Genomic DNA, 144179 nt, shown 5'->3' with positions numbered 1-144179 from the left:
AAACTTAAATGTTGAAGTGGACTCTGAGTGGAAAAGAAAGACCATAGCAAGAGTAAAGAAAGCAGGAAGCAAAACAGCAGTAAAGAAGAAAAATGAAAATCAGTAAAATGACTCAAGAAATTAAACTATAACACCATGTAACTAGAACATGGGGAGGAAAAGAGTAACGAATGGGTTCAAACTTAAGTGACTATCAACACAGATTATTATATACAGATTATACTATATACAAACCAAATGGTAACCACAAATCAAAAATCAGCAATAGATAAGAAATAAAGAGAAAGGAATAAAAGTATATCACTGAGGAAAGCCAACTAATTTGAGAAAAGAAAGCGAGAGAAGGAAAGAATGGGGAAAAACTACAAAAACAAGCATAAAAGAAGTAACGAAATGGTAATAAGTATATACCAAGCAATAATTACTTTAAACATTAATGGATGAAATGCTCCAATCAAAAGACATAGGATAACTGAATGGATAAAAAACTGAAACCCATCTATATGCTGCTCACAAGAGACTCATTTCAGACCTAAAGTCATATACAGATTGAAAATGAGGGGATGGAGAAACATTTATCATGCAAATGAATCTGAAAGTCAGTTTAGCAATACTTATATCAGACAGTTTAGACTTTAAAACAAAGACTGTAACAGGATACAGTTAATGATTATACTTAATGTATAATCATTAAGGGGAAAATTCAACAAGATAGAACAATTATAAATATTTATAAACCCAACAGGGTAGCACCAAAATACTTAGGCAGTTAATAAATAGATAGTAATACAACATTACTCAGGAACTTTCACACCTGGCTTCCAAAAATGGACAAATTATCCAAACTGAAAATCAACAAGGAAACAGTGGCTTTGAATGACACATAGGACCAGATGGATTTAACAGATATATTCAGAACATTCTATCCTAAAACAGTAAAATATACATTCTTTTCAAGTGCATGTGAAACATTCTCCAGAATATATCATATATTAGGCCACAAAACAAGTCTGAACAAATTCAAAAAGATTGAGGTCATTGCACAAATGATTCTGACCACAACGCTATGAAACTGGAAGTCAACCATAAGATTAAAAAAAAAAATCTAAAATGAGCACAAGTGCATGAAAGCTAAGCAACATGCAACTAAACAATGAATGGGTCAACCAAGAAACCAAAGAAGAAATCAAAAACATATTAAGACAAATGAAAATGAAATCAAGATGGTCCAAAATCTTTAAGATGCAGCAAAAGCTGTTCTAACAGGGAAGTTTACAGCAATACAGATCTAACTCAAGAAGCAAGAAAAGTCTCAGATAAACTATCTTTCCATCTATTGAGGCTAAAAAAGGAACAAAGTCCAAAGCCAGCAGAAGGAAGGAAATAATAAAGATTGGAGCAGAAATAAACAAAATAGAAGCCCAAAATACAATAGAACATATTTAAGAAACAAGGAGCTGATTCTCAGAAAATATCAACAAAAATGATAAACTGTTAGCAAGAATCATTAAAAGACAGAGAGAGAAGTTTTGAATTAACAAAATCAGAAATGAAGAAGGGGAAATAACTAACATTATAGAAATATGAAGGATTATAGGGATATTGTAAAAAACTGAACACCAACAAATTGGACAACCTAGAAGAAATGAATAAATTCCTGGAAACATATAACATCTCAAAATGAATCAGGAAGATAGAGAAAATTTGAACACACAAATTATCAGCAATGAAACTGAATCTGTAATAAAAACAAACATCGAAATTAATAATAATAATAATAATAATAATAAATAATTAATAATAACCTACCAGCAAACAAAACTCCAGGGCAGGACAGCTTCAAAAGCGAATTCTACCAAGTATTTAAAGAAGAGTTAATATCTTCCATTCTCAAATTATTCCAAAATATAGAAGAAGAAGGAAAATTTCTAAATTCATCCTATGAGGCTTACATTATCTTGATACCAAAACCATATAAAGATACTACAAAAAGAGAACTACAAGCCAATATCCCTGATGAACATAGATGCAAGAATGTTTAAAAATAGTATTAAATTGAATAAACAACACAGTAAAAATTATTCACCACAATCAGGTGGGATTTATTCACAGAATGCATCATATTTGTAAATCAATCAATGTGATACATCACATCAATGAGAAAGGATAAAAACCATATGATCATTTCAAGAGATGCATAGAAACTATTTGATAAAGAACAACATCCATTCATGATAAAAGCCCTCTGCAAAATATGTTTAGAGAGAACACACTATAACATAATAAAGATCTTATATGAAAATCCCACAGGCAATATCATATGCAATGGTGAAAAACTAAGAGCTTTCCCCCTAAGATCAGGAACAAGACAAGAAAGTCCATTCTCACCACTTTTATTCAATATAGTATTAGAAGTCCTAGCCACAGCAATCAGATAGAAAAAAGGGATAAAATGCATCCAAATCTACTAAGAAGTAAAACTTTTACTAGTGCAGATGACATAATACTATATATAGAAAACTCCAAAGACTCCATCAAAGAACTACTAGAATTGAAAAAAAAAATGTATTCAGGAAAGTTGCAGGATACAAAATCAATGCACAGAAGTTCATTGCATTTTATACACTAATAATGAAGCAACAGAAAGAGAAATTAAGAAAGCAATTCCATTTACAATTATACTAAAAATAATAAAATATCTAAGAATAATCATAACCAAGGAAGTGAAAGACTTGTGCTCTGAAAACTATAAAATACTGATGAAAGAATTTGAAGAAGACACAAATAAATGGAAAGATATTCCATGACCATGGATTGGAAAAATAAATATTGTTAAAATATCCATACTGGGACACCTGGGTGGCTTAGTGGTTGAACGTCTGCCTTCAGCTCTGGGTGTGATCCCAGGGTCGGGGTCAAGTCTCATAATGGGCTCCTTGCAGGGAGCCTGCTTCTCCCTCTGCCTATGAATCTTTTTTTAAAGATTTATTTATTTATTCATGAGAGAGAGAGAGAGAGAGAGACAGAGAGACTAAATAAATAGAATCTTATGGGCAGCCCCGGTGGGTCAGCGGTTTAGCGCTGCTTTCAGCCCAGGGCGTGATCCTAGAGACCCAGGATCGAGTCCCACATCGGGCTCCCTACATGGAGCCTGCTTCTCCCTCTGCCTGTGTCTCTTCCCTTCTCTCTGTGTGTCTCTCATGAATAAATAAATAAATTAAATCTTAAAAAAAAAAAGAATCTTGAAAAAAAATGTCCATACTACCCAAAGCAATCTACAGATTTAATGCAATCTCTATCAAAATACTAACAGCATTTGCCACGAAACTACAACAAATACTCCTACAATTTGTATGGAATCATAGAAGACCACAAATAGTCAAAACAATCTTGAAAAAGAAATCAACAGGAACGAGTCGGTGGCACAGCCAATTAAGCCTCCACCTCTTGGTTTTTGCTGAGGTCATCATCTCAGGGTTGTGAGATTGAGCCGCATGTCAGGCTCTGCACTCAACACAGAATCAACTTGGGATTCTCTCTCCCTCTCCCTCTGATACCCCAGCCCTACTTCTCTAAAATAAATAAATAAATCTTTAAAAAAGGACATTAACAAGGCTAGAGGTATCACAATACCAGATTTCAAGTCATACTACAAAACTGCAGTACTCAAGGGGGCACAGGGACACTTGGTTGGCTCAGTCAGTTAAGTGGCTGTCTTCAGCTCAGGTCATGAGTTCAGTGAGGTCGTAGGATCGAGGCTTAGCAAGGAGTCTGCTTCTCTCTCTCCCTTTGCCACTTCCCCTGCTCTTTCTCTCCCCCACCCCCTGTCTATCTGTCTCTCTCAAAGGAATACATGAAAAAGTCTTAAGAGTAGTGGCAAAAAAATAGACACACAGATCAATATAACAGAATAGAAAGCCAAGAAAAAAGCTCACAATTACAAAAGAGGCAAGTATATGTAATGGGAAGAAGACAGTCTCTTCAATAAATGGACTGGACACAAAAATAAATGCAAAACAGATTAAAGACCTAAATGTGAGACCAAAAAAATCCTTGAAGAGGTATATCTCCTGAGGCAAGGGAAATCAAAGCAAAAATAAACTATTGGGACCACATCCAAATAAAAAGCTTCTACACAGTAAAGAAAATAATCAACGAAACTAACAGATAACCAACTTAATGAGAGAAGATATTTGCAAGTGACATATCTCATAAGGGTTAGTGTCTAAAACATATAAAGAACTTCTAAAACTCAACACCCAAAACCAACTAAACAAATTTAAAAATGGGCTGAAGATGTGAACAGACATTTCTCCAAAGAAGATTTATGGGTGACCAACATATGAAAAGATGCTCAACATCACCTTCATCAGGGAAATACAAATCAAAACTACAGTGAGGTATGACATCACATCAGTCAGAATGGCTAAAATTAACAACACAAGAACTAGCAGGTGTTGGCAAGGATGTGGAGAAAGGAGAACCCTCTTGCACTGTTGACAGGAATGCAAACTGGTGTATGCACTGTGGACCATAGTACGGAGGTCCTCAAAAAGCTAAAAAAAAAAAAAAAAAAGCTAAAAATAGAACTATCTTACAATCCAGTATATAACACCACTGGATATATACCCAAAGAATATGAAAATACTAATTCAAAAAGACTTATACACCCCATGGATATTGCAGCCCTATTTGCAATATCCTATTACAGAAACAGTCCATGTATCTATGATAGAGGAATGGATAAAAAGTAGGTTATATATACAATATATTACTCAGCCATAAAAAGAATGAAATGTTGTGATTTGCAACAACACAAATGTAGCTACAGAGTATAATTCTAAGCTAAACATGTCAGAAAAGGCAAGTACCATATGATTCATATGTGAAATTTAAGAAAGAAAACAAATGAGAAAAGGGATGAAAACAAATGAGAAAGGGGATGAAAAAGAAAGACAAACCAGGAAATAGTCTCTTAACTCTAGAGAACAAACTGACAGGTATCAAAGCGGAGGTGGCTGGAAGGATGGGTGAAATAAGTGATGGGAATTAAGGAGTACACTTGATGAACATCGAGCAATGTATAGAATTGCTGAATCACTATATTGTATGCCTGAAACTAATATAACATTGTATGTTAAGTGTACTGGTATTAAAATTCAAAGCCAAAACTTAATAAAGTCTGATAAATAAATAATAAAATATTTTATTTTTAAGATTATTAATAACAAAATATCACTGTTGGTTTAAACTAGTGTAGTAGCTTTTTCCTAAACATATAAATATACTGTATTATGCAAACATATTTTACACATTTGTAAGTATATGTAAATATAATTAATTACATGTAATTTACATATTTTTATTTTAGATGCTATTATATATATAATATATAACAGAAAGAAAAGGGAATAAGAACATAATTAATAAAGTGTACCAAGGTACACTTGAATGATTATAGTATATGGATGATTATGTCTTTCCTAGGACAGAGTTTATGGTCATTTCCTCTCAAAACTGCCAAGTCTGTGCATATACTCTTCACCTTTTCACTGTACCACTTGTATGTCAGGTGCCAATTATTATTTTGAAGATTTGGCTAGTAATTCCTTTAAAAATAATTATTTCACATGCATTATCTGAGAATCATTAGCATACCTAGCTCAAATATCTCTTTTTTAGCATTCTCCTAAATTCCTTGGTCCTATTGGTAAATATCATAGAATTTAACTTTTAATACGAAATAACTATCCAAGAAGTCCTTGTCATACAATTGAAAGTCCACATTATTTTGGTCAGATTCTCATATCACATCATTTGGAATCATCCTTTAGTGTCCGTATACTGGTTTCTAAAGGCCCTGGGCACTACTCAACTCTGTAATGCCTATGAAAGATTGATTTGATTTGTCCCCCTGCTCATATCATTTGAGTGGTAACGATGCAGTGATCAATAGTGAAATCTACATCTTTAATTTTCAATAATCCACATGCTTCCACTTCCTAAATGTTCATTGCCAGTAAATGAAATGAGTGTAGCCCTAACAATTTTTTTTTTTTTTTTTTTTTTTTACAATTTAGATCAGACTCAAAAATACCTCAGCCTGGAACTCCTGCACTTCAGCTCATTTTACATTGAAGGCCATTATTCTATATGAACCTGCGATGCTGCAGAAGATACAAGACTCCCAGATCAAAGACAATGGGATTTATTTTTCACAGTAGCTCACAGCATGAGCTTCATGTTCACACTGACTCCCCTTGTGCCCTAATTCTCACAGAGGCAACAATGAGAAGCCAACTTTTCTATAGTAGGATGCAGCACCTATTATAAGGTAATAGGCCATTTGATCAAATCCATATTGTTAAACATATCTTCATACAGTAGCTTTCATGAAAAATCACCATCGTTCATATTATAACTAGATTATCTATTGTGCTAAGCCAGCAGTTTCTCATCTTTCCCACCCAGTCTCTCACTACCTTAAGTGAAATATATGGAAACCTCACAGGAAAGTTCTTATCACTCTATATGAAGTTTTATCCTAAAAATCCTCCATTAAATCAGCACTTCGATAATTCAACCAACTGTTCTTTATTTTTATGAGAGTTTTCTCAATATATCCTTACCACTCTATCTATGTGTAAGAGGCCATTGAAAAGTCAGGAGTTTAACTGGTCAATAAAAGCAATTTGCTCAATTCATCCTAAGATGTGGAGTCTCCCAGTGAAGGTCATAAGCTGGATTTGTGTATGTATGGCCCACTCATTTAAAAGAGATCAAAGGGGAAAAACTAGAAAATCATACAACAGAGGAAAAAAAGTGATGAGATTAAAAGTGTCTCCACAGATCCAACTCGTGTCTGCTTCTGCATATTACATTTAAGTTAATCTGTATTAATTGCCTATTTCTGTGTATCTCCTGTGACTTTCTGAATTATCATATATTCAAAGTTTCAACTCAGTAATAGTATGTTGTCATGCTAACTGATGCTGTGATTTCAGATACAGACTTCTGTGGATTTTGATTGTTGCCTACTTCTTACATGATAGGCAAGTTACCTTACAACATCTTTTAGGGAATTACAATACCAGCAATGATTCAGATGGGATAGTGTGAACTAGAATGAAGACAAGTAGAACTGCAATAAAGAGATTCCAGGCTTGAGTTTGATGCTGCTTAAATGTCTAAGAAAAATTAGACTGCTCAGGATAGATTCTTTTTCCAGAATAGAATCTATTTGAGTGATATATGTTCTTGGCATTTATGATATCTCATTGTGGATTAATCAACTAGGATAAATTTAGAATAGCATGTTAGAAATGCAAACAAATGTTAGAATCCAAAAATTGAGAAAAATGATGTTAATTTTATACCTCAAGATTCTGGAAAAGGACAAATACGAGGATTGGAGCAACCCAAGGTAATATGTGAAAATGTTCAATGTAAGGTTAAAAAGCATGAGGTCAATAAAAGATTTGAGGCCTTTGGAAAGCTAAGACAAGAAGTTAAGAGTGGATAAAGACTGGAAAATACATCAAAAGTAAATTTCAGAAGATTTTTAAGGCAGTAAAAATAGTCTGCATAATACTACAATGGTGGTACTTGTCATTATACATTCCTCCAAACCCATCAGATGCATAACACCAAGAATAAACCTTAATATGAGCTAGGGGCTTTGGGTCATTATGATGTATCAATGTTGGTTCATCAATTATAATAATTATACTACTCTGGTGGGGGATGTTGGTAAAGGGGGAGGTGGTGCATGTGAGGGAAAGGGGTATATGGAAAATCTCTGTACTTTTCTCTTAATTTTTCTATGAACCAAAAACTACTCTTAAAATAAAATATTTTTGGGATCTCTGGGTGGCGCAGTGGTTTGGCGCCTGCCTTTGGCCCAGGGCGCAATCCTGGAGACCCGGGATCGAATCCCACGTCGGGCTCCCGGTGCATGGAGCCTGCTTCTCCCTCTGCCTGTGTCTCTGCCTCTCTCTCTCTCACTGTGTGCCTATCATAAATAAATAAAAAATAAATAAATAAATAATAATAAATAATAAATAAAATATTTTTTAAAATGACTAGGATTTTAGAAATTATAAACACATAAATTTTTCCAGAAGGATAGAAAACCTGCTCTAAATGCCTATTACTTTGGCCCTCTTAGACCTAGAAACTGCTGTTCCAGTGGTCCAGTAGTCACAGATTCCAACATTAGGGGGACAGACATGGATCACACCTCTCAATGGCAAGAGTCAACATGACAGGAATGACAAAGAATTTGTGGCAATATTAAAACTGCAGCAGAAATTATATTTTGGTCTTCTGTTGAAACATATTCAACAATTTATTTAGAAATAAGATAAAGAGGACATAGAAATAGATTCAGTTAGGGAGCAGGAAACTAGCTATGAATTTATTGTTATAGTCCATGCAGAGTAGTGATAATGAAAATAAGGATGGCAAATGAGGATGGTTAAGTGGCAATCACGTGGATATTGAGGAGGTACATTCACAGAATTTGGTAATTTATTGTACAATAGAGGGGGTGTAATTGAGAGATCAAAATCTGAGTAAAGTGGAATGAATGTAGTGTCTTTCATTAATCTTGATGCTCTATGCAAAATGAGACACCATTTGAAGGAAGGAAGCTACATAATGAGTCAGTAATGTGTATGCTTAGTGTGAAATGGCTTTGATAAATCTAGATGAAAAATGTTTAGTGGAAAACTGAAAAAAGTAGACTTAGAACTCAATAGTTACATATTTACATTTAGGAGTCATCGGTGTTTAGGATGTAAGTAAATTTGTGTAAGATTTCTCTTGATGAGGATATGTTATGGGAACAAAATAAGATTGAGACTAAAAAACCAAAAAGTTTTACTTTAAAAAAATTTTTTTAAACCAAAAAGTTTTTACTTTTTTAAAAGTATGACAAGAAAAAAAAATATCCACTGATAGAAACTGAGAAGAAATTAAGCAAAAGAGGAGAGAGGTGTCCTCAGGACACCAGGACAGCCAGGACAGGAGAGATTGAGAAGAGGCAAATGACTATTCATGCTGAACTTTTTAATTTGTAAGGTGTAAAGTACTTTGGCTGGCTCCCTTAAGATTTTAAAACTAGGCTCCTTAAAGTTGTAAATAAAAGGAGCAAATATCAACAAGCAGTACATGAAATTAACTTTATTGTTCTTCCTTTTTCTCTAAGATTCATCTTTTCTGCCATTATTTAAATTGGACTTAAAGACAGCATTTTCTTCCCCTTAGCAATCTGTTCCACGCCTGTAAATTAGAGACTTTTCTTACTGCATTGCACACAGTTGAAATTTTACTAAGCTTAACTAAAATTTGTGGATTAGGAAAGGGTAAATAGGTACAGTTTATGATAAGCAATTAGTTAATCTTTTAGTTTACAGCTCACAACATGACAACTTTTCTGCTTAAGACTCTATGTGCTTTTGTGTAGCAGAAAATAATTTAATTCCCAATAATAGAAACAATTTCAAATACATCCTTATCCTCAAAACCTCAGAGGTCTTCTACTTCTGCCTAAGACCCATCTTCCAAGACCAGATTTCCCATACGTGGCTCAACTTAATGATCAACAGTGATGATTGCTACGTCAAAGTAACTTCAATAAGCCAAGTTGTAGAAGGAGGCACGATGTCCTTTGACAGATGAATGGATAAAGTAAATGTGGTACACACACACACACACACACACACACACACAATGGAGTATTATTCAGCCATAAGAAAGGATGGGTACTTACCATTTACTTCAATGTGGATGGAACTAGAGGGTATTATACTGAGTGAAATGAGTCAGTCGGAGAAAGACAATTATCATATGGTTTCACTCATATGTGAAATATAAGAAATAGTGGAAGGGATTATAAGGGAAAGGAGGGAAAAACTGAGTGGGAAAAAATTAGAGAGGGAGACAAACCATGGGAGACTCCTAACTCTGAGAAGCAAACAAAGGGTTGTGGAAGGGGAGGTCGGTGGGGGGATGGGGTAACTGGGTGATGAGCACTGAGGAGGGTACTTGAAGGGATGAGCATTGGGTGTTATACTATATGTTGGCAAATTGAATTTAAATATATATATTTTTAAAGGAATAAGCCTACTCAAAACAGCACTCTGTTAACCAGTATTCCGAGCACTCTGCTTCCTCAGAATCTCTTATCATAAAAAGTATTGTATAAATCTGTGTTTATAACATCAAATTAAAGATGGCATGACTGGGCAGCCTGGGTGGCTCAGCAGTTTAGCGCTGCCTTCAGCCCAGGGTGTGATCCTGAAGACCCGGGATCGAGTCCCACATCAGGCTCCCTGCATGGAGCTTGCTTTTCCCTCTGCTGTGTCTCTGCCTCTCTCTCTCTCTCTCTCTCTCTCTCTCTATCTCTCTATCCCCCTCTCCCCGCTCCATGTCTCTCATGAATAAATAAATAAAATCTAAAAAAAAAAAAAAGATGGCATGACTGATATACCATTAAAATTCACATAATTATACAATAATATTAAGTAAAACATATTTTATAATAAAATACATATTTTACTAAATAAATGTCCAGCATAAGCCTAATTAGAAAGTGTAATGAAATAGCTAGTTGCATGCCTTCAGCATCGAATCACCATGAAAGTAATAACTGCAAATGCAGACTGGTTCAAATATGTGTTTGGTATAACTTATATACAGTACCGTGAGTGGTGTTATGGTTGGTGACACATTTTTATGAAATGTAACAGCTCTTGGATGTCCTGAACAAAGTCAAATATCTCCCTCAATGTGCATCATTATTAATCATCTTTGGAATTCAATGTACCTTAAAGACATGGAAAATTACTTATGTTTATATATAGAAAGAGTTAGGTTCTGAGTTCATAATTTGAGGAGGAGTTTTTCACATACATGAATGTCCAGTGAGGAATTTACCTTAGTTTGTAACAACCGGATCATGTACAGAATTTCCTGTGCTCTACAATAACCCAAATAACCCTCCACTTACTGCCAACAGTACTCCCCAATCACTGTAATGACAATATTACTTTCTAAATTCCCAAAATACTTTTTAGAGAGTTTTACATTATCATGGAAAACCTATGCCTTTGAGTTTCAAATCTGTCAGAAAACACACTATCTATTATCACTAGAAACTTGGCCTTAATTCATAGCTTCTATATAACAGCTGTGTCACAATACAGATAAATGAGCCTAAAAATTCATTCAAAAATACAGTAAATGATGAAAAGGCTTCTTTATTGAGAGCATGGATGATATTAGCAACAGTGCATTTGAGAGAATAAAGGGAGAAAAAAAATAAGATTTCAGCCAGAGAAATAATATTTTAAAAGCGTAGGTAATATAAGTCAGAAAAAGTGTATAAAACTCAAGCATATGGGCAGCCTGGGTGGCTCAGCAGTTTAGCGCCTCCTTCAGCCCAGGGTGTGGTCCTGGAGACCCAGGATTGAATCCCACATCAGGCTCCCTGCATGGAATGGAGGCTGCTTCTCCCTTTGCCTATGTCTGTGCCTCTCTCTTTCCATGTGTGTTTGTTCTATCATGAATAAATGAATAAAATCTTAAAAAAAAAACCCTCAAGCATATTGTTTAGGTGCTGAAGAAAAAGAAAGAAAAAGAAACTATTCAACATTTTCAAACTGGGTGAGGCAATGCTAATGAAATTTAGGCAAATTTAAAATAATGATGTAAACATTTCCTAGAAAAATGTGTACTCAACAGAAACATAAACTTAATTTTTAAAATGCTGTATTTTCCCATAAAAGAATAAACTGCTAACTTACAATTTTCCTGCTTCATTGTCTTTAATTTCTTTTTTTCTGTGCCTGGCTAAACTCCCAATAGTATATGTTTGGTCTCTTTCTGGTCAAAAAAAAAAAAAAAAAGCCTTCTTGAATGCATTATTTTTAAATAAGTGCTTCAGGAAAAAAAAATACTTACAATTTGCCAAATTCATTTAAAATTGCACTTCTCACTTTTTAGTTATTAACAAGCTTGTCTAATTTAACATTTGAAAAACTGATGAGCAGGTTTTCAATTGCTCTGTTTCGGTTATTATTAAGTATAGAACTCTAAGAATAGGTTAATCTTCAGCATTTATTCTTCTGTAACTTGACTGTCTAAGGATAAATCATTAGTAATTCTCCTGAGTTCACTCTCAGTTCAGTTGTTCACCATTGTAAACCGAAAATGAGAAAAGGTTTCTCAGATAAATCATTTCAGTGTAATTACTACTAAATGGTAGGCTGTCTACTTCTGCTGTTGGGTCTACTCTGGTAGAGAGCTGTCTTAAAAGTCTGTCTATTTCTTTAAAATAGAAACAAAAACAAAACTCACCATGTATTCATTGCTTATCTGTTATTAGGGATAGTGATCAATTTTTGACTTGGATTATCTCATTTATTTTCTGTAACAACTTTATGATCTAAGTATCTCTATTAACCCCCTAAGTAATATTTAAAACCAGGAGTCAAACACAGAATATCTGAATTCTGAACCCAAATTACTTCGAAGTACGCTCCAGATACTATGAAAAAATTTTAGGCTCTTCAAACCTTTTATTTTCTTATATTTCAATGTCTTGTTAGTTTTGAAAATAAAATAAAGCAAAAATAAGGTAAATCAGTAAGTACCTAATGTGTTCCAAGTTTCTAAAATAGCTGTTCATACCATAGGGAACATAGTCAATGATATTATATGGTGACTGGTGGCACCTACAACTGTGATGGGCAAAGCATAACATAGAGAAGTTTGAATCACTATGCTGTACACCTGAAATTAATGTAACATTGTGTGTCAACTATACATCAAGAGTAAAATAGTATTCATTTTTTTAATCTATGTTCTTTTCTGGGAAACATGTATTCAATGACTATTTTATGTCCAATTTGTCCTTATGTCCAGTTCTTTAGTATTTAACAATAGCTTTTTCATGATGTTAACTGCCTAATAAAATGTTGATAAGTGAGTTCTTGTAATTTAGAACTGTTAGAAATGTTACAACAAGATAAATAATATGGAAGAACAGAATGCAGGATCTAAACAGACCGAAAGGTCAGAAGAAATGTCCAGGAGGAAAGCATGCTTAAACACCCACCTAATGGATAGGCTGGAGTCAATAAAGATGTAAAGTGCTGTGTTACTTTGCTAACTAAGCAAACTTTCTTTGTTATCCAAAGGGCATCTCCATGAACATGTAAGCTATTTCCCAGGCCCACTTGGAGTTAGGTATGCCCATGAGATTCTGTTCTGGCCAAAAAGCTATTAGATGAAGGTAGACTTGATGTGCTGGGGTAGGGCTGGGGAGTGGGGGGAAAGGTCTTGCTTCAAAAAAAATCTTTCCTTTTTAGTTAAAAGACAAGCTTCATAATGAAAAAAAAAATTATACATCTTTTTACAGTGAATAATACATTTCTTTCTTTTTCTCTTTTTTGGAAGAGCCTTCTGAAAATGTTTTAATCCACTTTTTCCCTCCTGAACATAGAAATGAGTCTCTAAATGGATATAGCATAATACAATTTGCCCACAAAGGAAATTAGAAATTAAGAAAATGAGGATGATTTTGCTAATCATATTCTCCTTTCAATTAATTGTATATTAAACAATTGGTGAGTGTTGATGGAGTTATGTATAGTCTAGGGAGAGGCTGCGAATCCAAGCATCTGTGCCTCTCTCTGTAAAATAAAGAGCAATGAGAGTGTGGTGTCTATGTGTTGTAAATTTCTATGAAAACAGTAATTCTTAGGGATAGAAGATTATAAATTCAAATGAACTCCATTTTAGTACAAAATAAAGTAACTCCCAAGCAACATGCCACACTAATAAGAGAAAAGCAGTGAAATTAAACTCATTAGATAAATGGAAAAAGTAGGGAGTATCTTATACTTCCGTGGAGAGGAGATAAAGAGTAAAAAGCCATCTGTTATTTGCAAGTTGTGTAAAATGTGACTATTTATTTAAATCCCAATATTATTTTCCCATTCTTATTTCTGAAGATGTGAACTATTCAAAGAATATTACTTTCAATAACAGAGATGTTCATACAAGAATGTATTCACAGTATAGACTTTTTGCAACAATTCCTTTAATCTGATTTAAGATTAGATAAATTATGATACATCATAGCCCTTTACTATCTATTCTATGAGTTCTGAAACCTTGCTTACTATACAAAAAATCTGAATTGAATATAATACACCTCCATTTTAAAGCTTCTACGACTTCCTAAACCCAATATTGGAGAATCACCATACATAGTTATACATTAACATGGTTCCAAGAACCTATTCAGTCAGGTGAATGGATTTTGAACATGAAACACTATAAGGGGTCTAGCCAGAAAGGGGAACAGCATATATGATCAGTTTATTTTTGTTTTTCAAAATTGTTTTGTATCTACACACATACATGTGTTTCAGTCACAATGAACACATTTGGGTAACTACCACGTGGAATCAGTATTAATTTTTATTTGATTTAGTATTAAGTGAGCTATTGCTCTCCATGGCTCAGTGATTTGTTTAACCATAAGAGTTCAACATTGAATTAAACAGAATATATTGAACCACACATCGCAATTAACATTTTAAGAGTATTCTCATCTGATGAGTGCCTGGGTGGCTCAGTCAGTTAGTTAAGCACCCAACTTGATTTTGGCTCAGGTCATGATCTCAGGGTCTTTGGATAGATATCCACACTCAGTGCTTGTCCCGCTCTCTTGGCCCCTCACCCTGCTTGCCTTTGCTTGTGCGTCTGTATGCTCTCTCTCTCTCTCAAGAAATAAATAAATCTCTTTAAAAACATGTTCTCATCTGAGATGCTGTTAACTAACACTTTTGTGATAATAATTTTGCAATTTTACATATTTTAAATCATCACATCATATACCTTAAGCTTTCCTGTTATGTGTCAATATTTCAATAAAGCCAGGAAAAAAGCTAAAAAAATATTTTGATATGGACAGTGTTTATGCACAATACAACTTTTGCAACTTATATCAATATTATTGAACTTCAAATGCCCTTTTAAGAAAATAATTACAATGTATCTTACTACTAAATATAATTTTCACATCCATATCAATCCCTAACATTTCTAGCATTCCTAACAAATCCTAACATTGCAAATGATAAGGGCTCATTTTTTGATGGCTAATATCCCATTGTATATATGCCACAAATTTATCCATTAATCTGTTGATGGACATCTGGCCTCTGTCCATAGTTTGCTATTGTGGACATCACTGCTATAAACATTGAGGTGCAGGTGCCACTTTGAGCCACTATGTTTGTATCATTTAGATAAATACCTAGAAAAAAATGAACTACTGGGACTTCAAGATAAAAAGCTTTTGCACAGCAAAGGAACAGTCAACAAAAATAAAAGACACCCTACAGAATGGGAGAAGATATTTGCAAATGTCTTATCAGATAAAGAGCTAGTATCCAAAATCTATAAAGAATTTATCAAATTTAAAACCCTGAAACCAAGTAATCTAATCAAGAAATGGACAGAAGACATGGACAGATGTTTCTCCAATGAGGACATTTGTAAATGGCCAATAGACACATGAAAAAATGCTGAACATTACTTGGCATCAGGAAAATACAAATCAATGCTGCAATGAGAAAGATACCACCTCACACCTGTCAGACAAACTAAAGTTAACAAGTCAGGAAACAACAGATATTGGCAAGGATATGGAGAAAGAGGAACCCTTCTTGCACTTTTGGTAGAAATGTAAAATGGTGCAGCCACTCTGGAAAACAATATGGAGGTTCCTCAAAAAGTTAAAAACCCAAGATCCAGCAATTGCACTATTAGGTATTTATCCAAGAACAACTGAAACTTCTAAAGTAATTTTTAATCAACGTTTTACTTAGTAATCAACGATCTAATTTTAGCTTCAAAGACTAAATTCTTAGTGTCCTCTAAAAAAAAAATACTAGTAGCAAAACAAGAAAAGGAATTTCAACACTGGAAATAATTTTCCTAAATTATATTCATGATTTTAAAATAGTTTCTTGAAGGGCAATTCCGCAACTAATAACAATTAAAGCTGCATTTTATTATCAAGATTCCAAAAGCTTATAGGTCTATGATATTTTTATAGGAAGAAAGACAGCCATATCAAGGTATTATTAACCTACAAGTTAAAAGAGAGGAAGTGGAGAGAATTTGGAATTCTGTCTTATTGTTGCCTCTGGAATTTGGTATTTATCCCACAAGAAAACAAAGAAATTTCTGATTCATTTCTGATTGTATGGTACCTGTGTTAAACAAAGGTAAATATCAGTAATATTTGTAATATAATGCTTGTCCATAACATCACTTTAAATGAGAGTAACATTCAAAAAAACTATAATAAGATCAACTGAACATTTCTTTCTTTCTCATAAAATTTTTCTACATATCAGAGTACAACTTAAACACAGTGAAAGAGCAGCTCGGATGGTTTAGTGGTTAAGTGCCACCTGTAGCTCAGGGGTGATCCTGGAGATCCAGGATCGAGTCCCACATCGGGCTCCCTGCATGGAGCCTGCTTCTCCCTCTGCCTCTCTCTTTCTCTCCCATGAATAAATAAATAAAATCTAACAAATAAACACAGTGAAAGAGTTATACTTTTAAAACTCCTGTTTTCCAGTAGAATAGTGATGAAACTGTCCAGTCTTCTAATACAGGAATAGAAGAATATGAGAATGTTTGTTAGATAGAAGAACTCTAATCTGTAATGTTATGCTTAAAATAATGAGCTCCAAAAAGATGATCTCAAACTTGGAGAGTACATAATAGTAAACAAAGAGGCAAGTCTAAGAGTCGACAGCTTGGAGAAAAACTTTAATAGTTCTGGAAGCTTTAAAAAACTATATTAAGCATTTTTCAACTTTTAATTAGAAAATCTCTGCTAAATATTGAAGATAAAAATGTTCACAGAGGTTTGTTAAAATATTCCATTATGTGGTATTTATTTGTATGCATCTATAAAATATTAAAATGTATGATTGTTTTATCAGTCAGTATGCATATTCTATAACATGTCTAGAGAATGTGAGGGATTAATGCTGCAATTTTCTTCAACCAAAGCTATCTGGTACACAGAGGACAGGCAAGGTTTTTCTATTCCTTATCTCTTCAATTATACATTTCTTAGCATTTTTTTAAAGATACTCATTCTATTCATTCATCAAAAATTTCCTAAATAGGCATGTAGAATATCTGTCTTAAAATAGATTTGGGAACTGCTCTTTAGACTGTGAACCGACCAATTTCACATTCTGTATATGCTGTCATATTTAACATGATATAGCATTATGTACATTCATGTTGGGAACCCAGTTTCTCAGTTTACTTGCTATTTATTCATATCCAGCAAACTTGCATTTTTTATTAAAATTCATTTTGTTGACAATGCTGACTCACATACTAAGTATGCACACTAACACAGAAATTGAATCTTCAGGTAATAAAATTTTGAACATCTACCTTACCTAAGAGTAACTTCAGATTCTAATAGCATAATTAACTGATGTCAGGTTCATTCCCATTGGCTGTTCCATATGTGATGATGACATATTTTTATAAAGGGTATAACTTTCGTTATATAGAGGCTTTTGATTAAAATAGGATTTTACTTTTACAAAAATCTAATTTCTATCATTTATATCTCTGCCTTCTTAAGGCCATAGTTAATTATTGTAGTGCAAGTGGGATAAAACTAGCTTACAGGTTATATGGCAGTGTTCTTATAGAAAACTTTGGCTTTACCCTGCAAATCTATTTAGGGAAAAACAGTGAGCTTGTGTAAGAAAGAAGCAACTCATAAAGAATGAGGACCATGTAACTAACTGATTTTCTGCAAAGAAAAATACTTGCATGAAAGAGATTCACGACAAGATTTAAGATGACAAATGTTATGAATAACATTCTAAATGGCTGAAGTCAACTGTGCTATAAACCATCTGGCAAATCTAAGTCCTAACTGAAATGCATATGAATTATTGCCATTTAATGGACTATTTAATGGACCCATGAAAAAATTATTTGGCAAAACAACAGGTTTTCAGTAAAAAGAATCAATCTTTCCGAGAACCAAACCTAGAGAATATTTCCTCATTCAAATATAAATACTATACAGGATCAAATGACATATTCTTTGATTTCAGAAAATAAAACCATATTTATTATGTGTAAATAAAAGATATACATGTCAGTGTCAAAGATAACATTTAGCAGTATGACAGAGTAGCATCCAAATCCATAGTCATCAATCACTAAAATGCATAAAATCTCTTTGAAGAAAAATAAAATTATACCTGTATAAGGTTTTGGAAATAACAGTATAATTTCAAAGCATGGATTTTTAGTGGACATAGGTTAATGTGTTAAATTTTATTAAATCAATAATCTCACTCAATGATAAAATAATATTTAGTTAATATTTCAATAAGATATTACTATTGGAAAATATTATAATTCATGGCTGATCAGAAACAAATCCAAAACCATTGTGTTATGGGATTTTCAATTACTGAATTTACTGCATTATTTTCACATAGTCAAGCAGAAGTTGGCAATTATGCTACTGCAGCTTTATGTTCCTTGAATCATTGATGTGGCATTGCTCTTTAATGAGGTAAAATTATTTTCTCAGTTATGTCATAGCTTTCTGCATTATTATTAGGCTTGATTTTTTTTTACCATCAAGGTAGGTAGAGGGAGGCACAATAATTATTTATATGAAAGAAAAATTGTGTAGGCTGAGGGTATGACATACTCTTGATGTTCCATGAATACTCCTACTGAAGCTGTGATTTTAAAGCCATATATATACATTACTTAAAAAAATTATCCTAAACTGCAATATCTGGAACAAAATATATGAAAAAAAAACCTGTCTTGATAGGTAGAGTAGAATCACATACAATAAAAAGAGAAAGATAAAGGTAGGTTGTTTACATTCGGAGCTAATTAATTCACTTATTAAGAGTGCTGTATTTTTAAAAAATGTCATATTCCTTCATGAGACACAAAATCTAGTTCTTTGAATCAATCATTTAATCTTAATATTATATATATAATATGTAGTACATATTAATCTTAATATTATATATATATAGTATGTAGTACATAGTGTGTATGTGTGTGTATATATAGTTACTTGGAATAGGGCAAAGAGAATGATGACAAAAAAAATCCATCAGGTACAAATTTGGCATAGCTGCTGGCATATCTAAATGGAATGTTTATGACACAGAAGTATCAGGGCATTTTTTTCACACTTTACAATAAAGTTTGGCAAACTATGACTCACTGTGTCTTTCTTTTAAGTAAAGTTTCTTTAAGTAAAGTTGTATTGGAACCCAGTCATGCTACAATGGTAGAGTTGAGTAGTTGTAACAGAAACAGTAGTCTCAAAGACCAAAGTATTTACTATCTGGTTCTTCATAGGGAAAGCTTCCTAAACTCTTTACAACATACCAGCTCTTTTTCATTGCACAAGACATCTAACTCTACTATGGCCCCATTTGTTTAATTTAGCAGCTAAACTGGAAATTCATCCATTAATGCAACATTTATTTGTTAATGCCATTAGGCCAACTGCTTGCTCTTCTAAGCACCAGGGATACAGCAAGGCTTTGATCCCATGGACCCTACTTTCTTTTTTTTTTGTCTTTTTTTTTTGTCTTATATTTTCTTTATTGAAGTTTGATTTGCCAACATATAGTATCCAGGGAAACAAACAATAATACGCAAGTCAACATAATTTAAACAAGATTAATTTCAGGTCGTGATTTGCAGAATGAAGACATTCTCAGAAAGACCAAATCATAGAATGTTTGCAGGTAAGAAATGGTGGGGGAGGGGCATTAGATTGAACCAAGAAAAACTTTGCAGTAGAGGTGATCACTGAACCTAACCTGAATGGAGAGTGTCTATTCATGCAAACACTGGGGAAAGGGCTTTCAGGTAGAGAGAACAGCAATAATAAAGGCCCTAATTAATGTAAAAACAAACTCAGGTTCTTTTGGTTTGATTGATTGATTGATTGATTGATTGATTGATTTTCCCAGGGAAAAGTAATGCAGCTGAACTGTAATGAAGAAGAAAACAGTGATAGTATTTGAAGAGATGTAAGCAAGACAGAACAACCTAGTGAGAAAATATCTAAGTATTAAATTAATATAAATTATATAATACGAAGTAACATTATGATGTTAGCAAGGCAAAAATATTAAATGCCCTGGTATCTTGCTTTCCAAGCTTCTGGAAATGGTGATTATGTATCTCTTCTTTGGCTCTCTTTTAAACCAAGACAAGATGTTACTTGGAGGCAGAGATGAAGAGGGGGTAAACACAAGCATGGACACTCTCCCAAGATGACATCTAATGTCCTTTCTTGTTCTATGCCCTTCCACAATCTCTACACTTCTCACACAGTACCCAGAGGGCATTATTGACTCCCATTGCACAACCCATTATTAAGTACGAGGCCCTCTATACTTGGAAATGTCTCTGCCAGGATAGTGAAGACCTTTTGTGTTCTGCATGTTCTCCTTTGAAGTGTTTCCAGACGACTCAGAATTATATTTATGAAGGCACACCCTCAATCTCTGAGTCAATTATCAGATACCTTAAGCAATAATTTCTTTATCCAAGGATGCTCTGTCCTTTCTTTAGTTTATGTATACTTTGTGTACCAGCTTTAATAAGATGTCTTCTTTGGTAAAATAAATAATAAAATAAATAAAATAAATAAAATAAAATAAAATAAAATAAAATAAAATAAAATAAAATAAAAATTTAAAAAAGAGAGAGACCCAGCCCTAATAGACAATTGATGAACTAAGACAAAAAAAAAATCACTCTTCATATTTATTCAATAATTTGCACCTAATAAGGTGTCATTTTCTTAACACTATCAATACTGTGGCAGCCTTTTATGTATTCTTATTTTGATTTTTATTTATTTATTAATCAGAGACAGAGACACAGGCAGAGAGAAAAGCAGAGAGAGAAGCAGGCTCCATGCAGGGACTCCAGGATCACTCCCTGGGCTGAAGAGGGCACTAAACCGCTGAGCCATCCAGGGATCCCCAGCTATTAGCCTTTTAAATTAGGAAGACTTGGGCAGCCTGGGTGGCTCAGCGGTGTAGCACCTGCCTTCCGCCCAGGTGGTGATCCTGGAGACCTGGAATTGAGTCCCATGTCAGGCTCCCTGCATGGGGCCTGTTTCTCCCTCTGCTTGTATCTCTGCCTCTTTCTCTGCATCTCTCTGTGTCTCTCATGGATAAATAAATCAAATCTTTAAAAATTAAAAAAAAAAATTAGGAGGACTTGAGTTTGTGGATTCTTTTTTTTACTGGCTCACCTTATGAATTTGGGTGAAAAATTAATGTCTCTGAGACTCCATTTGCTTATATATACAATAGGAATAATAATATTTACATTGTAGGATTATAAATATACAAATATTTACTTTGTAATCCCTTTACTGGGGATTACAATTAGTGATTGTAAAAGTCTAAGGAGGTAGGTAGTATTTTTTAAATCAAGTAGAGAGAAATAACCACTATCATTAACTATCTACTATTTGTAAGCGCTCAAGTTAATAGTTTATATATATTGTGGATTTTTTTTATTAAAGCAGTAGTCTTAAATAGGTATCACTGGTCCCAGATTAGTGATGAGGAAAATTTAACTTTTATAGGCATTTAGGAGAAGGTGACAAGTTCCTAGTGAATTCAGTATCCATGATTTATATGGATTATAGTAACAGTGATACATAATCTGTTTTTATGATATCACTCCTTTGCCTCGGGCCCTTGATCTGGCACAGATATTTGTCTTCCTGTCATGACACTGGCTCCACCTCACTATGACCTGGACTTTCTTCTTCAAGAACACAGCACCTACATAACTGGCTCCCAACCAGATAGCCTCTGTCTTGTATAATGAATTTGGCAATCCTGTATCAGCTAAAGCTAATACCATATATCCCACAATATCTTCAGTTATCAGATATCTGATGTGTCTTTCTTTTACATGACATAGAAGCTGGGTATTGCCAAGATTTTCAAAACTAGACTGCACCTTCCTTTTCAGTTCCAGCTTATTCATATCATCTGTCTTCTAGTCAGGCAGAGCTTCTCTCAGTTCCTCAAATACATCATAAACAATCATGTCACCATGTTTTTTGCCTTCCTTTCCTGGATTATCCTAATTTTATTCCTTCTATACTCACAAAGACCCTACTTTTTCTTCAAGACATGGGAAAAAATTAAATTAAATTATTTCCTTCATTCCGATCCCAAGACTGATTTTGTGGCTCCATGTTCAGATTTCTCCAAACATTTCATATGCAATTCTATTGCAGCACTTCACTGAAAGTACCTGTTTCATATGTGGCCTTGCAAAATAGTGGATCACATGAACTTAATCTTTTTATTTTTGCTTCTGTATACCCATGTAAATCAATGTTTTTGGCCTGTATAAAAAGCTGCAGAATAAGGAAATAATGTCACTTAGATTCATGCTTTTGATAGACTCTTACATCAATGGCCCACAGTGAATGATGCTCTCTCGTAGAGTTCTTCCTGCATTGATTCTGTGCTTGGTCATAAAACCTTTGATCAAAGGCATTGTAAGAAATGATGTTAACAGAGGCTTGACAGACACACTTGTACATTGGGGCTCACCTTCTTGGAATGTACCTATTTGGAAACCAGTCTACATTATGTAATAAAACTCATGCTAGAGTACTGCAGGATGAAACTATGTGGTAAGAGACTATAGAGGATGAGAGGCCATTGTGAACATTCCAGCTCCAGATGAGCTCACAGTTGATAAAACCACATGAGTAACCTCAGCTGCACTACATGGTGCAGAACTGCTCAGCTGACCAGTCAACTCACAGAATCATGACAAATAATAAATTATTGTTGTTTTGAGCCACTACATTTTGGACTAATTTTCTACACAGCAAGAAACACTGAAGCAATCCTCTAAAATCTTTTAATAAAAAATGTATAATGTCATATTAGATATATGGCTCTGTTTCTTTTGGAATTTAGAGACTGCATATTTTACAACTTGGGGATTTTCCCACCATACTGACTATAAAACATGTTGAGATGGCCTCAACTATACCAATCCAAAGATATTCTGAAAAGTGTTTCCATTTACAAAGACTCAAATCAAACAAACGATGTCATCAGTAACAGTAAAACCAAAGAAGCAAGATATTCTGGGTCCTGCTAGATTTTCTTTTTGCATTTTCCAGCAAAGCATAATGATTTCTGACATGTCATCTTCTGCTCTCTTGCTTAAATACATTTTCTCTTTCTATTCCTTGTCACTATTTCTAACTGTGCTGGATATTTTTCACTTGCCCCTTAGGCTAGATCCATATTTCCACTTTCTGTAGCCTACTCTATGATCTGGAAAGCTATTCAATTCAGATTGTGTCAATAAACCTCCCTGCTCTCTTTCAGGAAGGAAAGTATAGCAGGAAATTACAGGAATGAAGCTGGTGATTGATATCTACTTACTCATTTTCCTCCTTAAAGATTCCTATAAGCATCACTTGAACAAAAGTCACAGCTCTTCACAGGTAGCCCCCCTCCATGTTTTGGTAACCATTCCAACCCCTTGCTCCCATAAACAAGTAATATGAATGGTGTCTTAGTAGACCTAATATAATGCATAACCTTGGGTTTCACTAGAGTTGGCCCACATTTTGTAAATACTTCAATTAGTAAATGACCCTCAACTCTCAGATTTAAATATGCTGTCTATGTCCTTTCAGGACTCTGATTTATTACTTCAGTGTATCTTCCTGAAGGTCATTCATACAAATGTCCCAGCTCACTTACAATCCAGCCATCTCTAAATGGACATGACAGCTGAGATTCCAGGTAATATTTAGCCAGTGGAGCCACAGTTGCTCTTTTCCTTGAGTCAACATTACAAGTGAAATGTGCAATGTTCATGCTTTTACATGGTATATGAATTTATAAAGTTCGTGTTCACTCATGAAAATAAAAAGAAATAATAGAAATGCTTCATAGTTGATGAAAAGGATAACAAAAACTATTAAAAGTTAGTGTCTTTGTCTTCTTTCTTTTTTTCTCATATTTTCCTTTCTCTTTCTTATTCAGAAGTATGAGAGTTGACTCTCATGTCTCAGGAATCATTTTTATGTCTTTGAGAGGTTTTTTAAGAATGCTTTTGAATCTGCCAGAATGGCTTAAATGAACAATGCTTTATGCAGTCATAGTTACTGCTTATTTGACAAGTTCCTTCCCTTTGACTGTTTGTCTTTGAAAGGATTTCTTATCAGATGACGTTTATTTTTTTCTTTTTTTCTTTTTCCAAATTGTGTTGTGTAGAGTGAGGATTCTACAATGAATATATAACCTATGTATGTTTTATCAAGGGCATTAGATGAGCTGCTCAAAGTCACAGCTTCAGAGAACCTGAAAGTTTTTAAGGAATAATGGAGGCTTCTGGAATGTCCATTAGGAAATGCCTCTGATATCTTGGTCTGTTCATCATTCCAAAACTGTATTAGTGGATAAGAAGCATTTAGGGATAGATTATTAAGTCAAAAATGTTAACTTGCCATTTATCCTCTTCTCTACAGATCCAGTAATTCAGGTCTTACCTATGGATAAGGACTTTGGGGAAAAAAGTATTAGTATGTATTTATTTATTTTTAAAGATTTTATTTATTTATTCATGAGAGAGACAGAGAGAGAGAGAGAGAGAGAGAGAGTCAGAGACACACAGGCAGAGGGAGAAGCAAGCTCCATGCAGGGAGCCTAACATGGAACTCAATCCTGGGTCTCCAGGATCAAGCCCTGGGCTGAAGACAGTGCTAAACCACTGAGCCACTTGGCTGCCCAAGTATTAGTATTTAGTCATATTTAGTAAATTTTTGTGATATTAGGAAATCACTGTCAACTAGATTCCCATAAGAATGAAAATAAAACTAAATGTAGAATTTCCCTTAGAATCTTAATTTCTGAATTTATATACATACCATTTTAAAGAGCCAGAGTGTAAGCTCAAGAGATTAATAAATTGAAAAGTTCAGTATACTGAAGATATTTCATGTGACTTTAACTCAAAAGTGGCAAATCAAAAAGAAAAACCTTACAGGGGATCCCTGGGTGGCTCAGCGGTTTGGCGCCTGCCTTTGGCCCAGGGCCTGATCCTGGAGACCCCGGGATCGAATCCCACGTCGGGCTCCCTGCATGGAGCCTGCTTTTCCCTCTGCCTGTGTCTCTGCCTCTCTCTCTCTCTCTCTCTCTCTCTCTCTCTCTCTCTGTCTATCATGAATAAATAAATCTTAAAAAAAAAAAGAAAAGCCTTACAAATTTTAACCTTACATTTTTTATAGATACACACATACATGCTTATGTGTATAAAGTTTACATATACATATATATTGTTTTTATTCCTCTAGAACTTTATTTACTAAAATTACTAAGTAATGATCTTGCCTATTCTTCCATTCTAAAAGCCAAGGTTAATCAAAATGAAAGAAAATGGTCTCCCTGTTTAAATAATCCATTCATACTGAATGGAATTTGAAAAATTATACTAATTGCATTTTGTTCTACGGTAAATACTCCTGATGTTGAAATTTATTTAGCTATTAAGTAATTTCTATAAGAAAAGAAATTCTAACTGATGACTGAGACTGAGCTGGCTTTGTATGCAAACAGACTAAATATATTGGAAAGGCTGTAGAGTTCAAATTCCCCACAGCTTTTTACAAATCAGGATTAAGGAGAAGCATTTTTGACAAAAGCCCCCCAGGAGGCATTAAGAAAATGCAGTGGGACTGTTTTTAACCTTTGTATAGTTTGTTGAACTTTCTTCAAGTACCTAGGCTAATTATATTTGGTCCTCTGTGGTAACAAGATTTTCCCTCAACATGATACCTAAGATGTTTTCTGCCTCTGTGCTGACAAACAAAAGAAATCAAACAGTGCATATCTGGGATGGACATTTAATACTGAATCATTCCAGAACGTGTGTGTGTGTGTGTGTGTGTGTGTGTGTGTGTGTATTTCTTGACAATTTTCCCAAACTGCATAGATTCAGCATCTAAGTTACAGAAACTCAGCAGAGTACTCCCTGGAATAAGTCATGTGTAAGCTACCAGAAATCATTCAGAAAGAAAAACAAAAAAGAGCCTTATAGGAATGAGTTCATGGTAGAGAAAGTGCAAAAATATTAGTGAGGGGAAATTATTTACAATCAGGGAAATAATACATGATGTGAATCCTCGGATTGTTCTGTAACCTTCCTCTAATTCTTCCTAGGGAGGAGAGGGGGAAAAATAGTGAAAATTAAAGCAGTTTTACTAAAATCTTTTTAAGATACTGAGATCCCATGGCAGTATTAATGTATGTTCTAAAATGCAGAGGAACGCAAGATTACTGTATTAATCTGAACGCAATCAGGACAAGAGAAATCACATAGTAATTTGAACAAAGAAAGCTTAATGTCAAAAACACAACACAAATGAGATACAAATATTCTATGAAAAATGACAAGCTAAAACAGGTTGTTCTTGGTCTTATACACTAACACAGTACTACAGTAATCGCTAGTTAGAACATTTCATTCAAGTTTGGTTCTAGGTATTCATGGAGATCAACACAGGATTGTAACTGATCCTTAGAGAATCCTTTACTTTCATATATACACAGAATCTAGATTATCTTTCAAAACAAAAGTCAACTGTGATATCTCTTTATTCAAAATCCAGTTTCTCAGCATATTGAGCATGAAAACCACAGTAACTACAAGAGCCCAGATGGTCCTAAATCAAATGATCCTAAGGCACAACCACTATTTAACCCTGTATCACCCTTCCACCATACGATGACTGCTCCAGTTACACTGGCTTCACCTATATCCCATCCCAAAATACTTCAAGAATTCTCACAAGTCAGTGGATTTTATATGTTTGGTACTTGCTGATTTCTATTTATAGCACGATTTCCCAAGATACAGAAGTACTGCTCAATGTTATAACAAAGGAGACCTTCATGGCAACCTTACATGAAGTGACAATCACCTATGCTCAGCATTATTATTGTTTTCCCCATCCCTCAATGGGTAGAAATTTGGTTTGTTTCCTACTATGTACTCATATGCCTTAGAACAATGAAGATTATTCAATAAGCCATTCTTACCACAAGTTGGAATGCTCTAGACCTTGATCTAGAAGATATTTCTTTTTATATATAGCATCCAGCTCACTAAATGTCTCAAATATTTAAAATGAATTAATAAATGAAGGTGTTAAAATGACATTCCTCTCTTGCTATGAATCAGGATTTTTGTTGTCACTAATGCAAAAAACTATATAGCCATTGCCTCTGCCTTCACAGACTTCGGGTTTATTGTTTAGGCCAATCATCATAAAAAAAAAAGGGTAGTCAAAACAAAACAGTTGAGGTAGAAGAAAATATAATTTAGAAAAATGTAGCATAGTTTAGAGCAGTTCATGAAGACTTTCTGGAAAAAGGAACTGGGTTCAGTTCTGAACAGAGTTGGTGAGGGAAAGTGGGGTGTTAATGCAGCCAGAGAGAAGAGCACAAGCATACTATTGAAATATGAAATATCATGCTTTGGGAGAGTAGGTGAAACTAGTATATATTTTATGCTCCATGGACCATAGGGAGAAGAATGTCAGCCTTTCTTTCTACTTTATAACTCTCTCATCCCAAATAGATTTCTAAAAAATATATTCATAGATTTAGGACAGTTCAAACTTTTAAGTTATTTTAAAAGCACTAGTCAAAAAGGTACCTGACCCCATTATCAAGCTTATTTTAATTTCCCATATTTTTGCTTCTTACATTTCTTACCTTGATGCTGGAACCGAAATACAAAAATCCTTTGTTGACATATATATCATACATGACACTCATGAGTAAGCTGATACTTGGTGTTTTTTTATACTTAACTCATGACCCAGTCTAAAATTCTTCAAACAAATCATGATTTTGTCAATAACATCATTGAATAAAGCAAACTCATTTTTTTAAATATTTTTTAAAGATCTTATTTATTCATGAGAGACAGAGAGAGAAGCAAAGGCAAAGACATAGGCAGAGGGAGAAGCAGACTCCCTGTGGGGAGCCTGATGCAGGATTCAAGCCCAGGACTCTGGGATCGTGACCTGAGCCAAAGGAAGATGCTCAAACACTGAGCCACCCAGGTGTCCCATTAATCTTCAAATTTTTAATTAATTTTAATTTTTTTTTAAATTTATGTATCTTAACTTTCAGTAAAAACTGAGCAAACACAAAAATACTATCATGTGTCTATTATCAGAATATTTATAGTATATCATAAATGTTACTACAACTCTATACCACATGCTCTTGATAGACGACATAATTTCTTTTTTCAATTTTCCAATTGATTTATTTTTAAGTCTCTTAGAACTGTGAAATGCAGTTATATTCTTGGATCCGTTTATTATAGCTCTGAAATGCATTCTCACTGGCAACTAAATATGGCATAATTACCTAGAACTACAAAAGAAGCTTCAGATGTAAACTGAATAAATGATTTGTCTTTATTTGCTGATCCTAGTCCCCTTATACTTTATATAAGATTTTTTAAAGTCATCATAATATAGGAGAGTTTCTTCCCATTTTTTCAATATATATTTAAAGGCTTAATGGGTCCTATTGATACTGAACTTGAGCAAATAATTTGTAAGATGTAGAAAGTTGTTTAAGTATTCTGAATATACTCTCTACATTGTTCATGATATTGACAGCACTAATTTTCTCCCAAATCAAGAATATATCTATTTAGAAATGAAGGTCTGATTTAGACTGGACTCCCAGGATCTCATTATTTTACATTGAATGTTTTTGGATTTGTTAGTTAAATCTGTAAAATTATGGTATTATTCACAGTGAGTAAGAAAATTATAGAAGACTAATGAAAATATAATGCTCACAAATACACAACATACACACACAGTAATTTCTCAATAAGAAGTGATGCTTTGGGGATCCCTGGGTGGCGCAGCGGTTTGGCGCCTGCCTTTGGCCCAGGGCGCGATCCTGGAGACCCGGGATCGAATCCCACGTCGGGCTCCCGGTGCATGGAGCCTGCTTCTCCCTCTGCCTGTGTCTCTGCCCCTCTCTCTCTCTCTGTGACTATCATGAATAAATAAATAAAATATTAAAAAAAAAAAAGAAGTGATGCTTTAGTTAATGTCTCTCTAGTCTTTCAGATATTTTGCAACTCAATCCATACTCATTTTTAAAGAGGCTATTTGTATTAAAATGTGTTTGCTAAGGCTCTTGGGTGGCTCAGTGGTTGAGAGTCTGCCTTTGGCTAGGGTTGTGATCCTGGGGTCCTGGAATCAAGTCCTGCATTGAGCTCCCAATGGATCCTACTTCTCCTTCTGCCTATGTCTCTTGCTCCTCTGTATCTCTCACAAGTAAATAAACAAGATCTTTAAAATTTGTTTAAAAATGAGTTTGCTTTATTCAGTGATGACATTACTGACAAAATAATGATTTGTTTGAAGAATTTTAGACTGGGTCATGAGTTAAGTATAAAAAAGCAGCAAGTATCAGCTTGCTCATGAGTGTCACTTATGACAACAGAATGCTCTACACTGGCTACTTGTATAAGGAAAAGAGACATAAAACATGCCCTTACCAGTCTATAGTGGTATGTGTATGACAGACACAATGACTGCATTTAGTCACAGATAGTAACAATTCACCTAGCCATTAAACTAAAGCCAAACATCTATTATTCATCAAACCTCCCCATCAAAGCAAGGTTGGGACAAGGTAAAGTGAATGAGACAAGTGAAGCACTTGGCTGGGATATGAAATTTAAGGGGCACGAAAATACTCAAGTAATCAACAATGTTTTAATGAAATATTTTTTAAAATTAACAAACCAAAAACATGCTAAAGAATGATATAGGGAACTCAGTGACTCCATCAAGCATAGTAACATTCATTTATAGGATTCCCAACAGAAGAAAGAGAAAAATAGGTAGAAAATTTATTTGAGGAAATCACACCTCAAAACTTCCATATCCTGGGAAAGGAAACAGAATTCCAGATCCAGGAGGTACAGAGAACTCCCATCAAAGTCAACAAAAGCAAGTCAACACCAAGACATATTGTAATTGAATTTGCAAAATATAGCCATAAAGAAAAAAATCTTAAAAGCAGCATGACTAAAGAAGTGAAATTTAGGACAAGATACATCAGGCTGGCTGCAGTTATTACCACAGAAACTTAGGAAGCCAGAAGCGAGTAGCATGATATAGTCAACAGGCTGAATGGGGAAAATCTTCAGCTATCATTCAGAATAGAAGAGATAGAGAGTTTCCCAGACAAACAAAAACTAAAGGAGTTCATGACCATTAAACCAGTTCTGCAAGAAATATTAAAGGGGACTCTATGAGTGAAAAGGAAAAACCAAAAGTGACAAAGAGTAGAAAGGATCAGAGAAAATCTCCAGAAAGAATGACAAAAGAAGTAATGAAATGGCACCGAATGCATGTCTTTCAATAAATAGTCTGAATGTAAATGGACTAAATGTTCAATTAAAAGACATTTTGTCAGAATGGATTAAAAAAGCAAGACCAATGTGGGGTGCCTGGGTGGCATATTTGCTTAAGCATCTTCTACCTTAAGCTCAGGTCATGATCTCAGGGTCCTGGGATCAAGCCCCACACAAAGCTCCCTACGCAGAGGGGAATCTGCTTCACCTTCTCCCTCTGCCCTTGCCTCAGCTTGTGCATGCTCTCTCTCCCTCTCTCTAACTCAAATAAATAAAATCTTTAAAAAAATAACTAACAAGATCTATCTATATGCTGCCTATAAGACACTTCTTTTAGATCTAAAGACTCTTACAGATCAAAAGTGAGGGATAAAGGGAGAAACTGTATCACACAAATGGATATAAAAAAGTTGGAATTGCAAAACTTCTATCAGACAAATTAGACTTTTTTGTTCTTGAATTTTTTACCCAGTTTTGGGATCAGGATAGTACTGGTCTCACGGAATGATTTTTATTTTTTTTTTTATTATTTTTTTTTTAAAGATTTTATTTATTTATTCATGATAGTCACAGAGAGAGAGAGAGAGAAGCAGAGACACAGGCAGAGGGAGAAGCAGGCTCCATGCACCGGGAGCCCGACGTGGGATTCGATCCCGGGTCTCCAGGATCGCGCCCTGGGCCAAAGGCAGGCGCCAAACCGCTGCGCCACCCAGGGATCCCACGGAATGATTTTTAATATGTTCCCTCTCTCCCATTACTTATAAGATTTTGATAAAAAAATTGTCATTAATTACATTTTTTAAATATTTAGTAGAATTCACCATTGAAACCATGTGGTCAGGGATCCCTGGGTGGCGCAGCGGTTTGGCGCCTGCCTTTGGCCCAGGGCGCGATCCTGGAGACCCGGGATCGAGTCCCACATGGGGCTCCCGGTGCTTGGAGCCTGCTTCTCCCTCTGCCTGTGTCTCTGCCTCTCTCTCTCTCTCTGTGTGACTATCATGAATGAATAAATTAAAAAAAAAAAAAAGAAAAAAAAAAGAAAAAAATTAAAAGAAACCATGTGGTCTTGGGCTTTTTTGTGCTGGGAGGTTTTTTATTCAAAATTCAACTTTCATTCTTGTTATTGGTCTAAGATTTCCTACTTCTTGGATTCAAGATTCATGATTCAGTCTTGGTAACTTGTGCATTTTAGGAATCGTCTGTTGTTGTTGTTTTTCCATGTTACCTGATTTGTTAGTATATAATTGTTTATAGTAACATGTTATCACACTATATTTCTGTGGTTATCTGTTGTATTCTCTTTTACTTCTTATTTTTGAGTCTTCTTTTCTTATTTAATGTAGTTAAAGCATTACCTATATATATATATATTTTTTTTTTTTTGAAAAACTGGTCATTTCTTCCAATTCTATATTGCTGTTTATTCTGGTCTCTATTTTATTTACGTCTGATCTTTCCTTGTTGTTTCCTTCTTTTTCTAAATTTCAGCTAAGTTTCTTCTTTTTCTACTTCCTTCTGGTGTAATGTTATGTATTTGAACTTTCTTAATACAAACATTTATAGCATAAATTTCCCTGTAACATCTGCTTTTGCCGCATCTCATACAATTTGGAATACTGTGCTTTATTTCTCTTCTGTTTAGAGATGTATTTTGATTTGCCATTTATTTGGTCCACTGCTTATGCAGTAGTGTGTTGTTTAATATTTACATATTAAATATTTAATATTTACATCATATACTTCAGCTTTGTTTTATTGTTGATCTTTAGAATCAACAACATACCTGGTTGGAAAATATACCTATGTATCATTTTGATCTTCTTAAATTTGTGATATTTGTTAAGTCTCTTTTTATTGTGATTTAACCAGGTGATTCTTTTGTGTGTACCTGAAGAAAATGTGTATTGTATTTTTCTTGAGTGGAATGTTTTATATATATCATTTAGAACCATGTATTCTGAAATATACTTCAAGTAAAAAATGTTGTTTTTGAAAAAATAATTACCAAGAGTACTCATTTAAAATAAAATGTATCAGAGGGGAGGTGGATGAGGGGTTGGGTGAAACAAGTGAAGAGGACAAGTACACTTATCATGATGAGCACTGAGTAATGATGTACAGAATTGTTGAATCACTATATTATACCCCTGAAACTAATATAACATTAAATGTTAACTAGATGGAATTAAAATTAAAAACTTAATTAAAAAAAGAAATAAAACTTAAAATAAAACCATGTCAATATTATTGATTTTCTCTTTTGCTCTCTCCACTTTGTTCCAATCACTATGAATGAGACAAAGAGACATGTTAAGGACACTCAAGGCATAGTTATTTTTCCAAAAGTAGATCCTGATACTTAATTTACATGATTGGTGTTAATTTATCTACTTTCTGTTAATGCAAAATAAAACTATTTGCAGGTTGAAAATGGGGATTGTGACACGACCAACTGACCAACAGATTATTTATCTGCAGATACACCCTTAGTGTTTTTCCAAAAGAAATGAGATATTGTACCTACCAGTAATCCAAGTTCTTAGATTGCAGATGGTAAGGGCTGATTATTACTGAATATCAGGAGTAATTTTTTAAATTATTTATTTACTCATAAGATATACACACAGAGAAGCAGAGACAAAGGCAGAGGGAGAAGCAGGTTCTTCATGGGGAGCCCAATGTGGGACTCAATCCCAAGACTCTGGGATCACAACCTGAGCCAATGCCAGACACTCAACCACTGAGCCACCCAGGTGTCTCTGAATATTAGGAGTAATTAATGACACCTAGGAATAAACCAGGAAAGAAAGGGGAAATGGCAAAATAGCAGTTCTCAAAGTCTGAGGCCAAACCAAGCCTATAAAAATGGAAGATCTTCCTTTGATAAGAAATTCTTAACTGATAGAGGTATTGAAACCAGGGAGAATTGTCAGATGATGGACAAGTTATTATATATTGATCCACAAATCAGATGCAAGACTTATCTATCTACCTATCTGCCAAATGCAAATAGTAACCATGCTCAAGCACAGTACAAGTAAATGGAGTACCACTCCATCTTATTGCTTAGCATAGAGAATCATTAAGAGTTCCCAGTGATATTATATTTCAGTATGTGTATATGTATATATTTGTGTGTGGTTTTATACTTAAGTGTTTCCATGGCAACAGAGATAGTTTGATCTAGGGTGAGAGTGACAGTACAAAGATTGACTATGGGGAAATTAAATAGATTATAATATCTCAGCCTTCTTGAGTTTAGATGAGTTACTTAACTTACATATTAACCTTTGAAAATAAAGTGAGCCTTTTTAGGGACCGTAGATTTTAAGACAGATAACTGAAGTTTTAGGAATCACTGATTTTTATTTTCCATTAGATAACCTGCACTTTGGCAGAAAGACTTGCCAGAATTATCAAATAAAAATATAGAGTGGAAATCTAAATTTGAATTTAAGATAATGAATAATGCTTAATATATGTATACACCAAATTACTCATTGTTGATCTGAAATTCAAATGTAACTGTGCCCTATATTTTACCTGCCAACTGTATGCTCTTTTTTCAACATAAGATGCTTTATCTGTATATCTACCATACCATTAACTCCAAGTAAATACTCACTACATGTTTACCTGCTCGGCTTGTTATTTAACTGCATTCTTGTTCCCCATTCCACTTCTAATAGCTGGTTCTAGTCCCATGGTTGACAACCCTCTGTTGGAACCCAAGGTTCATTTACTCAGAGTTAATCAACCTTGTTTGTTTGTTTGTTTTATTACTCATTCTGGTGACTGTTAAAACATATTTTCGTTTTGTGTTTTTTTATTTTGTTTTGTTTTTTTGCATTTTATTAACTACTCTCCAACTTGCATACACTTTTAACATTACAGTTGTACTGTATTATCTCTTTATTTACTGTGATGTTTATAAAACCACAAACCATTATAATATCTAAGATATTTTGTTTCTCCCAAACCAGTTGATTTCCTGAGGCAATACTTTCCCCATTAAGAATGCATGCATTAATCCTTAAAGACAGATCTTATCCTGTGCTATTAAGTGGATATGCCTCAATATCAAATATTTCATATTTCTACTGTAGAAAATAGGAAATCATCTCATATCTCACCCTACTGCCCCTCCCCCCCAAATAAAAGAGCAACATTATACTCTACATGTCTGTCTACATATGCCAAATACCTAAAACCTCTGTAAGAGGTCATTTCTAAGGTATGTAAAGACTCATAAAAGGAAGAGAACCTACTGATGTTCATGCTTTCTTGAACATCTTAATCCTTTAAATTATAAGATTTAGAGATATTTGAAAATTCAAGTTTTTAATTTTTTTGAATAAGCAATTGAAAAATAAAATTAGAAAGATTTAGATTTTTAAGAGTTTATAAAGATAACATTTTTTCATAGTTCATTTTACTAGTGACACATGTATTTATCAGCTTGCCATATGTTGGCACAGCTGTGATGATTTTATCCAAATCTCTACAGATTTTTCTTCCCTGCTCAGAAACATTTTTCAATGTGGGAGCAGAGTGCCTTTGTGCTGTTAGGCCATGGTATAGAGTTAGCATATGTTCTCCAATACTTTTTGGCAAGACTGGCAACCACTATCCATTTATTTATGAGGTTCTCTATCTCTTTTTTTAAGGCTTTTGCAGATTTAAGTAGCCTTTTAAAAATGGGCATGACAGAAAACAACCCTCAACAAAGTAGGTATAAATGGAATATACCTTAACATTATAAGGGCCATATACAAAAGATCCACAGCTAACATCATTCTCAACGGAGAAAAACTGAGAGCTTTTCCTCTATAATCAGGAACAAAACAGACATGTCCATTCTCTCCATTACTATTTAACATAGTCCTGAAAGTCTTAGCGTCAGCAATCAGAAAACTCAAGGAAATGAAAGGCATCCAAATTTGCAAGGAAGAAACAAACTTTCACTATTTGCAGATGACATGATTCTCTATGTAGAAAACCTAAAAACTCCACCAAAACTTATTAGAATACACAGATTCAACAAAGCTGAAGGATACAAAATCAATGCACAGAAATCTGTTGCATTTCTATATGCCAATAATGAAACAGGAGAAAGGGAGTCAAGGGATCAATCTCATTTACAATTGCACCAAAACCCAATAAGATATCTAGGAATAAACGTGATTGAAGATCTATACTCTGAAAACTATAGGATACTTATGAATGAAACTGAAGAGGGCACAAAGAAACAAAAAAACATTCCATGCTTATGGATTAAAAGAACAAACATTGTTAAAATGTCTATACTACCCAAAGAAATCTACACATTTAATGCAATCTCTATCAAAACTCCACCAGCATTTTTCACAGAGCTAGAAAAAACAATCCTAAATTTGTATGGGACCACAAAAGTCCCTGAATGCCCAAAGCAATCCTGAAAAAGAAAAGAAAAGCTGGAGGCATCCTGAGTCTGAACTTCAAGCTATACTACAAAGCTGCAGTCATCAAGATAGTATGGTACTGGAACAAAAATAGACACATAAATTGATAGAACACAACAGAATATCCAGAAATGGACCCATAAGTACATGGTCAAATAATATTTGACAAAGCAGGGAAGAATATCCAATGGAAAAACAAAAACAAAAACAGTCTTTTCAACAAATGGTGATGGGAAAACTGGACAGCAATATGCAGAAGAATGAAACTTGACCACTTAATTTCATCATATACAAAAATAAATTTTAATGGATTAATGAGGGGCACCTAGGTGACTCAGTTGGTTAAGTATCTGCCTTTGGCTCAGGTCATGATCCCAGCATCCTGAGATCCAGCCCCACATTGGGCTCCCCGCTCCTTGGGGTGCTTGCTTTTCCTTCTCTCTCTGTCTGCCACTTCCCCTGCTTATGCTATCTCTCTCTCTGTCAAATAAATAAATAAAATATTATTAAAAGAAATAAAATGGATTAAAGACCTAAATGTGAGACAGAAAACCATCAAAATCCTAGAGAACACAGGCATCAACCTCTATGACCTTGGCCGTAGTGAATTCTTACTAGTCACCTCACTGGAGGCAAGGGAAACAAAAGCAAAATGAACTACTGGGACTTCATCAAGATAAAAAGTTCTTCACATAAAAAGGAAACAATCAACAAAACAAAAAGGCAGCCTATACGATGGGAGAAGGTATCTGTAATGACATATCCAATAAAGGGTTGATATCTCAATCCATAAAGACCTCATAAAATTCAACACCCAAAAAACAATCCAGTTAAGAAATGGGCAGAAGACATGAGTAGACATTTTTCCAAAAAAGAAATTCAGATGGCCAATAAATACATGAAAAATGTTCAATATCATTCATCAACAGGATAAAACAGATCAAAACCACAGTGAGTTATCATCTCACACCTGTCATCTCACATCTGGCTAAAATTAACAACACAAGAAACAACAGATGTTGGTGAGAACATGGAAAAAGGGGAGCTCTCTTACTTAGTTGGTAGGAATGCAAACTGGTGCAGCCACTTTGCAAAACAATATGGAGGTTCCTCAAAAAGTTAAAAATACAATTACCCTATGACCCAACAATTGCACTACTAGGTATTTATCTGAAGGATACAAAAATACAGATTCAAAGGAGTACAACCTGGGGCACCTGGGTGGATCAGTGGTTGAGTATCTGCCTTTGGATCAGGTCATAATCCCTGGGTCCTGGGATTTAGTCTCACAACAGGAGCCTGCTTCCCTCTCTGCCTATGTATTTGCTTCTCTCTGTGTGTCTGTAATGAATAAATAAATAAAATCTTTAAAAAGGGGTACAACCCTGACTTTTATAGTATATTTATCAACAATTCCCAAAGTATGGAGAAAGCACAAATGTTCATTGACTGATGAATGGATAAAGAGGATATGTGTATACATACACACACAGAGAGACACACACACATGATGGGATGTTACTCAGCCATCAGAAAGAATTCAATCTTGCCATTTACAATGATATGGATGGACCTAGAGTGTATTATGCTAAGTGAAACAAGTCAGTCAGAGAAAGACATATGATTTCACTCATATGTGGAATTTAAGAAACAAAACATATGGAACATATGGAAAGGAATTTAAAATGGAGAGAGGGGGAGCAAACCACAAGAGTCTCAATGAGAGAGAACAAACTGAGGGTTGAAGGAGGGAGGCGTGTGGGGGATGGGCTAAATGGGTGCTGAGTATTAAGGAGAGCATGTGTTATGATGAGCAACTGGTGTTATATATAAGTGATGAATCACTAAATTCTACTCCTGAAACCAGTATTACACTATATGTTAAATAACTAGAATTTAAATAAAAATTTGAAAGAAAAATAGGATAACAAATACTCTATTGTACTTTGGGATGAAATTTGATAGCATTTTATCATATCTCCTGTAGAAACATATGATGTCCTTTACTCCTTGTTGACCTCTTACTTACTTAAAAATCACTTATTCGAACTAATGCCTTTAGTTTTACATATTTAATTTTGACATACAAAAAACTGTATATATTTAATGTATACAATTTGATACTTAGACAAATGAATTAAATCCATAGACATATCCATCACCTTCAGTTTTCTGTGTCTCTTTCTGTGCATGTGTTGTAAGAATTTAATATGAACTCTACCCTCTCACCAAATTTTAGAGTACATACTATAATTCTGTTGACTATAGGCATTACATTGATATAATTTATAGAAGATATCCAGAACTAATTAATCTTGCATGACTAAGACTGCATACTATCCGAACAACCACTCTCATTTTTATGTCACATGACTGATGGTAAACACCATTCCATTCTCTGCTTCTTTTTTTAAAGATTTTATTTATTTCTTCATGAAAGACACAGAGAGAGAGAGTTTGCCTATTTTAGCAGAATGTTAATTGCTATATCATTTAATAGTTCAATTTTTAATTTTTGAGAAATTTCCATTTTTTTTCCACAGCAGTTGCACTACTTTACATTCTCACCAACAATATTTTTTTAAAGATTTTATTTATTTATTCATGAGAGACACAGAGAGAGGGAGAGGCAGAGACACAGACAGAGGGAGAAGGGAGAAGCAGTTTCCATGCAGGGAGCTTGATGTGGGACTCAATCCCGGGTCTCCAGGATCAGGCCCTGGGCCAAAGGTGGCACTAAACCACTGAGCCACCCAGGCTGCCCCTCACCAACAATATTATATATGAATTCCAATTTAACCAAATACTGCTTTTTGTTTGTTTGCTTTGTTTTTTGATAAGAATGATAATAACTTAAGGTGGTAACTCACTGTGGTTTTGACTTGCATTTCCCTGACGATTAATGATGTTGAGCATCTTCTTATATACCTGCTTGCCTTTATAGGCCTTCTTTTGGAGGAATGTCTATTCAAGTATTTTTCTCACTTTTCAATTGTTTTTGTTTGTTTGTTTACTATTGAGTTGTAAAAATTCCTTACGTATTTTGGATTATCCTCTTATCAGATATATGTTTTACAAATATTTTCTTACATTCCATAGAATGTCCTTTCATTCCAAATATATTGCAAAGCTACAGTAACTAAAGCAGTATGGTACTGGCATAAGATAGGCATATAGTGTAATGGGACAGAATAGAGCACCCAGAATTATACACACACACATTTAGTCAACTAATCTTCAGCAAGTGTGCAAAGAGTACACTGTTAGGGAATAGTCTCTTCAACAAGTGGGAAAGTTGGGAAAATTTCCACATTCCGAATAATGAAATTGGACCCTGTCTTACATCATACACAAAAATAAACTCAAAATAAAGATGCAAATAGAAGTTCTGAAGCTGTAAGGCTCCTAGAAAAACATGAGGGGGGAGTTTCTTTCTTTTTTTTTTCCTCATAAACTTTTGTTTAAATGGGTCTCAAAATTCTGTGACAGATTTTTAGTCAAGTTGTTTCCATTAAAAAGTATTGATTTTAAAAACTAATAACTTAAAACAGCCACACATGCACAACAAACAAATGGTCCATAAAACATTCTCCTTTCCTTCTGAAGGTTTTACGAGCATTGTTACCATTAACCAGTCTTTTACTATTAAACTTAAATGGCCAATTGACACAAACAGTTCTGAGACTGTTCTTCTACCACTGATTAAGACTGGGGTGGCAAGTATTGGGGATAATATTCATTTAGCCTTCTGAGCTTTCTGGGCAGACTTGGTGACTCTGCCAGCTCCAGCTGCCTTCTTGTCCACTGCTTTGATGACACCCACAGCAACCGTCTGTCTCATGTCACGAACAGCACAACGGCCCGAGGAGGATAGTCAGAGAAGCTCTCAACACACATAGGTTTGCCAGGAACCATATCAACAATGGCAGCATCCTCAGATTTCAAGAACTTGGGATCATCTTCCATCTTTTTTTCCAGAACGATGATCTATCTTCTCCTTCAGCTCAGCAAACTTGCAAGCAATGTGAGCTGTGTGATAATCCAGCACAGGTGCATATCCAGTAACAGTTTGGCCTGGATGGTTCAGGATAATCACCTGGGCCATGAGACCAGCTGCTTCCATTTGTGGGTCATTTTTGCTGTCACCAACCACATTGCCATGATGAGGATCTTTGACAGATACGTTCTTGACATTGAAGCCCACATTGTCCCCAGGAAGAGCCTCACTCAAAGCTTCATGGTGCATTTCAACAGACTTGACTTCAGTTGTAACATTGACTGGAGCAAAGGTGACCACCATGCCAGGCTGAAGAACACCAGTCTCCACTCGACCCACTGGGCAGTACCAATACCACCAGTTTTGTAGACGTCCTGGAGAGGCAGACACAAGGGCTTATCAGTTGGACGCGTTGGTGGCAGAATGCAATGCAATCCAGGGCTTCAAGCAGTGTGGTTCCACTGGCATTCCCATCTTTACAGGTAACTTTCCATCTCTTGAACCAAGGCATGTTAGCACTTGGCTCCAGCATGTTGTCACCATTCCAACCAGAAATTGGCACAAATGCTACTGTGTCAGGGTGGTAGCCAATTTTCTTAATGTAGGTGCTGACTTCCTTAACAATTTCCTCGTATCTCTTCTGGGTGTAGGGTGGCTCAGTGGAATCCATTTTGTTAACACCAATAATTAGTTGTTTTACACTCAGTGTGTGAGCCAGAAGGGCATGCTTACGGGTCTGCCCATTTTTGGAGATACCTGCTTCAAATTCACTGACACCAGCAGCAACAATCAGGACAGCACAGCCAGCCTGAGATGTGCCTGTAATCATGTTTTTGATAAAGTCTCTGTGTTCTGGGGCATCAATGATGGTCATATAATACTTGCTGGTCTCGAATTTCCACAGGGAGGTATCAATGGTGATACCATGTTCACGTTCAGCTTTCAGTTTTTCCAAGATCCAGGCCTACTTGAAGGAGCCTTTTCCCATCTCAGCAGCCTCCTTCTCAAAATTTTCGATGGTTCTTTTGTCGATCCCACCACATTTGTAGATCAGATGGCCAGTAGTGGTAGACTTGCCCGAATCTACGGGTCCAATGATGACGATATTGATGTGAGTCTTTTCCTTTCCCATTTTGGTTTAGGTTTAGTGGTGGTTTTCATGACACCTGTGTTCTGGCGGCAAACCCAAGGAGGGAGTTTCTTGAACATTGGTTTGTCAATGATTTCCTGGCAATGTGTATAACCCCAAAAGCACCATCAAAAGAGTAAAAATACACAGTGGGACAATAGTTGGACTAAAAAACTTACAATCATTTTTATTCTTCTTATATTGAAATTTAAAACCTTTCACACTGCTTCCCACAGGCTTACTTCAGTTTGACTTAACCCATGAGACATTTGTTAGTTTTCCATCATCAGTCCAATGGGAAATATTAGGAATTATATGACCATGTAACTGAAAAGGGCTGAGGATGAAGACAATTAACACAGGAGCAATAACAAGGGTGCTAGCTTGATCTCCCTCTCTTAGCCCCTGTTCCACTGTTCTACAAAGAAGCCAAGAAGCTGGGAAGATTCAGTGAGGTAGCAAAAAGTGTGTTTTGGCTACTGAAACTCATTTTTCAATGAAAAATCAAGACACATCAATCACTGGAAGGAGGCCTGCAATCTCCTTTTACTATGTCTATGTAACATTGTGATTTTCCTGTGTTAATAATGGAACAGATTTTCTCTTATTTTTCTTCTTTTGGAATTATGGTCAATAGTCAGTCTAAGACATATCTGACAATAGCAACAGAAAAGGCTTCTGGGAAAGACATAGAAGGCTAAAAGGAGGAAGAGGAGATCAGCAGGTAAATATGAAATAATACTCAGAACACAGAGAAGATCCAGAATCTCCTTCACACAGTATCACAGAGGTACTACTTCACATATTATATCGCCGATTTTTATCTGGCTAAATTTATTAGAGATCTTAGAACTCTTAGTGTTTGAATTAGGATTCCATTTATTGAGAGGCAGTTTCCAAGGGGTTTGCAAGACTTAGATTAGAACACAGAGCATCTTACATTGAGCAAAGTATTCATTCATTCATTTATTCATCACATATTTTTAAATGGCTACTATAAGCTGGGAACTGAGTTAGTACTGAGGACATTTTAAGTTTATGCATATAATAGACACAGATCTTGACTGAATATAACTTAAATGATGTTATCTTTAGAAAAGGAGAATAAAATGCAGATCCTATTTTTAAGACAGAAGTGCAAGATCTAGGAAACAAAAAAATAAATCTAGTATTTAAATTGTGACACATTATCAGGAAGCATAACTTTCGTAAATCACTTAAGTAACACATGGAATTTACAAGGCTGCTTCTTTGACAAAGAATTTGATTCTTCATATTATTATGAAGAATAATATTATTTTCCTTCTGTCTCCATATAGGAATAATATATTGGCATAATGCTGACAGGTATGTGTTGGTAACACATTCTCAAGAAAGAAAACAAAACAAAAAACAGATTTCTAGCTTTTGGAAACTATGTTGTAAATACTACTACCCAATCTATTTTAAGTTACCACCTTTGCTGGCACAAGTCCTGAAATAACAGAGTCAGCTCACAGAAAACTACATAAGCAGATTCTAGCACATTAATGAATGCTGACCTCTGAATGCCTAATTGGTCTCTCAGCTATTAAAAGAACTAGCCAAATCTTTGGAATTAACCTTTGAAAACAATTTGTATTAAAACCTTAGTTTGTGGGTATCTCTCACTCTCAGTAGCTATCTGGTTCTGAAGGAGAGGAGGAAGTAGACACATTTATCTTATTTCCTTTCAACTTGTTAGCTTTCTGTCAGTGTTTATCTTAGAGATGGAATTGGGGCTTGCATTCCCAGGTGGTCAACTGGCCCAAATGATAGAAAAAAAATATATTTTTTGGAGTATAGAACCAGATCTATCCAAATCTATTACCCCATGCATAAAGAGCAAATCTATATATACGCAGAGTGTCTTGAATAATCATAATTCTTCTGAATACTTAATAAGTCCATATTACTACATGTTACAAATATATAGTGGAATCATAAAAGGAAAATATTCATTTAATACTTCATATTTCCTTGTCTTTTTAGGTACATAGAAATTCCAGACAAGGCCTTACAAAGTCAGGTACTGGTTATCAAAAATAAGATGTAGGCTAACTCATGCCTGTCATAGATTTTAGTTTATTTCATTACTGATCTGTAAAAGAAAGAAAGAAAGAAAGAGAATGTGGAGGACAGATAAAGGTTGCAGGTAAAAACAAAACAAAACAAAACAAAAACAAAACAAAACAAAAAAAAAACCTATTGGTTTTAAAAATGTGGAAAAAAATCTGTGGGTTTTCTATTATTCAGGTCCCCATTACAATGGATAATCAAGAATTGACTACATTGTAATTAGAACTGAAGTTGAACAACACATCAAACAATTCACAATTTATATTATAATATAGCTCATCAACCCACTAAATATATATTAATAGAGCATTCAAAACCATGCAATTGGCATTTCAAAGGAAGCTTCCCACATCTGGGGTGATTTGGGATAAATTATTTAGTGCCCTCTCTGTCTTTCAACTATTTTTGGTGAGTTCTATTTTGCATAATATTGCAATCAGCCCTTGAGTAGAAAATGTTAATGTAGTGGAGGGGGGCAATCTTCATCTCTGGACAAAATTCTAAAGAAAATAATACAATCAAGAAAAGAACAGAGAAACCAAATTTTGAGGTAATTAGAAGAATAAATGAATGTTGATAAATTTTGAGATTATTCAAAAATTATAGGTTTTTAACTAACATTTGATTTTGGAATTTTCACTTTTTAGAAGTAGAATTTCAGTGAACTTGTCTCATGAAATTTTATTTAGCTATATTTCTCCCATAATATTATGATAATAGTCCAATATAATAGTATTTCAATCTGTTTGTTCTTTGATACTGCAAAATATTCTGATTTATCTGAATTTAGGAGTAACATTAATCATTATGCACTTCTGAGATGTAATGCTGGCAGAAGCTTGAGATAATGTATATTTGTTCCAATTTGCATGTAGTAGTAAATGAGACAGGTTCTAGGAACTGTAAGCTTGATGCTAAATGCCAACATTATTTGAGAAATCATTGTTAATCAGATTATTTATAGGTATTTAGGGGGGAAAAGCCATAGTCAAAAGTTATTGTTAGGAACTATTAGCTAAAGACAAATAAGAAAAATTCATTTCATGTTTTGATATGGTTGGAATAATCAGATGAATTTAGTATTTGAAAGATGATAGATGGTAGTACAGGGAATTAAATATTAGAATTATTGTATTTTTATTTAGCAAGTGTAAAATATTTCTTTTAAATATCGAGAGAAATAGGAACTCAATTACAATTATAATCATAGAGGCTATCATTTACCGAGCTCATTTCTATTCCAGAGACTGTTTTAGTTCTTTTAAAATCATCTAATCCTAACAACATTCCTAGAATATAAAGTGTTGTTACTCATTCTTATTTTAAGGACAAGAAACTGGGGTTGAATCAGAGACTATCCTGCTAAAGGTCATTTAGCTGTCAAATGAAGGAGCCTGGTTTAAAACCCAAAAGGTCTGAAAGCCAGGAGCTGTACTAACTGGTAAGCTGTTGGGCTAGAGAAAGACTGAACTGAGAAGCCACTTACATATCTTTGAGAGACCAGGGAGAAGTGGAGGAAAGATCATATTTTTTCATTCCAGAAATCACTACAAAATAAATACATAAAAAGAACAAAAAGAACAAATTTGAAGATATAAATTATTTTTTATCTGATTGTGAATAGAATAGAGATCCATCCAATAATGAAATGAGATTCCTTACAGAGTAGTGAACTCCTTTTCCTTGGATTTATTCAAAAGGATATTCTTGACCATAAGAAATATTGTGTACAAACTCTCCCTGCAAGGAGGATCACTCATTTTTCTCTTTAAGAAAAAAAAATGCACAAATTAGGACCTATTTTTTTTAATTACTGATGCTAAGATAATAATTTCATTTTGATATTTTTTCCCCAAGAGGTAATAATACTCATCAAACTTAAATGTAAAGACATGTCCACATATTAAGTAGAAAAGGCCGGGATCCCTGGGTGGCGCAGTGGTTGGGCACCTGCCTTTGGCCCAGGGCACGATCCTGGAGACCCGGGATCGAATCCCACGTCGGGCTGCCGGTGCATGGAGCCTGCTTCTCCCTCTGCCTGTGTCTCTGCCTCTCTCTCTCTCTCTCTGTGACTATCATAAATAAATAAAAATTAAAAAAAAAAAAAGGCCAAGTTTACTCTTGATTACTTGAAGAATTCTAAGCAAGAAATAGCAACATTTTTTTCTTTCCTTTACATCTTTTAACTTTAAAAATAGTTGTAGTTATTCTAAGGACATTGATTTTAAGTCATTTATCACTGAATGTTATATATATATGCCACAGTTCATCTCTAGTTTTATTATGAAATATTAGTAGGTGGATAAATGATATAACCCAGAAGAGATAAAAGGATACAGAGACGACAAATTAATGTATCACAAAAAAATTATTCTGAATCATTTTCCTTTCACTTGGCATAATTTCTGGCTCAAAGACTAATATGTAAATACATGTCTCTATGAATATAATACCATTTGATAAGCTGGAACTGTTTTATTTCTCAATCTCACTAGAGAATTCCATTGTTGATATGATTTTATCTATTGCTATGCACTAATATATTTTATCTCACTGTTTCCCAAAGGTAGTACTTTAAAATGTATGTTTCTTCTAGGTTTGACTCCTAAATATATCCGCTTTACACACTTTCTGCTTTCCATTGACTACAGGGTGATTTTGTTAAGTGCCGTCATTATCTTTCAAGAGGGCAAATACTGATTCTTCTTTGAATTAGAGACTAGCTTTCAAGCGTGTCCTTCAAATTTCACATGCAGTGAAATTCTCTATGTAGGTCCTAATGCTATAAACAAGACAACAAACCAGTTAAATTGTTACCATGCAGAATTGTTGAAAATGTTGGAAATAATTTTACTGATCCAAAGCAAATTCTCATAACTGATAATTAAGTGCATGTAATGTTTAGCATGATTAGGTAGGCAAACATGCATATAAGTTCATCTGCTAATATTTTTAGTCTACTTTTTATTCTAGCAAAGCCAATTTTTTTTCTCATAAATATATTAAACTTAGGTGTGTGTTTCCTGGCAACAGTAAACTACAACTACAGGGAAATATAAACATAATGTTTTTTTTTAAACATCTGTTTGTTTCTATCTTTCTTAAATCTATTCCTGTAGATTTTTTATTTTTCAGTTCCATTAAAGATCTATCCCCTTTTTTTAGGTAATATATAAATCTCCTATAATTTATTAAAGCATATCTTAGACTGTTTCACAGTCACTCTGGATGTTAGCAAAAAATATAGATTTCTGGTATCAACCCACATCTGTTTAATCCCATATCTATATCCAGGGTAGGAGCCCCACAACCTACACTCTGAACAAGCATTTCAACTAATCTTACATTCTAAAATTCCAAGCCCATAGGTGCAATGTTTTTAAAAACTCATTCCGGTGTTGCATACACACACTATGAAATGGAAATTCTAGCTAATTTTTCATCTCATCACATTTTACTTTTCACAAAATGAGTATCATCCAAGAAATATGTATCTTCCCCCATGAAAATGGGTATAATTTTAAGCAGTTATAATGGTCATTTGCTACTCTGGCTTCTCCCTTGAAAATTTCTGTGCCACACTCAGTTTAAAAATAATTCTTTTTTTTTAAGATTATATTTATTTATTCATGACAGACACAAAGAGAGAGAGGCAGAGTCACAGGCAGAGGGAGAAGCAGGCTCCATGCAGGGAGCCCAACGTGGGACTCGATCCCAGGTCTCCAGGATCACGCCCTGGGCTAAAGACAGTGCTAAACAGCTGAGCCACCCGGGCTGCCATAAAAATAATTTCTAAAATATCTCTTTCTGCTGAAGAGGAATTAAAATCTCCTTAATAGGGTTGGCAATTTTTTTAAAATAAAGAATAAAAGAAAACATTTATTGTTTATCAATCTTTATTAATACTTGTCATTTGTTATAATAGTTGCATAAAACTTTGTTGTAATCCAAAAAAGTCCAAAAACAAATATAAAAAAAATGGCACCTGTACTTTATTTGATCTCAGTAGTATATATCTGAAACCTTCTCTTCTCTATTTACCCAGCATTAAAAATGCATACTGTTGACTTGTTAATTAACTGACAATAATTTAAAACTGTATGTTGTACAACATAAGCCAGATACAATGCATTGATTGTGTCATTTTCCTATAATTGATGAATATTGCATTTACGTGGGTATTATATACAGATATATACACACATTACATATCTACATGTATATATAAACACATATATATCTCTATATACTATATATATACACATACACATAAAAAGAGAAAGACAAATGCAAACATAGTCATTTTAACTAATATGGAAAAACAGCATATGAAAGTTATTTTAGTAACAGAAAAAGGTTTCAAAGAATCACAACATAAATGAAAGCACCAATCTGTTTCAAACCTAAAACATGAGTCTAACTTTTTATCATTATTTTTTTTGTAAATTTTTATTACATACCTGAGTAAGGCATTTCACCTCAGTTATTTACAAACTTTCTTATCCGTATTCATCAAATGTCCAAACTGTATTTCTTTTTTTATTTTTTAAGATTTTATTTACTTATTCATGAAAGACACAGAGAGAGAGAGAAAGAAGCAGAGACATAGGCAGAGGGAGAAGCAGGCCCCATGCAGGGAGTCCCCGGTGGGTCTCAATCCCGGGTCTCCAGGATCAGGCCTTGGGTCGAGGGCAGCGCTAAACCGCTGAGCCACCAGGGCTGCCCCCAAAGTGTAATTCAATTGGAAAGAATAGGTCTTGATTAGATAGAGTGAAGTATAAAATGTGCACATAGAAATTATAGAAAACATATTGACCTTTCATTCAAGGCCCTATAAGAGTACACAGAAAAATTTGTATATGTTAGTTAATTCCATGTTCCCTCAATGCCTCTCTCCCAACCTTTATTATCCTAATAACTTTAATTTGTGTTGTATCATAAAGAATTTGACCTTTGTCCTGGGTTCTTGGGAAGGAAACTAAATAGGAGGAATTTCACAATGAATAGGAATGTTTTGTTATTCAGAAGCCTTTGGATCACAGTGAGTTTATGCTATTCAGATGCCCCAGGATGAGGGCTGGCCACAAAAAAGACTAACCATGTGATTAAAGAATTGGGTCCTGGGCAGCCCTGGTGGCTCAGTGGTTTAGCGTCTACCTTCACCCCAGACCTGAACCTGGAGTCCTGGGATCGAGTTCCATGTCGGGCTCCCTGCATGGAGCCTGCTTCTCCCTCTGCCTGTGTCTCTGCCTCTCTCTCTCTCTCTCTCTCTCTCTCTCAAGAATAAATAAATAAAATCTTAAAAAAAAAAAAAAAAAAAAAAGAATTGGGTCTTTACCAGCCCAGCCTCCATGAACAGGATTGAGCTTAACTACTTGGTCTTTGATTCACTCATACATGCCAACATAATGAAAATCCAGTAAACTCTGGACACTAAAGCTCCCTGGAGCCTCCTGGCTGGCAAATACATGAATGAACCATAAGAGTGATGTGTCTGATTCCACAGAAGGGTATAGAAGCTCTGTATGTGAAGCCCTCTCAGATCTTGCCTTATATATACCTTTCATTTGTCTGGTCCTGATCAGTATCCTTTCTAATAAAACTGTAACCATTAGTGTAATGCTCTCCTGAGTTCTGAGCCTTTCTAGTTAACTATGAAACCAGAGGAAGCTATGGAAATGCTAGTATTTATAACCAGTTGATCAGAAGTGCAGGTGGCCCAGAGACTCCAAAGTGAAGTTTTGGCATCTATAGTGTGGCCAGTCTCATTGGAGACAGTGTCTTTGAATTTATGGGGTCTATACTAATTCTGGTGGATAGTCTCAGAATTGTGTTACAATGCACTACTTAGTGTCAAAATAGTATGCTTCTCTTAAATAATTCCTCACCTCTTAAAGGAAACAAATCATTGTAGGCAGGCATACCATTGGTCTCCATGTATTTCTTCTAGCTCCATACAGATACAGATGCTCACCAATGCTTACTTACAGAGAAGGGGCTGTAGAGTCTTAGATTCAGATGTGAGAACCAGTGTCCAGTCAATAAGTTTGAAACTTGTAGAGAAAAATGATTTAATCTTATGAAAAGCAAAAATTGTGCTAATGCCTAATCTAGGATTAGATAGAAAACAAATGCAAAAGGCACATAGATCACAATTGCTACTTCTCTCTCATCCGTGACATAACACACAATGACATCCTGAGGATAAAGTGAAAACAAAAGGTTCCTTGAACATGTGATCTATAAAAGAATGACCCAAATATGTTCCTCATTAGCCATTTTGTTGGGGAAAATTACACTATAAGTAAATGAAGAAAACATTCAAGTCATTTTCAATTGTATAGGTTTACACACAACCTTAGTGATAAGAAATACATATTACAATATCCCATAATCCTGTGAATTAAAGTTTATTTAATAAAGAAGCTACAGTGTAGGCTCCCTAACTTGAAGAATAACAGTTGATGTATATTATCAATTGAAGAACTGCCATCCTTGAAAGAATATTTAATTTATGGAGAGTCCAAATGTCCATTGACTGATGAATGGATAAAGGCAATGTGGTATATGTGTACAATGGAATATTACTCAACCATCCAAAAGAATGAAATCCTGCCATTTGCAATGGCATGGATAGAGTTAGGGAATATTATGCCAAGTGAAGTCAGTCAAGGAAGGACAAATACCACATGATTTCACTCATATGTGGAATTTAAGAAACAAAACAGGTGAACATATGGTAAGGGGAAAAAAAGAAGGAGACAAACTATAAGAGACTCATAACTATAGAGAACAAACTGAGGGTTGCTGAAGGGGAGATAGTCAGGGGATGAGCTTAATGGGTGATGGGCATTAAGGAGGGCACTTGTGATGAGCACTGGGTATTATATGTATATATATATACGTATATATGTATATATGTGTATATTATGTATATATAATGTATATCCACTTTCACTTCCACTATATATATATATATATATACACATATATATATAATCACAATTGCTACTTCTCTCTCATCCATGGCATCACACACAATGACATATATATATATATGTCTGTATTGATAATATGAAGCATATATATAAAATATATATAAGCACATTCATCTAAGAAGTATTATATTCCCTCTTTAAAAATCACACTATTATATCTGGTTTAAACTATCCAAAATGGGAAAATATTTGCTGCTTTGTTGTGTTTGGCTGCCTACAAAAGGCTAATTCTTCTTTACTCACTTTGCTAACTCACTAGCATATTTCTGTGTGGAATACTAGTGTATTTACCATCTCAAGACCTGAATACTTTACACCTAAAGGAATAATAATTGTATGTGTGCTGTTGAACTACTTGAGGGCAATGAACTACTCTTCCCTCTTGGTAAGGTGAAACCTTTATCAAAATCCTGTTAATATCATCAATATTAGAAGACAAAAGGTAAAAAAAAATATTGTCGTAACACTATAAGCAACAATGGTTTCTAAAAAAGGAATCTGAATACTGAAATTGGTTGTTTTAAAAACATGCTTGCTATCCAAGATAAGTACAATATGAACTTAATACTAAATGTATAGTCATAACCTAATGTATTATTTAAAATGATTGCAAGAAAATGGAGATTTTGAACTTGGATTTTCGGTCTTTATTCCTACCTGGTAATTATTACTTATCATAATGTGTAGATGTGCTCTCTCTTATTAGACTGTAAGCTCCTCTAAAATAGACATGCATCTTACACTTTTTTTTTAAAGAGAGAGCGAATGTGTGGGGTGGGGGGGAGGGCAGAAGGAGAGGGAGAGAATCTTAACAGACTCCATGCTGAGCACAGAATCTCATGTGGCCTTGAACTCATTACCTGACATTATGACCTGAGCTGAGAGAAAGAGTTGGAGGCTTAACCAACTGAACCACCCAGATAACCTTACATCTTATATGATCTTTGTAAATAACATTGTATATTGTACTTTGCCATTTAAATGTTTTAAAATTTCCCCATATTTTGAGGCAAAAACTCTCTCCCATGAACACACATCCTCTTCCACACTTAATTTCTTCCTTATTGCTAAATGCCTGGAGTTTCAAGGTATAGTTCAAAGGTCTCTGTTATCCTGTATATCATCATCCCTCAGACTATTGGCTTTAAATAATATCTACATATAATGTCTATATTCAGGTAAGTTCCAGTTCCAGCAGTGACCTCTTCAGTCAAATTCAATCTTATGAAGCCAATTGTTTACTTGATACCTTTTATAAGTTATCCATTAGGGATTCCAACTAAAACCTATCCTCCTTATACAGAGTGAGGGGGAAAAATAGAATTTCTTAAATCTATATTATTCACTCACACATTTTAATAGCTTCACTTCTTTTCCAATTAAACTTTCACATGTAATTACATATTTGTTTCAATTAATATTAAGTACAAGTTGAGATTAAAAGGAATCATACTCTATCTAGAGCCAAATCCACAATTTATGTATGCCAAATTTATCTATGAAAACACACCAAAATATATCAGCTGGAATAACATACTTACTCTTTGTGACATAGTCTCCACAGATTACAAATAGAAAAAGAATTTTGAATAGAATAATTCAAGTATAACTTTCTGGTATTTCACAAATATTTTATCCCAATTTCATTTTTAAAATTCAATATCAAATTACAAAAATAACATGTAATTTAATTATTTTAAAAACTTATAAAATAAAATAGGCATATGTTACATACCAGAGTATGGAAAATTTATATTAACTCTGCTGTTATATTAGCTAATTTTTTGTGGAAGCTAATTTTTGTGGAAATATCTATATAATGATTATATATACAAATATGATATGTGTTTTATCCATTCAACAACTGATCAAAATTAAACTTTTCTCTAACAGTACCCAACATCAAATCTCAGCTTGGCTACTTACCAGTCATGAGCTACTAGACAAGTAACTTAGTCTTCCATAATTTACTCTTCTTTAAAATGAGGATGATCATGGTATTAACTTAAGGAAGTTATATGAATAAAAATAGATAAAAATATAAAGCTCTCATAAGAGTGCTTGACCACAAAGTGCAATGTAGAAAAGAGAAGACAGGGTCAGGAGAATATTATAATAACCTAGTCAAGAAAAACTGGTGGCTTGCATGAGGAAGGTGCAGTGTTGTTGAGAAATGTGCAGATTTTGGATGTATTATATCTGGATGTATTATAATATACATTCCATCACAGGGATGAGAAGTGTGAAAGAAGACTCAAAGATGACTTTTGGTGTGACCAACTAAAAGACTATATTTGCTATTAAATGGGATAAGAAGTGGTTTTGGAATATTAATTTCAAGATGCTAATTAAAATATCTAGGTGGAGTATAAAGAGACAATTGGACTATAAATATTTGGGATCATCAATATACTAAATGATATTTAAAGCAATGAAACTGGATGAGATCACAAAGAGAGAATAATCTACAGAATAAATTCAAAGACTAAATTTTAGCATTCTAATATTAAAATATTAGTAGATAGGGTGGCCCGGGTGGCTCAGCGGTTTAGCGCCACCTTCAGCCCAGGGCCTGATCCTGGAGACCCAGGATCGAGTCTCACGTTGGGCTCCCTGCATGGAGCCTGCTTCTACCTCTGCCTGTGTCTCTGCCTCTAGAGAGCTCTGTCTCCCATGAATAAATAAATAAAATCTTAAAAAAATATATTAGTAGATAAAGAGATATCAACATAAAGAAAATAAGATGGAACAGCCAGTGAAATAGAAAGAATGCCAGAATGTATGTCCTGTAGGCCAAGTAAAGAAAGTGTTTCCAGGAAGACAGTATATTAAGTTTGCCAAGGTGGATGAGGACTGAACACTGACTCTTTGTTCAATATACCTACTTAATAATAATGCCTTGTGTCGGGCAGCCCCAGTGGCCCAGCAGATTGGAGCTGCCTTTGGCCTGGGGTGTGATCCTGGAGACCTGGGATTGAGTCCCAGGTCAGACTCCCTGCATGGGGCCTGGTTCTCTTGCTCTCCCTCTGCCTCTCTCTCTCTCTCTGTCTGTCATGAATAAATAAATAAAATCTTAAATAATAATAATAATAATACCTTGTGTCAAAACATGAATAATGTTAGCAATTCTTGAGTGTTTTGATTCTTCATATTTCAATTTTCTCTTTCTTCCCACCCACAGTCTTGCTAGAGAAAAGAAAAAGCAATAATCATTGTTCTGACTTTGTATCAGTAATTCTTTAGGACCTAAAGATGCAGTTTGCATTGCAGAGTAAGTGTGTGTAAATGGGACTTTAATTTCATAAGAATGTATTATTTTAATTAAATAAATCAATATTTTATTATTTTATAAATTGCATCCCAGTATTCATTGTTAAAAGTTAAATTTGTCACATTCTTCAGTTCCCTTTATGACATCCCAATGTTTCCAGTGCTTTATAATTATATTTGGCTTGAAGCCTAAAGTTACTCAGCCCAATGATGCAATTTGTCATTTTTATGTGTAAGTTCCAAATGATTTCAATGTATTTCATGCATGTAAAAAATGCAGGACATGTCCCTGAAGATTGTGAGAACACAGTTTTGAATTACACGGTGAATTTTTATTCCTGAAATATTGACTTTTCTACTCAGGAAATAATATTGAATACCCTGTGGATACAATATGTAAAATGAATACCCAAGTAGAGCTAAGGATTTCTGAATTAGAGCTAACTGCTTTATTCACCAAGAGGCAATCACCAGAGTGACCTGGACTCTTTGTTCTCAGGATACATTCATCACCATGCCTGGTGCTCTTGTATAATACAGTAAGCAGCTTAAACTGTTACCTTAATCAACAAGCCTTTAATCAATTACTGATTCATTGATGAACTTTTTATGAAATATATGCTGTTTACATTGAGATATGTGCTGTAGAGGATATGAAAGAAAATTTCCTTTTATTTTTTTTATTTTTTATTTTTTTTAGAAAATTTCCTTTTATTCCTTGTTCCCAAGACCCCTACTTTCAGAAACATGGCTAAGGCATTAAAAAATTAAAAGAGAACAAAGCAATAAATATCTTTAGTTCTAAATTATGCTTACAAGCTATAGGACCCCGGCAAAGGGAAAGATGACTTCCCTTTGTGTGTGATTTAGTATGTACTTAAGCTTTCAGAATTTCTTCTTTGTGGGCATGGAAAATCCATTTTCAGAAGAATGATGATGAACACTTCATGTAACAGTGTTTAAGCTCTGTCTCTCAGTAAGTATTTGCTAGAAAATAATTCTATGACTTTGAGAGGATTGGCTAGCCAGAGAGAAGGGAAGTGACCTGGTAATCAAAGCAGGCAAAAGAATTACCAAAGGAGGGATCCCTGGGTGGTGCAGCGGTTTGGCGCCTGCCTTTGGCCCAGGGCGCGATCCTGGAGACCCGGGATCGAATCCCACGTCGGGCTTCCGGTGCATGGAGCCTGCTTCTCCCTCTGCCTGTGTCTCTGCCTCTCTCTCTCTCTCTCTGTGACTATCATGAATAAATAAAAAAATTTAAAAAAAAAAAAAAAAAGAATTACCAAAGGAACAAAAGTGTAAATGTGCACAGCCTATTCAGAGCAAATACAATAACGATCTTGCTTAGAACAGAATGGAGATTCTATAGTAAAAATTAAAAAAAAAAAAGAGTCTCACTTGCAGATTCCTCTGATAATATATTAAACCAGAATTACTTTCAGGAGATGAAGATTTTTACATTGACAATTTCTACTATATTATTCTCCTCAAATATCTATGTAGTTTTCTTTAATTGTCAACAAATAGCTATGTAAATACAAAGATAAATAATTTGAGAAAGGATATGACATAATTGTTAAAACTACTCTGCTAATCAAGACACAGGCAATAGATAATTAACATTCTGCTAAACAAATTGTTTCAGCTGATCTGATTAGGAAAAAAATGCATTGCTCCTACTATTTAATCTCTCTCTCTCTCTCTCTCTCTTTTCCTAAGCCCTATGGCTTTCTTGCTCTGTTTTCAACTTTTTTTTTTCTTCTTGAATATTATCAGCCATAATAAGAATAGTCCAGGGTAAAAGGTATGATGAATCTGGGCTACCTACCACAAAGCCTATAGGAGAGAAACATTAGAAATTGAGAAAGGCCATGTAAGTGAAGGGTTTGGTGGTGTCACTGAGTCAAATACAGACTGGGGCAATTTATTTAGTAGCAGTGGCTAGTTTTGTTTATTTTTTGGTGTTGAATTTTTGTTTTTAAGTAAGCTCCATGCCCAGCATGGAGCCCAATGCAGGGCTTGAACCCACCACCCTGAGATCAAGACTTGAGCTGAGATAGAGTCAGACACTTAACTGACCGAGCCACCCAGGCACCCATAGGCTGGCTTTGTAAAAGATTGTTCAAAGAAAATGGAGAACTTAGAATTGAACTAAAAATAATAATGTGGGCAACAGATGAATCTGTGCTGGGTTCTGGGAGATCTCTGATTTATGGTGGAACTCAATTCCAGTGAATGGATATCTGACAAGTAGAATTGAGTAAGGGAACTAACTAGCAAGAATGGGTCACAGCATCAGAATTCTAGTCTAAGAAGCTGAGATTGGAGAGTCTGAGATAAAAACCAAGATAGGAGAAGTAGAGAATGGGATTAGAGAAGCTTGCAAATTAAGCAGTTTAGGAATTTGTTACATTTACCTTTGATGCACAAATATGAGGCTACTTTTAAATTGAAGAATTTCAACAGTTGTGAAGCAAGGGATGACCTCTGCAATCTAAAAGCACAGAAAAAAAAAAAAAAAGCACAGAAAATTTAGGTTGTAGCTCCAAGAAAATAGGGGAACATATCCATATCGGTATAATTGTTTTCAGATATAAGTAGAATGACAACAAAAGCCATTGAGAATTTTTGAAAGCCTAAATGAAGAAGTAAAACAATGAACAAATAATGGTCCTGATCTTTGAGGCTAGGATAGTTAACATTACTCCAACTTCCACCAGATGATGGGACTGATCCTACTCTAGTTCTTAAGCCAAGCAATGAAGATGGCAGTACATTTTTCATAGACTCAGCAAAACATAAGACCCAAACAGATAGTAAACACTTGTTATTTCTTACTTTAGCAGTCTGTGGTAACTGAGACCATCTGTGTCAATGTGACTTAAAGTTTTGCCTGGAAAAGATAAGACCATAAAACAACAAATTACTGTTTGCTTTGGGAAATGCCTTAAGTGCAATTTATTGAAGACAAGAATCTTTTCACCTAAGCAACCATGCCTTTTCAGATAACAGTTTACTTGCTTCAACACCATTTCCTTATGTGTCCACCAATCCCAAATGGCAATATTATGAATTTTACTCAATCCCAAATGAGTGTCCACCTTGGAGGATCATCTTAAAAGGATCTACCTTGAAGGCTGACTTTGACAGCCTTTTTTATTTTCCCAAAGTTTAAATTCAAGTTAGTTCACATATAGTGTAATAATAGTTTTGGGGGTAGAATTCAGTGATTCATCAGTTGCATATAGCACTCAGTGCTCTTTAGATGAAGTGCCCTCCTAAATACCAATCCCAATTACATCATCTCCTCACCCACTTCCCCTTCAGCAACTCTCTGTTTGTGCCTTAGTTAATTTATGGTTTGCCTCCTTCTCTATCTTTATCTTATTTTGTTTTCCTTCCTTTGCCTGTGTTCATCTGTTTTGTTTCTTAAATCCCACAGAGCAGTGAAATCATATGGTATTTGTCTTTCTCTGACTGAATGATTTCATTTAGTATATTGCATTCTAGTTCCAACCATGTCATTGCAAATGGCAATATTTCATTTCTTTTTTATGGCTGAGTAATATTTCACTGTGTGTGTGTGTGTGTGTGTGTGTGTGTGTGTGTGGTATGTATCAGGTACACATCTTCTTTATGATCAGTTAGTGGACATTTGAGCTCTTTAAATGTTTCAGCTATTGTAGATAGTGCTGCCATAAACACTGGGTGCATATGCCTCTTTGAACCACTATTTTTGTATCCTTTGGATACCTACCTACTACTGCAATTGCTGGATTGTAGGGTAGTTCTATTTTTAAACTTTTGAGGAAACTCCAAACTGTTTTCCAGAGTGGCTGCACCAGTTTGCATTCCCATCAACAGTGTAAGAGGGATGCCCCTTCTCTGCATCCTTGCCAATATCTGTTGTTTCCTGAGATATTAATTTTAGCCGTTCCTACAGATGTGAAGGGATAGCTTACTGTGGTTTTAGTTTGTATTTCCCTGATGATGGGTGATATTGAGCATCGTTTCATGTGTCTGTTAGCCATTTATACGTCTTCTTTGGAAAAATATCTATTCATGTCTGACAACCTTTTCTGAACCTTTTTCCCTTTCAAATCATCCCTAAATTCACCCATTTTGCAGTGAGTTTAAACTAGTTTTATCTTTGTATTTTAAAATGGGTTGTTTCATTATTGTACACCTGAAGTTAATGTTGTACTATATGTTAACTGGAATTTAAATAAAAAGTATAAACAAACTAATGAATAGGTTGGCTAATGCTGGTTTGGTAAATTCATCACCTTTCTTAAATTCAGTACCTTTCAACTCTTTCTTCTTGGCTACATTGATGGTTCTGGTTCCTGGCACTAAAGTTTGTTATGTTATTTATAACAAGAGAAGACATACTGGTGTTAGCACAGAGTGAGTACCTTAAACTCAGAAATATATAACACTATGTGCTGAACAAACTTCTGTAATTATATATAAAGTTAAGAGGTCTCTTAAACAAGAAAGATTATACAGTATTATAAAGGGTTGAAAGGTAAATGTGGATTTTAATGTAGGAAAGATCAAATTCAAAATGATGTACTACATTCATTATAAATAGAAGTTAAGCAACTAAACTATTATTAGTTATTATGAATAATTCACCAACTAAAGCATCATCAATACTAGCAAGAACTAAATTTGAGAATTTAATTAATGTTTAACAAACCAGAACTATTCTCCCTTATAGAACATGATAAATGACAAGGATATAAAGCACAATGTTTTTAGCATTTTTTATGTGTGAGGAGGGGTTGTTTTTTTTATCAAATAATATTATTATTAAAAGTCAGATTCTTAAGGTGACTTTTTGGAGCCTCTTATTCAATGCATTATTTAGAAAATTCAGATAAGCAAACCAAATTCTTATATTCTACTATACAAATACTGTTTCTGGAACATTATGTATATCAGAGCATCCATCTTTCATTCCCTCAAACTCTTCCAAAATATTGAAAAAGAAGAAAAAGCTCCAAACTTATTTTGAGGTCAGCATTACCAAAATCAGATAAAAACAATATAGAAAAACTAAAGGCCAGGGATGCCTGAGTGGCTTAGTGGTTGAGCATCTGCTTTTGGCTCAGGGCATGATCCCAAAGTTCCTGGATCGAGTTCTGCATCAGGCTCCTTGCATGGAGCCTGCTTCTCCTCCGTCTGCCTATGTCTCTGCCTCTCTCTCTGTCTCTCATGAATAAATAAATAAAATCTTTAAAAAAAAGAAAAAAGAAAAACTAAAGGCCAATATAGCTAATGATAACAGATGCAAAAATTCTCAACAAAATATGAGTAAACTGAATTCAACACTACATTTAAAAAAATCATACACCATGGAATATAAAGGTGATTCAATATATACAAATTAAGAAATGTGATATGCCACATTAAATAAAGATTAAAAATCATATTATCTCAGTAGGTGCAAAAAAAGCATAAGACAAAATTCAAAATCTTTCATGTTAAAAACTTTCAACAAATTCAGTATAAAAGACAAGACATAATCCCTAACATAATAAAGGCCATATATTACAAGCTCACAGTAATATTATATTCAATAGTGAAAGTTGAAAAATTTTCCTTTATGATCAGGAAGACAAAGATGCCCATTCTCACCATTCCTATTCAAAGTGGAAATCCTAGCTAGAGCATCAAGCAAGAAAAAGAAATAGTGGCATGGAAGAAGTAAAGCTGTCTCTGTTGCAGATGATATGATCTTATGTATAGAAAATCCTAGTATTCACCAGATACTATTAGAACTAATCAATCGAGTAATGTCACAAATACAAAACCAACATATAGAAATCAATTATGTTTCTACACGTGAACAAGAAATACCTGAAAAAGAAATAAAGAATACAGAGGCACATGGGTGCTTTAAGCATCTGCCTTTGGCTCAAGTCATGATCCCAGGGTCCTGGGATCAAGCCCAGCATCAGGCTCCCTTGCTCAGTGAGGAATCTGCTTCTCCTTTTCCCTCTACCCTTCCTCCCCTAAGTTGTGCACTCTCTCTCTCTCAAATAAATAAATAAAATCTTTTTAAAAAAGAAATAAAGAAATACCATTCATAATAGTTACAAAATGATAAAATGATAAAATTCTTAGGAATAAATTTAACTATGAAGGCAAAAAAAATGTGCCGAAAATTTTGATATTGATAAATTGAAAAAAAAAACACAAATGGAAAGATATTCCATGTTCATGGAAGAATTAACATTGTTAAAATGTCTAAACTACCTTAAGCAATCTATAGACTTAATACACTGCCTATAAAAATTCCAGTAGCATTTTCACAGAAATAGAAAAACAATCCTAAATTCATACATACAGAACAAAAACATCTGAATAGCCAAAGCAACATCTAGAAAACAAAACAAAACAAAACAAAACTGAGGGCGTTGCATTTCCTTATTTCAATTACATTACAAAGCGATAGTCATCAAAACAATATGGTACTGGAATAAACATATACAGACCAATAAAATAGAATCAAGAGCCTAGAAATAAGCTCTCACATTTGCAGTCAACTCATATTTGAGAAAAGATCCAAGAATAATCAATGTGGAAGAATAGTCCTTCATTGAATGGTGATGGGAACAGTGAATAATCTCTTTCAGAAGAATGAATTTGTACCTCTATATTATACAACTCACAAAATGAACTGAAAATAGATTAAAAACAGACGCATATGACTTGCAACTGTAAAACACCTAGAAACAAATAGAGGGAAAAACTCCTTGACCCTGGCCTTGGCAATGATTTTTCTTTTAGGGGGTGGGGTAGGATATGACATAAAAAGCCCAGCAATGAAAGCAAAATTTAGTAAGTGAGAGTACATCTCTGCACAGGAAAGTAAGTGATTAACAAAATGAAAAGGCAACCTTGGAATAAAAGAAATTATTTGCAAGCCAACTAACTACCTGCTAAGGAGATAATACCCAAAATATTCTAAAAAAAAAAAAAAAAAACTCATACAACTCAGTAAGAAAACAAAACACACTATGATTAAACATGAACAAACCATCTTGAACAGGTATTTTTTCAAAGCAGGTTTACAAATGGCCAACTATCACATGCAAATGTTCTCAACATCACTAATTGCCAGAGAAGTACAAATCAAAACCACAATAAACTATTACCTCACACATGTTAGGATGACTATTATTAAAAAGATATGTAAAATAAAAAAATAAAAATAAAAAAGATATGTAATTACAAGCATCAATGAGGATGTGAAGGAAATCCTGCTGGTGGGGATATACATTGGCACAACTATCATGGAAAGCAACATGAAGGCTCCTCAAAAATTAAATACAAAATTACCATTTGATCAATAATTATACATATATATCCAAAGAAAATGAAATCAGGATCTCAATGTACTCCCATGTCCATTTCAGCATTATTTATAATAATGAAGATATGAAAACAACCTAAGTACCCTTACAATAACAAATGAAACTTCGCATTATGCTGAAAAAAATAAGTCAGAGCAAAACAAATAGAAAAAAATAATAACAAATGGTATCACTCACATGTGGAATCTAAAAATGCTGAACTCCTAGAAACAGAATGTAGAATGGTGATTGCCAGAATCTGGGAAGTGAGAAAAATGGGAGATGTTGGCCAATGGGTACAAATTTCCAGGTACAAAATTAATAACTTCTGTAGATCTAATATACAATATGGTGAATATAGTCAATAATACTGTATTATATACCTGATAGCTTCTAAAAGTGTAGATCTTAAATGTTTTCACCAAAAAAAAAAAAAAAAGGTTATTATATGAGGGGATGTACTAGAGGTGGTAACTAACCATACTGTGGTAATACTTTTCAATATATATATGAAATCATCACATTGTACATATTAGACTTAAACAATATTGTATGTCAATTATATCTCAATAAACTTGGAAAAAAACATTTCTAAATGTAGAAAGGTTTTACATTCTCATGGGTAGGGTTATATAATACGAGTTAGGCAAGGAAATATGAGGGAAGTGACAGTTGATCCCAGGTAGAAGCTTTACGAGACAACAAATGGTTTACTACATATTGTTATTTGATTTTGATTCTTCTATCATGACAGTTTATGTCCAAGTAGAGACTCCAGAGGTGTCTGGGCAGCTCATTTGGTTAGGCATCTGCCTTCAATTTACGTTCCTGGTATTGAGCCCTGTATCAGGCTCCCCACTCACAGGGAGTCTACTTCTCCCTCTCCTTCTGCCCCTCCCCCTGCTCATGCTTGCTCTCTCCACTCACCGCTCTCAAATAAATAAATACAATCTTAAGAAAAAGAGAAAGATTCCATCACTCAGGATACTTAAGTGAATCATGAGAGCACATATTCCTTCAGAATCTACAACGGTCATCTAGCATAAGTAAAAGCTAAACATTTGTATTTCATGCTACTCTAATTTCAAGTTTGCCTTGGAATCTTATTGTTAAAGTCTAGTTACACTCCATGGTATTCTTTTATTTTAAGATTTTATTTATTTATTCATAAGAGACAGAGAGAGGCAGAAACATAGGTAGAGGGAGAAGCAGGCTCCATGCAGGGAGCCCCATGCAGGAGTCAATTGCAGTATCCTGGGATCGTCCCTGAGTCGAAGGCAGACTCAACCACTGAGCCACCCAGGCATCCTGTATGGTATTTAGTTCTTAATATAAGTTCTTAATATAATCAGTATTTTCTGCCTATTCTTATCAGCATGTCAGTTTTTGTTTTTGTTTTATTTTTTTCACTGTTATCATTTAAAACTATGCTGTCATATGGTCATCATTAGTGAACCTAAAATTTAGCAATTCACAATACCAGTTAATTGTAAAATAACACCAATAATAATTAAAATTTTCATACAGATACTTTATGTCTATACAGTAAGGGTTAACTCAGCAACACTGTTGTCCCACTTTTGTGCATTCCAGAAAAAAGACTGGCTTTTGACTATCTCTTGAAAGAAAACCTCTGAGATGTTGGTTAAATGTTTTTGTATGTCTGAGACCTTGCACTACGTTTTATCAGTGTGACCAGATTATAGTAACCGTGTGATTTATGGTAAACAACCATATTTATGCCTGAGGTCCTGGGCTATGCTATACTAATTTGACTTCTGGGGGTCTAGAGATTAAGTAGCTATCATAGTCATGCAATACATGCTCACAGAATAAACTCCCCCCCCCCAAAAAAAAAAAATCTCTTGACCTATGCTTGGGTAACATTCCCTGGCTAGCAGACTTTGGAACTTGTTGACACTATCATTGCTGGGAGAATTAAGTTCACCACTAAAGGATTCTACTAGGAAGGGATGTTTGGAAAATCATACATGATTTCTCCAGGACTTCACCTTATACATCTTTCCCCTTTGCTAATTTTAATCTATCCTTCCACTAAAATAAATTATAATTATAAAATATAACAGCTTTTCTGAGTTCTGTGGTTTCTTCTAGTAAATTTTGCAGCCAGAGGGTGGTCTTAGGAAACACCTGACACAGTACAAAAGTTGAGATATCTTATAAGATTATTTACTAAATTTGTTTACAAAAATTGAAAATCATGACACTAAAAGCAAAGGCAAAAACAAAAACAAACATGTGAGACATATCAAACTGAAAAGTTCTGCACAGCAAAGAAAACCCTCAACAAAATGAAAAGGCAACTTGCAGAATGAAAAACTATTTATAAATCATGTATCTGTTGAAGAACATCTAAAATATAAAAATAATTTATATAATGCAATAACCAAAAAAATCAATTAAAATGAGATCTGAATAGACATTATTCTAAACAAGCTATGCAGATATACAAAAATTATATGAAAAGATGTTCAACATCACCAAACACCACGGAAATGTAAATTAAAACTATAATGACATATCATTTCACAACTTTAGAATGGCTGTTAACAAAAAGGCAAGAGATGGGTTTTGGTGAGGATATGTACAAAAGGGAACAACTGTGCCCTGTTGGTAGGAATGTAAACCAGTATAGCCACTGTGGAAAACAATGTCGTTTCCTCAAAAAATTAAAATGAGAACCACCATATGATCCAGCAATTGCACGTCTAGGTATCTATCAAAAGTAAACACAAATACTACCTTGAAAAGATATTGGTACCTTCATGTTCATTGCAGCATTATTTACAAATAGCCAAACACGGAAATAACCGTGTTATTTCCATCCATGGAAGACTAAATAAAGAAAATGTGGTGTGTTTGTGTATGTGTGTGTATATATATGAATTTTATATATAATCCACATATTTATATATATAATTGATATATATATGATGAAATATTCAGCTATTAAAAAGGAAATTATGCCATTTCTGACAATATGGATGGACTTATGCTAAGTGAAATAAGTCAGAAGAAACAAAATATGATCTCACTTAAGTTGAATCTTAAAAAAAAAATTCTTAAAGATAACAAATTGCTGATTGCCAGAGGCAGGGAATAGGGGGTGGAAAAATAGATGAAAGTGGTCAAAAAGGATACATTTACAGTTATAAAATAAAGAAGTCCTGGAATGCAATGTACAAGATAATGACTATAATTAATAACATTGTATTATATATTTGACTGTTGCCAAGACAGTGAATCTTAGAAGTTCTCATCACACACAAACACACAGAATGATAACTATGTATAATGACAATGTTAATTAGGTTTATTGTGATCATTATTGCTAAATACACAAATATTGAATCATTATGTTGTGCATGTGAAACTAATACAATGTTACATGGCAATTATATCTCAAAAAATCATCTAAAAACTAATAAAATACAACTCTATCCCTCCCCCCCCAAAAAAAAGACTAACCACAGCAAACAATGAAGAAAATGTAGAGCAACTAAAACTCTCATATACTGCTTTCGAGTATATAAAGTGATAAACCATATTGGGAAAATAAGAGTTTCTTGTAAAGGTAAACATATATCTACCCTCTGAACCAACGATTCTACTCCTAGGTCTTCACCCCAAATCAGTAACAACATAAGTCCACATCAATACTTGCACAAGTATGTTTCTAGCAGTTGTAGTCATGGTAATCAAAACTTGAAGAACCTAAAAGTTCATCAATAAAACAATGTTTGAACAAAGCACATTTATTCCCATATGGAAATAAATAAGTGAAAAAAATGTATACAGTCAATATGAATTGGAGAAAAAGAGGCCAGGCACAAAAGAACAGAGAATATATGATCTAAGTTTAAGAAGTTCAAGAACAAAAAAAAAAAAAAAAAAAAAAAGAAGTTCAAGAACATGCAGAATAATCTATGATATAAATCTAAATAGGAAGGAAGGAAAGGAAGAAGAGGAAGAAGGAAGGAAGGAGGAAGAAGAAGGAAGAAACACAAAAACAGAACAGAAAGAAGAACAAAATAAATAAAAAAGACAAAAGAACGAATAAAGAAAAAGAAAGTAATAAAGAAGAAAGAAAGAAAGAAAGAAAGAAAGAAGGAAGGACGGAAGGAAGATTAAGTCTGAAGACAGAAGAAAAAAGCCAAACGAAAGACAGACCGCACGAAAGAAAGAACAAGAAGAAAATCTAAATAGTTATTTTATGTGTTATGGGAATGAAATGGAAAAAAAAGATGTGAGGAGCTTTCTAGAGTATGGAAATATTCTATGCCTTGGTTAGGATGTTTGTCACATGAAAGAATTTCTGTCCAAACTTATTATCTTGTATAATTTTGATCCATAACTTTCATTATATATAAATTTTACTTTGTTTAAAAATGGGTATTATCTGAATTTTCTTTGCATTAGAACTACAAGAACCCTTTTTGCTATTTCTTTAATTTTTTTCTTCCTTTCTTTTATTTTTTTTTTAATTTTTATTTATTTATGATAGTCACAGAGAGAGAAAGAGAGAGAGGCAGAGACATAGGCAGAGGGAGAAGCAGGCTCCATGCACCGGGAGCCTGCTTCTCCCTCTGCCTATGTCTCTGCCTCTCTCTCTCTCACTGTGTGCCTATCATAAATAAATAAATAAAATTAAAAAAAAATAAAAGAAGGTTGATCTTGTTTTCTTTGCAGACTTCTTTCAGGAGCCTCACTGCAGTGACATCTGAATGAATAAGTTGACAATGTCAAACACTATGTTCGTTTTTCCTTTCCATGCAATTTGTTTCAACATCGATGGGTAATATAATTCTATCAAATAAGATGCTAAATTATTTGAACATTTCCTGGGGAAAAGTTATCTTATTCTTAATGCACATATGGTTTCATCTTCTTGTTTTAATTGTCATGTTTGTTTGAACTGGTACATGTTTTGTGACCATTGCTAATGCCAGCCTAAAAACAACCTCACAAAAAAAGACAAAGATGGGAAAATTTGGTCCTCTCTGATGGCATTGGTTCAGTGACTTTTTGGGTGTATATAAAAGCTCCATATTACTAAAGCTACTTGAACCTGTGCCCTTTTTTAACTTGTAGCTGAAAATGTTCTAGTGATATATCAATTTAGAAATTTTCCTTATCTGTTTAGAAAGCAATAGAACTGGATTGTTTTTCCAGTTCTCAATGGAAAATGGAGCACAACAGACGAGCAGATGAACAAAATTCTATCAGCAGCAATTCATTAAATAATAAATATATAGATTAATCATGTAGTCAGTGTTACTACTCAATTGCCTTGACCATCATAAACTTACTTAATAGCCTAGGACAAACATTTTTTTTTTTGTTCCTGTATGCCCCAGTATGACAAAAAATGATAATATGTTGCAGTATAATCATTAGTGATTTAAGACACAAGAGAAAAAAGACTCTAAGTACCACAATCATCTTTAAGATACACAGCATAACATGCAATATTAAATTAGTACATTTACTCTGAGTAAGCAAATATGTAATTCCAAGTAATGTATTATTTACTAGAACTAAATTCATTTTCAAATTTTATTTCCAACATTAATGATTAAAAAATGAATGTTATTACTTAGTATTGCCTTTAGCTTGACTTTACAGAACAACTTTCGTATTGCAAAATATGTATCGAAAGTCTAAGAATATTAAAAGAAATTTTATCACAGTTTTTCTTAATAATATACTAATTTAATCATTTGGAAGAATTTAGCTTTCTAGAAAGAACTCTCAATTGTTCTGAAACCAAAACTATTCTGTCCTTAGGAAGAGAACTGATTGGAAAGTTACAAAATATACACAGTAGATTTAAACAATGAATACAGAGTAGACAGTTTCACTTTGATTTCTTCTAGTCAATTTCACTTTTAGTTCTCATGCAAAACTTCACTTTTAGCTCTCATGAGGTGCTAACAGAATATTTAAACACTAAAGAGAACCACTTTCAATTGTTTAAGATCGTAATATGATTTACATTAATTCTGTATTCTAAAGACTCTTAAGATACATATTCAAGAACCTATACTTTGTACATTGCTTCTTTAAACTTGCAAACAGTACCTTAATGGATTATAAGAAGTGTTATTTGGTAGGGATGAAGGTACTCTGTTTGAATGGAATTTTTTATTTAGGCTTACCACATATTACCAGTGAGTAAAGACACTGAATCTTAAATCACGAACACCGGATTATTAGGGCTGAGCAAGTTAACTCAGCCAATTGGCCCTTCTGAAAATAATTCCATTACTGAAGTCCATAAATTTTCAATTAATTTCCTTTTCATTACCTTTCCTTTCAATCTCATACACCCTTGGCTTTACATGTTCAGAACAATTCTCAAAAATAAACAAACAAAAAAAGGCATAAGAAGAGTTTCCTTTGTTGTTTATGAGAGTCCATAGTTCTCTTTCTCTGAGATGTTTGTTTCCTTTAATAGGGATTCCACTGAACAATAGAGTCTATTGTTGGTATCCTGAAAATTGTACCTTCCTATATTTATTTATTACCATGATTTCTTATAAAATATTTTTCTACGTTTCCTTAAAACACTGATAATTTTTCTTTGAGGAGGGACAGAGAGAGAGAGAGAGAAGAAACATAAAATGATATAAATCCATTTTTCACATACTACAGTTTAACTAATGTAACCTACACTATATAGCTGGACTACTTCATATTTAACATGAGGCTTTTACAGTACATTAAATAGTCCAATGCCATGGGAGTTTCATACATCAATAGACACTCTTTTGATAGTATATAATATTCAAACACTGACACTATAATATTAGCAGTACTGCTCTACTCCACATTATGACATGAACAGTATGAATAACTGAAATAGCATATCACAGCTATACTGTTAGGATTGCACAAAGGAAGCCACCATCACCTTAAGAAAACTTCTATTTTAAATCTGGGAGTTAATCATGCATCACTTTAGTGATTTGCTTTATATGTAGAATGTATCCTAAATCCTGATGATACTCTGTGATAATTATTAGAAAATAATAAAGAATCTAGCATGCAAGAATGAATCAAAACATTCTGAAACAAAAAGTAGCTTCGAATAGGATATTGCCCATAATATTCAGTAAGAATGCTTGTATTTCAGAATAAAATTGCTTCAACTAGATAATCAACAAATCAGTTTCTTCACAACTTTGTCAGATCACAGCATGCTTCCAAATTTAAGGAGAAGGAGTATAGACACCTCTAAAGGCAGGTCAAGTTTACAAAACATCAAACATTTTGCAGTTATAGAAGATACCCTTTTGTAGTTCCACATAATTTGTGTTTAGGTCAAAGTCTTCTGTTTCATAAATGTTTCTAGCAGTTTGATGAGAAATGAATGTTGTTAAATATCTAACAATAACGCTCACATTTACCTGATATCATTTGAACTACGTTGGCCATACAACAAGAATGAGGTGTTTTAAAAGTAAATACTATATAGAATTTTTTATATTTTATTTATTTATTCATGAGCAACACATAGAGACAGGTAGAGACACAAGCAGAGGGAGAAGCAGGCTCCCTGTGGGGAGCCTGATGTGGGATTCGATCCCAAGATCGTGCCCTGAGCCAAAGGCAGACAATCAACCACTGAGCCACCCAGGTGTCCCTTCTATATAATAATTTCTAATAGTAGTTATTTTCAAAGCAATTATATTTTCAAAACATATAGATATGGTAAGAAATTCTTTTCTTAATTATTAAATTTACTGTATCTATAACCCAGGCCACCTAAATAGCAAGATTTCATCCAGAAAATAATTCATCGAAAATTAACTGGATATTATCATTTACTAAGTAGATTACAGTTCTATGACTGAAATAAATTGCCAATTGGCTTTGTAGTATAGTCATTCTAACTTGACATACAGGCAAGGCAGCCATAGCAAAACCCAACATGGTTTAGTCATCCTCCTTGATCATAACTCCAGAAATTTGGTGACCCATAAAAATAAAAAGCATGCTGACCTTATAAACACATATATATCCTAGGCCTTGCACAGTGCCTGTAACATAGTAAATGCAATAAATTACTTGTTTAAGATGGCAAAGATTCCTCTAATCTTCATTTTGGCCATGAGTGAAACAAAGAAACAGCCTTTTATCCAGGAAGATCAAGAATCTCAGTAATCTCTCACAATTAACTCTCCCGTGTCTGTTGAGGCTAGGATTTGGTTTTCAAGATTTTAGTTAAAACACATGTTTTATTTCTAAAAACTCTGGTATGAATGCATAGTGTGATGCTGACTAAAACTTTTCTTTCATTATCACCTGATAACACTACTGAGAGCGAGAGAGAGAGACTTACCCTCAGAACACACCAACCACAGGAAAAGAATGGAGAAAATTAGTATTAATTGCATGCTTACTAATCATTAGCCACTTTTAATTTTTTTTTATTTTTTATTTTATTTTATTTTATTTTTAGCCACTTTTTTTTTTTTTTTTTTTTTAGCAAAGCAACTAATTTAACAAGCACATGTGCATTGTTTACAAGGTGTCAGGCTTTAGTCGGTACAATTTTCCACATACTATTTTATCTAGGTCTCAACAATCATCTTTTGAGATGAATATTACTAGCATCCTTTTGAATAAAATAGATACTCAAGATAAATAATTTTTTAAGACTCAGATATATTAAGAAATGAGAATTTAAAACAAGTATACCTAACTTATTAGGAGTTATTGCTTGTTCTCAAAACCCAAGCTTTCCCATGTATTCTGCGGTGTCATTGAAGGAATCCATCAACTAATCGCTCAAGGCATTCTCTGTGGCAGTGGTCTCATACCAGTGTGAGCAATTGCTACCCTGTGTGACCTCACTCCATTTAGTTTTATTTCAACAGTAATCGATGATAGCAATAAAAAGGTAATAAAATATGGATCTTTGCCCTAAGGTCTAGTATTTAGACATTATATCCATATAATTGGAAACAGAATTACATTTTGTTTAAGAAACAAAATGAGAGTTTTGTGTGTCTTTTTAAAGAGGATACAAATGGCAATACCTAATATACCATATTAAAAGTGCAATAATAATAATAATAATAATAATAATAATAAATACTTTTTTTTCTTTTTGAGATCACAATTTTCAGGAAAGATGTAAAGCCTTCATAATATTGTCCTTACTCCATAAAATAATATTCCTATCAAATACGATAACCTCCAATTTTGTAAAAGAGGGAAGTGAAAATCAGGGATGTTAACTTGCACTAAGACATAGAGTCACATGGCTGAGATTACAACACTATAGATTTAATAAGCATACATTTGTATCTGTTATATTGCACATGATAAAAGATACTTATAGGACGGGAAGAAGTTGATTTCTTTCACAGCAATTGAAGTCTTTAGGTTAGTGCGATCCATAGGACTACATCAGTGGAATTTGCAAAGTGGCTTTGCTATTTAAAGGTATTATGACCCAAATGCCTTTGAAATGATTGGATAACTTTTTTAAAAGCCATACAACATTGATTTTTCAGCTATGTCTGTAGTCAATGCACCAAAATCCCAAAGAAAGGAGAAAGAAAGTTTTGTCTGGACTCTATGCCTTAAGAATTGTAGATTCACTGGGTTTCTCTACACACAGTATTATGATTGGGGCAATCTCACAAACACAATTTTTCTTATTTAGAAAAATAAATAAGAATAGTGCCATAGTTCATTTTTAATAAGGCAACATAAAATAAGACAGGTATTTTCATTTAACTATAGAATACATAAAATTACTTTTTATATATGGTTCTAAATTGATTTTGAAATAATTCTCATTTGTATCAATTAAAATGTTTACTTTAAATATTTATTTAAAGAGCAAATAGTAACTGAATCTTCTTTCAAGATCCAGGAATGATATATTTTTTTCTTCCCCAGGAATCAACACAAGCCATTTCCTCTGAATAAATCTGTGAACCTCTTATAGAAAAACATGCTGAAGAAAAAACTTGAACTTCTAATCAGGCAAGATGTCCTTGAATCAATCACATGTGTCTTGTTCAGCTTCACCAATTAGGCCACCACACAGCTTAATGCTAAGGTGATGTCATAGAAGACTGTCAGATTTCTAATACATTAGTGCTTTTTTGTATATGACTCTTAGTCTTCATTTTTGAATCTCTGGCATATGATTTTAGAATTTCCCAGCTAACAGAGTAGTGATATTGCAGGTGATGTTTTTCTTAAGAATAGGTTTTTTTTAATGCAATAATTTAAAAAGAATTATTTTAAATAATTTAAAAAGAACAACAGATATGCAGAATGTTCTTCACAATTTCATGTGAAAACCATATGAACACCTTGAAGTCCAGGGAGCAAGATAAATGAGAAAAAAAGGTTAGTTGTGTTGATTTTAAATAGGAATGGTACCAACAGGACTGGCTAAGGGACTAGATAGAGGATGTTAGAAAGTAAGAATCAAGAATGCGTTTGATACACACTAACTCACTGTTTCTGGTTTAATAATTAAAATTGATGAGTCTGTTTTTCCAAGAATATTGATAAATTTGTGTCTGTGGGATGGTATTGAACACACATACACACAGATTATTGTATCTTTACCATATTATAGACTAGGGCTTCATTTAATTGCTTTATATGTAATGATCATTTTTAAGCTTTGGGTCATCCTATGACATAGAAAATTGTATTACCACAAATAAAATGAGGAAAATGAGGCACAGAATATTCAAGAAGAGGCTTTCACAAGGTTGCTCATATAAATATGAAGTGGCAGGTACAGAAGTGAAACCACAATACTCTGTCTCCAAATCAAGGGTTTTAAGCACTATTCCATAATGCTTCCCAAACCTGTCCTATTCATATAGGTATTCAAGGTGGGGGCGGGGAGGGGGGTATCATTATAAATTTGATCCTAAAAACAGCATATCTAAAGCAAGGTCAAAGGTGTAAATTAAACAAACTGAATTAAATAAGTATAGAATTTAAAGTTAAGGGATATTTTGTGATTTGTTGAAACAACTATTTCAGAAAGAAAAATATAAAAATTTGATATCTGAAAAAAAAATTGACATCTGTCTCTTAATTTTTACTTCTAGCTTATATTTAGCTATTAGTGAATTTAGCTATTAGTGCATTGTTATTTGAGTGGGGTTTTTTTTTCCTCCTACGTATCACAAGTTGGATACACATTTTTCTTCTTTTACATTCATTTTTATTTTATTATTTTTTAAAAAGATTTATTTATTTATTCAGAGAGAAGCAGAGATATAGGCATAGGGAGAAGCAGGCTCCATGCAGGGAGTCCGATGTGGGACTCGATCCCGGATCCTGGGATCATGCCTTGAGCTGAAGGCAGAAGCTCAACTGCTGAACCACCCAGGTGCCCCTTTTACATTCATTTTTAAAAAGAATCTCTATTTCAGTGTGATCATCTACTCTCATCTGCCTTTCAAACTTACTCTGTTTTCTCCTTTTTTTTTTTTCCTCATGTAGAACAAAAGCTGCATGTATAATTCAGATGAATTGTGACCATAGTGGGTATGGCTTGACTTACACTCACATATAAACAAGGTAACAGACTCAATTTTACTGTTACTTAGGTTCATCTCCCTCACATGCTCACATCTTGAATACCCCCAAACTGGATTCAAACTGTGTTCAAATATATCTGGCTAATGAATATTTGTCATGTTTACCATGTTTACTGTCCTAAGTTTCAGTTTTCCCATCTGTTAGACATAGACATAGAAAAATACATTACCTTCCTCATATGGTTATGAGATTTAAATGATATAGAAATTATTCTAGAATTTTATTCATCTATACTATAGCGATTATGTTGATTCTTTTATGTTGATTTTATCTATTAAAATTCCTGCTTGTTTGTTGTTCTTAGTGTAATCTAATTACATAAGCTATTACTTCCAGACTATGATAGTATTGACAGTATATTCCTGTATTGATCTCAACTTTAATGATAATTTTTCATTATTTTGTCATGCTGTACTTATGTTAATTATACTATGTTCATTATATTATGTTGATTATGCTATACTATATTACATAATGTCATAGGACTACTTAAAAATATAATTATTTATATTGTATGTATTATATTCATATTACTATACTACATATTAATATATATGAATTACATATTCTATTTCTATATTTTTAATTTATAGTTAGTATGAATATATTATCCAGCTATTTGTATTTAATAAGGTTTTTAATTGAAATGAAAGTTACTTTTGGTCAAAGATTATTAATATCTAAAGAGAGTATCATGTTTTTAATCTTTGACCCTATTCATGTGGGTGAAATAAATATATTTCTGAAGTTGGGAACATCTTTCCAGGGAGATGCAGTGCTTGTGTGTGTTGTGTCCTTCTCTTAAGGGCTGTAAGATTTGATTTAGTAAAAGTAAAAGGGAGAGGGGAATAAACAGTGGTTTTAGATGAAGTTAGAGAGACAGGATAAGACTAAAATAATAACCTGATTTTAGGAATTTAAAATCAATTCATAAGGAATTTATATTCTATTTTAAGTGCATACCATTTTATACTCTCTCTTCTCTGATACATTATCCTCTTTCTTTCTCAGCTGATGAACTTGCTTATTTGACTGAGAAATAAGCAATCAGAAGAGAATTTCTTAATGATCCCATTCTAAATCTAAAACCTCTCTACATCTGTACTCTGCCTTCCTTCATCTAAAAATTAATGAAAAGTCTCTGCTACTGTCTCAGCCAACAAAGGCACTCAGACACTTTTTTTTAAACCTGTTTCTTCAGGGGATTGGCTATTACAATTAATCTCTATCTTTTACATCAATTTTTTTCACCATTATATTTTACTCTACTTAAAAATTACTATCAGGCCACAAGCATTGAAATTTCTCCCATCTGAAACTATAACGGCATCAGTGATAACAACAAAAAATACCAAAGCAAATAGAGTTGTGAAACTGTTTCTCTCCAATGCTACTTTTCTTTTTCCCTTTATAGCAAAACTCCTTTAAAAGTTGCTTATATTAAAAAAAAAAAAAAAAGTTGCTTATATTTACTGTTTGCAAGTCTTTGTTAAAGTTGAACATGAATTACATGTTCTGTTTTTTTCTATATTTTATTTTATTTTATTTTATTTTATTTTATTTTATTATTTTTATTCATGGGAGACAGAGAAAGAGAGGCAGAGACATAGGCAGAGGGAGAAGTAGGACCCCAGGATCATGTCCTGAGCCAAAGGCAGATGCTCAACCACTGAGCCACCCAGATGCCCCTGCATTACATATTCTGATTCCTAAATACCCTTTAAAATTCTTTCCTTTTCTAACCTTATTCACCCTTGATCAAACTGCTAAAGCAGTAATGACCTCCTAGATTGGCCTCAACATTCTCTCACCTGAAGGCCTTTCTACTCTACTTCTTTCTGCATACAGCACTCTTCTGCATATTGTTAACATGATACTCTCTTCTTCCATTTAAATATTTTATTAAATAGCTACAAAGAGATCTTTTTTGACACTATACAATGTTGCTTTTCATTACTTTTTAAAATTCTCCATTCTCAATTCCTAGAACAATATCTGATATTTAAAGAATATATCGCTTCAAAAAGTAATTGTTGGAAGCAAGATAGAATCTACAAAGCCCACTTTTGAAGGTTATTTCAATATCTAGAGGCAAATGAACAAAGAAATAGAGACATGTTAAAAGAGTAATTTAGAAATACTCTCTTCTTTTAGAAACAAGGGCTAAACATTAAAATAAATTCTCTTTCAAGCCACAGGAAATGCAAATTGCAATGTTACATACACAACACATACACGCTGATTTCAGTTTTGCTTACAAAAAAAAGAGAAGGATAGAGAAAAACTTACTCACTGTACTGGATAAAATTACTTCCATAAGCCATGTATGTATGATGTTCTTTCTAGCTTGTGTTAGTTATTCAGAATAAGTGAGTTACACTTAAGAAAGATTTTTAAATTTGCCAAACTTTATATCGGAATTTATTTTAAGAGAAATATCTGCACATTTAAAGTTTGATTTCCTGAACCAATTAGTATATATACATTTCGGGAACATATACATAGACCTATATATATGGGCACCTACAGAACTTTCAGCATGATACAATATTAAGTGCAAAGAGCAAACAACTAAATGTCAAGAAAAACTTGATTTCAACCCTAGAGATGCTGTTTGAATTAGTAGTTTAATCTCTCTGGATCTCAATTTCCATATCTGTACAAAGTGGAAATAATAATACTTGGTCTATGCAGTATTTCTGAGATCAAATAAGTAATCTATGTGATATACTTGAGAAGTACTTAAGCACTACATATAAATGAAATGTTTTACATAAAATCCAGTAAATCTCTTTATGAAAATGAGATTCTATTACATTTACCAAAAAGTGTAAGCAAATACATAATTGGGAATGAGTTGTTGACCAAAAATGATATACTTGTTTTCAGAAAGTGTTCCATTTTTGTTAGAAAAATTCCACATTTTCAGTCACCTAAAAAATTGGAAACTTGACTTAGAGCATTTAAAGCTTTATTTGCACCATGTTCAGCAAAAATACATTGGTCATTCTCCTTTAAAGATCTCATTTATTACTTGTCAAATGGGACAGAATTCAATACACAACTGTTTTTCCACTGGGGTAGTTTCTTGGCTGAGGTGAGTATGTCAGGTAGAGTCAGACAGTTAAAGAATTAAAATGTCCTAAATAGCACAGCAGCAAAAGTGTGATATGTGGCTCCTAGAGAATTTAAACAGTATAAAACCAATGGGTATTTTTCTTTAATATATTTACTTGGCTCAGAGCAGGGGTGGTATTGGTAGAATGAAGAGTACTGGTGGAGGAGGGAAAAAATTGGCAAATTCTGCCTTGAAGTTAAAGATCACTTAAGAAATGGAAAGCTGGGCAGCCCCGGTGGCACAGCGGTTTAGCACCGCCTTCAGCCCAAGATGTGATCCTGGAGACCCAGGATCGAGTCCCACGTCGGGCTCCCTGCATGGAGCCTGCTTCTCCCTCTGCCTGTGTCTCTGCCTCTCTTTCGCTCTCTCTGAATAAATAAATAAATAAGTATTAAAAAAAAAAGAAAGAAATGGACAGCTCAGGAAGCTGTGCCTTATACTAGCTGCTTAAGTGCTAAGTTGGTTGGAAGAGGGATAGAGTGTTGATAGTGAGTAGATGCACAAACATTTCTGCAATAAGCTATCTGAAAGACCTTAAAAAACAGCTATGTCAGCCAGGAGTTTTGGAAACCTAGGAGAATTCCACTTTAATTGTTTCCTTTAAAAATAAAAAACTAAAACTCAAGCAGCAAAATGTTAAGAGACCTAATGGAGAGATGAAGATATTCTTTCTATAATCGGCAAAACCCTAAGTTGTTTTTTGTTTTGATTTGTTTTGTTTTTTGGCCAGCTAAGCAGTTAGAAGAGGTTCCAGTATTATGTTGAATTATAGTCTCAACAGTGTTTGAGAAAGTGTTACATAGAACCCGACGGCTATACCAACTGACAGGAAATTCCCAATTCATTTCCTTTTTGTTCAATACTACTACTACTACTACTAAAAAAAAAAAAAAAAAAAATACCCTGATGGGTGAAGGATAAGATTAAGGACATCTTAATTATTTACCTCATCTTTGGGGAGAAGGAGAAAGTAAAATACTGAACCAATTGAGGTCACTGATTTTCTTTGCATGATAACACAAGGTAAATTTTTATGCTTCTTACTATATCACTTTAAGGTAACACTTTATGGGTTATTATGACACTTCTAAAAATGAGATTGCTAACGAATATTCTTGGCATGAAAATAATAAATGTGACTACCTCTCCTTGCATAGAATCTGGGATCATCCTTCTTCATTCTTTGACAAGTTCTTGGCAATTTCAATAACCGCTTGGAGAATCTTTCCAATTCTTCAACCGATTAGTTCCATTCTCCTCATTTCCAAAAATCTGTGTGTAAACTCAAGTCATCCCTTCACGTGATCATATCTTAGATCTTGTCATGGAACCAATGGCTGCACCCACTCAATAATCTCTGCCTCAGACATCCCCCTCTCTAATTACTATCTCTGATGATCTATTTCTCTTTGTCAAATTCACCTGCTTGGCCATACCATCTAATATGCTGACTCCAACAAGAATTCACACCACCATGATCTCCTACCTATTGACCCTACCATTTTTCTCTCTCAATTATCTCTTCATTTATCATTTGTACCTACCCTAGACAACATAGCTTATATTTATTAGTGTATTGATTTTTCTAATGTAGAAATTAAAGCTCAGAGCAATTAAATACCGTGTCCAAGCAATCATAGGATTCCAAATGAGATTTTCCAACTGCAAAATCTTGACTCTTCCTTTTAACTATTATAACAAAATTCCAGAATGATAAATAGTATCTGATAAAACTTGGATGCACATAAGAATTTAACTGGAGATCTTTAAGTAATGCCCTGATTTAATATCTTTTCCTTCTTGGAAAATCATCTAAAATCTATAAACTTCCTCAACAGACAAATGCTCACAGAACAAAAGGTTGCCTGAAACTTCAAAGGACTTTTGAACCATCTGAAATAAATGAATAATTTACTCATGAATAAAAAGTTAAGAACTCACAAATTACTCCTGGGAGGAATCATGTCTTGTGGGTGTCTGTATATTACACAACATTAGGAGCTAATCTTAAGAAAAATAATTCATTATAAACATAAATAGTGGCCAGCCCTTGAAAAAGGCCAGTATGGAGGAAGTATAAGCTTCACTAGCTTCATTGTTATTCCATTTGTGACTATACCATGTTGCCTTCCAAAGCAACTACTTTGTATACTCACCCCACCTTCCAAAAATAACACCCAGTGATCTTGGTAAATTAATGAATGGGAGTCATTTAGTCTGAAATTCATTTAGAGTAAAAAAACAAGAGTTTTTTGCAGGTGAAATTTAGGGAAAATTTCTAAGTACTTATTGTCATTGTACTTTATGTATTAATAAAATACATATAATAAAGTAACTATTTTCATATTTCTTTATGTATTAATATTTTAATTTGCCTGTTAAGTAGTTCCAAGGAAAAGTAAATATTTAATTGATAAATCCAAACAGTATTGAAAGTAACACAACTAAGTATAGTCCTAAATAGAAAACCACCCTTTAGTCTTTATCTTTCATGATTTAGAAATTATTGCAGGGATCCCTGGGTGGCGCAGCGGTTTGGTGCCTGCCTTTGGCCCAGGGCGCGATCCTGGAGACCCGGGATCGAATCCCACGTCGGGCTCCCAGTGTATGGAGCCTGCTTCTCCCTCTGCCTATGTCTCTGCTTCTCTCTCTTTCTCTGTGTGACTATCATAAATAAATAAAGAATTTAAAAAAAAAAAAAAAGAAATTATTGCACCTAAAATGCTGCCATCCCTGGCCCCAGTGATTATGAGTCCAACATCATTTTTTAATAGATTTTATTTATTTATTCATGAGAAACACACACACACAGAGAAAGAGGCAAAGACCTAGGCAGAGGGAGAAGGAGGCTCCATGGAGGGAGCCCGAGGTGGGACTCGATCCCGGGTCTCCAGGATCAGGCCCTGGGCCGAAGGCGGCGCTAAACTGCTGAGCCACCCGGGCTGCCCCCAACATCATTTTCTACAACGCTCTTTTTTTTTTTTTTTTTTTTTTTTCTCCTCAGGTGTATATGCCTCTTTTAAACCAAAATTCTAGCCAGGTCTTTGTGTCAATCCAAACAGTAAGTTCCATTTGAGATTATAAATGTAATTCAAAACTAATCTGCATTCTGAGTTTACCTATTACAGAATATTCTTTTGTCATTTTTATATTATCATAGGAATATTGTCATTTGTAATGTATTTTTCAAAACTATTATTAGTCACAAAGCAATATTACATGCTATAAGCAGTCTTAAGTATTCTTATAATGATAGATGCTATAGCAACAAATAGAATAGAAATTGGTTAATATTAATGATTTCAGTCTTTGATTATAAAAATAGAATCACATTCTACATATTATCAATTCAAAATGTCTTATTGCATTATATAAGGGATACTTTTTCTTGGAAACCATAAATCATGAATTAAAATTAATATATTATAGGACCGTAGATAGATAATCCTTAAGCTAAAATTTGAAATGCCTCATTTATGTTGCTAAATGTTATTTTTACATTAAGATTCATTCCAGCTGTTTGACATATTTAAACTGAAATAAATATTAAGTATTTACAACTTTCAAAATAAGTTAAGCGAAGATTTTTTGTCATCTTAGGTTCTTTGACTACTGAAGTTGTTACAATAACAAAATAATAATTTTATTAAAAATCAGATAAAATGCCAACACTAGTATGTCACCTCCAGCCACTAAAGAAAGAACTATTTTGTAAGAATTTAAGAATCTCATCACTGGGACGCCTGGGTGGCTCAGCGGTTGAGCATCTGCCTTGGGCTCAGGGCGTGATCCCCGGGGTCTGGGATCGAGTTCCACATTGGGCTCCTTGCAGGGAGCCTGCTTCTCCCTCTGCCTGTGTCTCTGCCTCTCTCTGTGTCTATCATAAATATATAAGTGAAACCGAAAAAAAAAAAAAAAAAGAATCTCATCACTGCTGTACTATCACCTGACATGCTTATTTTTTTCTCATTTGTAAAGTGCCTGCCTACATAGAAAGGTGACATGACAATAATAGCTAGCACTTAATAATTCTATGTGTTATGAACTGTTTTAATGTTTCTCCTATGTTAATTCCTATGTTAATTATCCTACGGCCTGGCCTTGCCTTGCCTGTGAAAATAACCTTCTCTTAATCAACTCTATTAAGTGGCTTTTGATCAGAAGTATCTTCACTGGATTCTTAATTTCCAAAATAGTACTCCTATGACCATTCCACAGATAACTATGCCTTATTATCCGAAATTAACAGTCCTTGCTATGACTATTCTAGGTTTTATTCTGGTAATTGAACTCAACCTTCTATCACAAAACCTAAAATCTGGTCATCTTTCAAACCTATTCAAATGCTCAAATGATATTTTCCAGCCATTACACACCACCTTCCACTACTCATAAATTTATCAGCAAGTCAAAAATCAGTACCACTATTACTAGATTTAATCTGATTAGAACCAAAATTCACCTACTTCCAGATTAAAACTTCCACATTAATCTGATAACAAATATCTGATTCAACTACATTTTTCTTCTTTATCCCATTAATCTTAAGCTTACTCCTATTTAATTTATACATTAACCTTCATAATAACCAGAACATTGATGAGTAGAAGTCAGCCAAGTCAGAACCACCAGTCAAGTCTCACATCTACACAACAGAGCAACTCCTATAGCTTCCTCAGAAATAACTTACTTACATCCCAATCCATTAAATTCAAACATAATTTCCATTTTACCCTTTTTCAAGGTATAAAAGATCACTATAACCTCTATCAACAATTCTAAAAAAAAAAAATCCTCAGGATGGTCATATTAGAGGGTCAATTTTCAGAATAATGTTTACTAAGCCAAAGCCCTTATTTAACCAAAAATGACCAATATCTGTCATTCCTGAAATAAATTACTAAATAAATTTAAAAACATTAAACATAAAAAAGATCCACCAATATTGGTTAGAATTCCACAACCAATTCCACCACTCACAAGCAACCCTAGTCCACCATAAATAGGTGAAGTTTTCAAAGAAAAACCTGGAAAGTAATCACAAAACTAGTTCTTAAAACAAATATGTGTCATCGATTTTCTCATGTGAAATTTGACCATAACCAATGACATGAAAAATCACCACTGTATTTCAACTATAAGAATTAAAATTTTTAAAAAAATTAAAGAATGATAATAACATCTGAAAATCCCACTCACTAATCAAGATTATCAACAACTCATTCATTGACCTACCAGCCCCATCAAAAGTCTCTCAGTCACTGGATCCTTTTAGGAATGTGTTTAGTCTTATAAATTTTAACAGGATTATTCCTAGCTATACAGTATACATCAGATATAATAACTGCCCTTTCATCAGTAAACTATATACACAAATTATGGATGAATTATCTGATATATACACACCAATAGAACCTCCATATTTTACATCTGACTACTCACTTATGTAGAGTGAGCCTATACTACAGATATTATAGAGAATATAGATATTATCTTCTTAGAAAGATGAAATATTAGAATTATTCTATTATTCACAGTAATAGCCACAGCAATTATAGATTATCCCAACCTGAGGCAAAAATCCTTCGGAGGATCAACAGTCATCACTGGTATTACAGGCCCTACACTGTCACTAGTCAAGTAGAAAGAATCCAAGGAGGATTATCAGCTGAAAAAGGTAGTACTTCCTGATTTTTCACTTTTACTTCATCCTCCTATTAATCATCTCAGCCAAAGTAGTCATATACTTATTATTTCTCCAATCAATGGGATCTAATAAACTATCAGGAACTTCACTCAACAAAGACAAAATTCCATTCCACCATTATTAAACAATTGGACATCCAAGGATTTTTATTCCTAATTTTTGGGTTATCCAATTTAGTATTATTTTCACCTGATCTTCTGGGAGACCTAAACAATCTCTGGCCAGTCTTCTCAATAGTCCCACACACATCAAGCTAGAATGATATTTCTTATTCACCTACTCAATCCTATGGTCCATCCCTAATAAATTAAACAACATGTTAGCCCTTATTTTCTTCACCACAATCCTGGCAATCATCCCTGTACTTCATATATCAAAACAACAAAACATCATATTCTAGCTCCTCAGTCATTGTCCTATTCTGATTACTTGCAGCAGATCTGTCGACACTAACATGAAATGAAGGACAACCAAATGAGTATCCATTCATCATGATTAGCCAACTAGCATCAATAATGTATTTTCTCTTTATTCTCATATCAATTACAAGCATTATTGAAAAACCCTTCTAAATAAAGAGTTTTGTAGTATATTTATTACTCTGGGTAAATCAGAAAAGAAGAATAATATTTATCCTTAAGACTCAAGGAAGAAACTTCAGCTCCACCATCAGCAGCCAAGGCTAAAATTCTATTTAAACTACTGGAAACTTGTGCATGAAAAGTGAAGCATTTTTATCATGTACTATATCAGTATTAAAAATAAATCATCTACTGGGGTGCCCAGGTGGCTCAGCGATTTAGCGTCTGCCTTTGGCTCAGGGCCTGATCCTGGATTCGGGATCGAGTCCTTCATCGGGCTTCTTGCATGGAGCGGGCTTCTCCTCCCTCTGCCTGTATCTCTGCCTCTCTTTCTGTGTCTCTCATGAATAAATAAATAATCTTTAAAAAATAAATCCTATATCATTCCATAACTATGTAATTTATACATCCAGTGGTCGCATGTGTTAGTACACATATATATTCTACATAATATAAACTATGTATAATCACTCTTTAACAGCTTATCCCATGCATATAAGGGTGTGCATTATTGATTTTGCAAAATACATAAAATGGTATATCATGCATACAATTATAAATCCTATGAATATCTACAGCAAAATTAACATGATTAATATTACATAGCACATAATATTATTGGTTGGATATACCCCATTAAGTCAAATTATTACCAGACAACATGCCTATCATAACTGATAACCACATTTAATTATGAATCTTCAAGAAACCTTTCTACAAATGTGTCCCTCTTCTCTCTCTCTGGGTCCATAACATTTGGTGGTGTCTAGAAATTAACTATGTCTGACATTTCATTCTTACTTCAGGACCATGTCACCTAAAATCGCCCACTCTTCCCTTTTAAATAATATTTCTCAATGCACTAATGACTAATTGGTCCATGCCCACATATAACTGTCATGCATTGCATTTGGCAATCTTTCTTTCTTTTTTTTTTAATTTTTGGAATGCTATGCCTTAGCTAAAGCTATCAAAGGCCTTAACATAGTCAAGCAAACTGTAGCTAAGCTTAAACTGAGTATTACTTACCATCATTATAAACCATAAGGTATAATTCAGTCAATGATTACCGGACATAGAAGAACCTGTGTATACACATACATACAAGCTTATCAAATAAATGATTACCTTAGCACACTCTTTAACCTGCATAAACCTTATACTGTATGTATTTATTAGCTATCTCACCAAATCACAAAAACAAGATTAATTATATATATATAAAGCTTATCTTTCATCTCATATATATTTTAATGATAGCTAAAATATTCAAACTCCTGATCCTACAAATGAAAACTCTATTCAAGATGATCTTAAAACTTTCCCACTGATACCAACATGCTACTTTAATCCATAAAGTAACCACAGATAGACATCTTCCTGGGTTGGATTTTTTTTTTAAATCAAAATCAGAGTATATTAAACTAAAAAATAAATTAAGTATGTTCAAAATTCTTTTTTTTGAGCTTGATTTTATTTACTTATTTGTTTAATAATAAATTTATTTTTTATTGGTGTTCAATTTGCCAACATACAGAATAACACCCAGTGCTCATCCCATCAAGTGCCCCCCTCAGTGCCCGTCACCCATTCACCCCCACCCTCCACCCTCCTCCCCTTTCACCACCCCTAGTTCGTTTCCCAGAGTCAGGAGTCTTTATGTTCTGTCTCCCTTTCTGATATTTCCTACCCATTTCTTCTCCCTTCCCTTCTATTCCTTTCCACTATTATTTATATTCCCCAAATAAATGAGAACATATAATGTTTGTCCTTCTCCGACTGACTTATTTCACTCAGCATAATACCCTCCAGTTCCATCCACGTTGAAACAAATGGTGGGTAACCACAAATGTTGGAGAGGATGCAAGATTCTTGACCCTAACAGAGAAGAATATTCAACAAGTAATTCCACTATCTATAAATTTGCTATTTAAAAGTATAAATCCCAGTAGATAGGGATCCTCAGTACCTCACCCACTTTGCCATTCTTTTATCCTTACTTTTTCTACTTAATCCACTAAGCCTTCTTTCAATTAATACTACTATGAAGCTCTTGCCTTCCATTGGAACTTTGCAAATGCTACCACCTCTGTTTAGAATATGATCTCCTCTAGTTTCCTCTGTGCTTTTCACTTGTTGAACATATGTTTATCTGTTAGTTCACATGTTGACCAGCCAACTTGTTTCCTCCAAATTCACTTCAGGCAACTCTGCTTACAGCTATTATGGGATTGCATAACTGTCCCCCTAAGTATGTATATAAGGCTATACTGACACAATTAATAGTAATTTTTTAGTTCATGTTCTTTCTCACTAGAGTCCAAGTGCCATGAAAAAAAAAAAAAAAAGAACCGTGCTAATTTTAGGGCTTCCATAGTGTCCCACGTGCTTAAGGACAAGGTTTGTGTCTACTATTGTGTAGCTGTCCCCAATTTTTATTGTAGGATGAAATAATCCGTGTACACAAAATAAGAACAAAGCTTGCTGCTCTTTCTACATTTTTAAGTTCTGTCCACGACTCATTGCTTGTTTTTTGACTTCCTCTCTATATAGGTCAATTCATCAAACAGATGAATCAAACAAAATATTCAATGAGTGTTTAATTGCTATTAATTATGTCTTGATTTTCACACTCAAAAAAAATGTATAGCTTTTTTATTTTTATCTTCTCTAATAATTTTCTCTCCAACCTGTATCTTGAAGGTTCCAAATAAGTCTCCCCTATTAGGATACCAGCCTTCTTTCCATAGTAAATGAGATATTAAGTTACTTTCATTTTTATCACAGAGATATTAAGTTAAATAAAGAAAATAATGCGTACCATTGGTACATTATCTTTAATAATAAATCTAAATGCCTCTGTATTTCATTGAAAGACTATATACTACAGGAAAATAGATCATGTATTAATACATTCTATAATTGTCATTGCTAACTAATTGTTCTTTAACATACACCGTCAAAATTTCCAAAGGAAAGATAAAAGGCCCATGCGCCGTTATACCAAACCCACCAATATAAAAAAAGGGACTCTCTGCGATGCAAGCTAAAAATTTTTATAGCAGAATGAAGGAAGGGCAATCATTGCATCACTACTTTCTTTTCCTGCTAAAAGCCAGATTGTTCTCCTGGTGTAGTTTTCTAGAGCTCTTTCTTTTTGGCCCAGTTTTACATGACTTAAACAGTAAGGCTGATGCAACTTCCCTAGAGAGAGAACTTCCTACAGTTTAATAAGTCTCCTTATTAGGATGCTTTTCCTTGTTGATCAGCCGTTGTACATATTCATTATGTAATTTCTTTATATTACATACGGTCATTATCTGGAAACAAAATGTTCAAAGCTCTAATTCATAATGTTTATGATAGTTATAATTTATTATTATTTATTACTAAAAGCAATAGTTTATTACTACTATTAGTAGTACCATTAGGAAATACTCTAAATGCTATGGGCTTGACTTGACATTAATTAATTAATTAAAAAAGGAACAAAATGCTAGCAAATACAAATGTGTAAATAACACATGCTAAGGAATTATCAACTTAATTAGATAGGGAGACCTGGTCCTTCATCATTTCATTTTATTAAAATAATGCTTCATTTTTCCTGACTAGTCAGTATTTTTTTTGAAAATTATTTGTTAACTTATTCTTCTGAATATAACAGAATTAGAATTATGGATTTATGACACAATAGTGAACTGCAATCAGAGGCATGACAATAAAAGAACAGTTCTCCATTCACTGAACTGCATTTAAATATAAATCCAAAAGAATGTTGCCTGAAACACAAACAGGGAACAATGTTCCCTGTTCAGCAGAACATAAAGCTGATTATGGAAAATGATTTGGTCAGTGAAAGAGTTGAATACTATTAAGAAACAAAGATGCTAGATAACAGGAGTACAATTAATTTATGATCAGTTTAATTATTTTTAATAATAGTTCAACTTCACAAGTACTTCAGAGGCACTGAAATGTGATAAAATTATATTAAGAACACATAACCAGGTTGATATAGAATTTCAAAACAAAGGATTTTTTATAGCTGCATAACTTCTAATATAAACAATATTATGACACATATTATGTAACTGTATTATGTAAATATCTAGATATTCAAAATTTTATTTTCTTAACAAAAAAATTCCATTTCATTGACCGTATATTTCAGTGTTTTGATATACAATGTATAAAGTATATCACTTACTTCTATTAAGGCACATAATATCAATAATTATAATTGCAATTATTTATTCATGGTTGGAAAATAGGTTCTGACAATTTCTTCATCAACTTTGTAAGCCTCTGCCACATACTTAGTAAGAAATTATCCTTTGAACTGTTTTATCATGGGGCTGTGCTCCAGATTATAATTGCTTTGATCAAAACTGTCCTTTAACTTGTAGCTGAATAGTAATTATCATCAGGAGGTCCTACACACGGTACAATAGCAATTTGAATTTAAGTTTGTAGAAAATTCTATAAAAAGCAAATAAAAAGATAAGGTATCTAAAGTTTGAAGTAGGTAGTTGAGGTTAACAACTTTGACTTCTCATCAAAATTTGCTGAAAATTTTTGAAATAGTACAAAGTAAAGTTGCCAAGATGCTAAAACTTGAGCTAATGGCAGTTTTCTAAACATATTTTACCAAAGTCCTTGGGAAATCAACAATCTACAGTAAATATCAGGATGACAAACTCTTCCAGGTTGTAACTGACTAACTCAGTAGGTAATTTGCAGAGAAAAAATGAGAGAAGTCTTCTCTAAGTATAAGTCTCATCAATTTCTTTATAGGTTCTTCATGGGTAGATTATCAACTAAGTGTTACACATATTTAGATATTAAAAATATGGCCTGAAAAGTCACTAACAAGTAAACAAAAAAATAGTTTGTTGATTCCATATCTTCACACATTCTATTTCTGATGGCACTGAATATTACCCAACTTATTATGTTTTATCCTATGAGACACAAAACCAAATCATGTATGTTTTATCAAGTGCTTTAACAGGCATTATATTGTTTGATATACCACATTTACCATATTTGCACAATTGTGAAATTATTTTGAAAATTTAATTAGTTTGTCAGCCAACGTATATTTATTGAACACTTTTTCTTAGCCTGGTAATGTGCTAAGTCTGGGATATTTACTCAGTCTCTCACATCATGGAGTTTAGTGATCTAGTTGGGTGGTTTAGTCAGAGGGATGTATAATACAAAAATAATTATAGATAATTAAATAATTTCAAGTTTGCAAAATGAGGCAAGAAAAGGAAAGCTTAACCTTAAAAAGGTTAAGAAAGCAAAGCTTAACCTTATTTTCTTATTTTCCCAAGGAAATATATCCAAGAAAATATTGATTCAGAACTCAAACTTACATGTACAACTTTATCCCTCTGTACTACATTGCACCTAGAATCTCTACACCAAACCCGTGTTGTGACCTCATGTGAGAGCAGAGCATCAGCTGGTGAGGGGAATAAGGGAAAATCAGCCACTTCTATCAGTCTCTCCCTAAAGCATTAAGCCACCAAAATTTTAAGACCTATTTTTTTTAATTACTTTTTTTTTCAATTTATCTATGATAGTCATACAGAGAGAGAGAGAGAGAGGCAGAGACATAGGCAGAGGGAGAAGCAGGCTCCATGCACTGGGAGCCCGACGTGGGATTCAATCCCGGGTCTCCAGGATCGCGCCCTGGGCCAAAGGCAGGCACCAAACCGCTGCGCCACCCAGGGATCCCAAGACCTATTTTTAAAACAACTATATAGTACTGATATATTATGGTACTTCTTAGAAAATAGTTCCAATAACAGTTTCTGACATATTTTGATATATTTAGGAATTTACATAAAAGAAAGACAACTTTCTTGGGCCATAGACACTGAAATTTTATACATATTTAGATATTAAAAATATGGCCTTCATTCTCATAACCTTAATAAGTTGTTTTCATGAAAACAGGAGCTATGCATTTCTGATCCCTGTAATCCCTTCCAGTGCTTCAAAGGCTGGTGAATTGCAGGCATTTCAGTTCCTTCAAATGAGTGAAAAACTAAAATAGAGTGTAAGAAAAGGAAAAACATAAAATGAAGAATTATATGCCAATTGGAGGAAAAGTAGAAAAAGATTTGAGCAAAATGATTATTCAAGACCCTGGTGACCCATTAATACAATACCTGTGTGTGTTGATGTTAAAGAGAAGGATTTTGGTGTTTTCTTCACTCCGTATCAGAATAAACTGTCATCATTTGTATGTTCTTACAATTACTGCATGTTTAATCTATCTGCAGTAGGAATATTCCAGCTTAACAGCAAAGCACAGCCGTACATTTAAACAGTCCTTTAGAGACTGTGTTTTGTGATAAGCAGGGAGTTTTTGTTGGTTTGGTTGGTTTGGTTTTTGTTTTTGTTTTAAGATTTTATTTATTTGAGAGAGAGAGCGCATGAGCAGAGTGAGGGGCAAAGGGAGAAGCCTACTCACAGCTAAGCAGAGAGCCCAATGTGGGGCTCAATCCCAGGACTCCTGGATCATGACCTGAGCCAAAAGCAGCCACTTAACTGACTGAGCCAGGCATCCCAGGAGGGAGATTTTTACTTTACTTATGTCAAAGAAGAAAGAAAAAGGATGAGATGAGAGAAAGAAGCATAGAACCTGGGATATTTAAATAATGGAGAAGAATTTTTCAAATTATGCTTTGCTGGGATGATAATGATGATGACAATGATGATAATAATGATGACGATGGTGATTTATACTTAAAACCTATTAAGTTACACCATTTATTATAATAACTATTTTCTGCTACAAAGCATTTCCAAGAACTCAAAGAGAATTTCATACTGAAAATTTATGAGAATTACAGGGCATATTTTTCCTAGAATGATAAGATTTGCAACAATGAAATATTGTGGAAATTTCTGAAAATAGGATCTTATCTTGTTTGAAGAAAAATAAAAAGCCTGTGTTCCTAATAAAAGTTAAATTGACGAACCTTAGAGTAAATCTTAAGGTTGTTAAGCTATTCACTTTCCTTGAAGGCAGGACTTCTTTAAGTTCTCATTGACTTCTTATCATGGGAATATTTGGTAAGACTAATATTATTTCTGTGGTAGACAGAATTCTAAGAACAGCTCCCAATGACTCTTACCTTCACCCTTGAGTGTTGGTGGATTTTTTGAATGATGATATATTATCTAAGATGCTATATTATAAAGCAAAAGGGAAATAATTTGAGTGGGTTCAATGTAATCCCATAAACACATAAAAGAAACTTTCTCTGGCTGGTGGTAGAAGGAAAAGTCAGAGAAATCTGAAGTACTGGATGAATTTGGCAGGCCCTTCTTGGCCTGAATTTGGAGAGGACCACATGTAAGGATTGGACACTAGGCAGTGATTCCAATTTGACAGCCATTGGAAAAAAAAAAAAAAAGTTATATATACACAGGCATGTGCAAACATGAAATTTTCCAAAATAATTCAGCACCAAATTTGAATCACGTAAATAGGAGGCTTCTCTAGACATCTAGAAAATCTTATTTTGGTATTAAATAAATGAATATGGTATAATATCTAGAAATATATTACATATAAATATGCTATAATTATAAATAACCATAATATCTAGAAAACAATTCTGAGCCAGGAACAGTTTATTTAATTTAATCTTTCTTGCTTTTTTAAAGGTTATTTCTTTTCAGACTATAATCAATAGAAGTATAACACATCCTTTTTATTAATTGAGTCCAGTTAGTAAAACCACAGAATAACTTCTTATTTTATTCCTAATAGTCTGATTTTTACTCATATCTCACTTTTTTTAATCAAATGTGAATAATGTCAGAAAACTACCACACTAAACAAAACAAAACATGAATAATTACTGATATTTGTATTCCATCTTACAGGTTCTAAAGAACTTAATCCCAAATCCATTTTGCAATTAGAAGGGATATAATTAAATTAGCAAAACACTTTTACATACAATATTTACTACTGAAATAATCTCTGTACCTTCCTCTCAGGTTTGGTAGTAGATCTAAAACTATTCTAAAATGTAAGGACTTGGGCAACTGGGTGGCTCAGTGGTTGAGCATCTGCCTTCGGCTCAGGTGGTGACCCCGGGGTCCTGGGATCGAGTCCCACATCGGGCTCCCCACAGGGAGTCGGCTTCTCCCTCTGCCTGTGTCTCTGCCTCTCTCTCTGTGTCTCTCATGAATAAATAAATAAAATATTTTTAAAAATAAAATTATATTAAAAATAAGGTCTTAAAATGAACAAACAAACAAAAAACACACAAAAAGTAGGGATAAGACACTCCTTAGAGTCTTAGGAAAAAATAAATTCCCAGGGTGCCTGGGTGGCTCAGCAGGTTAAGCATTTGCATTGGCTCAGGTCATGATCCCAGGGTCCTGGGATTGGGCCCTATGTGGGGCTCCCTGCTCAGCGGGGAGTCTGCTTCTCCCTCTGTCCTTCCACCTTGTTCGTGTGTGCTCTCTCTTTCTCTCCCTCTCTCAGATAAATAAATTTTAAAAAAATTAAAATTAAGGGATGTGTGGGTGGCTCAACAGTTGAGTGTCGTCTGCCTTTGGGCGTGATTCTGAAGTCCTGGGATGGAGTTGCACATGGGACTCCCTGCATGGTGCCTGCTTCTCCCTCCGCCTGTGTCTCTGCCTCTCTCTCTGTGTCTCTCATGAATAAATAAATAAAATCTTTAAAAATTAAAATTAAAAAAATGAATAGATTCTCTTTCCTAAAAATTGAAAGTGATATTTGAAACATATAGTAACTAATCACTAATTCCATGTGTCACCAAGATCAACTCATGTTTGCCTGTTTCTTTCCCTAGAATTGAGATGAAACATAAGAACATCTACTATTTTCAGAGTATGATTTTGAATTCTTTATAGTTCAGTTTTAAGTTACTAAAATGATTCTACAACTGTCAAATTCATGCATAGGCAGCAGTTTAACAAAGTTCTTTAGAATACCAACTAAATATTTTATGAGATGTATAAAATTGTAATAATGGGTATATTAAAATTTCATTTAAATAAGATAAATTCAGCCAACAATTATGCCTTATTTTTCAATTCAGATTTGTTTTTTTATTCCCAATTATTTTTTATTATCATGGAATCTAAAATATATATCACATATGGAACACTATTAGTGTTTTATATCGGAAATAAACTATTCTTGAGACTAAGTAACTAAAAAAAATATTTTCTCCCTTTTCTTTTAATTTCTAATAGAATCCAATTTAATCTAATTCAACAGATTGGTGGAAAGCATTAAGCAGACACATTCTGAAGAATATTCAGTCCAATTCATGTTTTTTTTTTACTGTGATAATTACAACTGAGTGTATCAATAGAATGGTTAGCTTGAGGCTTGAGCAAATAAACCAACTCATATTCTGCTCTCTTAGAAAATAACATTGTTATTTGATTCCTGTTCTTGCAGTAGCTTCACTAATAACAAACAATATTATTTTCCTCTTAGTGTGGTTTATCTTTAAACTTGCCATTAGAAAACTATCCTAATTAAAAAAAAAATATATATATATATATATATATATATATATTTGCAGGAAATAGCCAAAACTTAAAGTAGAAAGGACGAGCAGAGTTTCTGTCCATTTTTTCCCCAAAGGGAATAAACCTATTTATATTGAAGATAAAATCACCTTATTTTTTAAAAACCATGTTAAAATTGACCACTAGTAAAGTGAATGGAAGCTTTGGATTCACTTCATTAGGGATTTAATATAGGGTTGGGACAGGGCAAAATAATGAAGCAATAGTCTTAAAAGTCAAGATTAAATCATTGATTTGTTACTTGAAAACATGAGGATTAGTTGCTTCAGGATGGCCTGTGGCAGATCATCAGAGAAGAAAATCTTAAACTATTAGAAAGAATTAGTCTATTACTTTACAAATTGACAACAGTCAAACTTTATTGCTTCTTTTTTTTCTTTACTTCCAACTTCCATCATAATTAAAGCTAACCAGAACAAAAGAAACAATCATAGCAGTAAATGTTCTTGAATTTTATAAGACATGGTCCAGAGTTTCTTAGCACCATTGGATTTTATTTCTGTTACTTAACAGAATTTATTGGTATAATTTTGAAACTAAGAAGTTTCCTTTATTGCATACTTTTAGCCCTTGAAGATATTGCTTTAAATATAGCATTTAGTCTAGTGCAAACTAATATTCTACAATAAAATCAGTTTTTATAATAGTGGAAACCAAATCTACTGAATTTTATCACAACTGATGCAAAGATTTGCTTTGTGGCAATAAGGATTTGTATAGAGTTTTCTTTAGGAAGAGTAAAGATGATTTTTATGTTTTTACCATTAAGATACTTTTTGTATTTCTAATATCCCCCTTAATATCTGCCTTTATTTAAATGTTAAGATTGTACTTACAAGAAAAAGCAGCAACTTTTGGTGAATTCAGAATGTTCTTCATATTGTTAAATTCAAATAATTAATATGAGACATTTGGTATTTATTTTTTGGCTATGACCTGGTTAAGAACAAAGGAAGAGGAAAATGACAACTTGGGTTTGGGGAAATAAAAAAACTGCTTAGTAAACTACAAAATTCTCAAAAGCAGAATTTTGATGACAAAAAGAAAAAAGAGATTTCAAAATAATATAGGATATCTTTTATATAAAACTTAAACTCAAGAAAGAGATCAGATATTGCTTAATTATTTAAACAATTCTCATGAACTGGAATTATAAACATAAAAATCAAGATAGAATAAATAAAATATGAGGTTGGAATGAAATAGAGGTTTCAATATTCTTTGATGGCATATCAGATTTTTTTTATATTCTATGTATTATCTTTGTCAGATTTAGAATTTTTTTTAAATTTTTAAAAAAGATTTTATTTAGTTATTCATGAGAGACACACAGAGAGAGAGAGAGAGAGAGAGGCAGAGACACAGGCAGAGGGAGAAGCAGGCTCCATGCAGGATGCCTGCGTGGGACTCCATCCAGGGTCTCCAGGATCACACCTTGGGCCGAAGGCAGGTGCTAAACTGCTGAGCCACCCGGGCTGCCCTAGAATATTTTTATAGTAATTTTTTCTTATTTTCTTCTTTGTACATAGCCATTTGTGAGGAATGCACAAAACTACTCTCACTTCTGATACTAAGTTCAAGTTCAGGGATTCTTAAAATACGCTTAAATATTCCACTAGAGAGGACTCAACTCACTGAGAGCTGTTATATTAAGATTGGTCAAGGGAAGAAGTGCATAATGCAGAGTCTAGGAAAAGTACTAAATTCAGAGCTTCTATTGTCCTCTCCCATGAGATAATGGACAGTCTTACTTTCAGGAGATCAGTGTGGAGCAATATGCTGGAGTCTTGCCAAACAGGGAAGGTCTCCTGAGCCTTGGTATCCAAAATCTTTACCAAGACTCCATCACATAAACAACTATTTTGCCATTCAACGGGCAGATATCTGTTTCCACCTCCTCAGGAGATCTAACTGATACCACATATCCAAATTACCCTCCCAAAATCACATTGTTACTATCTAGGTGGTTGGAGCCCCACACCCACCCACGCACCCCCCACCCCCCCGGCAAACAAAAACACTCCCATCAAGGGTGACATTCCAAGGATTTAGAAATTATCTTCCAGAAGTACAGGGCAAAGACTACACCTCTTTTTGATCAAAGTTAAATTGTTTACTACACAACATCCTAAAAAATGCAAGAGAACTTCCCATAATTCTGCCATTTGCCATCAGCTGAGCATTCATGGACAACTGGTCTAAGGGGTTTTGGCCTAAGGTTCCTGTTCCAGTGGTAAATAATTAAACATTTCACTTTTTAATGTCTTTATTTATAAGAAACAGCTTCAGAATTAGTAAGGACAAGAATTTTGGATTTGAGAAATTATGCATAAATAACACTTGTTAGTTGTTTTTTATTGTTGTTGTTTTGGGCTTTTTTGGGGGGGCTAAAATCACATTATTATTTCATACTTTTTAATAAGATACTTCTAAAGGACAGGAGAAGTTTCATCATCTAATTCTGATTTTTTTTTTCCTCTTCCTTTTTCTAACCTCTGTCTTTCCCTTTGTCTCTAATTCACATACATTAATTAGTCTTTGTAGAATGAAAAGTCACATCTCAAGGGTTGATCTTTTGTTCTACTCTAAGTAGATTCAGTTCTTAATTAGAAAATGCTTTCACTGGTCTTCTGCATCAAAGAAGGCAACAGAAAAAAGAGTTGGAAAAATAGACTGAAAACATTTAGCCTGGAATTTAAGAGATTACATAAACTAGTATTTTCTTAGAATCAAATAAGTTCATAAAAGCTAAATATCTGGGGTCCACAGAGAAATTGAAAATACATGCTACATGTTTTTTTTCCCCTTGTTTAAGTGAATCAAGTCAAATATATTAATATATTAGAAAAAATGCTTATTGTCATCAAGTTGACATTATCAGTTAATGTTTATCAGGTATTTTTATATGTGACTAAATTGAATAATCATGTCTTCCCTTTCTCACACGCTAGAATAATTTTTAAAAAATTTCAATTGCAATCTGAAAATTTTAAACCTCAATAAGTATTTAAATATTGAACTGAGCTGTTAGAATTTCTTTCTCTTGTGTGCATAGAAACACCTGATAAATTTAAATGGTTTGACAGATTTGTTAAGTCTCTGTGGATGGAAGGACTAAAGACCTCTCAAGGTATCTTCTACAATTGCCTACCTTTGAAAAAATCTATGATGTATTAAGAAACCTGAAGTAGAAATGAAGATTGATAGAGAATAAGAAAGCTGATATTAAGCTAGTAGACTTCAACAGCCTGTGCTGATGAATTGTCAGTATTTGTAATTCATCAGGGATTTTACAAGAAAAGGGCCCTTGTATGTTCTTTGAGGGCTCCTACTACAATACAAATAAATCTGTAGGATTTTAAGGTCCAAGGTAAAAGGACACTAAATACACTGACTTTGAATCCAGACCTTCTTCCCAAAGAAAAAGACTGGCACAGAATCTATTATCTCCTAAGAGCTATTCAGTAGATATCTGTCAAATAAAATAAAAGAACAGAACTGCTGGTTATGAAGTCATTTAAATACCACTATATTTAAGAAAGAGTAAAACTGTCCCTTGTTGGCTTTTAAATATTTCTTGCAATTCCTACATATGTAGAATATTATCCTATACATATAGGCTATACAATGCTATGCCATATATATATATATATATATATATATATATATATATATATACTATTAAGTTTTTAAATAAGCAGTATTAAATTAAATTGTATAGAGAAAAACAAAACAGCATAAATCTAGTAATGTACTTTCAGATATTTTTTTTTTATTCTGAAAATAATGTCAAAAAGTAAAACTGCAAGGCTATATACATTTGCTCTTCAGATAACTAACACAGTTCTAGGTGATTGCAGACAGCTACTACTTTATTCTTAAACTCAGCTACTCTATTTGTTAAAATTCATTTTATATCAGGAAGAGATCAAGTGCAGTAAAAGAATAATACATTTATAAATAAAATAATGATTGATATAATTATAAAGAAAATTTAAAATAGTGACTATTATGTAGTTAGTTGCAGCACTATTATTTTGTTTTATTTTTTTTTAAGATTTATTTATTTATTCGTGAGAGACATTGAGAGAGAGAGGCAGACACAGGCAGAGGGAGAAGCAGGCTCCTCCCAGGGAGCCTGACATGGGACTTGATCCTGGGTCTCCAGGATCATGCCCTGGACTGGAGGTGGCGCTAAACCGCTGAGCCACCCAGGTCGTCCAGTATTATTATTTTATAATAAAAGTCAATGTATTTCAAATTAAACAATTACATTGTACCTACTTTTGGCAATTTTTCCAGCACACTTTAGGCATTTGGGGCCTTTTGACTTCATGTGTTTAATCCTTCATTCACTCAAATAAATAAATAAGTAAATAAAATAGAGGGAGAGAGAGAGAGAGAGAGAGAGAATTAGTTCTAATGACTATAAAGGGAAAATAAAAAAGACAATGCCCACTTTATTATGAAGCTTATATCTGAGAACTGCAGACTTGGCACAAATGAGTGTATCCAACAAAATCCACTCCACCCCCCACACACTAAGAAACCAAAATCTAGCAGGGTTTTTTTCTATTCAAGGTTGCATCCCTTGACCAACAGTGTCCTTAATGAGAAAGTTCAATGTTGCCAAAAGTATTTACTGTTTGTTCTAGACAAAATGTGTAGGCCCCTGACCTCTCTCTTCTTAGAACACTGACTTTAGAAAACTTGCAATAGCAAATCCTTTTTCTACCCCTTTGAGAATTAAATGTTTTACAACCCAGAAATGTCTTTCTCAAGGACCTATGAACTATCCCTTTGAAATGTAATCATCAAAATGTGCTTCAGTACTCTTCCTTTAGCCCATTCTAGCATTTTTAAAGCCTTCCACCTTTTAGGAGCTTCTCTTCCCATTAGAGTAGTCCAAATAAAACCTGTCTAGGTGCCTTTGATAAATGCCCAGCACTGTTTCTCTTGGACAGTTTCTTGGAGTTGTCACTCAGATCTGGATAGGAACCATCATCGGACTATGGGACACAACTGAGCCTCTCAGCATTCTCCAAGACCTTTGTTTGCTTGCTTATTTGTGTATCCAGTGGTGAGTCTGGCTCCTGACCTAGTGTCCCAGACATATACCTGATGAATTAACATGAGGACAGATTGATTTGATTCTTAAGTTGATGAATACACTCTAGAATCTGGTTGAGAGGGCCAGGCTTACCTGTTTGTAAGGTACAGAGACTGAGTTAGAGTCCCAGGCTTCTCTGTTTGCAAAATATTCAATAAGAACACGGAAACTTCTTAGGCCACTAGAACTTTCCCTTCTTAACTTCATTCATACTACGTGCTTTACCATGATAGCCCTAATTCTACCCACTTTCTTTCTTGCTGGCAAAACTTTAGTAAAAACCCTCTTGAGCTGAAATAGCTTCTCTCAGGCTACTGAGGTTTCTCCAAATTAGTCTACTTGAGAGGACGGAACCCCTAGAGCAAAAGGGAACAAAACTCTTAGATACTCAGTGGTCTGCTTACTTTGACAAGAATGAAGAAGCTAAAGAGAGAGAGAGAGAGAGAGAGAGGGAGAGAGAAACTAGAGAACTCAAACCCTCCTTCAAATTTTCAAGGCTCTTAAATGATATCATTTGAAAAATCTGACTCAACAAGTGCCCTAGAGCCCCTGCAGTAACTTCGCATTCTTCTCCTAGCTTTCCCCTGCTTCTTTTCTCTCAGAGTGTTCTCCACCAGCAGTACCTCCAGTTCTTCAACCCTCTGTAAGCATCAAGTTCACCAGGGTCTCCATCATCTGCAGATGAAACCCAGGATGCAGTCCATACTGAACTTGAAAACTTGGGTTTTCAAGTTCTCTAACCAAAGTTTAGAGAACTTGAAAAATGTATCCCACAGCATGCTCCAGAATTGTGGGTTCCCACTGATTGCAACACTTGCTAAAACTGTAAGGAAGAGGGACACTGAACCCAGGACTGCCTGGTCCTCAGAGTAGAGGGAAAATTTGAAGTTCCCACCACCTTATATGAAAATTACTGGTCCCCTCCAAGGATAGAAATGCCCAATTCTTTCAACTGCCACTAAACTCACAGGGGAAATGTCTCTAGAAGTTGAAGGGCACTTCACCACATTTCTCATCAACACTGGAGCATTACATTCTCCTTTCCCACCACCGTATTTCCTGCCTCCTTTCCCTGGAGTCACAAAACTACCAGTGAGGGATTTTGATAATTCACCTCCTGATCTGCCTCTTCCTCAGCTTTTTATGATTTCTACAGAATCTGTTAAAGATCAGCACAACTTCCTTTTTAGTTAAACTACCACAATAATTCTATCAAGAGGGATGCCAGGGTGCTCAGTGGTTGAGCATCTGCCTTCAGCTCAGGGTGTGATCCTGGAGTTCTGGGATCAAGTCCCACATCAGGCTTCCTGTGGGGAGTCTGCTTCTCCCTCTGCCAGTGTCTCTGCCTCTCTATGTCTCTCATGAAAAAAAATACAAAATCTTAAAAAAAAAAATTAAATAACTCTATCAAGAAAGGATCTTCTCATGAATTGGGATATCAAAATTCATTATACTCCATGAAGGAGTCCTTGTATAGATCCCCAACTCCTCCCATTTATGCTTGTGTACCTTTATCTTACCTTCCCAAGCTCCTCTTACCATTCACCCTAGTATTCATACAACTAAGGACTTAAGTCAATAATTAGACAAAATTATTTCTTTGTGGCCAAAAAAATCTCTGATTAGGTACATACTTCTAATATGTACCCACTCTAACCTGCATGTCTTCTAAATGGCTAGAAAGTTTTCCCTGCTGAAACACCTCAGCAACATCAGTTGCCAAATGTCTACTATGTCTACTGACAGAGGGTCACATTTTACTGGCAAAATTACACAGCAAGAGGCACTTGGCTCCAGTCAGTTAAATGTCTGCCTTTGGCTCAGGTCATGATCCCAGGGCCCTGGGATCGAGTCCTCTGTTGGACTCCCTGCTCAGCGGGGAGTCTGCTTCTCCCTCTCCTTCTGCCCCTCCACCCCTGCTCATGTTCTCTCTCTCATTCTTCTCTCTCTCTGAAATAAATTAATAAAGTCTTTTTAAAAAATATTATTAAATTAAAATCCTCACTCCTACCTCCTCAGTGATGGCCTTCTTTTGGAATCATTGTAGGAAGATCCATGAGAATGCTCTAGTCATCCTCACTAACAGAGGATGCCAATCTAACTAACTTGGAGAGAGATGGGCAGAGATTAACTTAATGTACACAGTTCTATAATCAATAAGAAGTCAAGGACACCTTTCTCCTCAGACACTCTGGTCAGTCCTTACATGATTACAAAGAGATCTGGTATTCTGGAAATATCACCTCTGGAAAACTAACCTTGAATCCAAATGAAAAAGGTCCTCACACTGTTTTACTCATTGCTTTCACAGTCCCCCCCTCCAGCTCTAAAATTGGTATCCCCTTAATAATTGCCCCACTTATGATTTTAGATGTGGCTCTGGCAAGTAACATAAACACCAACCAGATAGGTCTCCTCTTTCGAATGATAGTAAACTTAATGACTCTCAAGGCTCAAACCATGCATGGCCTCTTTAAATAAAAAAATGTGGTGTTTTACTAGCAATCAGTTTAATGAATATAGTTGCCCTGTGGGACTCAGTAAATTGTCTGTGTCCCTATGGCAAGGTGAAATCTATTTTCCTGAGACTGGATTTGTTGTAAGGGCCAACCTCCCTTTATAGACACCATTTTCCTTTAATGTCCCTGTGATGTCAATATTATTTATCTGATATAGGATACACCAAAAAACAAACAAACAAGCAAACGAAAAATTTGGTTAAATGGGACCAAAATACTCAATCAGGAAATAACAGCATGACCTTTTCTTTGGAGTCTACTACCAATTAGCCCTTTGAGAGTCTGTTACAACCACTAGAGGTAGCAGCCGAGGCTATTGTGCTCTTAAGGGATATTATTTTATACGCAGTCATAAAGCATACTAAGTACTGTCAACCCCCTTGACTGACCCCTGTTTCGTGGCTTATACTGTCCCTCAGGTGGCTGTCTAAAACAAACTTCTCAAAGTGAACATTAGAAACACGAAATATCTTGGAAACTCTGTTCCTTAAACTCCTGAACAAACCATTACTACAGCAGCCTTAAACAGGTCTTTGAGAAAGTCATGGACTCAAGCTAAACTTTCAAGGAACTCTGTTTTCAGTATCTTACTTATCATCATTTCAGCCTTCTTCTATACTGGAAGATATACTACAAGACTACAAATGGTGTTAGAAAAGTTAGCCTAGAATTGGAACAATCTATCTCTAACTTAGGACAACCTATTTTCATTAAACTATAAAATATTTGAGCTTCACAAAATGACTTTATAAAACAAGCCTGTCTTAGTCTATGTCCTGGCATCTGAAGATGTCTATGCACTGGTGGGTTCCCAAAGCTGTGCATTTGTAAACAATAGTTACAAAAAAAGTTTGTTAAGAAATAGTCATAGCAGAGATGAATGTGTCAGAAACAGTCAACAGAATTTACACCCCTCCAGAAAAGAACCAGCTTGACTCTTTTTAAGTGGTTTCCTTCACTTACTGGATGGCTTAGGGGACTCCTTCAGGGATCTAGATTCTTTACATTATTCCCAATAATCATCCTTTTGTCTCTTGAATGTATCATTGTCTCTATGAAACAGTTGTGTCACTGTGACACAATCAGTGACACAAGATTGCTTCATCTGGCAATGTGACCTCTCCTGAATTGCACCATGGTTGGAAGCGAAGGTTGGACTCTTTCAAAATCCTTGACATGATAATTAGTAATTGTTCTGAAAATAAGAGATCCACTTTCTCCCCTGAACAAAAATGAAGTGAGAACTGCAAAATTTGGCCCAAATGACTCCATCCAACACCCCATTCACATTCTCATGTGTGAGCTTGCACACACAAACACACACACACACACACACACACAGATTTGGTCAAACTTTAGCATGAATACTATCAGCACAAGGCCTTCTGCTGAGGATGAACCCAGCTTCCTTAAAATACAGATCTGAGAAAGTACAATACTTCCATAAGAATTTACTATTTGGGGACCCCTGGGTGGCTCAGCGGTTGTGCGCCTGCCTTCGGCCCAGGGCGTGATCCTGGGGTCCCAGGATGGAGTCCCACATCAGGTTCCCTGCATGGAGCCTGCCCCTCCCTCTGCCTGTGTCTCTGCCTCCTCTCTCTCTCTCTCCCTTTCTCTCTCTCTCATGAATAAATAACATCTTTAAAAAAAAAAAAAAAAAAAAAAGAATTTACTATTTGTTTCAACCAAAAACCTGACTATTGACCTCTGACTTCCCTTTCCATGGAGCATTTACTTTTGAAAACTTGCAGTTATAAATTCTTTTTCTGTTCCATCAAGATGTAAATCTTTTACAACCCCCAAAATACCTTCTTTTTCAAAGACCTAGGAGTCATCCCCTTGAAATGAAATCATCAAGAACAGAACCCCTGTCCCTGTCTCTGTGAGAGAGTAGGAGGCTAAATTCAATAAACCATGATTAGCAAACACAGATGGCCTAATCACATTGACCAATCCCTCCCTCCTATCCCACTCACTCCCCCCTCCTAAATCGTTTAGGACTTTTCCTTTAGCACATCCAGCATTTAAAAAGCCTCCTGTCTCTCTCTATCCCTCTTTGATACATCTCAGTGTGGTAAACAGACATTAACCAAATAAACAGACACATAATGCAATGAATGAAAGTAGTTTTTAATGCTGCTCCTGAAAATAATAAAGTGCTATAGGAGAGAGGAAAAACAGTACTTTTTTGGTGATGCGCTAGTTTAAACACTAAGAATGAGAAAAAAATCATATAAAGAATATTGTAGGAGCATCAAGACAAACTGAAAAATATAAGGAGTAATGAAGAAGACTGGGTGTAATAGGAATGACAGATGATGATATGCCTTGAATATAAACAGAAAAGAAGAATAGTGAAGCTGAACATGGTGAAAAGCACATCATACTCCACCTTCTTAGTCACTGAAAGAATTTCTATTTTATTACAAATATTTGAGAAATCACTGAAGGCAAGAAATGTTTTAGAAATCACTGAAGGCAAGAAATGAATGGAGAATAAATCATTTTATTTTCCTTTTTTTCACTGTAGGCCCCATGTGCAAAATAGTTTGGAAGAGAGAAAATATGTTAGTAAAAAAGAGCTATTAGGTTAGCGGGGCTGTCTAGGTGAGAAGAAAGGTGGTAGGTAAGAATAGTTGGCTGTGAAATATAGCTTTTGGCCAAGAATCATTGCTTGAGTATTGGGGATCAGATAAAGACAATATGTAAGAGATCTCTAAAGTTTCTGACTTCAATAACTGGGGAGATTGTTATTCCAGTTCTTGAGACTTGGCAAAAAAATTAGTCTTTAAAGGACAAAAAATTAAAGATTGCAATTTTGGCTTGGATAAGTTTAGAAGTCTATGAGCTATCCAAGTGGAAATATCAAAAGCTCAGTGAGAATATCTTGGCTGAAGCTATACATGTGAAAGTGGATGGTATTTAAGTGAATGGGATAACTCTCAAGTGATGACAGAGGGGAAAAAATATACAGAAGACAGTACCTATGATCTGAGAATCTGCATTATTTAGAAAAAAGAGATGTCTAAGAATGGTGGTCAGTGAGGCATGAGGGATGGCTGAAGAGGAAACTACCAGAAAAGCCCTGAGTAGATTTCTAAAAGTGAGGGAATGGTCAATTCTGTCAAATGCTACTAACTACTCAAATACAACAAAAAAATTTAAAAAAACAGCAACCTTGGATTTGATCAAAGTAGAAATAATAACTTTGACAAAAGTAATTTCAGTGGAGTTGTAGAATCTCCATTTGGAGAACTGGGGAGTGGGTTGTAGCAATATGTCAGTTCAGACTATTAAAACCTAAAAACTTACAGTACAATACTGGGAATACTAGCTAATTGTCACTTTTAAAAATCATACACAAATCATGACTGCAGCAAGGAAAAAAAATACCAGAAAAAAAGAAAATGAAACTGAATACTTAAGATTAGTTCAAAAGCTAATGGTATAATGGGGAGATAAGTAAAGAGAGAAAAGTTAGCATTTTAGTAACTAAAGGGTTACTAAGTGTTCTATTGAAACAAACCTGCCAGGGGCACCTGGATGGCTTAGTGGTTGAAGGGTCTGCCTTTGGCTCAGGTCCTGATCCCAGGGTCCTGGGATGGAGGCTCATCAGGCTCATCAGGCTCCCTCCAGGGAGCCTGCCTCTCCCTCTGCCTATGTCTCTGCCTCTCTCTGCACGTCTCTCAAGAAAAATAAATAAATCTTAAAAAAAAAAAAAAAGAAACAAACCTGCCACTTTTCTGCCTGCTTACAGAGCACTTTCTTATTCTCCAACCCCTTTTTTGTTGTTGTTGTTCTTTTTAATATTTTCATACACAGGAAAAGTTTGGGCGAATTCTGAATATTTTTTCAGAGCTCTGACTTATTAGCTCCATTCACCTATTTATTATTTATGGCATGGAAAATGGTGATCACTTTTTAATTAACCACTCATATCTTATCTCTCCTACCAAATGGTCATAATTATGCTTTCTAAATTTCTAAAACCAAATCTGACAAGGTCTGCACTTCTTTAAAAAATCCAATAGAATACTATCATGTTCAGGTTAAAATAATAGCTTGCTAATGAGGTGGCTCCCCCCACTACCCTGCCAAGTTCAGTTCCCTTAATTTCACCAGAGCATCTTATTCAGCCAAATCAATTTGCCAACATCAGAAATCACTATGTATCTCTGCTTTGGTTGCTACATTTGATATAAGGTCTTTTTAAGTTTTTCTTCACCTAGTCCCTCTGATAATCAACCTCACCTTTTCATGGTTCTTGATTAAACTCAAATTACTCCTTAAAATATTTTCTGACTGCTTTTCCCTCTTTCAGGCAGGAAATCCTTCTCTAGTCTTCCATAATGCCTTGATCTCCTTTTGTATAGTAACATTTACCACACTTTGTAATATGAAATTACCCTAGTTGACTATTATCTCCTTCAAGGTAGACCATATTCTTTTGAGCAGAGCTTAAAGTCAATAATAAACGTTAAATTAATAACTAAAAATATTCAGCATTCATTCATTATTTTCACATGTTAAACTGGTCTTAGTTGAAATCATTGTTCTGTGTTCACTTATTCTTGAGTCTATCTTTGTTTCCATTCTTAAAGTCATTTCTTATCTCTTACATGTTTTAATTCACTTCTTATAAAATATGTTACTTTGAAAACCTTTTCTTTTTTTTTTCTTTTTTTTAATAGGGGGAGGGGTAGAGGGAGAGGGAGAAGCAGACTCCCTGCTCACCAGGGAGTCGATGTGGGGCTCGATCCCAGGACCCTGAGATCATGACCTGAGCCAAAGGCAGACATCCAACCGTGCCCCAAAAACCTTTGGTTGAATTTAAAAAAAAATCCACATTAAACAGCTTTAAACAATAATAAAAGTCACCGATAACAAAATTGCAATTCTGATAAAGAACATGCACTAGTGTTATAGTATCTAATTATTCAATATGGCAAAAATTACCCTGTTTAGGGAATCTTATTGATATAAGTTGAGTCACACGTCAACTTCTGTTGGGGGCATACAATGCAACAATTGGCTTAGGTGTGGTTTCTAAACTAAGTGTTTAAGAGGGACATTGGCCTAGAATCATGAGGGGCCAATTTTCACCCTGGGCCCAGGTCACTACCAGTTCTCAGTCAATGCCTTTATTCTAAGCCAACTAAGAGAGCTTGGTGGTGTTATTGGAGAGGTAACACAATGTTCACTATACATGATTCTTCACTTAAATCTAAAATATTTAAATATATATGTTTGGATTTAAAAGAAATCGTATGGTGATGGATGGTAACTAGACTTATGGTGATCATTTTTGAGTTATAAAAAATATCAAATTATACATCTGAAACTTATACCAATTTAACTCGATAAAAAATGCATTTCTTTAAAGTGCTGCTTTTAAACAAAATTGATGCTTATCACTTCTTTTTGAGGTTATTTTTTTCCAAAAATATTTAACAGGGAAATAGAATTAAACTATACCCTTTATCATATAGATAATTAAAGATTTTATGTATTTATGTATGTATGTATGTATTTAATGTATTTATTTGAAAGAGAGTGAGCAAGAGAGGAGGAGTGGGGAGAGGGGCAAAGGGAGAGGGAGAAGCAGACTCCCCTGCTAAGCAGGGAGGCCGACTTAGGGGTTGATTCTAGGATCCTGGGATCATGACCTGAGAACAAAGGCAGATGCTTAACTGACTGAGTCACTCAGGTGCCTCCCCTCACATAGATTATTATCTTAAAATCATTTTGATATGAATGGTTAACAGTAATTAACTGACTTTAAGAAAGTATCTGCAAAATAAAGACATGCACTTGCTTTAGAATGACTGATTCTTGCAAAATGTTGATTATTTAATGCATATAAAAATACAAGTGAAACAGGTTTAATGTTTTTTTCATTTCTGATTTTTTCTCAATAAAATTTTTTCTCCTATTTAATTTGAAGATGAAAGATTATTAAGGATTCAAAAGTCAAGCATTATAAAATAAGGATGAATTCAATAGAATATATTAAATTGGAAGATTTTTCATTCAAGATATTTTGATAATTTGTTTCTTCCAGGTAAGCTTGTTTGTATGTTAATAGCAATGGTAAGTTATTATAAAACAGTTACTTTACAAAAATAAATTTTTCCAATAAACTCACAAACAAAAAAATCAATTTGTGCTATATTTAGTGATTTATAATCTACAAAGTACATTCACAAAGTCTCTCATTTGCTTCCTATAAAAGCCCATTTAAGATAAGTTGGCAGAATTAAATATCAAATGATTTGTAGACTGCTAAGCACTGCTTCTAACAAATTCCTAGATGTCTACAATACCAGTGGAGCTTGCTGGTCAGAGTTAAGACTTACAAATGTTTTATGATAATAGCATTTTGATAAAAATCTACTTCAGGTTAAGCTCAGGAGTAATGTAAATTTACCAACTTTACTCCCTGAGTTCCTGGTTTTGTAGTAGAAACAAATTCTTATTTCACATTGATTGATGAGAAAATGGAGATTCTGAGAGATTAAATTATGTAAGATAACGATAAGAGGAAGCAGAGCTGAAACTTGAATTTAAACCATTAATTCTCCATCCAGAGTTCTTTAACATTCAGCTTTTTACCATCACATCCTTTTATGCCCCTCATTTATGTGTTTGAAGAGGATTTATTATTCTGTCACAGACAAAATCACCAGACAACTTTGGCAACACCAGGAAACATGAGTGGGCTTCTTTAATGGTAATATAGGAAAGAGCTAGAGGAAAAAATAAATATCAAAGGTATGAGAAAATGAAAAGGATTATTGCAGATGGATCTAGGTAGGGGGTACAGAGCAATTAAGCCAATAGCTCCTACCTCCTCAATTATAAATTCTGCCATTAGGGAACCTCTGCTACATCAGCAGAGAACAAAACAGTGATTCCACTTCTATACAGCTTCCCTCTAAGGTAGCTTTCCACTAGCTGTGAGTTTAATGAAGGACAGGGATTTTGAGAGACTTTTACCAAGACAGTGTGAAACTACTGATTCCAGACTTGAAACAGTTAAAAGGGAACACACCCTAAGACCTATGACCAGAATAATGTTCACTATTTCTACCCCATGGGGTAGAAATTCCCATGGGGAATTCCTTGTTACCTGGAACTTCTTAATGAGAAACTGACCTTTTGTCTCAGACAAGATAAAAGATAAATGCCATTGACATGGCAGTAAGTAGAAATATGATCCTAGCTGAATATAAACATACTGGAGGAGTGAAAAGAGGTTCAAAATATAAAATTATAGATAGAAACTGGAGTAAAAAAGGTAAGGAGGGAACCCTGGGTGGCGCAGCGGGTTTAGCGCCTGCCTTTGGCCCAGGGCGCGATCCTGGAGACCCGGGATCGAATCCCACGTCGGGCTCCCGGTGCATGGAGCCTGCTTCTTCCTCTACCTATGTCTCTGCCTCTCTCTTTCTCTCTCTCTCTGTGACTATCATAAATAATAAAAAAAAATAAAAAAAATAAAAAAAATAAAGGTAAGGAGAAGCAGTTATTTCCTTCTCCTGGTTGTGCATATTTGACCATAGGATTACTGGGGCAGAAGTCAAGAGGCAGCTTAGTAAGTGTCCATTGGATTTTTATGAGGGAAGATATCCCGGTATACTAAATAGGGTCATGAGTTGAGCATATATAACAATGAGAATTCCTCATCCAAATCCAATATCCAGGTCAGTTTACATACTGCCCTATGGGCCTTTAATGAAATAGATCCTGGACATTCTTTAAGAAGAAATTTGCAATTATTTTATAAGCAGCTCCCATGAATCTTTCTCCAAGCTTTCTTTAAAGAAATCTCAACTCATTCAAGATAAACTGGCAGAGGGACGCCTGGGTGGCTCAGCAGTTGAGTGCCTGCCTTCAGCCCAGGGCATGATCCTGGGATCCTGGGATCGAGTCCAATACCAGGCTTCCTGGATGGAGCCTACTTCTCCCTCTGCCTATGTCTCTACCTCTCTCTCTCCCTCTGTGTGTGTGTGTCTCTCATGAATAAATAAAATCTTTATTAAAAAAAGATAAAGTGGCAGAAATAAATACCTAATGATTTGTAGACTATTGAGCATTGTTTATAACGAATTTGTAGATCTCTATAGTATCACTGAGCTCACTGGTCACTGAGATTTACAAATGCTCATGATAATAGCATCTTAATGAACATCTACTTCATGTTAAGCTCAGGAGGGATATAAATTTACCAACTTGTTATTCCTCAAATTCCTGATTTTGTAGTAGAAACAAAATTTGTTTTGCTTCTTTGAGATCTTCACAATGGTTTCCCATCTTGTGAAGTCAATATTGTAACTGAAGAGAGAACCAATTAACACTTATGACCTTCTCCCTACCTAAATAGCAAATCAAGTAACAAATTACCATGTTCCTGGAAGATGGCACTGACTGGTGCCAGTATCCAACAAATTAGAGATGCAGGAGTGGCCAGCCTCACTTTCATTTAACTTTCTTGATTGGATTCATGGAAGATAGATAGTCCTTGGGGAAAAGGAGAGGAATTTATTAGAAGTTTAATGAGTTGGTGTCTCCAATTACATATGTTATTCCACATATAGTCTTCTTACTGGTGTAATTTAATACAGGGATTTTTTTAATCTCCTATGAAGCACAGTGACTTGGAGAATTACTTTCCTGTTCTTATAAATAAATGTTTGCTTTTACCTGACAAGAAGACCAGTATACCTTCAGAGTCATAACTCTCCAACACATCAATTCTGCAGCATTAAATCATATTCAGAATGAAGTGTCTATGAAATGTTTTTTGATCTATTGCACTGATGATTTCATGTTGGTATGTCCTAAAGTTTAAGAAGTACAAATGTCCTAAATTGCTTGCTAATATACATATGTATATAGGATATGTATTATCAGAAAATAAAAGTGTTTTTCAGTTAATTTATCAGTTGTGGTGATCTGAATAATGCTAGGATAGTTTCTCCAAGAAGAATAGTAAGTTATTGTCTCTTATATCTCTCTAAAAACATTAGCATTGATGGATCTCTAGACTTTAGAGAAAATATATATCTTGTTTGGGTTTCTGCTTCAGCCTGCTGACCATGTGGACTCATAAGTTCTCTGAGTGGAGCTCATAGGAAGGGGAGTGTTACATCTCAGTTCAGGCTGAAGTATTCACAAAACTGTCATTGGCTCCTATGACCCTGCTGATGTTTGGTTTAAAGAGTGCATTGTGGTTATAAATTCTACACAAATTCTATAGAGAGCCACTGTAATTCAGAGTTTTATAGCAAAGCTATGTCTTCTGGAGCAAGTTATTGCTTTCCCTGAGAAGTAGTTTTTGACTGCTCTGTAGGCATAAACTTGATCATGAGATATCAGGAAACCAGGAAAGCCGAGTTCCCTTTCGTGAATTGAGTATAATCTGAATGATCTAATCAAATTAATTGAACATGCCTATCCACCATCTATTATTGGGTTGAGTGTTATAATCAGTTTTTGGCTGGAGGAGGTCCTGAAGGCACAAATAAGTTGCAGAAGCATGTCTGCTTCTCCACATGCCTACTTGTATCTTACTGACATTCCTCCCTCAATCTATATCTGTGGTCCTCAGGTAAGACTCCTATATTGTGTGGACTAAAGGGAGAGTGTTATACCTAGTTGACAAGTGATATTTATAGCTGCATCAACTAAGGTTGCATACACAGTGCCCCTATAAATGCAGAATATGCTACCCTTATCTTAGTTCTGAGAAATGGCAACTCTTTAACTTAGGCAGAGCATAACTTGCAATGTGTTTTTCATAATGGCTCAGACTTATCATGATATGTTAAACCAACTGGTCATGGCCTGCCCAACTATTAGATCAAGGGGCTTCTGATGGTCTGTGCAGAAGAGAAATAAGGAAGTCCTGCCATTGGTTAAAATCTAAGCAATGTAAATTACTGTCCACTTTTTAGGTGAAGGCAACATTAGTAAGAACAAATATCAATCTTTATGCATTGGATCAATGGCTTGGCTAGAGATTCAGAGACTTTGAAACAGATTCAAGAAGTTAGAAAACTGTTAACAAGAAAGTTTGGTAAGATATAATGGGATAGAGTAAAGCATATAACCAGAAGTATGTGGGAATATTTACATAACATATGAAATTTCAGCCCACTTTTGCAGAAGCAAAATTAAACAAAATGATCTGTTCTCTCGATATTATACAGCCACCTCTCCCTAGTATCCCACTTGCCAAGTGGGCTCATGAAAAGAAACAATAACAACAAGCACATAAGCTATGTTTGAGCTCATACAAGGACTTTACCTCAGTAAAAATGACCCAAATATCACTCTTTTGGTGCAACCTTTTAGTAGCATTGACACCAATATTTTCTTTTCTTTTTTTTTTAAGATTTTATTAATTTATTTGACAGAGAGAGAGAAAGAGAGAGAGAGCAAGCACAAGCAGGAGGGCAGTAGAGGGAGGGAGAAAAGCAGACTCCCACAGAGCAGGGAGTCTGATGTGGGGCTTGATCTCAGGATCCTGAGATCACAACTCGAGCTGAAGGTAGATGCCCAACTGACTGAGCTCCACCCAGGTGCCCTGACCTCAATATTTTATCATACTTTATAACCTCACTGAGACTTTCAATGCAGTTTGATTACATTGGATTCTTTTCTTCATGGATGGAGGAGGAATTTATTTTGTCTTATAGAAAAACATTCTTTAAATTTATAGTATTTCCCTGTCATATTATCTGCCAGTATTTTTTTTTGATTTATTTATTTATTTATGATAGACATAGAGAGAGAGAGAGAGGCAGAGACACAGGAGGAGGGAGAAGCAGGCTCCACGCCAGGAGTCCGACGTGGGACTGATCCCGGGTCTCCAGGATCGCGCCCTGGGCCAAAGGCAGGCGCTAAACCACTGAGCCACCCAGGGATCCCCTCTGCCAGTATTTTTATTTCTGGATTTATTGAATGCCTTTTAAAATCATGACTTCCACCAATCTGATCAAGCACCGTATCTGATCAAAAGAACTCCAGAAGTTCATGTCTGTTTCTTCTACTTTATCAGGATAAGGAGCAGCAATAATCGGATCAAAGGTAGCCCTAGACTGTGTGGTAGGGGAAAGAAAAACAATAACTCCCTTGGACTGGAATTTTCTCAATTGCTCTTCATAGGTCTTTGGATATGAGAACATTTCTTGTTTCCTTTTCAATGAAACCTCTCATGCATCCCAGCAGATAAGAGGGGGGGCAGGTGGGGGGCAGATTCTTTCCTTTCAGGAGAAGGCACTCTCCCATTGCCTCTGACCATTTATAATGAGGAAGGCCCAAAGAGTTAGAGGTAGCTGGTAAAATTATTTGAGGCTTGTTTCTAGTTTAAGCAAAAAGGAACATTTTGCTCACTTATGAATCAAACTTGCCCACCAGGGAAGAGGACCGGGAAGAGGACCAGGCAAAGTTCAAAGGTCCCTGGTTAAAATGAAGCACATTAATTTCTTGGCATGGCCCTTCCACTGGGAACTTTTGGTGATTACCAGCAGTTTGTATGGATTTAGGGATGCTCTGTCCTAACTATGTAAGTCAAACAATTTCAGTGACAGAAAATACAATTTATTGTCAAATCCACAACTCAATGTAAAGGCATACATTTTTTTTCATAAAACATTTACTAACGGTTGTTGTAAATCACAAAGATAATAAACACAACTGCAGTAGCCAAATGTATAAGCAGCCACTGGAAACGAATGAAACAAGAAAAGACAAATTAAAAGAATGTAGCATTAACCCTTCTTTTCTATCTGAACCAGATGAGATCCATTTCACCATAGAGGTCAAAACCAGTTAGGGTTTTTTGGTTGTTTATTTTTGGCTATCCTAATTCCTTAAACATTTCTCTCAAATACAACCTGAATACTATACACTTTTCAGTGTCTCCTAGCTGGTTAAACAAGTACATCAAGGAATAAGAAGGTGAAAGAGAAAGAAGACAGAGCACTGATCATGAAACACTGAAAAATAAGTTTAAAAAGGAGAATGTGCTTTACAAAATGAATTTATATTGTACCAAATTGCCTGTAGGTTTTTTCAAAATAAGAACATATGTAATTTTAATTAATTTAGCACCAAGTCTATCTATCTAACCCAATTACAGAAATGCTATTAACTATTTAAATAATGAAATGTGTTTCAATCTCAAACTCCAACAGCCTATTTTATAGGTTTTCTTCTTCTGCCTTTCTTTCTCTTTTCTTCTCCCTGAAGGTGTCTTCCCCTCGCTCCTTCTGGCATGCCAGCATCGGTCCCTGTCCTTCCAAGGTGCAGTTTCTTCCTGTCTGTCTATGGAGACCCATACCTTTTCTTTGCCACTGCCTTCCCTTTCTCTCTCACTCTCATACTCTTCCTCCTTCACTACTCCTCTTTCCCCCTTTCAACTACTTTTAAAAAGTTACATTATTCTCTATTTCTCAGAGGAGGAAGAGTATGAGCTATTTGGGGACAGAGTACCAAGAAAAAAACCTTTAACCTCTCCTCACCTGAAAATAATTGAAAATCTTCAGGAAATGACAGTATTTGAATTGTATTTTATATTGAGGTTTATGTTAAGGTCAGAAATCTCGGCTGAAATTTTTCTTGCTTAAGGCAGGAGAATAAAAATGCCAACCTGTCACATGTCTTTGCTTTGAATGTAATCTTAACTTACCTGCATTTGAGATATTCAAATTGCTTAATATAAGTTTCTAATTAAACTGTTCCAAGTGTGATGCATTTTTGATTGTGTAAAATCATCTCCATTTCCTGGCATTAAATGTAAAACTATTTCTGCCTGTAAGTGTCATCCCTTCTTTTTCTACAACAGAAAACATATCTGTCTATCTTCTAGGGGGCACTTTCCCTGACGTGAAACCTGGAAATGAAGGTTTTATCATTATCTACTGTGTCATATTTAAATTCAAAAGGCTTTCCAGACAGCTATATAAAGAACATAAACTTAAAAAAAAAAAAAGGCCTAGGTCACCAACTGTATTTGAATGTTATAATTACAAGTGACAGAAAAATTTCATGTAACAGCATTCATGATGATGCCAACTTTTGTCATGTAGTGAAGGTTTAAATGCCATTAAAGCATAGTATGCATACACTGCTTCATGATACTCATAGCTCCCCACAGAAAATAAAAATAAACACAAATACTAGCCTGGGCTCCATCATCAAATCAGGGTGGCAGAGGCTCCGAACTAATTCAGTGCAACATGCTTGAGCTAACCATGGTTTAAGCAAAACTAAATTTGAATAGAGACTTTTTCTACTATTACCTCTGCTACCTCTAATATAAGCTTCCACCCCCATTATCATTCCAGCACCAATAAAATACACCCAAAAATGGGAATGACCGCACAATTTCCCAAACACACAAAGAACATACCAATGCACAATATCAATAGAGTTATTATCATCTTATGATAATATAGTTATTATCATCTTATTATTAAACTAACTTTACCACGTTTATTCAGTTTAATAACCTAGAGATATGGGGCAGAAAACAATGCTTTAATTATGCAAAAATATTTAATTTTTGAAATAAAGTAATTAAATGAACACAACGCATTGCCTCAGAGTATCCTTTCACAACGGTACCTAGAAGCTGTATTAATAAAGCTCAAATGTAACTTTATTCCCACATACATCAACAAAGAAAGCAAGTGTTTTCTGAAGGAACTGGAGGGAAAATATAATGCAGAATTTGGAACCAGATATTTGATTTATGATTTATCGAGTAGTTAAGTCATTTAGCTTCTGGAAGTTTTTGTTTTCTCACTTCTAAAACAGACTTAATAATTTGCAGCTTGTTGTGAGAATTAAATGTAATAGTTGTAAAGCACCAGAAAGTAACAGTACTCAAAAAATGATTCTACTTATATGATTATGAATTTATCATGATGAATACTATTGCATTAATCTGAAGAAAATTATTTGAGGTTGCTAATAAGTTGGAAAAAGGAGTTAAGTCAGTACCCAAATAAATCATGCACACAATATTCAATCAAGTTATAACTTTTATAGTATCTAGTAAAATTAATTTCAAAGCAAAGCTATAAAACTTGGAAATCATTAGATTAAGGTGAACATAACATTTTAAAGTATTAATGCATTAAAAACATGAGAAGACAAGTGTGTTGTCTTTTTGTTGTGATATGAATATTTCTTAGAAATCATTTTTTAAATCCTACTAAATGGATTGATGGAATGCTCTGGACTTACAAATGCTTTCTTTGAATCAAACTAGGATGCTGATAATATGATAAAGGCTAAAGTCTCCTGGGTCTAGCCTTGTCACAATTTGAGAATTCTGAATTAGATTCAATTTTCCTAACATAAGGAATTTAATTCATATTGCACATGTATTAAATTTGATTCTTGAACATACTCTTTTTACTCTAATTCTATAATGAGATATCCTAAGAAATACATTTCTCTATGGCTCTAATCAGTTTTTATATACAAACATATGTAATATAACTCATTAGTACCTTCTGTTTTTAACATAATTAGGCTCCTACAAAGGAAGATAAGAAAAGCTGTTAGATGTTTACTGAATTAGAAACCTATAGGACTATGGGTATAGACCAACTTTAGTGTTTCAGCTCCTGAAATGGTTCCAGCTTTCTGAGGAAAATTAGCTCTTGTAGATGCACAGGTCAAAATCAGGACAGTCTGTAGAATTTTCTTCAGGGATACAATTCTTAGTACAATAGGACTCCAGGAAATTTTTATATGATGCAATTAAGTAAAGGAATAAACAGAACATATTAAATAAATCCACTTCAACAGTTTATCTGAGCTTACCATGCATTATAAACATGGGAAATTTCAGTGAATAAAGCACTGAATAAAACATAGCTAATATTAAACAAAAAATAAAAATTAAATACAAACTTTTTTTAAGATTATTTATTTATTTATTCATGAGACACACAGAAAGAGAGAAGCATGGACATAGGCAGAGGGAGAAGCTGGTTCCATGCAGGGAACCCGATGTGGGACTCGATTCTGGGACTCCTGAGACGCTTAACTGCTGAACCACCCAGGCATCCCAAAATACAAACTTTAAAATAACATATCATGACAAGTGGTAATTAATGCTATGGAGAGGGAAAGAGAAAAAAATGACAGGAATGGGAAATAGGAAATGCTGTGTTGAAGGGTTGTAATTCTAAATATGGTGGTCATATCAAATGGAAAAAAAAGTTGTCTTTTTTCTTCCTTTCTTTCATTTATCTATTGTATAAATGCATCTCTAATAAAAGATGTTCATAAAGAATATATTAAAAATTACACCTTAATAATAAGTAGACAAAATGATATTAAAACATAGGCAGAATATTCAAACAGGGAGTATGGAAAAGATGAATTAATGGCCACTACACACACAGAAAAATACTCATCATCAGTCATTAGAAAAAGGGAAAAAATAATATCACTGCAAACACATTAGAATGGCAAACATTAAAAATATTGACAGTTTCAAGCCTTAAGAACAGTTGGAGCAACTAAAAAACCCTTATGCACTGCAAGTAGAAATGCAAAATGGTTCAATTACCTTGAAAAACATTTTGGTAGTTTCTTATAAAATTAAACACGTGCTCATCACTTGACCCAAGAGAAATGAAGACCTATTTCTATACAAAGACTTCTACACAAAATTTTGAAGTTGCTTTATATATAGTACCTCCAAACTGGAAACAATTCAAAACTAGAAACAATACAAATGTCTAATCAATGTCTTAAGCTGTTAGCTACTTGCTCCTTCGTGTGTCTTTTCCTTACCCTTCCGAAGATTGTTTCTTTCTTAAATACATCTGAAAGAAAGCATGTCTAATCCAATTAAATTTATCTTAATTTTACCAGAACATTTCAAAACAGGGTATAAGTTTTGAAAACACAATGGATTGACTGATTTGAAGTCAGTTGTGTATCCTTAGTCCATTCAGCTTGATCAGATTGGCCATATGATCCAGAATATGACAACAGTTATCTCTGAACATATTAATTCTGCTTTCATCAGCTGAGGCTGTAAAAGGTATCATTTGGTTTAGAAGTATCAGATCTAGAAATATCAGATACTGTGAATAAACTGTTTGGTACTAAATTGTGGATGGAAGGAAAAAAAAAGGATGAAAAAAAATAACTTGGATTATTACGTAGCAGATTTCCTGTCACAACTGAAATGATACGAACAACTAATGAAAAAAATAAAATTAGGTCATTCTTCCATTTGCATATACCAGAGTAAATATACTGAAATAATGAGGCTAAAATAAAGGAATAACAACATTGTGGAACTGATGCTCAGCCATCTAACACAGATATCTATTATGAAGGAATGTATGTAGGTTTGTAATTCTTAGTCATTTTATTTTATTTTATTTTATTTTATTTTATTTTATTTTTTATAATATTTTATTTATTTATTCATGAGAGACACACACACACACACAGAGAGAGAGAGAGAGAGAGAGAGAGAGAGAAAGGCAGAGGGAGAAGCAGGCTCCATTCAGGGAGGCTGACGTGGGACTTGATCCCGGGACCCCAGGATCACTCCCTGGGCCGAATGCAGGTGCTAAACCACTGAACCACCCAGGGATCTCCAATTCTTAGTCATTTTAGAACATTATAATTGTTGCTGTTCATTATTACCATGATGTCATTCTAGATACTATGTCTACTGAATAATTTTAATTGATTGCATTATGATCAACATTGCTTTAAGTTTTTGAAAATCATTATGGTATATATATGACTTTTTCAAGGCATCAAAAACAAACATCAACTGAAATAATACAAAAGTATCAATATTTTATAGCAAAATTCTATGCAGCTTTTTAATGTAGATAATTATACTTCAAATAGTAGGACATTGGCATGGTAGTTAGAATAAGTTGGCATCATTACTGGGTTATAATGAAGAAGAAAGTCAATGTAAAAGGATACATACCCTGGTGCATTTATTTCTATTGTACCACCAATATTATATTTTTCTAGAATTACTCATTAGATTTTACTTATTTTTTTTCTCTATAGAGAGCCTATACAAGTGAAATGAAAGAGTCTGAGTATAGCTTATACCATGCACAAAATATCTCTGGTTATTGCCCCTATATAGCTGATGGACCATAAAGCATGATGCTTTTGAAAGGCCAAATATAAAACTGAGTTGTTAAAATGTATCACATCATTTTATAGATTAGGAAAGTGCTAAAATGATATTTCAAAGATGCCACAACAATTAAGCAAAAATGACCCCACCAATCATTTGTTAGGTTTAAAAATGCAGCCCCTCATAATTTAAATCACTCATTTGACATTTTACACAAAACTCAGGGACAGCCCTCATTTTTATGAGAAGAAGCATAACTGACTTGCACCTCCTTTCTTCCTTCAAGAAAATCTGGTGAAGGGGAATGAGTACAGTCTTAGAAGTTCAAAAAACCTAGTTTTAAATCCCTAACTGTCCAGCACTGACTAGCTATGAAACTTTGGAGGTCAATAATTTCTTTGGACATGAGCAGGAGTTGCTATAACAGTGTCAACAGGATTGACATGAGGATTTAAGATATGATGTCAGGCACATTATAAATGTTGTTCCAACACCCCCCACTCCCCTCAGGGGTCTAATAAAGGAACGGAAACATTTCAGCAGAAGCAATTGAAGACAGCAGCATGGTATACAACTCATGTGTTGGGTTTTTTGTTGCTTTTTTAAGAAACAATTATGCCAATTTTGGAATTATTGGATGTTCATTTTTAGGCACCTATAAGTAAAACTGAAGATATTCAGATATTTCTCATTAATTTGTAAAGTAAAAGAAGATGTTTAAAATGAAATAATAGTGGATATTAATAAAATTATAATTTATTTACATAAACTCTCCAATGTAATTTTTACTTGCATAGTATTTTATAATTATAAATGAATTGATAATGAGTTATATATTCCTTTTGATGCATTTTATACTATTCTCACATCTTTTCCTTTTATTTAGGTCCTGTCTTTATGCTGGGAATCATCAACTCCACATGGATGATAGATTCAATAATCTTCTATATCATATCTTTGACTTCACATCACTCCAATTTAATCTTACTTTTCACAGTCACTGTAGTAGTTCTTAGAGCTACTTTAACATACTACTACAATGTTAATGGCTTATAAATGTTTTTCTCACAGTTCTAGAGACCTTAAGTCCAAAATCAAGTTGTCAGAGCTACACTCCTCTGCAGTCTCTAGGGAAGACATCCCTTGCTCCTTCCAGCTTTTGATGCTTCCAGACATTCCCTTAATTCCAATCTCTGACTCTGTCTTCATAGAATATTATCTTTTCTCTTGTGTACCTTATAAGGATATCTGTCATTGGGTTTAGAGCCCACCTAGATAAATCAGGATGATCTCATTTGAAATCCATATATCTGAAAGGTACTTTTTCCAAATGAAGACACATTCACAGGTTCCTGGCATTAAGATATAGGTTTATATTTGGAAAGGCCACCATTCCATGCACTATAGTCATCGTTTCAGTTTTCTCATCAGCCACAGTCTTTCTAATAAAAATTTAATTTTTCATGAGTTTGTTCCAGTCCTCCTCACAGGGATTCCAGTCACTTTTTCTCTGTATTCCTACAAAACTATATGATCCTTCCTTAATTTCTTTCCCAGAAAGCTAAAATCCTAAAACTTATCATATAAACTGTTTTCTTAAAGATTTCCCTATCATCATAACATTGCAAATACTTAGTAAAGCCCAAATATTGAAACAATTCAACCTCTATTTCTCTGACCTGCACACAGGATTCTCAGAAACACTGGTTTCATATGCAAACATGCAAACACACAGAGCTGCATTTTTATAATCTCATGATTGTCCATGCAACTGGGCTATAGGTATGCACTGGGCACACCATTTTTATTTTTCTTGTTAGATCTCTTAATCGATACAGATTTTTAAAACTATTTTTTTCAAATATCTTATTCTAAATTTTCTTCATTCTTTTTCATCAGATGGTTATCAGCCATCTCTAAAAAAAAATCTGTTATGCTGATCCAATCACTGTTCCCCAGTTATAGTGGAATAAGCATTCTTCACCTTTTATCACAACCTGTACTTTCTATTCCATGGTATATTGGGGCCCCCAAGATCACCCCAAATTTCCGTAACTCACTAGAAGAGCTCACAAGACTCAGCATGTAGTTATATTTATGGTTATGATTTACTACAGAGGAAAGGCTACAAAGCAAGCTCAGTAAAAGAAAAAGGCAAGTGGGGTACATCCAGAGGAAATCAAGAGTTCTCTCTTACTGGATTAATAAGACACCCTCAATTTCTCTGACAAGGAGTTATAACTTGTTGGAAATGCTGTCTACCAGAAAAGCTTATTAATTAGGGTTTTAGTGCCAAAGGCTTTTATTGGGGACTGGTCACATAGGCAGGCATTCTCTGCCTAGCACAAGCAAAGTCCCAGACTCCCAGAAGGGAAGTAAGTGTTCATCATAAAGCATATCATCTGTACAAATAAGTTAGGCATAATGAGCTACTCTTACCAGTTCTGGGGATGGTGGAAAATCTCCTGAAATTCACATTCCCTGATGACACCCACGGGTCTGAAGGCAGACGCTTGTCGGGATTGTAATCGCAACCTTCTCTTTGCTGTACATGTAGGCTCTGCCTAAGGCTACTAAGGAGTAGCCTTACCCTTTACATATTACTCCCTTACTTTCCTGCATTTTCCTTGTTTGTACACTTTGTTCTATTTTTGCACATTTTAATCAAACTATCTCCACACTCTCATATTTAAAAAATAAAAATAAAAATTTTCCCCACTCATGTTTCCCTTGAGCCGCCACACTATCACTATCTTCACTGTTATATATAACAATCTTGATGGAATTTTCAATCCTGTATCTTTCATTTCCCCACCTAATTCTCATTCATCTAACTACTCTCTAACTCTATCCTCAAACAGTTCACTATATGATTACTTTAACATAAATCACCAACTGAAATTCTGGGTGCTAGATAAACCCAACTTTCTTACCATTTTAATCTGTCAGCAGCAGGCAATTCTTTTGAGAATGTTTGTTTTGTGATCCCTCTGGTCACTTCTCAGGCATATTTCCTCTGCCCAACCTCTAAATGCTGCTTTGGGACAGTACTTTGCCTAAGTTTACTTTCTGCCTCATATAATTAAATGGCCATTCTTCACTGGTCATGCATAAGTTGTTCTCCCACTCATATCACATGTGGGTGAACATAATAGGTATCTGATCTAAAGTCTCTCAAGTAATAGAAATATTATTAAAAATCTATTTAAAAATTTGTGAAGGGTATGCCCTTATGTTTAAAAAAATATGTCTTAAGATCATACATTCCCCAGATTCATTAAATAACTGCCATAGGAACTGGTCTCTGTCCATTTCTGGGATCTCATCCAGTCATCTGGTTAATCAGGTTTTATGTGCCAAGCTTTGTATTAGCCACTGGCGACAGACGTTTAATTGCTTACACATATTCCTTTTCCTTTTCTCCTTACTAAAAGTTATTGTGCAATTTCTGTACCACACAATTCCAAAAGTTATCATGTGCAAAAAGGTGACCCTGGAACTGTTGTATAATCCTTTTCTTTCACCTCTCTAATTCTGCTATTGCAAATAGGATGTCTGAAAATGGAGCCATCACCTTGAAACAATCAGGCAACACGTATAATGAATAAAGCCAACACATTAAGGATGGCAGAGCAGGGAAATGGGTGAAGCCTGTGACCATGACTGCATTGTCGAACTGAGCTCTCTACCTATAAACTTGTGGAAAAAATAACCACTCGTTTCTTTAAGCCACCATTAATTGTGAGTTGCATTATTTATACTCTTGAAGTATTATTCTTTGGTTCTTATCCCAGGTTTCCTTGTCAGGTAGGTTGAGGTGAAGAGGAGAAATCCCTTACTGACTGAGATCCATTCTCTAACAATGCCGAGCTCAGGAAAGTAACAAGCAGTTGTGATCAGAGATGCTTTGAAAATATGCACGGCATTTGATTATTCTTAGTAGAAAATGAAGCAGTCTGCTAACTGCTAATCCGCACCGCATTCAGGGACTCAAAGAATGAGTACTAATAGCCAGTATTTATTGAGCACTTACAAGTACCAGTTATATGCTAAATCCTCCACAGCCATTATTTCAATCTAATCCTGACAATCAACCATTTTGTTGTATTACCCATTATAGTTATGAAAAAACAAAGGGTTGAAATAATAGAATTAATTCATCTATTGTTTGACAGCTGTTAATTGCTGTGGTCAGAATGTGAAGTCATTTTTAAATCATAGGCTACTGGAAAATTATGTATTATCCAGTCCAAACTTTTTTTATAAATTCCAGAAAAGTACTTAGCCTTGTACTAGATATCTCTACTGAAAATCCTGACAGACAACAAAAGAAATAAACATAACTCCAAACCTGAGCCTCCTCTTATATTAAAAATGAATTCCATACCTATACATGTATCTAAAGAAGCATTTTTTCTTTCACCCTATATTTCTGCTTACTGACTTGTCATATCCAATGAGTCATGAAGTCACATAATTTTTAAATTAATGAATAATTAATAATTAATAAAATATAAATGATTAATGAATAAAAGTATGACTGTATAAAGGGTCATGAAATCAGTTGAACAGGCCATAACCAACATTTTTAAAATAAAAGAGATTATGACAAGGTAAAAAATTAAAATCATGTAATCAGATCAATAAATGCACAAAAAGCAATTGACAGAATCTGACACCTGTTCATGATAAAAACTCTCACTAAACTAACAATAGAAGTGAACTTCCTCAACATGATAAAGATTGTCTTAAAAAATCTGAAGCTAACATCATACTTAATAGTGAGAAACTCAAATCTTCCCTACTAAGATCATATATGAGGAAAGGCTATCTTCTCTAGAAATTCCTTTCCAACATTATACTATACTGAGAGTTTCAGCTAATTCAATAAGGCAATAAATAAATAAATAAATAAATAAATAAATAAATAAGAATATATATGAACCAAAGATAACATTACTTTCCATGCAGAAAATTTGAAAAAAATCTACAAAAAATTTACTATAAGAAGCAATTATATCAAGTTTGCAGAATATAATATACAAAAGTTATTTGCCAACCTACATACCACCAATAAAGAAGTGGAATTTCAAGTTAAAAACACAATACCATTTATATGAACATCCTTCAAAATAAAATACTTAGGTATAAATCTGACAAAACACATATAAGATCTATAGGAGGAAAACTACAAAACTTGTCTGAATGAAATCAAAGAATTAAATGAATGAAGAGATATTTAATTTTCGCAGATAGGAAGATTCACTGTTCTTAAGACATCTGTTATTTCCAACTTGATCCATACATTCAAAGCATCTCAATCAAAATCCCAAGATGTCATTTGTGGAATCAATAAACTGATTCTAATGTTTAAATGAAAAGCAAAAAGCCCAGAATAGCCAAAACAATGTTAAAGAAAAAATCAAAGTCAGAGAACTAACCCTACCTATCTTCAAGGCCTGGAACAGAGCTTTAGTAATCTAGGCAGTGGTATTAACATAAGAACAGACAAATTTGGATGCCCACATGGCTCAGTGGGTTAAGCATCTGCCTTCAGCTCAGGACATGATCCCAGAGTTTCAGGATGGATCCCCCATTGGGCTCTCTGCTCAGCAGGGGAGTCTGCTTCTCCTTCTGCCCTCACCCTGCTGTGCTCTCTCTCTCTCTCTCTCTCTTTCTCTCAAGTAAATACAATCTTAAAAAGAAAAGAAAAAAGAATAGATGAGTTGGTCAATGGAAAATAATAAAAAGCCAAGAAATGTATCTCCATAAATATGATTTGTGGCTTAATCTAGTTTGAAATAAAATATGTGGATGCCAATAACAAAAAGCAGAAAAAAAGTTCTACCTATAGTAAGAAATCAGGGTCCAAAATAAATGTACATCTACTATTACTATTTTACAAAAATAGTAAAAGGATACATTTTCATCATTTATTATATTAAATTTTAAAAATTTGATTTTAATCACAAATGTTGAAAGTTTACTTATCTAAAAACCAATATTGGGGAATCTCGGTGGCTCAGTCAGTTAAGCATCTGTCTTCAGCTCAGGTCATGATCCCTTGGTCCTAATTTTGAGCCCTGCATCAGGCTCCTGCTTAGCGGGGAGCCTGCTTCTTCCTCTCCCTCTGCCACTTCCCCTACTTGTGCTCTCTATCAAATAAATAAATAAAATATTTAAAAATATATGATTTGCAATATTTGACAAAGAAACAAAGGCATGACAATGGAGTAAGTATAGTCTTTTCAACAAGCAATGCTGGAACAACTAGACATCCACATACCATAAAAAAAAAAAAAAAATCTAGACATCTAGACAGAGACCCTACATACTCCCCAAAGATTAGCTTAAAATAAATCACACATCTAAATGTAAAACATAAAACTATAAAACTCTTAGAAGATAATATAGGACAACCATAACCTAGGATATCATGAGTATGGCAATGACTTTTAGATACAACATGAGGCACAATCCATAAAACAATTGATAAACTGGACTTAATTAAAAACTTCTAATTTACAAAATACAATATCAAGACAATGAGAAGTCAAGCCACAGACTAGGAGAGATGTATGCAAAATATACAAAGAAATCTATTCAAAAAAATCCAAAATGTACAAAGAAATCAAAACTCAGGACATCTAGGTAGCTCAGTCAATTAAGCATCGGACTCTTGATTTCAGCTCAGGTCATGATCTCAGTGTTCGGAGATCGAGCCCTGTCTGGGAATGGGCCTACTTAAGATTCTCTCTCTCCTTCTCCCTCTACTCCTTTCCCCCTTCCCCCTGCTTGCACTGTCTTTCTCTCTCTCTCTCTCTCTCTCTCTCTCTTTCAAAAGAAAGAAAAAGAAAGAAAGAAAGAAAGAAAGAAAGAAAGAAAGAAAGAAAGAAAGAAAGAAAGAAAGAAAGATGTAGCAATAAATCGACCAACCTGATTAAAAAGACCTCAATAGACACTTCAAAAAAAGATATACAGATGGAAAATATAAGAAAAAAGATGCTGTATATCACAACTCATTAGGGAAATGCAAATTAAAATGAGATATCTCAACAGACCTATTAGAATCCTCAAAAATCAGGAACACTGACAATACCGAGTACTAGCAAAGAAGTGGTGGGAATGCAAATTGCACAGTCACTTTAGAAGACAGTTTGGTGGTTTCTTATAAAACTGTACATACTCTTGCCATACAATCCAGCTATTATATTCCTTGTTACCCAAAGGAGTTGAAAATTTATATCCACATAAAAACCTACACACAGATGGTTACAGTGAGCTTATTCATAATTTCTAAAACTTGGAAGCAACCACATCCTTCAGTAGGTGAATGGACAAATAAAATGTGGTACATCCCAGACAATGGCATATTATTCAGCACTTAAAAAAAAGACTATAAAGCCATGAAAAGACATAAGGAAATTTTAAATGTATAACTTAAAGAGGCTAATTTAAAATTATATATTTTTTAAAAAGATTTTATTTATTTATCATGAGAAACACACAGGGAGAGAAAGGCAGAGACACAGGCAGAGGGAGAGGCAGGCTCCACACAGGAAGCCCGATGTGGGATTCAGAGACACAGGCAGAGAGAGAGAAGCAGGCTGCATGTAGGAAGCCTGACATGGACTCGAGCCTGGGTCTCCAGGATCACTCCCTGAGTCAAAGGCAGTTGCTCAACTGCTGAGCCACCCAGGCATCCCTAAAATTATACATTTTAATTTCCAATTATACATCATTCTGGGAAAGGCAAAACTATTAAGAGAGTAAAAAGATCATGGGTTGCAGGGGTGGGGGTGTTGAGCAGATATACAAGCAGAACATGGAAGATTTTTACAGCAGTGAAAATACTTTGTATGATACCATAATGGGGGATGCAGGTCATTATGCGCTTGTTCAAACCCACAGAATATTCAACACCAAGAGTGAATCATAATGTAAATGGAAGACTTTAGCTTATTATGATGTGTCAATATAGATTCATCTAATGTAACAAATATACCATTCTGGTGGTAGATGATGATAATGGCATAGTCTATGTATGTGTGGAACAGGGTATATGGGAAACCACTGTAATTTTCCCTCAATCTTGCTGTTAGCTACTCTAAAAAGCTAAAATTTAAATTTAAAATTCTTATGCTGACAAAAAATTGACCAGTTACAGAATACTGTTGACCTTTAAACACAGGTGTTAGGGGTCCAACCACCACAGAGTCAAAAATCCATGAATAAATTTTATCCCCCCAAACTCAACTAATAGCCTACTGTTGACTAGAAGTCTTATTGATAACATAAACTGTATATTAACACAAATTTTGTTATATGTATTAATATGCTGTATTCTCATAATAAAATAAGCTAGAGAAAAGAAAATATTAAGAAAAACCTAGATGAGGGACATCTAGGTGACTCAGCAGTTTGGCGCCTTCCTTTGGCCCAGGGCATGATCCTGGAGACCCAGGCTCGAGTCCATGTCAGGCTTCCTACATGCAGCCTGCTTCTCTCTCTCTGCTTGTGTCTCTGCCTCTCTCTCTGTATCTCTCATGAATAAATAAATAAAATATTAAAAAAAAAGAAAAATCTAGATGAGAAAATATATTTACAGTGCTGTTCAGTATTTACTAAAAACGTCTAAATATAAGTGAATCCATACACTTCAAATCTGTGTTTTTTTGAGACTTCCAGTGAAGATGATACAGTGGGGATAACCTAAGGTCAGTTCATTCCATAGATACAATTAGATGTAATATCTACATCAGTATAAGTAACCCAGAAAATAAACTGAAGACTAGCAGAACAGACTCTGCACTGCTAAATGTAGAGAAGAGGCCACACGGAAGAGGGTAGGAAGAGTAGAGATGCAGTCAAGAGGTAAAGGAACCCATATGACTGCCCCTGAGAGAGAGGGGCACCTTGGGATGGAGAGGGGAGAGAAATAGATTCCACACCAAGCAACCCAGGTACAGGGAACCCACATGGGAAAGATGAATCCCCATTAAATTTGACTTTGAAAAGCAGAGGGGCTTAATTTTATGAGTTCTTATCATCACCACAATTTGACACCTGGAACTTTAAAAAGCAGCAGGCACTGCTCTAAGAAAGCCTGAAGGGTGATAGGGAACTGAGTTCCTACCCTTAAAGAAACAGTGCAACAAATAGCCTCACCGAGATACAGAATAGAAAATGTAGGTTGAAAAGCTCCTGGGGTATATGGGAAGGAGATTTATTTACTAATCTCATAGCTTGTACTGGAGGGGCAGGAATCTTTAGGAGATTTCTCCAGGAACAAATGAGCTGGCAGGCCCTATTTCCCTCCCCACTCCCCAGTTTAGACACAGAGACACCTACAGGAACCAGTGGAGCACCAACACTCTCCACCCAACATACCAACACTGCACACCCAGCTTGCACATTCTCCTAAGGACCTACCCCACCCACTACTCCCCTGGCCAGAGTCCATCCAAAGTGGTACCATAAGCCCAGCAGGGCACAAGTAGAGCCCACAGGGGAGAGCACCACACTAAAGTGATTCCTGCCCCAGGAGAGTGGAAGATAACTATACATGCCAGTCCCACTACTGCTGAGCAGTGGGCTGGAAGCCAACATCTGATCTACTGCAGGCCCCATCCACCAACAAAGGCTTCCTGAGGGACAACACAAGGAAATTGCCCTTAAGTTTGGTGCTATGGTATCTCTGGCAAATGCCTAGTCTGACTCAACTAAAGCCCAAGGCAACCCCAGACCCACTAGCAATGCAGGGACCAAACCCTGCCCACAACAGGCAAAGAAAGCCATTATAGACCACTGAACTGAAGGAAATGTGGCTCAGCTATAGCAGCAGGGCTCAGGTAACACACACAGGAGACAGTCCTGAAAACCTAGTTTCTGATGAATAGAGGACATTGCACTATTATGCTACAGGACCTTTTTCTTCATAAGTCCACCACTTTTAAGACCATTAGTGTTCCTAATATACAGAAATGGACATAGAAAGTTAAACAAAATAGACAAGGAATATGTCCCAAAATTAAAGAGCAGGACAAAAATTACAACAAGAATGCTAAGTGAAACACAGATAAGTAATATGCCCAATAGAGAAACTAGAGTAATGGTCATAAAAATGCTCACTGAACTTGAGAAAATAGTAGAGGACCTCAGTGAGACCCTAAATAAAGAGATAGAAAATATAAAAAGAACCAATCAAACAGAGGAAACTCAGTAACTGAAATAAAATATATACTAGAAGAAATAAATAATAGTCTACAGAAAAATAGAACAGATTAGTGACCTAGAGGACAGAGTAATGGAAAGTAATCAAGCTAAATAGGAGAGAGAAAAAAGAATAATTAAAAATGAAAATAGATTTAAAAAACTAAAGGATAACATCAAGTATAATAATATTTGCCTAATAGGGATCCCAGAAGGAAGACAGGAAAAAGGATAGAAAACTTGTTTGAAGCAATAATATCTGACAATTCCTAAATGTGGAGAAGCAAACAGAAATCCAGATGCAGGAGACACAGAGAGTCCACAACAAAATCAACCCAAGAAGGTCCACACCAAGATACCATGATACCAAGATATGTGGCAATTAAAATGGCATAAAGTAGTGATAAAGAGGGAATTTTGAAAGTAGCAAGGGAAAAAAAAAAGCAAACAGTAACATACAAGGAAAACTTCAAAAATCTATCAGCTGATTTCTCAATAGAAACTTTGTAGGCCAGAAGAGACTGGCATGATACATTCGAAATGCTGGTTGGTGTGTGTGTGGGGGGGAGTAGCAGGGGAGGAATCTGCAATGAATAATATCCTATTTATCAAGCCTATAATTCAGGATAGAAGGAGATATAAAGAGGTTTCCAAAAACACAAGTTAAAAAGTCTATGATCACTAAACCAAGCCGTACAGGACATGTTAAAGAAAACTTTTTGACTGGAAAAGAAAAAATGTAAGTAGATGAAAAGTAGCAAGAATGGCAGTGAAATTAAGTATATATATATAAAGTAGTCAAGGGATTCACAAGATATAAGGATGTAAAACATGACACCATATATCGGAGTGCCTGGATGGCTCTCAGGGTACCTGTGTGGCTCAGTGATTGAGTGCCTGCTTTGGCTCAGGTAGTGATCCTGGGGTCCTGGGATTGAGTCCTGCATCAGGCTCCCCACAGAGAGCCTGCCTCTCCCTCTGCCTATGTCTCTGCCTCTCTCTCCTTCTCTATCTCTCATGAATAAATAAATATGTTTTTAGGGATCCGTGGGTGGCGCAGCGGTTTAGCGCCTGCCTTTGGCCCAGGGCGCGATCCTGGAGACCTGGGATCAAATCCCACGTCGGGCTCCCGGTGCATGGAGCCTGCTTCTCCCTCTGACTATGTCTCTGCCTCTCTCTCTCTGTGTGTGTGTGTGTGTGTGTGTGACTATCATAAATAAATAAAAATTTAAAAAAAATAAAAAATAAAAAAAAATAAATATGTTTTTAAAGAATTACACCATATATCAAGTATGTGAGAGGTAAAGAATGAGTTCAAATGTAAGTGATCATCAACTTAATATAGACTACTATGTACATGTGATGTTATATTCAAACCTAATGATAACCACAAATCAAAATTCAGGAACAGATATGAAAAAAGGAAGGAAGGAAGGAAGGAAGGAAGGAAGGAAGGAAGGAAGGAAGGAAGGAAGGAAGGAGAAAGAAAGAAAGAGAAAGAAAGAAAGAAAGAAAGAAAGAAAGAAAGAAAGAAAGAAAGAAAGAAAGAAAAAGTAATCCAAGTGTATCACTAAAAAAAGCCAGCAAATCATGAGAGAAGAGAGCAAGAGAAGAAAGGAACTGAGAACTACAAAAACAACCATAAAACAAGTACCAAAATGGCAATAAGCATACACCTATCAGTAATCACTTTAAATGTGAATGAACTAAATGCTCTAATAAAAAGACAAAAGGTGACAGAATGAATAAATAAGGAAGACAGACCCTATTGTATGCACCTTACAAAGAACTCATTTCAGACCTAGAAACATGCAGACTGAAAGTAAAGGAATTAAGATGCATTTGTCATGCAAATGCAATTGAAAAGAAAGCATGGTACCAAACTTACATAGGACAAAATAGACATTAAAACAAAGTCTGTAAAAAGAGACAAGAATACTATATAATAATAAAGGGAACGATTCGACAAGATATAACAATTATAAATATGTCTGCATCTGACAAAGTAACCAATAGTAATATAATAAGAGTAGATTTCAACACTCCATTCACATCAATGGATACATCATCCAAACAGAAAATCAACAAGGAAACACTGGCTTTTGAATGACACATGGGACCAGAAGGATCTAACAAATATTCAGAACATTCCATCCTAAAACAGTGGAATACACATTCTTTTGAAGTGCATATAGAACACTCTCCATAATATATCACATATTAGGCACAAAACAAGTCTCAACAAATTAAGAAAGACTGAGCTCATGCATCTTTTTTACCACAACACTATTAAAGCAAAAAAATCAACCACAAGAAAGAATCTGGAAAGACGATGAGTACATGAAGATTAAATAATGCTACTATACAATGAATGAGCTAACCAGGGAATCAAAGAGGAAATAAAAAAATACATGGAGACAAATGAAAATAAAAATCACAGTTTCAAATTTTTGGGATGCAGCAAAAGTTGTTCTAAGAGGGAATTTTATAGCAATCCAGGTCTACTTCAAGAAGAACAATTTCAAATGAACAGCTTAACTTTACATTTAAAGGAGCTATAAAAAGTACAAACAAAGCCCCAAACCAGAAGTAAGGAGATAATAAAGGTTAGAAACTAAATTAACAAAGTAGAAAATGAAGAAACAATAAAACAGATCAATGAACCCAGGAGCTGACTTTTTTAAAAGATCAGTAAAATTCATATGATGGAATGAGCACTGGATGTAATACTATATATTAGCAAACTGAATTTAAAATTTTAAAAAATAGTAAAAATAAACAAAAAAAAAGATCAACAACATTGATAATCCTGTCATCAGACTCATCAAAAAAGAAAAAGAGAGAGGAAGGGAGACAACTCAAACAAAATCATAAATGAAAGTGGAGAAATAACCATCAATACCACAGAATACTAAGGATTATAAGAGAATATTGTGAAAAATTATATACCAACAAATTGGACAACTGAGAAAAAATGGATAGATTTCTAGGAACATATAACCTCCCAAAACTGAATTAGGGAGAAATTGAAAATTTGAACAGACATATTACCAGCAATGAAATTGAGTCAGTAATCAAAAACCTCCCCGCAAACAAAAGCCTGAGATAAATAACCTTCACAGGTGAATTCTACCAAATATTGAAATAAGAATTAATATCTTTCTTTCTCAAAGTATTCCAAAAAATGAGAAGGAACATTTTCAAATTCATTCCAAATCTAGTGTTACCCTGATACCAAAATCAGATAAAGACGATATGAAAAAAAAAAAGAGAGAGAGAATTATAGGTCAAAATCTCTGATAAACATAGATTCAAAAATGCTCAACAAAATCTTAGCAAACTGAATTCAACAATACGTTTTAAAAAATCATTCACAACAATCAAGTGGGATTTATTCCTGGGATCCAAGAGTGTTTTAATATTCACAGAATAATGAATGTGAATGTGACGCATCACATCAACAAAAGAAAGGATAAAAACCATATGGTCATTTCAATAGATGCAGCAAAAACATTTGCCAAAGTTCAATATCCTGTGCAAAGTAGGTCTTAGGGAGAACATGCCTCAATATAAGGTCATATATAACCCATGGCTAACATCATACTCAATGGTATATGGGCTTAGGGCTTTCCTTTAAGAAAATAAGACACAATTTTCTGTGACAATTCCTTTGTCACAATAAGACAAGTATGTCCATTCTTAACACTTTTATTCAACATAGTACTGGAAGTCCTAGCTATAGCAGTCAGACAACAAAAAGAAATAAAAGGCATCAAATTGGTAAGGAAGAATAAAACTCACACTGTTTGCAGATGACATGATACTCTATATAGAAAACCTGAAAGACTCCACCAAAAGACAAGTTGAACTGGCAAAGGAGTTCAGTAAAGAAAGTCACAGGATAAAAAATCAATATAGAAAAATCAGTTGCACTTCTATACACTAATAATTAAGTAGCAGAAAGAAAAATAAATAGAATAGTTTCATTTACAATTGCATCAAAATTAAGAAAATACCTCGGAATACATTTAGCCAAGGAGGTGAAAGCCATATAATCTGAAAGCTATAATACACTGATGAAAGAAACTGAAGATGACAAAACAAATAGCAAGACAGTCAAAACAGTATGGTACTGGCACAAAAACAGACACATAGATCATTAGAACAGAATACAGAGCCTAGGAATAAACCCACAATTATATGGTTAATTAGTCTTTGACAAAGGAGGCAAAATATGCAATAAGAATAAGAAAGTCTTTTCAACAACTGCTACAGGGAAAAACTGGATAGCAAAATGCAAAATAATGAAAATGGACCACTTTCTCATGCTACACACACACACACACAAAACCTCAAAATGGATAAAGGATCTAAATGTGAAACCTGAAATCATGGGATGCCTGGGTGGCTCAGCGGTAGAGCCTTTGGCCTAGGGTGTGCCTTTGGCCTAGGATGTGATCCTGGAGTCCGGGGATTGAGTCCCACATCAGGCTTCCTGCATGGAGCCTGCTTCATGCAGTACTTCTCTCTCTGCCTATGTCTCTGCCTCTCTCTCTCTGTGTCTCTCATGAATAAATAAATAAAATCTTAAAAAAAAAAAAAAAGAAACCTGAAATCGTCAAAAATCCTAGAAGAGCGCACAGGCATTGCTTTAACATTGTAACAACATTTTTTCTGTATATGTCTCCTGAGACAAGGGAAGTAAAAGCAAAAATAAACCACTGGGACTTCATCAAAATAAAAAGCTTCTGCACAGCATTAAAAACAATCAACAAAATTAAAAGGCAACCTACAGAATGGGAGAAGATAAATGCAAATGACACATCCAATAAAGGATTAGCATCCAAAATATATAAAGAACTCATGCAACACCAATTAAATAATAATCCAATTTAAAAAATGGGCAGGGAACATGAACAGACATTTCTTCAAAGATGACATACAGATGGTCAACAGACATGAAAAAATGCTCAATATCGCTTATCATCAGGGAAATGCAAATCAAAACCACAATGAGACATCACCTCCCACCTGTCAGATTTTGCTAAAAGCAAAATCATCACAAAAACAACAAGTGTTGGTGAGGATGTGAAGAAAAAGGAACCCACTGTTGGTGGGAATGCAAACTGATACAGCCACCGTGGAAGACAATACAGAAGCTCCTCAAAAAATTAAAAATTACTATGTGATCCAACAACTTCACTACTGGATATTTACTGAAAAAATATGAAAATGCAAAAAAAAAAAAGAATATGAAAATGATAATTTTAAAAGATATATGCACCCCTATGCAGCATTGTTTACAGTAGGCAGATTATGGAAGCAGCCCAAACGTCTATCAATAGATGAATGGCTAAAGAAGTAGTACACATATATGATGGAATATTATTCCGCCATAAAAAATTATGGAATCTTGCCATTTATAACAACATGGATGGACCTAGATGGTATAATGCTAAGTGAAATGTCAGTTATAGAAAGACAATACCATATGATTTAAGAAACAAAACAAATGAAAAAAACAGGCAAACCAAAAAAATAGACTCAACTATAGAGAAAAAACTGATGGCTACCAGAAGGGAGGTTGGGGAGTAAGAGACTGGTTGAAATAGATTAAGGGGATTAAGAGCACTCTTATAATGATGAGCAGTGAGTAATGTATAGAATTGTTGAATCAAAAAAAATTAAAAAAAAAAAAAAAGAATTGTTGAATCACTAGATTGTACACCTGAAATATAACACTGTATGTTAACTATACTGGAATTATTTTTTTTTTAAAAACACGGTTTTTATTTATTTATTTTTATTTTTTTAAACATGGTTTTTAATGACCAGCTATATAATATATTATCACATACATACATACATAAAATTTTATATATGTACATATTTGTATATACAGATAGTTTTGGTATATGTGGATATTCTATATCACACACAGACCCACAGGTAATTGATAAGCAGGATGAGAAAATGAATCAATCAGTAATTTAGAGGCCTCTGCTGAGTGACCTGTTCTGTGTTATATGCTCTGAAGGATATACAAAAAGGATCAGATGTCTTGATTGTCTTGCCCTTACAATCAGTTTTTAAACAGGAGGCTGACCAGAACTTTGGTTGAACATCTAACAGTCCTGGCCTTAGAAGTACCCTCAAGCAGTGCCATTGAGAATAGAAGGTTGAACCACTGAGTCAGGGATGTTCAAGTGGACAGATAGGATGGCAAATACTATATTTGAATGGGGCCAGCTCTTGCATATGGGGAATAGCCACTGAATGATTTGAGAAGACTCCACTCCTTTACCATTTAAAATTCTTTCTATAGAGTTAACTACTTTAGTTAACATTAAAAAATCAGTATTTTACAAAAGCCCTCTAATCGACTGTTTTCAGCCTCTTAAAGCCTATTTCCTCCAGGCCAACACAAAGCATGCCCTCATTTAATGTTATTTAACATCTTAAAATAAACATTATGACCAAAACATTTTAATTAAAAAGTAAAAAGAGCATAACATATCATAAGATGTAGTGTTGTTGTCTGAAACTAATACATCTTTCATACATATGTGAGAGTGTATGTGTAGTGAGAAGTGATAATAAACATATTTTCTACTTTGATCTGTGGTCAAAATATTTTAAAGGACATTTGTCAATTATATCTCTTCATTACTGAATCCACTCATTCCCTTCATTTAAATTTCTAATTTGTTATATATCAGCATCTCCTGAACTTTTTACATTCTTCCTAATTGTTCTCTTTGCCCCAAGTCTGTCCATTTATAATCCATCTTCTATACTTCCAGACCCCTGATTAGTTTTCAAGAAAAGCAAAAATCCTATAATGCTGCACTTTTCAAATTATTTTGTTTTTTCTCACCTTAAAATTGAGTACTTAATATGACATATATTTAGCTCAAGTTCTAGCCACTTTTTACCTCTTCCTCATATATGGTCTGGTCACATTGAGCTATTTTCAATTGACCAAAATACTCTTCCAATCTCTCTACTTTTTCAAAGACAATCTTACTAAGTACTAGGAAGTAGCAAATCTTTGCTATCTTATTTTTTTTTAAGATTTTATTTATTTATTCATGAGAGAGATAGGCAGAGACACAAGAAGAGGGAGAAACACACTCCATGCAGGGAGCCCAATGTGGGACTTGATCCCAGGACTCTGGGATCACACCCTGAGCCAAAGGCAGCCGACCAACTGCTGAGCTCCCAGGCGTCCCCTATTTGCCATCTTATTATCTCACCTTCCTAGAACATTATCTTATTCATAATCTCTTCCTCCTTTGATTACTACTCATGTTTCATATTCAGAGAATTTGTTACATTTTCCTGTATGTGTTTCCTGTGAATTTTTTTATTTGCATTGCTTCTAGGGTTTAGTGGTCTTTAGAGTTACTTATAAGCTCATATGATACTTACATGGGATTTGAAAAGATGTTCCCTATGGATTCACACTTTTGTGAGCACATGACTTGGAGAGGGAACAACATTCTTAGGAATGAATACCCTTCCCCTAAACCTCTCTCTCTCTCTTTCTCTCTCTCTCTCTCTCTCAGACACACACCCCTACCTGATGGAATATGATCCTGATTTTATAACCCTTACATAATGACCAACAACTATTTGTTTATTTGTCTGCTTCACTAGATGATAAGACTCTTGAAGGGAAAAATTTTATTAGCCCTGTTCATTATTTTATCACCACTACCACAGTTCCTGCCACATAGTGTAGGGTCTCATTCCTTCATTTAGCAAGTATCAACTGAGTCAGTTCTGGGTGCTAGCCAATGTTCTAGGCGCTATAAGAGTGAAGAAAATAGTCAATATCCCTACTTCTAGTGAATTTACATTCAGTGAACTTATATTGTAGTGGAGGTTGTGAAGAAAAAAATATATAGTTTATGTTACTCAAATCAAGGATAAAGTCTAATTGACCTGATCGTTTGTCAAGAAGCAGCTAAAGACCAGGTAAGTTCTTGAGGCAAAGTATGTTTGGAGTTTTTGTAGGGCAAAGAAGAAAGTATGTTTCATTGCTGTTTGGATCGGGTTGCAGTTCCTTCGTGTATAAATGCTGGACAAATTCAGATTACTCCAGCTTTGTCTCCCTTATTTGGGATTATTACAATCTCAGAGCAGTTCCTTTGAGACCTTTGCAAGCCTTACAGTTTGTCTCTTCAACAAGGATTTAGGGGAGACACAGGTAGAAAAAAGAGAGGGATTGGGTTGTGGGGAAAGGGAGAGGAGACATGTCTGTATCATGTCTGTTTTAATTATTTTACAAAGGATAATTAAACTATTTTCTGATTGTTTTACAAAACTTTTATTTCCTTGCTAAATGTCTTATAAAGTCTATTCATTTAATATAACTATCACATTAGGAGGGTTACAGATGAGAAGACTAAGTCATACAGAGGTTAATTAACTTGTCCAGGGTTACATATCAAGACAATTGCAGAAGCAGGTTTCTAGACAATCTGTGTTCAAATTCACTACAATTAACTACTCCTGAATAAATAATTATTGAATAAATCAACAGTGAGCATCTTTTCCTTAGAAGGTAGAAACCAATTTTTCTAAAATCCTACAATGCTAATCTGGTATTTTACTGCCAACCCAGTTTTAAGAAGCTAATCTGAGCACTGCTGCATTGATTCTACTTGGTATTCATGATTTGAGGACTGATTCCAATCTCCCTAGAATTCTTCTCTAAAAGCCTATCTAAGGAATACTAATATAAATGAGAATTATTTTATATCTTACAGCTTAAAATGGAAAGCATAATACTATATAAATAAAATATAATAGATAGCACTTAATTAAACATAAAAGCAATTGTTCTTTTTTATTATGTCATTAATAGACATGGAAATTTCCTGCTTGAAGAAAAAAATGTTAAATGAAGTAGTGACATTTGAGTTTAACTGTAATGCAAAATATGCTTCCATATCAGTAAAATGTAAGTTAATGAGCCTAGTTCTTTCTTTTCTACTCTTAGGAGGTCTCTCTTGAGATGCTTTGAGGTCTTCTTAGGCTGATAAGGAGATTGAGAAGAAATCACATTCAATGCTCAGAGTCTGGTGGCATGATGCATCCCCTGTCCTTGTCACCCAATATAGCAGAAAATGAGGAAGAATAATCTGGAAACTTAAATTCTAGTTTTTATCCTATTTGCTTGATGTTACTTAATTTAGATACTTGACTTCACTTACCTTTCTAATAATGCTTTAGTTATCTCAGAATGTTGAAAAGTCTTCTATAAAATGTAAAAGAGTCATATACTCTCATAAGCTACATAATCATACATGCACAAATATACACATACATGTAAAACTACAAAATTACACCAATCTTCACTGTTAAGGCATGACTTAAGGAATGTCTCAAAAGCTCTCAATAGCTAGTTTTTCTGAATTATAATGTAAATGTATCATCTAGTCACTACTAAGATGATATTTATTTTTAAATGTTTTATTTATTTATTCATGAAAGACAGAGAGAGAGAGAGAGAGAGAGAGAGGCAGAGACACAGGCAGAGGGAGAAACAGGCTCCATGCAGGGAGCTCGACGTGGGACTCGATCCTGGGTCTCCAGGATCAGGCCCTGGGCTGAAGGTGGCGCTAAACCTGCTGAGCCACCTGTGCTGATAGAAGATCATCTTTAATTCTAACTTTTAGGTATACAAGAAACAGGATCATGTGACTTTGAGTATCAATATTAGGACAAGAGAGTGGCTTGGTTCACTGGGCTTCTATAAGCTTCTACCCACTGGGACCCGCTGTTGTCCATCAGAATCCACAATAATTAATATCTCAATAATTTCTCATTTCCATAACTCTTCTCATGAGTGTCAGTTATTCAAAAAGGCAAAACTGACATTGTCATGTAAGTTCTTATACAACTATATTTTTAACTACAGAGAAAAGTTCAAATTCTTTAATAAGACATCAAACACTCCTTGCATTTGCCTTCATCTCCAGTATCTTCTATTACAATTTTCTAACAGTGTTTGGGAGAAACTTTGTAGGCACTTACAGGCCATAATGAAACGATTAGGTAGACAGATGGAAGCAACTGGAGGGTTTTGTTTCTAAGAGTGGAGTAATTATTTAACTAAAAAATCCCTTTGTCTTATGACAATTATAGAGAAAGTAAGAAAAAAATATAGAAGCAATTTAATAATCAACTTAGAAAGACCATGGTTTGTACTAAATAGTGATAAAAGAAAGAGATGGAGGATGTGGACAGATCTGGGATATATTTTGGCAGAATACTTGATTTTACATAGAATGTAAGACAATAAATTGAGAATGTCTTGAGTATCTGGAAAGATGGCTGTGTCATTTAAAGAAAGAGGGAAATTAGGCAACTTCTAGATTGGCCATGTGGAATTTGACATGCGTGTCAGACATAAAACAGAACTTTTAAGTAGGCAGTTTAAGTTCAGTGTAAATATCAAGTGAGAGGTTGGGGATGGAAAGCCATCAGCATATAAAATGTATTTAAAGACACTGAAACACTATGCAATACAGATGATACCTAGATAAAACCTCAAAACCAAGCCCTGTGGTGCCCCAAGATTTATGTCAGGGGGAGGAGAAAGAACTGGTAAAGAAGACATAAAAATACTGACCAATGTGATAAGAAAAAATAAATCAGAATATTCAGTCTCATAACTGCATTTGTTTTCAATGGTATTAAAAATTACTGCAAATTTGGTGGCTTAAACTCACACAATTTTATATTTTTACATTTCTGGAGGTCAGAAGTCTAAAATGGGTTGGCAGGGCTGCATTTTAGGGAAGATCCTTTTTCTTTGTCTTTTTAAGATTCCAGAGGCTTCCTGCAGTCATTGATTCATGTTCTTGCATTACTCTGACCTCTGTTTCAGTTGCCACATCTTCTGATACTCTCCTTCATATCTCTTATAAATATTTTTATGACAACATTGGTCTTCCTCAAATAATCTAGGATAACCTCCCCATTTTATGAACCTTATTCTAATCTAATTAGCAAAGTCATTTTTACTATTTAAGATTTAAGCATATTTATAAATCCTGAGATTAAGATGTGCATATTTTAGGTTATTATTCAGCCTGTCACAGTAGCAAAGAGATTCAGGTGTACCAGAAGAGACACTGTGGTCAACTGTGTTAAATATTGTAGAGATGTTGAATGAAATGAAGACAGAGAAGTGAATCTTGTGTTTGACAACTTACAGGTCATAGTAACTTCAACAATTACCCTTCCAGCACTCGGTTGTCATGGGTTAAAGAGTAACTGAGAAATGAGAAAGTGACAATGTATATAGAAAATTCTCTTCAGGGATCCCTGGGTGGTGCAGCGGTTTAGCGCTTGCCTTTGGCCCAGGGCACGATCCTGGAGACCCGGGATCGAATCCCACATCGGGCTCCCGGTGCATGGAGCCTGCTTCTCCCTTTGCCTGTGTCTCTGCCTCTCTCTCTCTCTGTGTGTGACTATCATAAATAAATAAAAATTAAAAAAAAATTCTCTTCAGATGTTCTCTTAAGAAAGGTTATAGGGAAATAATAGTTGGAAGAAAAGGTGGAGTTAAAGCAAAGCCTGTTATAAGGGTGAAAGTTACTAGATGGTCTTTGTATGCATATATACATAATTGGATAAATATGAAAAAATTGTTATGTGAAAGAATAATAAATAAATGCAAAAAATGGCATCCATAATGAAAAGAAAGAAGTATATAAGTGGATAATTGGAGTGGTTAATTTCTTCTAGATAACAGATACTTCATTTATTTATCTATAAAAACAGGAAAAACAGAAAATCTTTACAGATAAAGAATACAGAATTTGGTGATTGGAAGATGAATGCATCTCATATTAAAGGCATCTTTTTTTTTTTTCCAATTTATTTGCAGGCAATATATTCAGCTGGGGTTTTCAAAGTGGCTTTAATTCTGAGGAAGAAGTACATATAATAGAACATTCTTCTCAGATACTGATTGGGAAAGCGTGCTCATTTAAGAACATGATCATCACTTTAAAAAGAGTCAGCTTAGCTACAGGACTTTTCCCCTTTAGTATTTGGTTGCCTCTATACAGGTACTGATACATTTCAATTGATCAATGAATTCAAAGAGGACTTTCAAACTGGAGAGCACTGTAGGGGGAAAATGGAGAAAGTAAGTTAATTTTTGTGAATAAATTGTGTCTCTATCCATTTGTATTAAGTAAGCCTCACATCTAATTCACAGGAAAGCCCAATTACAATATCCCAAATAAATCAAACTCATCCTTTCCTATCTGCCTTCTATCTCTATAGGCTAGTGCAACGTAGCAACACCTCTTGCGTGGATTATTTCAATATCAACCTAAATTTTCTCTAGTCCATTTTCCATTGCAGACAAAAAAGAAAATAACAATTGCATCCAACTTTCTCCTATCACTACTATAAAATGTCTCATGTCTCAAATTATTCCTCATTACAATTAGGATAAAAACAAAAACATTTACATATGGCTTTAATGCACTGCATAGTTTGATCCCTTTCTTTGAATGGGTCATCCTTTTTAATCTCTTATTATCTCAGAATTCCAGGCGCTCTGAATTCCATTTAGTTTCCCAAATACTCCAAGTTTCTTCAAGGCTTTCATTAGGTTGTCCTTCCATTAAAAATAAAAACTCATTTCTGTCTTTGCCTAATCAAGTCTTATAAGCTCTCAGATCTCAGTTGTATTTTGCCTCACAGAAGCCATTTCTATTCTTGCATATAAATTCAGACCAGTGATCATTTAATTAACAGCACATATAAAGGTTTAAGTAAATACATTTTTATGGAATTATATAATTAATGGCTATCACATGACTAGGTTGTAAATTACATAAAAAGAGGACCAGTTTTTCAAATTGCATATATATGTAAATTATAACCATATTTACATATTATATATGACTCATATTTTATATTTATACATATTGTACATAATTTTCTATATGATTTTACAGATGTAGGTTTTATATACACATTTTTCCTCCTATTTCTTGATCCCTACAGATCTTTTAAAAGACTGTATCCTGGAACTAAATAGAAAAAGTAAGGAAATATGAAAGCCTGGAAGGACAAAAAAAGCTGTATATTTTTAAAAAGTCTATTTTTAAAATTTAACTGGTAATATAATATTATTTCACTTTTTTATATTTGTAATACTTCAAATATATAGGACTATCTTCTCAACCAGTATTAGAATTTTGTCACTTTTCTTTGTACAAGAACAGTTTCTAAATTTAAGTGTTCTGTTAAACAGAATACAATGATGGTTTTGAAATACAGAATATCTAAAAAAAATTTAAGAACAGATGTTGGTTAAAATTTTTAAGAAAAAAAAATGAGTTTGATTTCATACCTAAATTTAGAAGATTAACAATTTTCTTCCCATTTTAAACAGTTCCAAAACAATTTCTATTGAAAAAGGATAAACCTTAATATATTGTATATTGTTGTTATCTAATATTAATATAGATATATACACATATATACATATTTACATGCATGTATATGCACATATACATGCATGTAATCAGCAGGTATTTAGATATTCTTGGGAAGTATTATTCTTAATAATAATACTTTATTTGTTTTGAAAAAAGCCTTGGAGGTGGAAGACATTTTGTGAATATTCATTCTAATTCTGCTTCTAAGCATGTCCATTTATTCTAAGCAATATCAAACTTCTGATTTATTGAGAAAAGAAGCTTCCAGTACCTTCCAGAGTTGACACATTGTCATCCCACATCATGTTTCCAATCCTTTTTTTTTTTTTGCCTCATGGATTTCTTTTTTTTTTTTTTTTTTTTTTTTTGCCTCATGGATTTCTATGCAACTGCACATAGTTAACTGCAATACCCTCCAGCATTCTGGAATTCCCAATCAGTTAATAAGTTCATGTTTATAAACATATAACAGACTTCATGTCATATCACCAAATGTATTGGAAGTAATTAAGCCAAAATGAAATATGACTAAATGGCTGCTCAATTAAAAAAGTACATATATATCCCTTTTAAATATTTGTTTTAAACCCACAGCTTCAACTTTAATCACAATTAATGTGAAATCAGTTATATTTGTAAGAAAACTTGTCATAGTATTTCTTTTTTTTCTTAGTTTAAGCCATTGTTCTTAATGATGTTTTGATATTTGGTTTGGTTTAGTTTAACTAAAGCCTCATTGTCTAAGAGTAAGCATGCCTCATAGCATTATAAAGTGTTGACTTTCTTCCAGAACTAAGGACTACGGATGCTACTGAGAGGCTGCATTCTATTTAATACTTGACCTAGATAGCAAAAAGGCCTGAGGGAAAAAAGGATATGAAAAGAAGGCAAGCAGGAAGGAAAGGATTAACAGGCACATGTTTCTAGATTATAACTTGCAAAGCATTAATTGTTCAGTTTTTATATTTAGTCTTTAACCCACGAGCACTTTGCCAAGAACTAACAGTCACTAAAGAAATGAATTGTTGACCTGAACAGGACAGATAGCCTTGGGGGCTAAAAGAAACCCACCCTTATCCTTCATACTATCAAGGAAGATTTTCTTTTCCCAGGAACTGTTTCTCATCTTATCATTGTCTGATTTCCCACTGTATGATTTCAATTTCTGTGTAACAGATTACTCCAAAATTTAGTACCTGAGACAATAATTATTATCTTAAAGTTTCTGAGGTTCATGGCTTAGCTGGGTGATTAGGCTTAGGATCTCTCCTGGTTATAACCAAACTGTTGAGGTTATTTGATGATTCTCTGGGTTTGGAGAAACTGCTTCCAGTCTCACATCTGTTGCTATTTGCAAGAGGCTTCTGTTCTGCTGTCTGTGTGTCTTTCCATGGCCATAATTCTTCCCTCCACATAACTATTCACACACAATATTACTAAAATGAAGTCTTCATCTCATACAAAATATCCATATAGTCAACAAAAGCTGTATTGAAAAAACAATGTATTATAAATAGGTATTGGTAGGGGCACTGTCAGGGTCTCAAGGCCATGAATAAGGAACTCCTCAAAAGCTGATTTTAAAAAGGATGATTTTTCTGAGGCTTGAACCCTCATGAAACTATCCCCCCCCCCATAATCACTTATAGGGAATAACATTGATTCTAATCTTATTACAGGGTCGTTTTATTTTCTAAAGTGGTTAATTGAAGAAAATAATGAAATCTCACAGCTTGATTCCTACTTTCTTAAATCCAGAAGAAAATAACCAGAATATTTTAGTTCCAAGCTGTGGTATTTAATAAGAAGGAGAAAAGATCTAAAACAAACAAAAATGAAAAAACTATCCAAATTCAAGATTTGGCTGTTTTTTAGAATTAAATCAAATTAGGCCCTTATTGGGACACCTGGGTGGCTCAGTGGTTGAGTGTCTGCCTTTGGCTCAGGTCCTGATCCCCGGATCCTGGGATCATGTCTCACATCAGGTTCTCCTCAGGGAGCCTGCTTCCCCCTCTACCTATGTCTCTGCCTTTCTCTGTGTATCTCTCATGAATAAATAAAATCTTAAAAAAATTAAAAAATAAAAGTATACAAATTAGATCCTTTAACAATATATATTAGCCATTTTTTAAACATTACCTAAAGTTTCCTATTCCTTTACTCTCAAACTGGGGTTTCTAGTCTTTTATTTTTCCGTCAGCAAATATCTCTTTTTCTCCTTTAGATAGATAGATGAATAGATTTCCCCATATCCTATATGCGTATATACCACAGAAAGAGAAAATATAAATATACATCTAAATAACCCAGTTAACTATAATGCAACCATATACAATTAGAATGAACTATAATGGAATGGATTTTAAAAACTTGTGAAGTGGTTAAAGGAGGACTATAACAGGATACAGGTGGTGGATCAATCTCAAGCTCATTAATTTTTCTCATGTTTCATATCAGGAAAGCAATAAGATACTCTAACATTAAATTTTTAAAGTGTTAAATACATTATTCAAAAATGAACCTAGCCACCAGAAGAACTGAAAACAAATTATACACTTGAAATGTAACAGAGGAAGAATAAAAATAAAGAAATAGCATGCCAATTAGAGAAAAAAAATAAGACGACAGAATCATGTCAAACATACATTTGAAAAACTCAAACAAAATCAGCAACAATCTGGCTTCAAGTTACATAAATGAAATATGTAAATCAAAGTTACACAGTAATCTTGAAAGCAAACACATGAGCACGGAACACACCAACTCAACTCATTCAAAATAAAAACAAAATTAGGATATTAACATTAGGCAAAATGAAATAAAAGCTAATAGCACTAAAATAATGAAGTTAACATATGACCAAGATAGTTAAAATGATAAAAGCGGAAATTTTCAGTAAACAAGATGCCAACTTGAGATACACAGTTTCTTTTACATCAACATTTGTAAACCGTAGAAAGATTTAAGATTGATTTTCTAAAAATATAAGAAAGAATATACAATGTTTTGTAGCTTAGAATGTAAAGTACTTTTTAAAGCACGACTCCAAGACCAGAAGACCAAAGGATATGTTTAACCTAATCGTGAAAAAATATTCTAAGTGGTCGCAATTTTTTTCAAAGACAGTTTGCTAGTATTTGATTTAGGAATTTCTCTTCTTAGAATTCATCATACAGCTATACTCACCTATCACGAGTGAGTAATGATCCCCAAAATATATAATCTCTAAAGTCTGGAAACTGTGAAGTTCATTTATATGGAAAGAAGGAGCTTTGCAGATGTGATTACACTAAAGGAACTTGAGATGGGAGGTCATTCTGAAATAACTAATGTGTCCTAAATTTAATCAGAAGTGTCCTAACAACAAGGAGACAGATTTGGCTAAAGAAGAGAAGGCAATGTGCCTGTGCAGGCAGAGACTGCAGGCCACACGTCAAAGACCAGCAACCAACAAAAGCTGGAAAAATCACAAAACAAATTCTCCCCCAGAGCCTCTGAAAGGAGCAAAGCTCGCTGGCTCCTCAATTTCAGCTCCATAAGACTCAAACTCCCTGTCTCCAGAAACTCTAAGAGAATAAATTCCTGTTGTTTTAAGCTACTAAATGTGTGATTTTGTTACTGTAGCTGAGAAAATATTCTATCATCCCAAACCCTGAAGATATGCGATCAAAAATCCTTTTCTTAATGAAGATTTATTTTTATTTTTATTATATTTTTAAAAGATTTTTATTTATGTATTTGAGAGAGAGAGAGACAGATGGCGATTGAGAGCACAAGAATGAGAGAGGGAGAGGAAGAAGCAGACTCCCTACTGAGCACAGAGCCTAAGATGGGGCTCGATCCCAGGACCCTCGGATCATGACCTAAGCTGAAAGCAGATGCTTAACAGGCTGAGCCACCCAGAAGCCCTTAATGAAGATTTTTTAAAATAAAAATTTCAAAACAAAATAAATATCAACTAAGAGAAAATCAAAATGAAGACCAATGGGTCATTACTACCAGCTCACCAAATCTTAAAACTTTATAAAGAAGTTCTAATTGGGTTCACTCAGGTATACTGTTCAGATGTTCTCAACACCACATCACCGTCATAAGGCTATGTCTTCAGAGTAGCTTCAGGAGTGGGGAAAAGCAAGTGGAGCTCACATTTCAAGGACAGGGGAGGGCGGAAGGTACTTGAGTCCTGGGTGCAG

General features: G+C 34.4%; 1 long non-coding RNA gene across 1 annotated transcript; it reads right to left on the bottom strand.

Annotated features, from left to right (window-relative positions):
- Nucleotides 1-55938: 55938 nt before the first annotated feature.
- Nucleotides 55939-119331, bottom strand: LOC111094559. Its single transcript, XR_005385512.1, has 3 exons — nucleotides 119230-119331; nucleotides 56368-56422; nucleotides 55939-56023 (listed from the first exon to the last, which is right to left on the bottom strand). It is a non-coding gene; the product is annotated as an uncharacterized LOC111094559 (long non-coding RNA).
- Between the last annotated feature and the right edge of the window lie 24848 nt (nucleotides 119332-144179).

Source organism: Canis lupus, chromosome 38 (genome assembly GCF_011100685.1).
Source record: "Canis lupus familiaris isolate Mischka breed German Shepherd chromosome 38, alternate assembly UU_Cfam_GSD_1.0, whole genome shotgun sequence".
NCBI lineage: Eukaryota > Metazoa > Chordata > Mammalia > Carnivora > Canidae > Canis > Canis lupus.
Note: the sequence above shows the minus strand (reverse complement) of the source record. Positions and strands in the feature narration are given on the sequence as shown.